Below are 144,179 nucleotides of genomic sequence, written 5' to 3'. Positions count from 1 at the left end.
AATCAATGGCTAAGTGGGAAAGAAAATGATGAGAAATTAATACCTTTTTTTTGTACAAAGATAAGTCCAACTATGCACAAGTAGATGAGACAAATCACTTAACCATTATACCCAAGACTTCCAACAAATGACTCAAAAAGAAATTAGACTTTAAGAGTTAATAATTTGCAATAATTTGTAATTAAAACTTGAAACTATTGAACCAAAAATTTATAATTAAAGCATAAGCCTAAAATTGCATAACAAATATATTATACTCTTTTGCCAAGTATGGATGTTACATCAATTTCTCAATACATTAGCCTTTTCAATCTGAGGTCTCTGTATATATATTGAAGCCTTCAAATGAACTAGAATATTTGGAGACATCCAGGGGTAAAGGTCAAATCATCATCTCTAATTCAGTTATCGACTTATCCTATAATCGACATAATGAGTTGTAAAATAATTTGGGAGGATTGTGTGTGGAAAAATCATTGAGGTTTTTATATATTACTTCTGAAGGGTGTTCTAGCTATTGGATCCTAACTTTTCGGCTTCTCTTATACTTTGATATCTATTGGAAGCTGTCATGTAAATTCTAGTATCTTTGTCACTAACTTGAAGAAAGATACTAAATGCAGACAAATGCTAAGAAAAACTACTCATAATTACTGAAAAGACAAGCAAGTTTATATTGGAGAAAAGCATTTTAGAGAAAATATGTACAAATGATTGTTGTTTGAGGGGGAGTGGAAGGACGATATTAGGTAAGATTAATAGGATTTGTTTAGGTTCCATTTCTGACACTAATTGTTACTTATTTGAATCTTTTTCCGTGTAGATGAATATGTGATATGCAATGGTTGTAAGTGTGGGCATTTTGCATATAGATTGCATTAATGATATCTTGTCATTGATGTCAGTTGAACTGGTGAATGGTATTCATGATATTCCTGATGTTATTGTTGTTATTGCTATTGTCTTGTAACTAGTATGATAAACTTTGAGGAAGATGTTGTAAACTGGTATATGGTAGTTTGTAAGTTGAACCAGTGTAAAAGGTTAAACCTTTCTATGTTATGTAACTGGTAAACCCTACCAGTTGTTTTCTGTTAAACCCTAACCAATCAAGTTTGTTGGTCTAAGATCTAATGTTGAGCGGTAATGATGGAGACATGTGTGATCATTGAATGAGGGTTAGTTCATATTGATTTGGCGTGTTTGTTATCTTGGAAAGGAGAAAAGTGGATTGCATCTAATGCATAGCGTGTGATGAGTTACAAAGTCCGATGAAGTGGTGATTATGGAGCGGTTGGAATTTTCTCGATTAATGTGAAGAAATTGTTATGATTTCTAACGGTCAAGATTGTACCAACTTGTTTTTATTCTCGATGATGAGAATTAGGTTTTTGTTGTGTTACCGACCTAGTTGATTTGTATATAAGGTTGATGATATTGTTTTGTTAAGTGTTGGCAAAGTTGACAAGATTGGGAGAAACCAGTTGAGTGTGTGGTTGCCTAACTGGTGGATGGATCTGCAGTTTGAGTAAAGGCAGATTGAAGATTAAGAAGGATCTGATCAAGCAGATGTAGTGCTATTCAGACACATCAAGAAAACTTGTTGATTTCTAACAATTACAACAGAAATTGAAATCCCCTAACCAGGTAAGCCCTAATAAGCTTGGTTACTTTCTAAATCCTCTCACAAGGTGGTCCATTAGTTTGGATTCTCAAATCCTCCAGTGAGGTTACTCCTAATAGGGTATTGTGTTTTTCATCAGGACATATTTGTAAATCCCTTAACTGGGTGATTCCTAACTGGAATTAGTTCTTAACAGGACTTATTGTAAAAGCTTTAACAGGCTTGGCTCCTAACAGGGCAAACTTCAAAAGAGTTCAGATAGCTCTCCTTGTGAGTTTCATCTCACCATGGTTTTTACCTATTTGGGTTTTCCACGTATAAACATTTGTGTCAAGTGGTGAATGATTTTGTGGTTATGATCTTATTTGTTGATTTGATTAACTACTTAACTATTCTGAAAAGGCATGATAACTGGAAGCATTGAGAGATGAATATGTTGACATATGATTAAGCATTTTTTATGTTTACATGATTAAAGTTGTTTACTGTTAAGTTGTCATAACAGTCAAACCGGTTGATGTTGGTAATATTTGAGATATTATCTTGACTGAGTTATTTGTTGATAAGTTTATATTCTGAGTTTGGGAGTTTGTATCAGTTTTTCAGTATACTGATTCACCCCCTCCCCCTCTTAGTATTCTACCAGATACTTATTCTTTCATCATAGCATCAATTCGTATCAGACCGTCTCAAGTCCCCTTTAACCTAAAATCCTAACAACTTGAGGAAAAAATCTTGTAGATCATGATGAAGAAAGAAGGTCCAAAGTTCAACAAAGAGAACTATAGAATATGGAGTGACAATGAAGATTTACATTAAGTGTCTTGGTAGTTAGTACTGGGATCATATAGAAATGAAGTATACTGCACCTACTGGAACTCTAACTGATGATCAAAAGAAAGAACAACAAGAGAATCATCAAGCATTAGAGGCTATTATCACTTCCCTATCTGATGTTGAATATGTAGATGTTCATGGTCTTGAAACTGCATATGAAGTATGGAAAAAACTTGAAGAGATTTATAACGGTGATGAACATGTTAAGATTTCTAAAGAGGAGAGTTTAAGAGGAAATTTTGATGACATGAGAATGTCTAAAGGTGAGAATATCTGGTAGTATGGTCAAAGGATAAAAGAGATAGTTGGTGAAATAAAAAGTGCAGGAGGGAAAGTGGAAGATGCCACAATGATTAGTAAAGTACTGAGAACCCCGCTACCGGTCTATGCTATCTGAGTTGCAGCTATTCAAGAGCTAAAATCCATTGACAAAACAAAGGTAACTCTTGACTCTATCATTGGCAAACTTACTACTTTTTTGAACTAAATGGCTATGATGGTAGTGAACAAAAATTAGAAACTGCATTCAAAGCTTTTGTTTCTAACTCATCTGTGAGAAGAAGTAGAGATATTAGCCATAGCTATGAGTCTAGATCCAGCAGAGATGTTGATGATGAAGACAGTTTAGTGGAGCTTGAAGCATTGTTGGAAAAATTGACTGCCTAGAGGCACTGGGTAAAATAAGACTAGTTATATAGCAGCTAATTGCCCTAATGGTGAAAATGAATACAAGAGAGATAAATTTAAGAAATATAAGGGTAAAGGAAAGAGAGATTGTCTTGTTTCTATTGACAGTGGTATTACTGATGAAGAATCTGATGTTGATGTTAGTGAAGATATTGTGTTTGTAGTTATTAAAGAAGAGATATCAAATCAGAAGACACTAGTGTCCAAGATGGATAACTCTGATGATTGGACCATTGATAGTGGTTGTTCACATCACATGACTGGTGATCGGAGTAAATTTATTTCCTTGAAGGAATTTGATGGCAGTGTTGTTAGATTTGGCAATGACTCACCCTATATGGTTAAAGGTAAGGGATTTATTGATCTTAATGGGAAGAGCAGTGCTGGCAATGTCTATTGGGTTGAAGGCCTAAAGGCCAATATTATGAGTGTGGCACAACTTAATGACAAAGGATACCCACTGGAGTTTATAAATGGTATGTGCAAAATCTTTGACAACAAAGGTGAATTGATTGCAACTGGGAAATAGACCAGAGGTAATCTATTTCATCTTAATCCTAAAGTTAGAAACTGTTTGATTGCAAAAATAGATGATAGTTGTCTTTGGCATATAAACTTTGATAACATTGTTAAAGTGAGCAAGTCTAAGACTGTAAGAGGTCTACCTCAGATAGACAAACCAGTTAATGCTCTTTGTAAAGAATGTCAGTTAGGAAAGATGACTTCTTCAACTTTCAAGAGCAACTCCTTCTTAGCAGATCACTTGTCAGATTTGGTTCATACAGATCTATGTGGACCAATAAGAACTAGAAGCATTTCAAGTGATAGTATTTCATGATCTTCACTGATGATTGTTCAAGGATGATGTGGGTCACATTCTTGAAGGACAAGAATGAAGATTTTGGTAAATTCAAGGCATTCAGAGCCTTAGCTGAGAAAGAGAGTGGAAAAAAGATAAAATGTCTGAGAACAAATCAAGGCGGTGAATTCACTAAGTAGTATGATGAGAATTGTATCAAGCGGCAGCTTTCTGCACCAAGGATACCACAACAGAATGGTATAGCAGAAAGGAACAACCGGTCAGTGGTTGAAGCAACTAGAACTATGGTGATACAAGGAAGTGTAGCAAAAACATTTTGGAGAGAAGCTGTAAGTACATTGGTCTATACAATGAACCAAGTTCTGGTGAAAAGAGGTAAGAACAAGACACCTTATGAGTATTGGTATGGAAGATCACCTGATGTTAGCTATTTTAAAATCTTTGCTAGTAAGTGTTTTATTAAAAGAGGTGATTACATAAGCAAGTTTGAAGCTAAGAGTGATGAAGGCATATTTCTTGGCTATTCCACCAAGAGTAAGGTCTATAAATGCTTCAACAACCGGACACAAAGAATTGTTGAGAGTGCTGATGTTCGTGTAGATGAATGCCTTAAAATTTCAGAAGGAACCTATTCAGAGAGAAAGGATGAATATCCTTGCATTTTTCTTTTGGAACCTGAAACTGTTAAATCAAAAATTGGTAAAGCAAATCTTGATGTACTTGTTCAACCAGAACAAATAAATTCAGAGGAAGAAAACAATGAAGAAGGTGAACCTAACAAGACATGGTATGCAGATTGCATAAAGCTTTATATGGATTAAAGCAGGCACTCAGAGCATGGTATGAACGACTTCATACACATCTGATGAAGATAGGCTTTGCAAGAACTAGTGATGACAACAACATTTATCTCAAGTCTGAAGGAGATGAAATACTGGTCAGTGAAGTATTTGTTGATGACATTATATTTGGAGGTAATTATGTCTTGAGCAATAGTTTTGTAGATGAAATGAAGAATGAGTTTGAGATGTCACTAGTAGGGGAAATAAAAAATTTCATAGGCTTGCAGACAGCAGATGAAGAATGGTATTTTCATTACTCAATCTAAGTATGTGAAAGAGGTTTTGAAGGCTTTTGGCATGAGTGATTGTAAACCAATTGGAACTCCAATGGTTATAGGTTGTAAATTATCCAACGAAGATGCATCTAAGTCTGTAGATGAAAAGGAATACAGGTCAATGATTGGCAAATTACACTATGTTGTTCATAGTCGATCAGATATTGCCCATGCAATTGGTATAGTTGCTAGATTTTAGAAAAATACAAAAGAAGCACATCTGATAGCAACCAAGATAATTTTTAGATATCTAAAAGGTACAATTGACTATGGATTATGGTATCCATATGGAGGAAACTTTGATTTGAAGGCATACACTCATGCTGATTGGGCAGGAAATGTTGATGACTGGAAGAGTACTATCGGTGGAGCATTCTTTCTAGGAGGAAGGCTAGTTTCATGGAGTAGTAAGACGCAGAGTTGTAATTCACAATCCACTGCTGAAGCTGAGTATGTAGTAGCTTACATGAATTGCACACATGCTATTTGGATGAGGCACATTTTGGAAGGTTTTAAGATGAAGATCTCGGAACCTATAAATATTTTGTGTGATAATACAAGTGCAATAAATATTTCTAAGAATCATGTTTTGCATGGAAGGACTAAGCACATTTTATTGAAGTATGAATTTTTGAGGGAAAAATTTCAAATTAAAGATGTTATCTTAGAGAATGTTTCTACCCAGGAGTATCTTGCAGATATCTTTGCCAAACCTCTGCCTAAGACCCCTTTTGAGTATCTTAGAAGTCACTTGGGGGTTGTCCCTCTTCATGAAGTCAGTTGAGCATGATGTTGATTGCATCAGTTCCTGAATTACTTGCAAAATCTTACATGGATTGCTATTTTTGGGAGTGGATGTATTCCACAAGGGGGCATCAAGTTGCAGTATGTTGATGCCCAGTGAAAATTTGGAATTACATGTTTTACTTTCAATTTGGCATTGTTGTCAAAGGGGGAGAAAAATTATGTGATTGAGGAGAAGAATTATGTGTCTGATTAGGTGAACTAGTGATAGACTGAAGACAGACAGAGCATGGTGAATACTTGGTAATGTAAACTAGGATTCTTATTCACCAATCCACAACAACAATTAGAGGCATTGATATTTGTATTGCCATCAATGCCAAAGGGGGAGATTGTTGGTATTTTGCATATAGATTGCATTAATGATATGTTGTCATTGATGTCAATTGAACTGATGAATGGTATTCATGATATTACTGATGTTATTGTTGTTATTGCTATTGTCTTGTAACTAGTATGATAAACTTTGAGGAAGATGTTGTAAACCGGTATATGATAGTTTGTAAGTTGAACCGATGTAAAAGGTTAAACCTTTCTATGTTATGTAACCGGTAAACCTACCAGTTGTTTTCTATTAAACCCTAACTAATCAATTTTGTTGGTTTAAGATCTAATGTTGAGCGGTAATGATGGAGACACGTGTGATCATTGAATGAGGATTAGTTCAGATTTATTTGGCACGTTTGTTATCTTGGGAAGGAGCAAAGTGGATTGCATCTAATGCATAGTGCATGATGAGTTACAAAGTTCGATGAAGCGGTGATCATGGAGTGATTGGAATTTCCTTGATTAATGTGGAGAGATTGCTATGATTTCTAACGGTCAAGATTGTACCGACTTGTTTGTAATCTCGATGATGAGAATTTGCTTTTTGTTGTGTTACCAACATAGTTGATTTGTATTTAAGGTCGATGATATTGTTTTGTTAAGTGTTGGCAAAGTTGACAAGATTGGGAGAAACCAGTTGAGTGTGTGGTTGCCTAACTGGTGGATGGATCTGCAGTTTGAGTAAAGGCAAATTGAAGCTTAAGAACGATATGATCAAGCAGATGTAGTGCTATTCAGATAGATCAAGAAAACCTGTTGATTTCTAACAATTGCAACAGAAATTGAAATCCCCTAACCGGGTAAGCTCTAACAAGCTTGGTTACTTTCTAAATCCTCTCACAAGGTGGTCCATTAGTTTGGATTCTCAAATCCTCCAGCAAGGTTACTCCTAACAAGGTATTGTGCTTTTCATCAAGCATATTTCTAAATCCCTTAACTGGGTGATTCTTAATCAAAATTAGTTCTTAACAGGACTTATTGTAAAAGCTTTAATAGGCTTGGCTCCTAATAGGGCAAACTTCAGAAGAGTTCAGATAGCTATCCTTGTGAGTCTCATCTCATAGTGGTTTTTACCTATTTGGGTTTTCCACGTATAAACATTTGTGTCAAGTGGTGAATGGTTTTGTGGATATGATCTTATTTGTTGATTTGATTAACTAAACTATTTTGATAAGGCATGATAATTGGAAGCATTGAGGGATGAATATGTTGACATATGATTAAGCATTTTTTATGTTTACATGATTGAAGTTGTTTACTGTTAAGTTGTCATAACAGTCAAACCGATTGATGTTGGTTGATGTTGGTAATCTTTGAGATATTATCTTGACTGATTTATTTATTGATAAGTTTATATTTTGAGTTTGGGAGTTTGTATCAGTTTTTCAGTATACTGATTCACCCTCCCCCCTCTTAGTATTCTACTGGATACTTATTCTTTCATCATACCATCAGTAAGAGTCCTGATACCATCCTTTCAAAGGAAAATTGGTTTTTCTTCCTTCGCTGTGAGTAGGTAACTTAATACCATTTTTTGTGGGCAATTAGTTTCAAGATGCTAATATGTAAGGAATATTATATGTGGTTTTAATCTATATTTTTTTTGTGATTTAAGTTAAAAGGCTACATATTTTGTGAAAAGTCAATCCTGCATGGTGTCCTTGTTTGCCTTTGAAAATTATATCTTGCATGGTGCCATTTTCTTGAATGGAGTCTATTTTTTGTTGTTATGAATCACTGAGGGGTTGGTATTCTCTCCTCTGATGTCTTTTCACATTAGTAATTTTGAATGTTGTGCTAGTTTGATTTAGTTTTTTATCAAGCTAAAATTTTCAGAATATGTTCTTTATCTTATGTCTTCATGTTCATATTTGAATATTGTTGTGTAAAAGAACTTCGAAATTACTGTCTCTGCTATACCCATTAGTTGTTAAACTTTTCTCCTTCGTCTTAAGTAATCCATGATTATAGCCTTGACTATTATAAGCTTCTTCTTTTGCAAGCAATAAGGGATGGTCATATGAGTGATCAAAGTGTTGGTGTTGTTTGTTGACATGGATACTTCATTTTGATACTCAAGCTTACTAGTCAAGTAGAGGTTTAGTTTGATTCTCCCCCATGACAAAGTATGTCAAATGATATGGATCCAATTTCATGATATAGAAACTAAATTTGACAACTTGAGCACCTAACTAGGTACTGGTTTCGATAAGATAGTCCAAGAGTTGATGTTGATGGTTGATATGGATAGTTTGTTTTGATACTCAAGCCTACTTGTCAAGTAGAGGTTTAGTTTGATTCACCCCTACAACAAAGTGTGTCAAATGATATGAGTCAAGCTTCACGATATAGAAACTTAATTTGACAACTTGAGATCTAACTAGGTATTGATTTTGATAGGATTGGTTGGATGTTGGAACACTTGATCACTCTATTTGATACTCCTTAACATTGTTGGATGAAGTTTTGTTTAAGATAGTTGAAATGTTGATAACCACCTCCAAGGGTGTCTTGTTGGATTTGAAAATCTCCTCCACTTATGATTTCTCTTTTTTGAATTGATTTTTTAGTTGATTGATTGATATTTTTGTAAGATGTTTTAACATTTATGACAAGAATACATAGCACACATGAAAATAATGGTCATCTTAATGCTAAACATTGAGTGTATGTTCTTTTGAGGACGTGTTCAAATCCCCGATGTTTTCACTGGTTTGGATCACAATAAAAGATACATCAGATAGAAACTTTATTCAAGGGTCATCAACAATATCATAGCCCACTAGTCTCGATACTCTGTCAGCTCAAACAACCTTGTCACCCCCTAGAGGGCTCCCCTTTTTTTGCCTTTAGCTAGAAATTAACCCAAAGTGAATTGCTTCACAATTGGGCAGTTATCATAGGAGATATATGGTGAGTAATCTTGGGGGCAAATTCTTCCCCACCCTTACACTATGATATTGCCATTGTTTGGCAACTGACTTGGCCCAAAGTCTCTATTGCTATGACTTTTAGTAAGGATTTCGTTCAAAGATATTCTTTGAAGTCGCCCAAGCATGATTGAGGCCTATAGCCCAACAAAGTATCAAACAAGATGTATTCATGCAAGCACGATTGAGATCGTGAGGCCCTACAAAGTGCTCGACATGAGAGATCTCAAAGAGATAACTCAAATATGCTCCATCCCTGAGATTTTAATCTCAAAGGCTAGTTATTTATAGTGAGTTAAAATACTTGGCTTTAGTCATGCTCACTTGGGTCATTATGTTCTCACTAGTCCCCTCAAGGTGTTCGGAAAGACAGACCCTCTAAAGGATTTAATTGCATGAAAATGAAGAAAGCATGAAAAAAGTGGGTTTGGCTTTTTGGTCACCCAATTAAGGGGAGAGCATATACCTACCACTTCTGAAACAAGGCAAACAATGCTCTTTTTATCCTTCCAAAGGAATGATTTGTTAAATCCTAATTGGAGATGTTGCTCCAACCAAACATGGTGTTCTTTTTAATCCTTCATAGCAATGATTCTCTAGACTAGGAAGAGGAAATCCTAGTCAACATGAAGTAAAGCACGTTGCTAGAAAGAAAGCGATTTGCAAAAGGGACAAGTTGATTGTTCGTTTTAACTGATATTGAAAAATGATGCTTCGTGTTTAGCCAAGATTGTAGAGAAAATGACAATGCGATTGTTTGTTTTAGACCAAGATTGCAAAAATGATAGTTCATTTTAATCCAAGATAGCAATGGGTGATTTGTTCGTTTTAACCTTGATTGTGAAATGTGAATGACTATCCTAGGATTGATCAATTTGCCCAATTAAAAACAATTTAAGGAAACAATTGCAATTTCAACGTGTTCAAACCCTGCAAAACAATGTGTTAGAAAACTTGTTAGAAATCTTCATTGATACCCTACAGCTACACTTTTGGTTAGACGATGGTTAGCAACAACCAAAGAAAATTTGAAGAAATGATTCAAAGAAATGTTTTCAACACTTACAAATTACATGTGTCTTGGTTGTCAATTTTCGTCATTTCACCTATATGTCGCTGCTCTTTTCATTTTGCAATGTGACATTGTCATTTATCTTAGACTTTACACAATGAAAAACCCCTCTACTTGAATAGATTATGAGAAGTGAGATTTAAACCTGACCAATGCAAGAGTCTAAACAATGATTGCATAGTATGCGCCAAGTAGATTTTTTTAAAAGGATGTTAAAAACTTACGTTGCAGGTGTAAAACCAATCTGTTAAACATATGTAACAAACGCAATTGACAAGTGCAAAATCGAAATTTGTTGCAAAATAGTTTATGGATTTATCTAAAAGCATAGACAAAGCATACATGTTATATGATTTTGTTGGAGAGGCTTCACAAGTTTTTAAAGCAGTTGCAAGGAGCAAAATATAAATGCCACAACCTTTGAACGTAGCTTCCTTGCTTGTGTATGGGCATTAATCATGACATAGAGGATAGAGACATTTTGTGAGATGTTGTAGTTGCGCAAAATGGATTTGGGGAAAAAGGCATCTAAAAATTTCAAGCAAATGCAATTTACAGGTGTAAGTATAAATTCAAAAACCTTTGTTAGCATCCTCCCTATCGATGCGTGATTGGCACTATAGAGCAGGGTACATATATTGAGCTCTAAATTGTGGAATCAACCTGTAAGAGGAGAAAACAACAAGCAAGCACACATATGAAACATTGTTAGAGTTAGAAATCTAAAATAGAAACTAAACTAAGTTTCAAAATCAAAAACCCCAAGTGCGTCTCATGTTCCTCTATCTCCAAGGATCCTTCAAATCAAGGTGGCTCTCATCTTGGAAGAGCACTTGATCTCTAGGATGACTACCTAAAGAACGAGAGAAATAAATGATTCTAAGATCTAAATGGAATGCAACTACAATCTTAGTGAGATGATCAAATGATAAGATCTAATTAAGCTAAGATGAAGATGATAATGTTATGAAATAATGTGCAATTAATCTAAATGATTAATCTAACATATGATAGAATCTAGATATGATGCAATTAAGATGGCCTAATGCTTGAGAGAGGCACAATGAGAGCTTCTTGATAACCAAAACAACTATAATAAGTATGCATACAAAGTGGAGTTTGGATCAATAATCATGGACCCTTTGATATGAGACAAGGGCTCATTTTATAGAGTTAAAGGCTTAGGAATGGATGGCCAGATTGATTATCAATCAAGGGTCAATATTGAAGGAGGAATGTGGTACCAAGTTGAAAGACTTAGCCTTGTGACAAATGTCACAAAAGGGGAGAGGGTGAGGATCAATGTGGTCCCACAAGTGTGGTCCCAAATTTGTAAGCTTAGCCTTGTGACAAGTGTCACAAAGGGGAGTGGGATGAAAAGTCAATGTGGTCCCACCTTGGGAAAAGGGGATATGTGCTCACACGTGTGAGCAACCTAGGAAGAAACAAAATGGATTAATTAGGATAATGAAAGGATTATATAGGTTCTAGAAGGATGATTAGGAAGCAAGTGGGATATGTAGGATTTTACAAGCGGGGGGATTTACAAATAAATTTTGATTTATTTAGATGCAAAGGGGGTTTTAATTAAATGTAGATTTAATTAAAATGGGAAAGGGAATAAATTGATATTTTTAATTAAATATGAATTTAATTAAAATGGCTAGAGGGGAGCTATTTAATTAAATGGCTTAGATAGAAGAAGGGTATATTAATTAAATCTTAATTTAATTAATAGGTGATTAGAAGAATAGGGATATTAATTAAATATTAATTTAATTAATAGGCAATTTAGTGATGATTAAATAAATAAAATCAATTTAATTAGTTGTGTCAGTTTTAGGTGTCTACAAATTTGTATAAATTCATGATGTAATCTTGTGAGATATATGTCTACTATCTTTGAGTGTGTGTATGATCGAGTTGTGTGTGCGAACAAGTGTTTTGATCCTTCAGAAGTGTGAAGAAAAGTAAAGAATTGTGGTAGAGTAGACTGTGTGCTTAATTGGAACTGTAATCAGGCATTAGGAGATGCTACCTTATCAGTTCATGTAATCCAGATTGTTGTCTGATTGTTGTTGTAAGACAGTGAGTGTTCCTAAGGGTTGTAGCCCTCTTTATTATGTTTGAGTAGTGAGCTCTAAGCAGTGTGCCTGAATGCAAGTGCATTCTAATTATAATATTTTCATATACTTCTAACATGGTATCATCATATTGTGGGCAGGTTGCCACCGTGTTTTTCCCTTAACCAAGTTTTCCATTTCAAAATTTGTGTGTTATGTGTATTGTTGATGTGGTGTTGATCTTTGCTTTTTTTATTATGATCGAATGTAAAGTTGTTTTGAGGTTTTGGTGAAAATTGATTCACCCCCCTCTCAGTTTTTTGCATTGTTGTTGCCAACATAATGGTAGTTTTATATGTTGCATTATATTGATGATAAAAAAAATTATCTCTATTTGTTAGTTAGATTAGTTGTTTCTTTAGGGTATTTTGGTGGGCATTACAAAACATAATTTTTCGAGTGTTGGAAAATTGTGTGAAAAGAATTACAAAGTGGCGTTTGAAAATAAGAAATAAATAATTTATGATAAGAATCAAAGAAATAGAGAAATTGAGTGTTTAATGTTCTTATGTTGAAGAAATGGATCTTCCCATTTACATTTGGAGAACATAACAACAATCTTGCAAATATAGCATATAAAGATAAAACTTAGCTATTGTATCTTAGGTATATGCACTTGAAATTTAATAGTTTAAAGATATTAATATCAAAATAATTAGTTTATGGTTTTCCTAGGCTGAGGAGCACAATGAGGTTTCCCAATGATGTCTTGAAGGAAACATGCAAGAGAGAAATTTACAAAAGCAATATATGGATGGTTCATTATCTAGCTTGGCTAGTCCACTCTAATATTTGTGGCCCTGTGCAAACAAAAGGTTTAGATAAGCCATCATATTTTATTACTTAAATTATTTATGGTTATTCATGAAAGTGTTAGGTTTATTTATTGAAGGCCAATGATGAAACCCTTGATATATTCAAGAGGTTTAAATCACTTGTGGAAAATGAAAGTGGTTGCAAAATAAAGTGCTTAAGGACCAATCATGGAGGATAATTTTTTCAGATCTTTTATGAATTTTTTTGTAATATGAATGGCATCAAAACCTAACTTATCACTACTTACACATGTCATAAAAATGAGAGTACATCTAAAAGGAAGAACCATATAGTGGTGGAAATAGTAAGAAGTGCAAAACTAAGTGATTGAGTAATTCTTTGTGGGTTGGTTTTTAGCCTATGTTCATTTAGTTGATCAAATGAGATAAAAGTTAGACGCAAAAAGTAAATCATGTTTTTTTGTTATGTGCAATCAACAAATTAAGGCTTATAGTTTGCATATTATCCTCTCACTGATAGCATTGTTGTGTCAAGTGATGTGATTTTTATGAAGGGGAAGTTTATTTTTATAAAGAAGGCCATGTTGAGAAGTAAAAAAACTAATTGTAATGGTGGTACTGCTAATAATATTGTTAATGATAATCCAATTAATATTTTAGTTCCTAGTACAACTAGTTTGCTAAGCCCCTCTTCTAATTTTAATACAATTTTGACTTCAAATCCAATTTATAAAATAAATATAAGAATATTAAATGACATTTATTAGAGAATTACAATCCAAGCACAGAAAGAAACTCTAAGAGGTGAGACAATAAACTCTGTTTTACTTTGAGAAGTAGATTTTGAGTCACCATGTTTTGAATGTGCATGTTCTGATAAGGTTTGAGTGTAATAAATGTAGGTATATATAGATATAATTCAAATGAATGATACTTGGAAGGTTACATATCTCCCAAATGATAATAAAAATATTGGTACTAAGTAGGTCTCCGAGACTAAGAACAACGATGATTGTTGTGTTGAAAGACACAAGGTATTTAGTTATTTGCAAAAAAAATCACACAAAGGAATCTAATAGATTATGAAGACATGTTTTCACCACTAAAAAGATAAGAGACCATTAGAATGATACCACTAGCATATTAAAATGAATGGAGCACATCACATGGATGTGAAAAATGCTTTCTTGAATGGGTACTTAGAAGAGGAAGTTTATGTCCAACAAATATAAAGTTTTTAAGTGCAACGCAAAGAACAACAATTCTACAACTTCAAGAAGGCTTTGTATGGACTTAAGAAAGAACCAAGAGCATGGAATGTGAGGATTGATGGATAGTTTTAGAAAAATGTCTTCAAGAGAAGAAAGAGTTAGCCTACTCATTTCTACAAGAAAGAACATAATGATATCCTTATTGTAAGTTTGTATGTTGATGAGTTTTTGTATATGGAAAATAGTTATAAGATGAAAGATGGGTTAGAAATTTTTGTGTCATGGATCCATAGTGGTGTGTCCCACTTTTTGGCCAAAGTGGGAGATTGAAACAATGTTTTAAACCAAAATTTCACTTTTTGTCAACTAAAGCAACTAAATAATTAATAATTTGAAGATAATGTGAATTGGTGCTTTCAGATTACATGTATAGATTTTGAAATAGGAACACACACACACACACACACGTACTATTTTTCCACATGCATAGAACAGAGCTTGGTGTTTGGTAGGAAATATAAAATACATATTATACTTAAATTAAATATAATTGAAATCACACTTTTTGGAAATATTTCTTTGAAGGCTACATTCTTTCAAAATCTCATGTCTTGGTGACTTAGCTTGATAGTCTAACCCAAGGTTTGGAATAATATTTTCTTCAAATAATTGTGTGAATAGAAGTGGAAAGTCATCTAAGGTACCTTCATTCTAAGTTGTCTAAGGACCTTCATAGGAAGGTACTATTAGGTATCCTTTAGTCACGACTACAAAAATATTAAAAAAATCTTTGAATGGAGGTTACCTTCATTTAAAGGTGATTTTGCATGACCTTCAAATGTATGCATATTTGTTTGAACCAAAATATTTGATAGAGGTGTTTTCCAAATTTATTGTCATGTCCCATGAAAATTTAAATGTCCTAAAAATGAGACACACTATTGATGTTTCACCCTATAATGAATGAATTGAAATATTTAGGTTTAATACAATACTTTCAAGGAATGAAGGTTTATCAAAATAAGTTGGAATTTTTATTTTTCAGAGTATGCAAAAGATATGTTGAATAAATTTGGTATGGTTGAATTTTAAGCTATCCTTGTTGGCCATTTGGTGGAATTGATTATGTGTTCCATTGATATTTTGTCATTGATGTCAACACTAATTGTTTGGATACTTTACCGACACCCTTCTGGTCCCGATAGGTTGATTAGTTTTTGGTTAACTTGGATCCGGCATGATCCAGTTGACTCTGGTATAATCTGGTGATGGAATTAGCTTGTTCATAATGCTTATACTCATATTTGGTCAGTTGATTTTGGTCTGGAGATTGGATGCTAGCCTGCTTGTTATGAAGATTGGTTTTTGGTTCCGGCAAGGGTTTCATCGGCAGAGCTTTTGGTGAAGATATTTGATGCATTGCATAATTGGTGTTGGTGCAGTTTTTGATGGAGTTTCAGGATACTATTGGTGATCATGTTCGAGACTTGGCATTTGGAGATCATTGTTGAAGAGTGTTGACCTATACTTGGTCCCAATTGATCTAGGTTATGGACCAATATTGATGTAACGTGTGGATAGGACCTATTGTTGTATTTCTGGGATGTCTTATGTGTTAGATATTATTTGTTTTGGTCTAAGGCCGACATGGTTTGTAATTATGTAATTGGTTTATTGTTTGGTGGCCGACCTGATTGTTTATGGTCGAGGGTTTGTATAAATAAGATGTAAGATCTCATTGTAGATCATCATGTTTATTGTAAGAGGTCATGGTCAAGGAATGTGATGCACAAATGATGTAATATCATTCAAGCAAAGGAGTTGGTCGATCATTGGAGATCGAATGGGTTTATGGAAGAGGATTTAGTCCTCTGATATTGAGCTTAACTGAAACTGTACTCATGCATAGGAGATGTTATCTTTTGTTGTTCAACACTTCTCCTGATTGTAGTTAGGATTTGTATGTAGTCAGTGAGACTCCTTTTATGATGAGCAATGTGCTCTAGGTTGTTGGCCTTCCTACAAGTGTAGGCCCCTTCATTGTAATTTCACATACTTACTGCAGAAGTATTATCTGATTGTGGGTAGGCTTCCCACCGTGGTTTTTCCCTTTACCGAGTTTTCCATGTACAAATCTTGACATTGTGTAAATGAATTTTATTTTGTGATTATTGTTTATGCTTAATTGGATCAATTGTTATTCCAGTATTGTTGTTTTAAATTACTAATGCTTCCGGTAATCCGTGACAACTGATTCACCCCCCCCCCCCTTAGTTGTCTTTTGGTTATCTGAATTGTCTAATAATTGGTATAAGAGCTTTAGTCCTCTTTGCAGAAAGCTTAACCGCTTGAGGAATATCCTATGGCGACTAACAGTTCAGTTCATCCAACTCTTCTGGAGCTATCTTTCGAAGGGATATACCGAGGCTTGGAGGAACAAACTATATAGTATGGAAGATTTAGATGGAGACTCATCTGAGATGTCGTGGCAAGGATATTTGGGAGATCACATAAAATGGTGTCACACCCTATAATCCGGGATCTAGAAATCCTCCTTCGTCTAACCTAGACAAGGATCTTGAGAATGATTGTAGAGCAAGAGAAGCCCTCTTGTGTGCACTTTCTGATCAGCAAATTATGGGATAAGTTGCAGAATCTTAATGAAGGTGACCCTATAGTAAAGATTGCTAAACTTGATGGTTACTGTGTGAGATATGAAAACCTGAAGATGGAAGAAGATGAAAGGATTACTGCATTCATGGAAAGGGTAAATGAGATTGTTATGGGAATTCAATGTTGTGGTGGAACTCTGAGCAAAGATGAAATTGTTTCTAAAATCCTGAGAGCCCTACCATAGACTTACAAAATGAAGGCCACTGCTATTAATGAGTTGAGAACTATGGCTAATACATCTGTCAACAGAGATACTTTGGTTGGGAAACTATTTGCTTTTGAGATTGAGGAATTTGGACCTTCTAGAGCTGTGAAGATTGAAGCTTCTTTTCATGCATCTACATCTACAACCGGTAAGAAAGATTGGAGAGCTTTATATGAAAAAGAATTAGAAGATATGAAGAGAGAAGATGATGAGTTTGAGCAACTTGAAGCACTATTTTCTAAACAAGTACCAAAAGGACCAATAGGAAGTAAGAATGAAGGAAAAACACCTTTTAAATGTTTTGCATGTAATAGATTGGTCATTTTGCATCTAGATGTCCTGAAAGGAATTCAAGATTTGAAGAAAGAGTTAAAAGATCATTTAAGCCTAACCCTTGATATCAAAACAAGTATAGAATCAAGAAAAATAGAGACAAATCATGCTACATAATAGATGAGGAAGGCATTACTGATTCAAATGATGAACCACCAGAAGACTCTGCTAGCGGATCCAACAATGAGAAAGACTGGGTATTCTTGGCTATGAAGGAAACACTAGAAGAGAATGTACCTAAGGAGAAGGCACTTGCTGCTAAAATTGAGGATAAAGATGAATGGGTAATTGACAGTGGTTGTTCACATCATATGACTGGAGATAAAGGGAAGTTTATATCTTTGCAAGAAATTGACGGTGGACTAGTTAGATTTGGAGATGACAAGGCATGTATGATCAAAGGAAAATGAACTATATCATTGGATGGTAAGAACAATACTAACAGTGTTTATTATGCTGAAGGTTTGAAGCATAATATTTTGAGTGTAGGAAAATTGGTAGATAAGGTATTTCAATTACAGTTCAAGGATGGAAAATGCAAAATCATTAACAGATCTGGCTTGGAGATTGCAACCGGTACATAAACATTTGCAACATATTTTATTTAAGCTGCAGTGAGAAAACATGTTTGATTACATAGATTGATGAGAGTTGGTTATGGCATAAAAGGCCATGTCATGTGAATTTTGATTGCATTGTGAAGATCAGTTCAACTAAGGTTGCTAGAGATATACCTAAGATTATGAAGCCCTATAATTCGGTATGTAAATAATGTCAAATGGGTAAATAGGTCAGAACCTCTTTTAGGAGTATACAAGATAAATCAAATGATATTCTTGATCTTATTCATATTGATTTGTGTGGCCTTGCTATAGTTAAAATTTTTCATGGTGATAGATATTTCATGTTAATCATTGATGATTATTCTAGAATGATGTGGGTTACTTTTTTGAGAGAAAAATTTAAAGCATTTGAAAATTTTAAAATATTTAAGGCTAAAGTGGAAACTGAGACAAGATTGAAAATTAAATGTTTGAGATCAGATCATGGTGGAGAATTCACATCCGATGAGTTTAATAACTTTTGTGACAAGCACCGTATTAGAAGATAATTTTCTGCTTCCTGGACACCTCAACAAAATGGAGTTGTGGAAAGGAAAAACATAACTATCTTGGATGCTGCTAGAACAATGATGATGGAAGCTAATCTACCTCATATCTACTTGAGAGTAGTTAGTACAATGGTTTATACATTCAACAATGTACATATCAAAGGGGAAACTGGTAAGACACCTTATGAATTATGGTTTGGCAATACACCTACAATTAAGTATTTTAGAATTTTTGGTAGTAAATGTTATATCAAGAGAGATGATGCTATTGGAAAATTTGATCCTAGAATTGATGAAGGCATATTTATTTAGTTATTTTAATGAAAGCAAAGCATATAGATGTTACAACAAGAGATTGCAGAAAATAGTGGAGAGTGCTAATGTCAAAGTAGATGAGCTGAGCAAAAATCAAATCAGAATTTATGAGAAAGAACCAGCAGTGGAAATGATTATATCTGATCCGGTAGCACCTTTACTGGAACAAAGAGTTGAACCCGTTACTCTAGCAACATCAGAGAATTCTACAGTAATTGAATATCAGGGAAGAGGAACAAAGAGTCAGAAGACTCCTAGGTATGTGAGATTGAATCATTCTGAAGATCAAACCATTGGGGATAAAAACAACGGAGTGATGACAAGAAGAAGACTGACAACTAATGAGGTATGTTTAATTTCACAAGTTGAACCGATATTAGTAATTGAGGCATGTAAAGATGAATTTTGGTTAAAAGCTATGGAAGAAGAATTAGATCAGATTGAGAAAAATAACACATGGACTTTGGTTCCCCGACCTAAAAATAAAAATGTTATTGGAACTAAATGGGTTTTTAGGAATAAATTGAATGTGGATGGTAAAGTTATAAGGAATAAGGCTAGATTGGTTTGTAAAGGATATTCTCAAAAGGAAGGAATTGATTATGGAGAAACTTTTGCACCGACATCTAGGATTGAAGCTGTAAGATTATTTCTTGCCTATGTTGCTTATAAAAACTACAAGGTTTATCATATGGATGTTAAATGTGCATTCTTGAATAGGGATCTTTATGAGGAAGTTTATATTGAGCAACTTGATGGGTTTTCACTATCAGATGATACTGATATGGTTTGTAGGTTAAGAAAAGCTTTATATGGATTGAAACAAGCACCCAGAGCTTGGTATGCAAGGTCGGATAAATATCTTCTGAAGCTTGGTTTTACTAAGGGCAGTGCTGGCAGTAATTTATTTTATAAAGTCACTAATGATGATATACTGATTGTTGAAGTATTTGTTGATGACATTATTTTTGGAGATGAAGATAAATTATGCATAAAATTTTCTAAGAACATGGAGAAAGACTTTGAGATTTCTACGATTGGTGAGATGAATTTTTTCTTAGGTTTGCAGATTACTCAGACTGACAAAGGTATTTTTATCTGTCAAACTAAATATGCAAAGGAATTGTTGAAGAAATTTGGTATGGGAGATTCTAAACCGGTAAGTACACCTATGGTTACAAGTAAGAAATTGAAAAGGAAAGATGTTTCTACATCGATGAATCCTACAAGATACAAATCTATGATTGGAGGTCTACTTTATTTGACTCAGACTAGGCCTGACATTATGAATGTTGTTTGTATTGTTTCAAGATTTCAGAGTGATCCTAGAGAAAATCATGAGATGGCAGTTAAAAGGATTTTTAGATACTTGCAAGGTACATCAGAATATGGCTTATGGTATCCTAAAGATGACAACTTTACTTTATGTGCATATATAGATGCTGATTGGATTGGAGATGTTGATGACTAGAAAAGTACTTCCGGTGGAGCTTTCTTTCTTGGAAAGAAGTTGGTTTCATGGATCAACAAGAAACAGTCATGTACTTGTTTATCTACTGTTGAAGCTGAGTAGGTTGTTGTTGCTACTAATTGTACACAATTTTTATGGATGAAGCAAATGTTGAAGGATATAAAGGTGGATTGTGATGCACCTGTAGTTATTCATTGTGATAACTCTGTTTCTATTGATATATCAAAGAATCCAGTATTTCATTCTAAGACAAAGCACATATCTATCAAGTATAAATTTTTGAAGGAGAATGTGGAAGCAAATGAAGTTAAACTGGTTTATGTGAACACTAAAGAACATATTGTAGATATTTTTACTAAACCTCTATCTAAGGAATCATTTGACTAGTACCGGGAGACAGATTGGAAGTTTTTGCCCCTCTGGCAGAGACTTGATTGATGCGGTTTGGCATCAGTCTGGTATGCATTATCAGAGATACTACTCATTCTGGCACTGATGTGGGATGCTACTGCTTAGGGGGAGTAGTTAGCTTTGAGATTCAAAGGCTTATGTTTTTTCTTTGATATTTTTTTCAGATTTCTAGCATTGATGTCAAAGGGGGAGAGAGAGTGATGTGAAAAAGAAATTTAGAACTTTGTAGAGATATTATTCAAAGGGGGAGAGTCATTGATATTAAGATCTATATGCAGGAGATTGTTGGTTGTCTTCCATAGGGGAGACTTGTTTGGCATTTTGTAGTACTTAGATGTTTTTCACATCTAGTGTTGCCATCAATGCCAAAGGGGGAGATTGTTGGCCATTTGGTGGAATTGATTATGTGTTGCATTGATGTTTTGTCATTGATTTCAACACTAGTTGTTTGAATGCTTTACTGACACCCTTCTGGTCCTGGTAGGTTGAGTAGTTTTTGATTAACTTGGATCCAGCATGATCTAGTTGACTCTAGTATAATCTGGTGATGGAATTGGCTTGTTCATATTTCTTATACTCATATTTGGTTAGTTGATTTTGGTTTGAAGATTGGATGCTAGCCTGCTTGCTATGAAGATTGGTTTCTGGTTGCGATGAGGGTTTCACCGGCAAAACTTTTGGTGAAGATCTTTGATGCATTGCATAATTGGTGTTGGTGCAACTTCTAATGGAGTTTTAGGTTGTTGTTGGTGATCATGTTCAAGACTTGGTGTTTGGAGATCATTGTTGAAGCGTGTGGACCTATACTTGGTCCTAGTTGATCTAAGTTATGGACCGACATTAATGTAATGTGTGGATAGGACCTATTGTTGTATTTCTGGGATGTCTAATGTGTTGCATATTATTTGTTTTATTCTAAGGCCGACATGGTTTGTAATTATTTAATTGGTTTATTTTATGGTGGCCGACCTGATTGTTTATGGTCGAGGGTTTGTATAAATAAGATGTAAGATCTAATTGTAGATCATTATGGTTATTGTAAGAGGTCATGGTCAAGGAATGTGATGTGAGAATAATGTAATACCATTCAGGCAGAGGAGTTGGTCCATCATTGAAGATCGAATTGGGTTTACGGGAAGAGGATTTAGTCCTCAAGTATTGAGATTAACGGGAGTTGTACTCAGGCATAGGAGATGCTATCTTTTGCAGTTCAACACTTCTCTAGATTGTAGTCTGGATTTGTATGTAGTTAGTGAGACTCCTTTTGTGATGAACAATGTGCTCTAGGTTGTTGGCCTTCCTAGAAGTGCATTCCCCATTCATTGTAAATCCACATACTTACTGCATAAGTATTATCTGATTGTGGATAGGCTTCCCACCATGGTTTTTCCCTTTACCGGGTTTTCCACATACAAATCTTGGTGTTGTGTGGATGAATTTTATTCTATGATTATTGTTTATGCTTAATTGGATTAACTGCTATTCTGGTATTGTTGTTTGGAATTGCCAATGCCTCTGGTAATTTGTGACAATTGATTCACCCCCCCTTCCTCTCAGTTGTCTTCCAGTTATCTGAACTGTCTAACAATCCTCCATTGCAAATTCTCATGGAGTTGGACCTTAGCTTGAGAAGATGGTGCTAAAATGGATGATGAGATAAGTTGTATAAGTTTGGTGTTTCTAATTGACACAAGACCATATGGTGCTTATTTAGTTTACCTTGTTTCAAGGTATATGATTGATCCATCTAAAGTTCATACAAAGGAAGCCAAAAGAATATTAGGGCATGAAAAAGGTACTACAAATTTTAATAATTGTTATTATGTTTCTAAAAGCCATGAAATTTTTGGCTTTACTAATTCTGATTGGGAGGTAGCTTGATTGATAAAAGTCCACATATAATAATCATTTTTCTCTTGGTTTAGGTTAGGTTACATGGAGCTTAAAGAACAAAATTTTAGTTGATCTTTCAACCACAAAACCATAGTGTATTGTAGTCACTTTATGACTAATTTTTCCTTTTTTTGTAATAACATAAGTGCACTTAAGCTATCCAATAATCATGTCCATCATAGTAGTACAAATCATTTAAATTTGTGATTTTGTCTAAAATAAAGTAGTAGAAGTGAAGTCTACAAAGATTCAAGAATAATTTGTAGATTTATTTGAAACATTAATTGCAGAAGTTTAGTTTTTTTAGCTCTAAGGTCATTTTGTGAGTTTGATAAATATGAAGGGTCAATATGGTGATAAATGATGTTGCATCCTATTTTGTACAATTGTAAATTAGTCTTTCTTCATATTATTTTGTCTTAATTTAAAATATTGTTTATAATATATAAGACTATATCTAAGAGTTCTTATTAGAGCATTTTTTTTTTTAGATTGTTATTTTAACATTTTTTGTGCTAAAATTAGTACCATGCATTAAATATATGCATTTTTTATTTTAGAATAATTTAAATTTTATATTAGTTGCTCTATTGTTATTATGAAGAATGAAAAAAATTAGATGACTAAAAACATTGATAAAGGTTTAGAGTTTTTTTAAAGTTTATTTTTAGCATATGGTTTCATTATTGTATGTTGATTGTTTAACTAAAAAAGAGTGGACATAAGTTGCCCTATGGGATTGGATGTCTAGATGTCTTCCTAATGCTGATTGGGTGTTGGGTGGTGATTTTAATATGGTGGAGCATCATGAGGATCGCAACTGGTTTAGCTACTTCAAGCTTACCCAAGAGGAATTTGAAAAATGACTTTACTGTCAGAATTTCCTCGGTGTTTTTGATCCCATCCATAACAAGCTCTCCAGTCATGCCAATAACTAGTTTACGTGGTCTAATTATAGACTTCGTACTAATAGAAAATTGAGCAGGTTGGATCATTTTTATGTTTCCCATAATATCCAATTGGACAAGTCTCTCTCTGATTATTTTGTGCAAGCGGACTATTCAACTACCTTATCTGACCATTTTCCTATCATTTGTTCCCTCTCTTTCTCTCCAAATGTGGAACCTTCCTCCTTGCTCCCCTTTAAACTTAATACTTCTCATTTGAAAAATCCTGAATGTGTTTCAATCCTTAAGGGAATCTAGAACCCAATTCCCAAACCTCTTGATGGGGAGACTTGGATCACTTGGTGGAATGCTACAATTTCTCAATGTGTTGAATTTCTTTGTTCCTTTGGAAGAAGAATGGCTTAGAGACGTAAACAAAGAGAAATCCCTCTAGGGTCAGCTTGAACAAGCTAGAATAAAATTAAATTGTGATCCGCATAATGACTTTTTGTAAAATCACATTGCTGCTACTGAAGCCCAATCGCGTAAAATTGATCATTATAAAGGGAAAGGTGCTAAAATCAGAAGCAAACTTCATTGGATCAAGGATGGAAATAAGGGTTAGAATTTTTTCTTTAATTATATCAATTATAAACACAAAAAAGAGAGTATTGATGCCATAAAGGATGAGAGTTGATATCATATTGATAATGCTGAAATTATTAGTTTGTTCTACAAATTTTATGGATAACTTTTCAGAGAGGATGCTAATTGGATGGATATTCAGCAGGCCCTGAAAAAAAGTATCCAAGACTACATCCCTAACATGATTGATCCAAGCTATAGTAAGTTATTGGACCATATTCTCTCCTTGGAAGAGATTGAGCAAGCTCTTTTCTTTATGAAACCATACAAAAGATCGAGCTCAGATGACCTTCCAGCTGAATCTTATCAATATATGTGGAATCATATTAAAGATGATTTTTATATGTTTTACTTAGAAGCCTTTCAGAGTGGGTCCTTGGGTCCTATTATCAATAAATGCATAATCAAAATCATTTCTAAAGAAGAGAATGAGAATTGTATTGTTGGTTGGTGTCCAATTACCTTGTTAAATACCTCATATAAAATCATTGCAAAGGCCTTACCTATCAGGATCAAACCCATTATCAAAGTGATTGTGAGGGTGGAGCAAACAGGTTTTTTAATAGGAAGATATATACTTGATAATCTCATGTTGGCTTGGGAAACCATAAAATGGGCTCAGCAATCAGGCCAAAATATCCTTGTCGTTAAGTTGGATTTTGATAAGGCTTATGATAGAATCCGTTGGAGTTTCATTCTTAAAATGTTGCAATGACTGGGTTTTGGGCCTAAAATTCAGCAACATGTTCAAATGTTGTTTAAAGATGCTAATGCACACCTTATTATCAATAAGATTGTGTCAAATTCCTTTGAGCTACAACGTTCCATACAACAGGTATGCCCTTTATCGCCCTTTTTATATGTTCTTATATCTGATGCATTGGGTTATCTATTCCAAAAATCCAATCGTATGAAAATGATCAAAGTAATTTCTATTCCTCAAAATAAGGTGGTTATTGATTCCCACTTTGCTGATGATAGTATGTTGTTCTTGCACAACTCTGAAGAGGAACTGAATAATGCTCTAGCCATTTTAAACTTGTATTATGAAGTTTCTGGTTCACTTTTAGCTCACAATAAAACTGAATATCTGATGACTCAGCTTGGTCATATTCCTCATTGGATACCAAATGAATGGAGGCAAATCAAACATGGAGAAATTACCAAATATATGGGCATTTCCTTTGGTTTGGGAGTTTCTCTTTCTGATATGTGGGCTTGGTTTCTAAATAGACTTAAAAATAAACTTTTTAACTTTGGTAATAAAATTTTGTCCTTGGCTGGCAGAATTCAAGTTGCCAATAAGATTCTTATTGCAACCCATGTGTATTACTCATGTTGTTGGATGCCATCCAAGAAAAGTTATGAAGAACTTAATAGAATAATCTATACATTTTTGTGGTCTAAGTGAGATGGGAGTGTTGGATTCATTGCTTCCTCATGGTCTCATTGTATTCAACCAAGGCATAAGGGTGGCCTAGGGCTTATAGATCCCAAAACTTGAGGGACTTGTCTTGCTACTAAATGGATTGTTAGAGCTACTAGTGGAGAGGAACCATGGAAAATTCTAGTTCGTCAGCGAATCATAGAAGTTGCAATAAAGAAAAAGTGGCAAGATGTCAATTGGTTTGACAAAATGCTTATGACTCCTTTCTTCAAAATTAGAGCCTCATTTCCTCTTCAGTCCATATGGACTACTTGACAATCTGTTTGTATGTTTTTGAAGTGGAATGGGTCCTCTTTACAACATGATTTCAATTCCGTTTCAGCTTCTATTTGATGGAATAGACTTGTTAATTATCATAACCAACATTTCACCATGTGCTTTCCTAAATATGCATATTACTTATTCAAAAAGGGGATAAGACAATTTAAAGGCATTCGGGATTTTGAAACATTTGATTGGGCTTCATGGAATAAGATCCAAATCAATTTTGGGCTGCACAGTAAATATGAACATTTTCTAATTTTTGTTAAGTCTTTAGTTCCTCTTGAGTTGACTATGAAGATTTGTATTTCAAGAGATTGTTATTTTTTTAAAGACTGGAAGTGGATGTCTTCTAGTCACTTAAACCACCCTCCTCTCAAGAAAATATATATACAGTTACTTCCTAGTTGGCAACCTACTCCTCGGTTAAATCAAAAGTGGAAATGCAGATTTAGTATCAAATTTTGGATCAGAATGAGTGTTAAAATATGGAAAATTAAAGCTAATTTTGATACACAAGTTCTGGCATGGAAAATATTAGATTACTTGAACTACCCATGGGAGATAGATTGCAATGTATTATGGTCCAACCAACTACTTGTCCCTTTTGTAATTGCATTGAGAGTTTGAAGCATATTTTTTGGGACTGCTTATATGTTAGAAGGAAATGGTATGTTGTTTTAAAAGACTTTTGTACTATATTTCATCATGATTTGAATTGGAAAACAACTATTCTTGGTTTTGGCTTGCAAAATGATGTTATTGCAGATTCTATTCGGCAAGTGGTTTTAAAAAATATATAGAAAAATAAATGTTTTGTAGTATTTTCTAACAATTTTCATTAGACTACTGGTACTTTGAGGCTTTACTCTGACATATTTCTTTAGGTTGCCTTTCTATTCTCATAGATAAAAACATTATGCAAGAGGAATGCCAGGGTTAAGCAACAACTACAAAAGATCAAAGATCAAATTATGAAGTTTTAGTGTCAAAAAAAGTTTAGTCCATGTAAAAATGTTATGTACTATGTGTCGTGTGTGTGATGTAGGGTACTTGTAGCTGCAATACAAACACTCAATAGATCATTACAAGCATGGTTAGCAAATTGAAATCAAACGAAAGATAAACCATGACAAAGTGACCTATTGCCTCCTAAGAGATGCGAGTGTGGATTTTCTCTCAGATCTGGATAAGCAATCCCAATGACTTGACTACACCTAGACAGAGGATTTGAAATGATGATGATGTGCAAGCTATATGAGATTGGCTATGCTAGATTGATCCAAGAGTCTAATTAAGCTAATGATATGCATGATTAAGCTATGATGATGATGCAATTAAGCTAGAATGGAGATTGATTAAGCTACATGATTCAACAATTATGCTAGAAAATGATCAAATTAAACTACATCTACGATGCAATTACCTATAATAAAAATGCTCAAATGATATGCTGAAATGGATATGCCTATAGTAACAATGCCTAAATTGATATGAGATGTGATCCTTTGTGCTCCAAAATGGGGGATATTTATAGGATTTCCAAGGCTAGGGGTGAGGTGGCAGGAATCAATGGTCAAGATTGAGTCTGAAGATATCAAGGGTGAAATTGGAGGAGGTTAGAGAAGACATTCGAGGGAGGGACACTTTTCATCTCGATGGTGACAAGTGTCAAGGATCCTTGCTCATAAGAGGGAAAGTGTCCAAGGGAGGAGACATGTGGCTTAAGTGCCATGTGTCTCAAGGGGAGAATATCCACACCATAGGAGGTTAGGATAAGGAGGTTAGGATGTGCAAGATAGGATAGGGTTAGTTAAATCCAGGGTTAGGTTAAGGGATGGTTAGGTTAGGTGGTTAGAAGTTAGGAGGCATGTGGGTAATTTGAATTTAAAAATTCAAATAATAGGAAAAGACTAATTAACTTTCAACAACTCATAAATTGATTTGTTTTAATTAATTAGGCGAATAGAAGGAATGAATTAGATGGGGAGAGGATTAATTAATTTGGATTAATTAATCAAAGTGGACCATTGAAATGAACTTATTAAATAAATCCTTAGATTTATTAATAAGTAGATGAAAGGGATTTAATCAAATTGCTAATGGATTCAATTAAATTAGGAAGGGGGATTAATTAAATAATTGCTTATTTAATTAATTATTTTTAGACCATTTTTTAGGTGTATACACTATGTGTAATTCTTGTCTTTTTCTTGTTGCCTTTGTGGCTAGATAACTGGTAATTCAACTATGTATTTTAGCTACCTTTGTAGCTCCAATTTTGTAATCCTTTATTGCTTTGTTCAATATAAAAAAAGTTATATTTTGATATGATAATAATATCTATTATTATTTTTATTTATTTATTTACAAGTTTCTTTCATTGGCTCAAAGAAAAAACAATAAGAAATAATTTTGGACAATACTTGGGAGCATATCACAACTATATGATGAGCTACATAATTGTAATATAAGAGGGTTGTACTAATACTTGGGAAGCAACTTATTAATTGTGATATAAAATAAATTTTGTAGAGAGAAAATAAGAGGCAACATAAGTGTAATATGAAACTGTCGTTATGTACCATAAGAGTAATACAATCATATTCTAAAAGGATGACCTACCCATATTTCAATTATCATTATAATTTTGGCTATCTAAGAAATTGATAATAGATTTCTACTGTTTTATGTATCTTGCCATTTTTAGTGGATTTTTCCATACAAAAGGCATTTCATGGACAAATATTGAAAGGTAATGGTAGAAAACATTACTATTGATAGCATACTCATTCTATCAATTGCTCCATTGTTTTATGTATCTTGCCATTTTTAGTGAATTTTTCCATGCGAAAGGTATTGAGTAATTCATGTTGAATATCATGAACAAATATTTGTAGAAAGAAATAATATTGATAACAAACTCATTCCCATGAAATAAAGAATCTTTAGGAAATTCAATAAAGTGGTTAGTATTTTTTATTGTTTCATTAATTGAACATATCCAATTTAGGTAAGGTTTCTAATATTTTGAGCTATGGTTATTGTAAATTAAATAGTATAATGAGAAAGTAAGTGACAAACTATTGTAGGTGGAGTAGAAGTATAATGAAATACACTGGCCTGCTTTCATAAGCCAAATGACATTATTCAAAAAATAATTCCCGATTTATTTCTCATTATTGTATGTTATCTTTCTTGTTGTTAGGGGAGGATGCTTTTCTCTTATAGATGAGAATTGAAGTCGTGGGTCAGATTCATAGGCCGTTCTTATTATTATTATTATTAGGTTATTTATGCATCCCTTGGATGCAATTTATTTTTAATGTTGACTAATCATATTTAAAAAATTTAATTTATTACTTTACATTTATATAGTTTGAATTTACTACATATTTTTTTTGTTATTTACATAATAGTATTTATCTATTCTTCTATTGGCTCAGTAACAGTGGGTGCATAATTCTTTTTTGAATTTACTACATATTTTTTTATTTACATAAAATTATTTATCTATTCTTCTATTGGCTCTTCTATCATAATGTTATTTTTTAATTTTATTTAAGGTGTTTTCAGAATCTAGATAAATATTTTTAATTGAAAAAAACGGGAATGAATACAGAGCTAGATCTAGCTAACTATTTTTATGAATACAAAGTCTGACATGTTTGCACACATTTAAGACGTATATCATTGTCCGTGCATAAAATTCAATGATCTCATTAATGCACATTTAATATGTATTGGTTTCCCGAGTTCCTAAATGAAAAATGTGTGCAGCGGATAGGTAGTAAATCTAACCTATGCATCTATCCCATTTTCCCTTTGTTCTTGAACCAACTACATTTGATTCTCCAAATTGTTCAAGCGGTAGACTTCTCAGATGTTGGTGAGCTATTATTTCAATTCTCATGATTTCTATATTTATTGTTAACCATTCTCTGTTCTTTAATCTAGCAACTCTTCTTTCTTTTCTTTTCTTTAATTTGGAAAACTACTGTTGAAGACACCCAAAATGTCAACTAAGATTTCCCTGGAATTTTCATTTAGTAAAATCAGAAAGCGAGTAGACGACATCTGAGCTAAAAATCACCTTTAAGTTTTGGGGTTTTTCTTGAGTTTGAGTATGGACTTCAATAGCTAATATACTAGTGGTTGTATTAACCAGAGAGGTCCCAGTATGAACAGACAATTGTCCCAACAAGAATCCAAAGTCCAAAGGATGAAAACAAGTAGTTGCAGCAATTAATTACAAACCAATCATGCAAAAGGTACCCCAAAATCTAATCTATGCTTTAACAATAAAAAATAAGCAAACGTCTCCACAATTTTATATTACAATTGTATGGCAGGTTGTTATTGTACTTATTATTGATACCCATATATGTTGCTAGAGACCTCATTCAAAACACACAAACATGGAGGACAATTCTTTGAACAATATATAGATGAGGGAAAATAAATTAGAAATCAAAGAATGACCATTAAGATTTTTTAGTTTATTTGTTTATGGATTCAATAAATGAAGGTATAGTTACAAATTCTTAAAATGCTTGCCAATAATTAAACCGGTGGAATTTCTTAAAATGCTAAACATAGAATTTTCATATGATCTTCCAACTCTTGAAATTCAAGATAGAAGTGAAATAAAAAAAAATTCAAATCACAATAACATTTTCTTTCAAAATCGTTGTTGCTTTGAAATTTGATATTGCAATTCTAATGCAAATTACAAACACTAAGCTGGGATTTGACACATTGAGACATTTCATTGACAATTAAAAATATTTACAAAAATAATTTATTGCTATTTCCAAACTAAAAACAAATTTATAAATTGCTTCTACTGGAGAAATTTTCAGAAAGATTGTAATGGATGCTAATTTTGTTTAGACAATTTTTGTTTTTCATTACCAGTTGTCTGCGGGAGGGCTCTCCAATTGCCAATTGTAACCTTTTCCTAGCACAACAAGCACAAGTGGTTTCAATAGCTAACTTCCCAAATAGGCCATAGTTGCAGATACTAATACATTTAATTACAACATATATTTGCAGTCATTGACCTAACACATGAAATTCCTAAATCAAATAACTCAAACAAAACTTTAAAAAATTATATATGAACAAAAGAATGGTAGGAAATCGTCTAAACAAGTAAGCACAATTTGCTAGGTACTGCATGAATTTGGCCTACAGAGGACATTAAAAGCCATCTTATCTTATTCAAATTGTTCTGAGTGGCTGAAATGAATAACTTTTTCAAAACATGGACGTGACCTCTGAATAACCTGAGAAGAACAATATTTGGGTATTCAGTAAGGGGATTGTGAGCTAAAGAAACCATAAACAATAGTGTATTTGGTGGCAAAAGCAGTATAGATATTTAGATAAAGCTAAAGTTTGTTATGACAAATTCAGAGAAATTTTAGTCTACAATTTGGAAGGTGGAGAATATGGAAACATCACCATTGATAGAACTTTCAAGCTTGAAAATTCTACTCCACTCATCAATAAAATTAACGTTATGTTGTGAATGGCATTCGCTTCTTGCACCCTGACACACCAATCAAGCTTGCAAATTACTTCAACATTGGTGGAATATACACTTTAGATGACATTCTTAATAATAATAGTAAATTGTAAATTGTTTTATTTGATATAAAACATAATAAATTTTATAAGAGCAATAGTTAATCAAGGATTACTGATTACTATTTTTGTTAGGTTAATCACATGTATTTTATCATATTATTGTAAGTGATAAAGAGAATATGTGTCTATTGGGACCATCCATAGCGTTGATGATAAAGAGAATACATGTCTACTAGGATCATCCATAGCATTGATGTTGAGAGGAATTATGATTAGAATATTAAAAATTGTGTTTAGTATAATCATTGTGGATACAACAACATCTATGTTGTCGAAAAGACATGCGGCTCTTGCTAGAAAAAAAATGATGCACATATCATAACTCTAAAAGTTATTTTCATAAATAATTTTATATTGTAAGAGATATGTTGAAAAAAATATTTATTATAAAAAAATGTATATCATTTTTTTAAAGAAGATCAATAGATTTTTTTATTTTTTAAAGATGGTTAAAAACATATATAAAAACTGATATTTTTTAATGATAAAATTATATATAATTCTAGGGAAATAAAACAACGTTACATATAAAAATTGTAGAAAATATTTGTATTAAACTTATATAAACAGATAATCAATATAAAAGTAGAAACATATACTTGATTTAGAATTGAAATATAAACAAAATAATTAAAAGAAAGGTATCCTTAGTATTTGAGAAAGGGAGATTCTTGAACCTATGATCCTCAAACAATTGATACTTGTAATAAACAATTGTTTGTGCATACACTTGCAAGGAGAAGACTAATTAATGTGGAAGAACATTTATAGAACTTTCTATGATAGAAAAAGAAGATGACCAAGTTCTCACCAATTTTCCTTAGTCAAACCCTGTTATGATTCAATAATTTTTATAATATTTGGAAAACACAAGCACCATTTATGTTGTAGTGTCCCTCCTAAACTTGAATTTTGATTTGCATTTTTATAGACTTATATAGACATATGGTGGTTACTTAGATGGTTTTATGACTCTATTGCTATCTTAGTGATATAATTGATGCTAGTACTCTATGTGGATTTATGTTATTTGATATGACTCATTATATTTGGAGATTCATGTGATTGATGATGCTAGACATACTATATGATATATGAGATTTGATGGTTCTTGTGGTTGTTAGTATGTAGAACCACTTTGATGGATTTATACGATTCATATGCTTCTTTTCTAGGTTGGCTTAATGATTCTTTGCACTCCATATTTGTATTTAAAAAGATTGTTTGCAAGTGTCTTCAAGATTGTTTGTTTGGGAAATAGGAATTTATTTTTAGTTATTATCATTGTTGAATTCAAGGAAGGATTTGGGAAAATTTGTATTTAGATTTGTGTTTTAGATTTCACGCATTGGGTAGAAATGGGGGTTTTGAATTTGTTTTTATGTGGCTTTTAAATATTTGTGATTTCTTTATGCAATGACATATGTATTGTGTGGTTTTGTATTGCCTTGTATACCCTTTTTTAGGTCCCCATAGTGTTTGGAGACCCCTTGCTAAGGTCCGCACCTGGTTGGATATCTCTGTGACACTTTTTGGTGTATATGTTTGTCAAATGTGATCAAAATCTTAGCTTTATGATCTCCTTAGGATTGTGCAAAACCCTAATCAATATTAGAGGAGGTTCCCTTTTGTGTTTTGAGTTGATTGTAGGCCCTGATTATGCCTCTACCCGAACCTGGGCACACCTGTCAATCGCAAAATACCCAAAACTCTTTTTTTTTGCTCTTAACTCCTATGGGATAATTTTTGGGGTGGATGTGCTAAATTTTGGGGCGTACGATCCATTATTCACTCCCAATGCACCATTCTATAGTTTGCATGTGTTGAACTATTTTTGTTTTCTGGGTTTTGTCGGTTTTGATGGATTTTGACTCCAGAGGCTATCTTGTTGCTTTTAATTATTTTTGGGCATTTTTCTATTCATTTGTGATATGTATGAATATATTTTGGCTTTGGAAAGAGGTTTTGCACTTGTTCGTTGAGGGATTGTTATGTTGCTCCAACAAGTTGAGTGTTTCCTTGTTGTTGAGGAGGTTTATGTGCAACTCCAACAAAATGATATGTTGTGCCTCACTGTAGAGGAGTATTCTATGCCATTGGATTCATGTGTTTCCCTTGATTATGTATATTTGATATTCTTGGAGGCTTTCTTATTGTTGCAATATGGCATTTTGAGCCTATGGTTTATCTTTTGATGACTAGCTCTCAGATTCTATGATAATGTTCATCTCGAGTTTTAGTTGCATCAATTTTATGTAGATCTTTATGTTGTTATTGTGATGTATCTTGTCATGTTTTTACGTTATGGTCTTGGTCCATGTTTGGGAGAGTGGACTCTTGCATGTGTTGGACCTAGGTTATGAGCACTAGATCTCGAGGAAGGGGGTCTAGATTTATGGAACCACATGAAGAGTTTATGGTTAATTTGAAAGTGATAACATTATTAATAATTGACCAGTGGGTTGGGTATTTAGTAAATCACCTAATCAAGATAAAGAATATGATTTTGTATGCCCCAATTGGATGGACCCAAGGAGATGGTTTTGAGATCCTTGAGTGGGAAGACCGTTGGAGCGGTATACCCGATCTCCCTTGAGTGACTCCAAGGTGGAGATGGATGCCACATGAGGTTAGCATGTGATGACACTCTATCTCACACATGTCCATTTTCCATATGTCTTGATTTATTGATTCTTTGTTTCAGCCATGTAATGTGTTTTGATGTTATATTTCCTATGTTGGTGTCTTGTGGTGTCATGTTGTATCCTATGGTTGTTAGGTGTCAACTTAGGTCTTGAGTGTGAGTTGGAACCTTTCTCATCTCCTAGAACAGGGGGTGGTTCCTATTGGGTTCCACATGGTCGGGTGGTTTGATGCCTTCTTCCATTGGGATATTCTTCTTGGATGCTAGCGTGCGTGGATTAGATTTTGTGTCATGTGTTTATTCTTGGAAGTGATTTCTATGTACTTCCAGGAGAATGAAACATTGTATCATGAAGCTATATATATGTAAAAGAGATCATGTATTTCATGCTACGTAATCGTGAAAGAAAAAATGCACCATTATGATATGTATCTTCATATGATGTATTTGAAAGGGATATTGATGTAATAGTTAGGAGAAGTTCATATGATGTATTCATTGATGTTTTAGCTATTCTTTTATGTAATGTTGGATCGTCATTCTATGTGGAAGAAAGAGATAGTATTTTGTACTTGCATTGTGTTGATATTGTATGAAGGAAATTGTATGTGTAAGCTTATGGGAAAATTAATTGAAAGGATAATATTTTCTATTATAGTCATTATTTAAGGTATTGGAAATCATTTAGTTGTAAGAGATTATGTTGCTTAGTTGATTGAGCTAGTTATCTTGAGTTAGGTATTGAAGTTATAAGATTCTCTCGTTTGTTTAAGAGAATGGTTATAATATTTATGTTGAATGATTGAAAGAAGGTTATTAGAAGTTAATGAAATTGATATAGCTGAAAGGAAAGTCAATGATAGGTTATATGATAGCTTATGATGTTTTATATGGTTATGATATGTGCTAATTTTATGTCAAGTAGTGACGTTGAGATACCCTAGGAAATGGATATATATTGTATGATTTAATGATGGAGTTAAGTTAATGATTCAATGGATATTCCACTTGCATAATATGGTTCCATGGTTACTTTTTATGTAATTCGTGTGTATTGTTATGATGCAATAATGATTTAAGGAAGCAATATGCATTCGAGAAGTTGATGTTAGCATTGTAGTGTTTTGATGTGTATTCTTTGTTTCAGCCATGTGATGTGTTTTGATGATATATTTCTTAAATTGGTATCTTGTGGTGTCATGTTGTATCCTATGGTTGTTAGGTGTCAGCTTAGGTCTTGAATGTGAGTTGGAACCTTTGTCAGCTCCTAGCACAGGGGGTGGTTCCTATTGGGTTCTACATGGTCGGGTGGTTTGATGCCTTCTTCCATTGGGATATTCTTCTTGGATGCTAGCGTGCGTGGATTGGATTCTTTGTCATGTGATTATTCTTGGAGATTATTTCTATGTACTTCCAAGAGAATGAAACATTGTATCATGAAGCTATATATATGTAAAAGAGATCATGTATTCCATTCTATGTAATCATGAAAGAAAATACACACCCTTATGATATGTATCTTCATATGATGTATTTGAAAGGGATATTGATGTAATAGTTAGGAGAAGTTCATATGATGTATTAATTGATGTTTTAGCTATTATTTTATGTAATGTTGGATCATCATACTATGTAGAAGAAAGAGATAGTATTTTGTACTTGCATTGCGTTTATATTGTATGAAGGAAATTGTATGTGTAAGCTTATGGGAAAATTAATTGAAATGATAGTATTTTCTATTATAGTCATTGTTTAAGGTATTGGAAATTATTTAGTTGAAAGAGATTATGTTGCTTAGTTGATTGAGATAGTTATCTTGAGTTAGGTATTGAAGTTATAGGATTCTCTAGTTTGTTTGAGAGAATGGTTATAATATTTATAAAATTGATATAGTTGAACGGAAAGTCAAAGATAGGTTATATGATAGCTTATGATGTTTTATATGGTTATGATACATGTGTTGGTTTTTATGTCAAGTAGTGATGTCGAGATACCCTAGGAAATGGATATATATTGTATAATTTAATGATGGATTTAAGTTAATGATTGAATGGATATTTCACTTGTGTAATATGGTTCAATGGTTATTTTTATGTAATTCATGTGTATTGTTATGATGCAATAATGATTTAAGGAAGTAATGTGTATTCAAGAAGTTGATGTTAGCATTGGAGTGGTGATTAACTTAAAAGAACTTTTTTTTATCTCTTTTGTTAGTATATTTTGGTTTATTTCTCTAGGGTATTTTGGCGGGCATTACATATGCAAGCTATTAGATCATGAAATTCTAATAACTAGGGTTTTAAGACTTCAATAAAATTATAATGATTTATGGAGTGAGTAGTGCAAGAACTAGGGCTTTAATATTTGTTGATATAAAGGTTGATACAATAAGGAGTGACTAACATAAGACGATGTTACAAAAGGTCATGAATATTCTAGGTAGGATGAATCTAATAGTGAATGATTTCTAATGATGGGGGTTAATTGTTTGTGGTTGTGATGATAAATCAGAGCTAATGTCCTTTTCTTACATGTCCTAAGAACACAATTTGAGCCTTTTAGCATGGAACTTGGCACATACCTACTAGTTTGGATTGAGTAAGCACAAAGCCATAACTAATTTTAAAATTGGACAAATTAAGTCAAAACCATATGCACCTTGGAATTTGATGAATTAGTTGATCTTTAGGTTATTAGGCCTTCTACATTCAATGGTAGGGTTGTATTTAATCCAGAAAAACTCAAAAATTGTAGCTACATTATGGATTTGGCAACCACCTCCAACTTCAAGCTCTTCTAAGTTTGCCCTCGCATATTTAATATGGATAATCAAAAGGCTAAATGGTGATCTCAAATTTGTACCACTTTGCTCCAAAATGAACCTATAATACAAATGAGCAGAAAAGCATGTTGATTATAACAACTTATGTTATATTGTATATAAGAGTAATGGTATTTATTTTAGTTTTGGACATTCAACGAAATTTTCAAGGTACTATCTTGGGTATTTTGGTCTTAAATTTGTTCTACAATTTTGTCATGTATTTGTAATCAAGTCTTTGTTTCTTTTGACTTACATTTACTATCTTTTATAATTTACTTTTTCCAAGCATTGAGATTGTGCTTTCAAGGTGGCATTTTATTCTTGTAAGTAGAGATTGTAGTTATAAGAATTTTGTTTAGGTCAAGAGGGCTTTTGTAAGTATCACAAGCTTAGTTTCAAACTTTCATATTGTAATTTGTTACAATAAATGACTATTCATTATTATAATATTAGATGTGCAATGGATCTTGCAAGAAACCAAGCAGATTGTTTTCACATTTATATCAGTTAAATACCATCATAAGAGAGCTTTTTGGTGTTGTTTTTCTTTTTTGTGCCTTATTCTACCATTTATAAAAAACATTTTTTATAATTTCATATGATTTTATGATGTTTTCTTATATTTTTTATATGGTGTATAAAGAACTACTACTAAGGCACATACACTAGATTTTATTATGTCAAAATATGTATAATTTTTTAGTGTTCTCTTCATTAATCTTTACTTGGGGTTAAACATTTTGTCTTATTTTATATTTATCATGCCACCTAGTTTAAACAATCATTCAACAAGTAGTTTGCGTATTTTTGTTGGTATGTCATTGATTTTGACTTTCATGCATTTGACACTATAATTTTTACATATAAGTTACATTATCTTATAGCATTTGTTGAAACACATACAAAAAGTATTGGAAATTGTTATCTAAAAATATCCATCCTAGTTTATCAAGGAATCTCTAAAGTAGAGCAAACATTGATGCAATGGAATAACTTTGCTTGATGATTTCTTAAATTTTATTTGTCAACCTTTAATTTTTCAGTATATTTCAACTGTTTTTATATATTGTAAAACAATCAAATTATACGACTTCGTACTTTGTATCTATTTCAACATCACCTTACTTCATGGTTTTAATTTCCCAACTAACTTATTCAATGGATTACATCTTCCAATTTATTGTACTCTTGTATTCAATCCTCTACTAAATTTTATATTCAATCCAAATCATCACACCATCGACAAGAACTTGACGCATTGCATCTCTTGTTTAGTGATGCTCACCATCAGGTTATGCACTATGATCGTGTTAACCTAGGTGTTGCTATTTACACAAGAAAGTTGGGTTTCATTTTCACACATAGAATGAACCACAAAATATTGACCACTATTTTTCCTAGAGGAGTAGGCTATAGGTGTAATCAATGCAGGTAAGGTATTATTTTGATATCATGTCAAAGCTCATAATCTTGGTACTTTTATACATAGTCCAATATCTTTGGACTATGTATAAAGGAGCTTTGAAGCACACGATATCATGCATATTTGGACACAAATAAAAAGTGGAATATTGCAAGGGAGGATATATGATGATCAATACATTTATCTTTGAATATTTAATGGCTTCTTATTAGTAAAATTATCCACTATCACATCCCTTTATGCACTTATTCCTCAATTATCTAATGTCTAGTTCTCTGTTGCTCCTCAACCACATGTATACTTTAAAATGCTTACTTAATTTTTTTTTGACTCATTCTCAATTGATTATTAAATGACTTTGACGCTTGGAACAAATATCTCAATTTGTATGTCAAATAGTTAGTGACAAACTCATATTTGGGTGATGTGGCAAGCATTTCCCTTGCTAGAACCATCTAATGCTAAAAATATCCACTCAAACAATATTTATGATTTGCATAGAGCATGGGAAGCTAAAAATCCCTATATATTCCACCATTGACGTACTCAACTTTAGTATCACCATTCTCATTTATTGGTAGGGTACATATATATGTATGTGTGTGTGTGTATATATACATACATACACACACACACACACACACACACACACACACACACACACACACACACACACACACACACACACACACACACACACACACACACATAAAAATATACATATACACATACACATACACATACACATACACATACACATACACATACACATATCACTCATTGAGTACCATCAATGAGGAATCGTCTCCTCCCTTGCTAAATTTTGTGTTCCTCTTGTCACTGGCTATTAACTTTCACTTCATGTTTTAAAAAGTAGCCCTCCATGGAGGTTGTTTTCCTATTTCTTTTGACTATAATATTTTCATGTCATACAATCTTATAATAGTCTTATTGTAAAGATTTGATTTCTTCCATTTTTGTATGATAAATAGTGCACACCAATTCATAGGTATAAATATGGTCTCATTACAATAAAAAAAAATTTAATGGAATCTTTGTACTTAAAGAAGCTAATTTTAATATCAAAGTAGAGCTCTTGCTCATCTTTATTCATTTTTAGTGCAACTATGTATCAAAATGTCATACAACATATTAATTTGTTTCAATTTCAAAGCTAGTTTAAGGGTATGTCTCTTTAACATTATTAGATTCTCCAAATCTACGAATCATGTGTGTCCCTTTGAATTTATTATATTAATATAATTAGATTAACTTTAGTATACTTCGAGAATATTGGATGAGATTGTTTTATTGCTTGCGTTAAACTTATTTCTTCTTTTAAAATTTCTTTTCCTACTATAAAGAACTTGCGCCTCTTATGAAATCAATTATGCCATTAGATTTAAGTAAACACTATGTGGTACTTGAGAAATATTTACATTCATAGTTAGAAACTTAGCTTTATAGATCTACTCAAGTAGAGAAATAACCACTCCTATGAGTGAACCTCCCCTCCCTCAAAAGGTAAACATATTGATTATTTAATTATTAAATGATGGACAACATTTATGCTCCATTGAGCACTCTTGTTTAACAAATATCCAAATATAATTATTTAAGTTTGAAAATTTATCTCAAATTAGAAAGAAATAATATTTTTAAAGACCTCTTATTAAATGGTAGACTTCTCTATTGACCCAATTGCACTTTAGTTTATATATGACATTCTATATATTTTGTATGTTTACTAGATCACATATACACATATTTTTGCATTGAAAACATGTCACTTATCAAACAAACCCTTCACACCAAATCATAAGGCACAAATGTTATTTTTATATGCACTACTATATAAAAAATTACATTTTAAAAAAATCAAGAAACTCTTGCATATCATAATAAAGTTTTTGAATGGGTTAATGTATGTACCACCATTAAATGAGTCTACCCAGAATGTAAAAGTATTTGTTTAGCTATCAACAATCATCCTTACTAAAAATACTTTGATCATAAACTACAACAAATGGTTGAAATTGCTCATAGCCTCACCAAGATTTACTAGAAAAAATAAAATCTCTCAGCAACTTGGATAAACCTCAATAATAAATTTAACAGCTAGATATAACTCCCCAAAACTTGAATTTTTCAAAAAGATTAAAATCAGTGACAAATACTAAATAAAAAATGTTGCTTATACACTTGGATACCATTGACAAATCATATAGGCACAACCATTTATAAAAAGACGATTTACAACAACCATGACCTTCACAACAAACATTACAAAAAAGAGGATTTTCAATACCTTAACAAAAAAATACTCATGCTATATTTTGTAGATAATTTGGAATTGTAACCTAGCTAGATTTATATACAAATTGGGTTGATAGTTTGAGGTTTTAAGGAGTAGGAAAAATAAGAATATAAATTTAGGTAGAAGGAGAAAAATAAACCAAAATTTCCAAATCTTTCAAAAACAAGTGGAGCTCGAGTAGGTTTACAATTGTTCAATCATTGAGTCTAATGAAGGAAGGTGGAAGAGGAAATTTGAGGGTGGGGATGGTAGTTGTAGTGTTTCAAAATCCCACCTCTTGTGATAGGGATGATTTGGTGATGTAAAACAAGGACTAATATGATGCATAAAGGCATATGAGAGAGATGAGGATGTTACTGACATGAAATAAAGGGTCCTCCTAATCCATTAAACATGCCCAAACATTTCACCACTACCTCTTCAATCATCTTCGCCAAGTCACAAATGCTACAATACACTTTTTCATGTCTTCCCCTAGGCCAAAGTCACATCTTCACCTTGCTTCACAACTTTGTTCCAAGTTGGGATCTTACAAATTTATAGATGGGGTAAGTTTTAAATTGCTTTGTTCTATTAGGGATGTAGAAGTATCCTATGTGGAACATCTTCCAAGTCATGGGGACCTCTTTGTCTAGTTGAGTTTGAACTCCTTTTAGAAGATAGGAATCTTGCAGAACAACAACATTCTATGCACATGGGCATCCTCATGGAGAGGATAGTTGTTAGTCCAATAATCTAGAAACTCTTAAAATATGGTGGGAAGTGTGACATTTCATGACTTGCCCCTAGAGAAAAGTATGCTAGGTGGAGGGTAGAATAGCTCACTAAAGGATCCATGCCTATTTGATTGAGGGGATCATAAATTTATTGCTAAATATCTTGAAAGTGAATGTTCAAGAATCTTATTCATCTCCTCTCCAAAAGAAAGAAGAAAAGCAAATGCCTATTCAATTTAATAATAATAAATGTATAAGTAGAGACTCTTCTTTTTTAAAGATGAAATACTAAAAATTAGGATACTTCCTATTGCTAAATAATAAAATATAACAAATATATAGAAAGATGAAATAAAAAAAGTACGCAAGGAAGAGATGTGGAGAGGGTAGAGGAAGTGGGTATCTTTGAGAGAATTAGAAACTTAAGTAAGAGCATGCACATGGATTTTAAAATCTTTTGAAAGTTACTATTGTCATTGCTACTCACTTCTCACCAAAACTACCAAGGTAAGAAAAGAAATAATCACAAGCACATTTGACAACATAAAAAATTTGTATTGTTAAAAATTTATTGTGTTCTATTTGAATTGCTAGGTATATTTGCTTTAGTTTCCTTATATTACATATTTCTGAAAAATGATTGATGATTTTTACTTATTTTTGGTTGGAACAATGTTGATAATATTTCTAAAAGTTTTGATTAAGTTAAATGATTTTTTTTTTAGTCTGTGTACTTGTCATCACTAATATTTACGGGTCAAATTATAGAGCATCATGCTACCATTATATGTTGTTTTTAAGATTTAGTGTTTTCTCTATCACTACTCTTACAAATGAATTATTTTAATCAATTGTATAAACATACATACAAAATATAAATTATTATAACAAATCCATTACACATCTAAAAATAGTAATATTAATTAATACTATATAAAAATTATAATATAATAATCAAATTACACACAAATTAATTAAAATATGAAAAAAATTAATACCTAAAAGCTACTAATTTGTTTAAATATGTACTAAAATACCTAGCATTGAGAGAATGTTCTAACCAACCTACAGCGGTATTGAAAAAATGTTCGAAACTAACCTACATACAACGGTAAAGACAATTCAAATCAAACATACAACGGTAATGAAACTCACGTTCAATTACATCACATACCCTCCACAAATCATCTTCCTTCATCTTCTGTAGCTTGTCCTTCAATTTCAATTTTCGCTTTAGTATATTCTCCTCTTCTTCACCCCAAACAAACCCTGAAAACTGCAAAACATTCCTCTTAAAATGATAAGCCTTTCCGCGCCTTCCATAAAGAAGTCATTTCAACACCTCTGGTGAGCTTGGATAGTTTATATGCCACATTTGGAGTGTTCTTAAGCTGTCTGCCTTTGCCCTGTTCAATGATGAATTCTCTGGAGCTATCCCTAATGGTGGAAGGATCAAAGGTTTTTACAGGCTTCTTTTCTCTCACAGGCCAATCCAGCGGAGTAGTGGGCAGGCGTTGAAAGTAAATCCTCAGTTTTCTCCTCTGTGAATTCTTCAGCCATATCGAGATTCGAACGAATTCAAAATTTGTAAGCTAATACATAATTTATTTACTGTCATAGATCATTTATTGTTTTGATTTGTTACACCAAGATGCGTTAATCACGTTTATGAACAATATTTAACTCTGAAAACTCCTTGGTCCATCTGTTCATGATGTTTATCTATTATTTGTTTTTTCGTTTTTCACATTCTGGCTGGTAAAAGATGAAGAAGCAAAACGGAGGATCAGAAAATAGCAACCAAATGAGATCAAATACCCTCTTCCAGGTAATTCTTTGTAGAGTAATTCTTTGTAGAGTTTACTTCGGTTTGACGCAGGGGGATAGAAAAGCTAAGGTTTGGGGGGATTCAGAATCAGTCGTACGGTTCAACCTTTTTCAGAAATCCCCCTCAGATAGTGACCAATTTCCCCCTATAGACAGTAGGGCATTGTCGTCGCCCTACCGGGAGCAGACCAATGAAATACATTTCCCAGGTTATCACTCACCCAACCACCATAGAATTGTAGGGTTAATGGCATCAGTTCATGCGAGCAGATGAAGCAACAGAGTAATGTATCGTTTACCCTGCCTAGTAAAATTGTGCAGTGATAAACACCCTATGAAATTTAATAATAGATCGCTCAAAATGGCATGATTTAATTCTTTGCATTAATTTTGGCTATCTTGGCATTCTGCTTGATTGAATTCATGAGGCTAGGGCACAAAAGCGCCTCTACACATTCTTGGATAGATGTAGGGCAATAATATCCAGCAAATGTAACCCTAATCACTTTCTACTTTCCACCATTGAAAACTATTTCAAAATCGCATTAAAACCTTGTATAACAAGAGCTGCATAGGAGTCCCTGCCATCGCAATAAATTTGAGATTTGTAACAATGCTGGGGTGACAGTTACAGTTGCAAGCTACATCAGGCAATTGCAAGTGTTGTTGCGAATGCTGGAGGGGAGAAGCAAACTTTGCACTGGATGTAACTTATTTGGCATAATATGCCATCAATTTTCATGTGGGCTGGGAGGTAACAGCAATGCTGATATTGGATATAGCCCTAAATAGTATGAACTTTTACAAGTATCCCAAACTTAAGATTCACATTTAAAACTTGTTTGAATGTAAATCTATAGAATGAGACAAAACCATAAGTTCAATGCATAGTAGCATTCCATTTACATGGCACCCAGATAGCAAATTGAAGTTTTAAATAAAATTTAGTAAATGTGTTGCTATGCTGTACATTTTATTATAGAAGTAATTCCTATGCTGTACATTTTATTCACAGAATTATTTTTGAGCATTGTTTACCAATTAACTATGCTGTACATATTAATGACAAAACTAGTACACTGATTTGAAGAAGAGAAAATTGAGTCAACTCAGTTTTTAAATACTGTGTTGTGGCTGCGTAAACAATAGATTCGCTAAATTTGATTACTTTCAGAACCAGATTCCATGTTTGAGAGTCCAAAATTCATGGCAGAATATGAATATGTGTTCTAAAAATCTAATAAGGTTGTCAGAGTTTTATTAGAGTCAATGTTCTTGGAGGAAACAGACATAACTGATAAGGTATCAAATTTGAGGGAATTGTGTAATTTCAATTGACTATGCTCAGTATGGCATTTGCCTTTGCTGGATCAGTTTCATTGTGTTCTTTGAGCTTCTGCATTTACAAACCTATAAAATTAACAAAATTAAGGCATTAACGGCTTGGCTTTCTAACCTGCAGAAGCAAATCTTTCTAATCTGCAAAGTTTCGTAACGTCAGGAACTTTTTCAATTGAATGATGCCCAAAGCAAGCAAAACATTTATAGTATTCAAATAAATCACAAATCACTTGATGGAAATGAAATAAAATCATCTACGGCTGAGCTCAAATCTGGGAAATGATATATTAAATATTTCAATGTAAGCTGTTTATTCAAAACTCTACATGATATCTTAACTAGTTAACAAATAAATTTCATGCATTCGATCTACTCAGATTCTACCAGGAATAAAACTGTATACCTCATGAAGTCATGAAGTCAGGATCAAAATGTTGTAGGATAATCTATACGTCCAAAAGTGTTTGTTTCCAAAACCGGAAGAAATTATAAGGGCAGGAAAAAGACTCCCGCAGATAGATTTGTCTAAGAAAGGAAGGAAATCAATTTTGTTAATAGGTTGCAAAGGAGACAAGAATCGATGAAGCCGACACGTTTACTTCTGTGCAGAATGCCACAGAACCATAGCGCTACATGCAGGGGACAAGTGGCCACGGGAAAATAAATCATGAAATTATTGCCTTCACCGAAGATTTTTGTTAAATGGAAAAAAGGGGAAAACATTGGGTAAAAGCTAAGTAGCCAATCACAAAACAGAAATAATTATCCTAAAAAGCACTTTAATAGGAAAATTGCTTAAAACTATAGGATAACCATTTTGTGCAGAGCTGAATTAATTGAAATGGTCAGAGTGAAAACATTAGTCTCCGCCTAAAGGCAGAGACTAATAATCTTCAAGTAGTGAAAGATATTTGATAGTATCAACTGTGTTCTTAATTCTGTTCTTTTCACAGGAGAAAACAATCAGCCAATCACTGAACCCAAGCCTGAACCACCACATAGCTTTTATGATTTCTGTTCGGGTTGTCATCTGTGTAGACAACAGCAATTTAGGTTTATTTAAGACTTTTCCACAGTCCTAGAGATTTTAGGAGTTCAATGCTTTGGGACATTCCCACCAGGTATCAAACCAGAGACTTCATCCAATGAGTACATCTTACCAGTCTTTCTAGTTCAATTGAAAGTGGTCTTCATAGTTCAGACATATCTTATATTATTTTCTTTGAGTACACCTTGATTTTCTTTGCACCTGCACACACATTGATGCTTTAACTCTGGGGTCAAAGGTGGTTGATGTTTTCAATTTTAATCATGTAAATTACTGGCAGGACAGGAAATGATAGGGAGCTGGGAGTTGTAAATATTTTATTTTCATGTCATATCACCTGCTATTTTCTTGTCTTATTTGAGAGTCTAAAAGGAAAAAAGAAATAGCTCAAATTCATAACCTGTCTTTTGAGTGAAAAAAATGTGGAAGAGAATCTTCTCCTTATGTACGAAGCCAAAAGGATATAAGGTTTGATGGCAGATTTCTGTACAAGATTCTACAAGGTAAATTTTAGCTCACTACAGTATATTTTCTTTAAATCATATAAATTAAGTGAAAAAATGGTCATGACAATTCTTCATTGGCTAGGCAATAAGCACTCGGCTGTGTTAAACTGACTCGTTTACCAGTCATGGTATAACTCCTAACTGTATCAGGGTGTGGTCTAATACCTTTACCAGTCATGGTATAATACCTTTGCCAACCACTTTTCTATGGGTCTGGACTCTGGAGTCCCTTAACTCCAGGTTGTCGAGGAAAGAGTGTCGTAATTATCACTTCTATTGTTCTGTGCATCTAAATTGTCTATTCATACAAATCCAAAGTTAAACTACAATCAATTGAGAGCAAAATATACAGTTACCTGCTTAGAGAAAAAATTTATTTGATACCACAGTAGGGACAAACGACCAAGAAAAGAAAATACATTCTTAAATGTTTCACCAAGAAATTTGTTTGACTGAGCTGAAATAACATAATGAATGACAAATCCGAGAAAAAAAATTAAGTAAAATATGGCCACCATGGTCATGCAAACTATAAATGTGCCAACTAATTATAAAATACATTTTTACGTCAAGAGAGGAGAACTCAACCCAAACAAGCGGGCATCTTGGATTCTTTTCTCTGACAGTTCAAACTCTTTTTGACATATAATAATCAATAATGAATTTGAAAGGAATCTTTACAAAGAATTTGGTGCCCTTTGCATTGCATTTGCTAGCCAGAAATATAGTAATCCTCTTCCTATGTACATTGAATGCCTTCGTAAGAGAAAGAATAATAGACCAGGCCTATTGAGAACAGCCCTAACCTCACATCCATGACTGTCTCAAAGTTTAATCTCCAAATCGTCATGAACAATTGTGAATCTCATAATTACAAGAATAAGAATCTGTAGATTCAGTAAACAAATACATGGAATCAACATTATATAACTTCAGTAGAACCCAGAATGAAAAAACATGACTCATTGAAAGAAATAAGAAAAAATCATAGAGAGTCTAATAACATACTTCAAATATAATCATTGTCAGAAGTCCAAACTATAACTTTAATATGAGAGGAAAGTTTCCAATATTGAGATTTACAGATTCAAAGACATGAATGTTTGTCAGCAATTGTTAACTTCAATTAAGATATAACCCTTAACCCCTCTTTGTTAACTGTTGTCTCTTTCTTCATGACAATAGTAAGGCAACAGTGAGTAGCCTGTAAAAAAACAAATCATTTTCTGAAAGAGGATATAATAATAATTAAATTAAAATATAAATAAATAATAAAATATAATATATTATAATTACAAGTTAATTAAGTTTAATGAAAAGTCAAGAGGCATGCTAAGAAGAGTTGTGACTCCCTCAAACATGAGATATAAAAGGGAGAAGAATTCATTTGAAAGGGCAGAAAAGAGGAAGGGAATAAAAGGAAGCTTTTAGAAAATTAAAGAAAATCATTAGAAAGAGCAGATGAAAATATAAGAAGGCAGCTATATAATTTGAAGAGGCAGAAATAATTATTTAAGAAGAGTTACGTCTATTTGGAAGACACCATCTTTACAAGGGATGCCTCTCTTCATGGAGGAGAGAACATATCAATTGGAAAATCTGTTCTGATAAAAGGAGCAGAATAGACTGAGTTCGTCACACAATAAGATTAGCAGAAAATACTATAGTTCTGGAAATAATTGTTATGACAAATATGGAATCCTATAATGCTAGTTTGTGCTTTTAAGGCAGATTGATTCATAATTGATTCATAAGTGGTCTGCATTACCGAATACATAGCAGTTGGTGGTGTAGTAAACATAGTGGCAATCGAAGCAAGGTAAGGCATTTGACCAGAATAAGAATAAATCAATCAAGAAAGTAGAGAAATCTGATCTCAGTAAATAAGGTTCACGCCATACAGCCAGAGTGCAATATAAATTAATTGGTTAATCTCAAATTGGGGACATTACAATTGGTAATAGAGTCTCGTTCCTAGCAGCCTGAGGGACAAACAGTAGTTAAAGCAACTAACGAATATCTTTCCTATTTATAGCAAGAGTTAAGAGCAGATGTAAAAGAGGGTTTATGATGAAATCCAAAGGGACTTCGAGAGCAGGTCCTTAAGCATATTAGAGCAGATCTAGAGCAGTCATAGAGTAGAGAAATATGAAGAGTATTTCAAATTTATTTTGAAGCATATTGGAGCAGATCTATGGGACATATTGAGCAAATGTTTGAAGCATATTGGAGAAAATTTATGACACACATATGAGCAGCAAGGTGAGGTTAGGCCCCCTTCTCGGCTCATGGGAGCAAAAGGGTGGGGTTGGACCTTATTCTTGGCTCTAAGTGGCTTATGAGCAGCAAGGCGGGGTTAGGCCCTGTTCCCATGAGTTCCCAGCTCATGGGAGCAAAAAAGTGAGGTTAGGCCCTCTTTCTGACTCTAAGTGGATTACAAGTAGCAAGGTGCAATTAAGACCCCTTCCTATCTTATGGGAGCAAAAAGATGGGTTTAGGCCCTTTTTCTTGGCTCGAAGTGGATTATAAGCGGTTAGTAGCTTATTTGGCATGCACGTGGCATTTTGGGTCATTACGGTGAGTTGTTATGTAGTCAATATTTAAATTAGGGAATTGAGGATTAGGGTTGAGGATTAACTCTTCCCTCTTAAGGTATGCAAGACTTTAGATTAATAGGGATTAAGGATGACGACATCCCAATAAAAAACTATTAAATGAGGGAAGTTTTACAAAGGAAGGGCACTCAAATAATTAATGGATTGTTTTCCCTGTTTGAACATCTAAACAAATAGGAATTGTAGAATGTTTATATATAGATAGTGGATTATATTACGATAATAATAATATAAAATAGTCATCTAACTTTGAAGTTGTCAGCCCTGGTTTATTCATCCTTACTATTATTATCTTTGTTGCTTTTGACGTGGTTTACTCTCTATACAATTGCGATGATAATAGTGAGCATTACATGTTAGATCTAGGATGTAATTCAATGTTTTGATAAAATTAGTATAAATTTGTGGATAATAAGTTTTAGATTTGACCCCTTCAAAGGATATTTTTCTCTTATTCTTTAAGTTTTCATACTGTGTTTTATTTTTCTTGAGAACAAATATTTTGATTTGTTTTAATTTCTTATAGATTGACTCATATTTATGTTTCAGCCATTCATGGCACAGACATTGGATTCATGGGTGGGCCCATTTGTCATGCTGGTATTAACACTTCTCACAGGCCATTGACAATTGAGGATTAGTGAGCTGCATCACCAACTTAGGTTTTTCCTTTTTCCCTTTTCTTTTTCCTTATATTATAAACCTAGGGTGGAATTTTGTCTTTTGCATGCATTTTTGTATTTAATTTATTTTATTTTAAGTACTTTTTTGTCAAATTGTTATGATTGACAATCAACTACTAGGATTTTCCATGGATGGTAATAATTACAGGGAAGTTGCTATCATTGAAGTTGATGTGTTTGGTGAGGTTGACATGAAACGTAGTATGTACATGTGCTTGATGTTTTAGATTGTTTTCATGATCACTTTGTGTGACCACCATGCTTTGTTCTATGTATTTTTTGTTTATACCCTTCTATGATGAACTTTTAAAACTAATTTTATAGATTTGGGGTCTTTAATATTGGTATGCATTTCATTACTTTATTTTGTTGCTTTGAATATAAATGAACTACAATAAAAATCGAGATTGATAGATTAAATCATTATGTGATAATTTATTACATTATAATATTCTTTCCCTTCTCTCTATAAAAGATGTCCTACACACATCTGTTTTGTCTAACAGACTGAAAACCCTTTAAAAGAACATTTCTCATATTGACTATGATACAAATCTAATTGTGAGAGAGAGCCTAATCTGCAGCAAGTACTCCCTTGACCATAATCTAAGCAAGCAATAACAAATTCAAACATGTTTATTTTTATTTTCCAAAACAAAACTTATCTTACAGTTTGCTATGCTGCAAACATCATTTACATTCTATTGCTACTCTGCAAAACAAAACTCTCTATGTCATGAAGTATTAAGAAGGAAAATTGTTGTTCTTTTATTGAAACTAGAAGGATTGTTGATACAAATTTGAAAATGCTTCTAAAATCTGAGTTACAATGTGCTTCATCTTGGAAGAGCTTGGAAAACCTACAATACTAGCTAAGAGAAAGAAAAGAACTAGGAAAGAATATAATAGAAGCCTTGAGAGTAATTGAAGAGAAGTTGATGAAGAACTATTTGTGCCTCTTGGGACTGAGCTCCAACTGATTGTCCTTTCTTGCTTCTATCTTTACCTTGCATGATTGATTCATCCTGGGTCGAATTTGGTGAAGAATGAGATAGAAAAAGGCCTATAATAGCTGCAAACTGAGAGTTTGTGGACCCAAACCTCTCCTTGACCCATGCATTATCCATGTGGGCTCCTAAATTGATGACAAACTGCTGCATCATCTTCCAAAATCCCCATTTTCAGGCCTCAAACTAAAAGTTCCACCTTTACCTCCAAAACTGATCACAAATTGATTGTCCTATGCTATCAAGTTGTTGCATTATCCTTAATTTAATTAATGATCTAGGATCTTGTTGACATAACCAAGAGTTTTCTTTAGTCTTCTTCTCTCTCAACACTCTTAAATCATTGTCTTTATACTCATTATAAGGCTATGGACTATCTTTTAGACCTTTTAATTGCTGACAAAAAGATAAACTAGGATGATATGACCACCCCTAAAAGGTTGCTCTGTGAAATGTCTTTTATTGGGACCGTTATAACAATATTGTTGCTCTATACCCTAGAAGCCTTGTCTTAAATCTTTTCACTAGTTTTGACTTTGCCCTCTATAATGTTCCCTACTAGGTCTAGGCTTGTTTTAACCAAAATTAAGCTAATTCAATATACTTATGACTTAAACTAAGTTGATTAGGAGACAAATCTATCTTAACATGAATCAAACCAGTGATAACATAATCTTTTTCTCGATATTGAATTGATAATTCAATCTGATTTATAGTCTCATATTTATTTGTTTATTCAAATTCCTATTGCTATATATATATATATATATATATATATATATATATATATATATATATATATATATATATATATATATATATATATATATACTCCATGTTTTACTATAGAGTATTCCTAACAGATATTATATTAATTATAATCATTATAGTAATATCTATTATCATAACAATATCTATATTTATAACCCTTATATTATTCCTTATTCTGATTGGAATATATATATATATATATATATATATATAACATTACCAATAATTTATGTACTTGCTAATTACCTATTCTATAAATTATTAATACTATCATTGGTTAAAATATTGGTTATTAATATATTTAGTAGCTAGTAATGGCAGACAAAACTGATGCATGACAGATCTGGTTTGCCACTGTCATGAAATAGACAGTATGGGGCTTCATATATTAAACATACTTATCCCAAAATGCATTAATCTTCAAAGATGAATTCCCGAGTCTTTTTCCTTATTATTAATACATGCCCTCAGATTTATATCATTAATTTTATGTAGTTTATTGACAGATTAATGATATTTTTTGACAGATTAATAAAGATAATAGACAGACTAGTATTTTTTGAACAATGATCTGATGATACTTGTATATGTTCAGAAAATACTAGTCTGTCTATTACCTTTATTGCCGATACTATATTTTAATCTCCTCATACTTTGTTGCCATTATTATTCTATTGGTATAGAGTTTTTCACGACTTTTCTCCTCTTAGTCTTTGTTTTCTAAAGCCCCCTAAATATCTTGCATGTAACCTTTCAAAGAAAGAGTTTATAGTTTCAATACACAACAATTCAGTTATGACTATTCAATAACTATATAAATCATACCTTTTCATACTTAATAATCTTTCTTTGTATTTGTTTCGGCATAATTTCATGATGATCATTCCCTTAATCCATAGTATGGAGACTTTAATTCTAGTTAATACTTTTAAGCAAGTCGTATGTATATATCGGATGACTATGTAATCGCTAATTAGTAATTTGCCGACTCTTCAGAAATAAACTTTGTTTATAATCTATGTAATATATATTATTAATTTAAATATTTCAAGAATATTATTAATAATTAATATTAATTAAATAATAATATTTAATAAATAAATAATTATATGTTGGTAATTAATTATTAATTAATAATAATAATTCGTTCATTTCGGATATATATAACGATCAAGGAGGGGACATCACAATCCACCCTTTCCGAAATTGCTTGTCCTCAAGCAATTGACAATTTCCTCACACCGAGTCATCTCCCAATAAAACACAATGTATACATATGTATGTATACAGATATGAAACATACATGAAGTATACACAAAATACACATGAATCATAGACAAGATGTGAAGCATATGTGTAATATAAGTGAATGTAATTAATACATGTGACATACAAGTGAAATGCATATAACACATGAATCATATAGTGCATAAGCATGAGTTCACATAAGTTATGAAGCACATAAAGTATGAAATATGCACATAAATTCTCTTAAGTCACAAGGCATATATGTGAGTGTATGTGGTTATGAGAGAGACACTTATGTAGAACAAGCATACGCTAGATAGGAAGCAATTGCGTGTAAAGCATACATGATATCTACAGTTGGAGAATGCACATGAGGTCAACATTCTAAAAACACATTAGTCCTGAAGTAACTATGTTTAAGATATGAAGCATTGGAGAAAGGTATATAAAATGCACATGGAATAACACATTGAAAACACATCAATCATGATGCGAAGCATATTCAAAACATTAAGCACACATTAGGAAGGTGTGTGCGACACAGTCATGCCGAAAATGTGACAAACATGGAGCAATCACATACAATACAAGTATACACGTACACGTATAAAGCATACAATGGAGCAAACATATTGAAGACATAGTAGACACATAAATATTCACAATTTATGAAGTGTATATACATTTAAGAAAGACATACATAAGGCACGTGAATACACTTTAAAGCATGAAGTATTTCACTTAAATACATATAAGACATGTAGCATAAATCCATAAGTATATACCTATGCCTATAACCTTTTTTCTCGTCAAGGAATTGACTATAATGATCTATGCCTATAACCTTTTTCTCATCTGTCTATGTTCTTTGTCCATTGAAATGCTCAAAACACTTTCACAAGTCTAGTAATTCCTTTGTAGAAGGCTTTCATGGCCTTGAAGTTGCCTTTGTTCAATGATTTGGTTTACTTTGAGGCTTTGATACTATGGTCTGTTTCTTTGATAGTGATGTATCTTTATGACTATGTATGTAATGATCCTTGGTGAACATTTTAGGTAATGCCTCTATGATATATGGTAGGATTGACTGTGTTCTACCATAAATGCTACAATAGTATCTTTATAATGCATCCTCTTTAATAAACACCATATACATTATACTATGACTTCAATCTTGATATCACAATGATTACCTTGTGCTCAATCCTTTATGCTGACTGTCAATCATCACTGTCATGAACTATACCTTCTGCTTCTTAGAATTGTCTTTTTAGGGCCTTTTATGACTAAGTTTGACTCCTTATGCCTTGAGAATGAACTACTCTTTACCTCTTTTGATGGTGAACTCTTGATACTTGGGCTCTTAAGCATTAATATTTCTGAGATGAATTCATTCTTTTATTCACTGTTATTTCTTATTCACTTTCAGGTCCGCTCTTGAATCATGAAGAAATTCACTGTCAACAACTTTTATATACTACTCTATTTACTGTTAAGACCTTCCCTATTTTTCTCTTGAATCCATTATTTATTTCAAAGAGACTGCAGCTTGATAATTTTACTGTCTTTTCTTGTAAAAAAAAAAATACATATATGCCATTTGACACCCATCTCTACTTTGTGAATCATCTTTGCTCTATGTATGTTGATTAAGGTTAGCATTGGCCTTATGATTCTTGATGTTGTTGCAACGTTTATTCACTTTCACCTTTGGTATTAATCTCCAATCTGCTCAAACAAAACAAATCAATTCTACTCTCCGTCTTTCATTATGATCTAGAGCTGCTCATTGTATACCACTATCATAAACTTCTTTATTGGGTTGTATCATAGGCACTCTATGTAGGCTTCTCACACAACCCTTGTCATTCACTTTTGACCTGATCATACTATCTTTATGACTTTATCATTGTATTATCTTTTTAATGGTGATTGTGTGAGGTCTACAACAAAATTTTCTGTCATATAACCATTATGAATGAGTATTCATGCTCGTTTTCTATCCTTGGACTGTCTTCATAGCCATATATGCCTTGAAGTTGATCCTTTTATCCTTTGCTTGAGATTTTTTCCGACTTTGAGGGTTGCAACTGTCTTTTTATTTGTTGACTTGATTCTTTTGGATGTTATGTTCTTTGTGCTACTACTGCTTCGTAAAATCATGAAGAGATTGTTGCAACAACTCTGCTTCAACAACTACAATTTTCCATAATACATGTAGCCTTCAAGTATATAACAACTCACATTACTGCTATGATTATCCTCTATTATGTCTAGGACAAAGGCTTGCTCTGTATCCTTATCATTTCACTGTGAAGATGATTCATCCTTGATCACATCTCCTTTTGTCACAATATTAACTACTTAATGCTTTGTTTAGAAATGCAACAACAATGAATAATGTTCAACTCTTCATTCTTTTGATATAGGTGCTACTCTCTCTCTGTTTTGGGTAGGGTTATGTCATTGTGTGTTTAAAGGATGCTTTTTTGATAGTGATATATGTGTTTTGCGGACTAGAATGGGCTATGCTATTGTTGTCCTTGAATGGGTTGATTCATTGCTTGCCATGGGTTGTCCCTCCATCTTTCATGGTTGCCTTTGACTACCATTTATTTGTGTATATCTCTGATTGGACTCTCTGTCATGTAGAAGCTTCATATGGCTGTCTTCACCTTGATCTTGATGTGCTTGTATGTGGAGGCTTGGAAATGAAAAATTGACTGCTATTTGCTCATGACTTAAAAAAATTATCAACAAACCTACCCTATTCCTATGACAGTCTAATACAAGTTATCAAGCATTCTTTCCTTTAAAGGTTTAGACTGTCAAAGGTGTGAGTCCAAGTTTTGAAACATGTGAACTACTCTTCATGAAATTTCATTCACTCTCTTCAAGAAATTTCATTCATTCTTTATCACAGATTTTGGAATGATTTGCTTTAAAAATAAAGAAACAAAGAGGTAAAATCCATTATATACATGCAAAAATTAATCTCTATCATGAAACACAAAGAGGGTGTGAATGTAAAAGAAGAACCTGCATGGAGCTTGTTGAGCCTTTGCATGATATGATCCTTTGTAGTTGGCACGTGGCTTCTCTTAACCTTTTCATGCAAACTCCTTCATTGAAGAGACTAACTTCACGTTCAAACTCTTTGAAGTAACCCTTTGACTGCTCCTTCATTTTATGACTGCTCTCCTTTACGCATGGCCCATTACATAGATTAGATGACTGCCCTTTTGTGAATCTTGAGATATTTATCTTTGATGTTGTAGTAGACATGTAGAACTTTGCATGAGAACCTACTCACAACAAGAATTCATTCTCATGAAAGAACTCTGAGTAGAAATAAGATGAAGCCCTAAATGCATGAAAAACTGTAACGTCCCCTTTTGGAATTTATCTTAATTTAGTCCCGAATCAACAATTCTAACTTAAAACGAGATTTGTAATACATTCATAAATATAATTTAATGGATTCTAAATACATTTTTAACTATCATAATGCTAAAAATAATTTTAGAAGATGGAACTTATCTTGATAACTTTCCCTGATTATGTGGATCATAAACCTCCCCCATAAACTGGTTATCATCTTCTTACAAACTGCTCTAGAACTCTTACAATCTCCTCATAAATCTTTCATAAAATTTCTCACTATCTACTCCTATATTATATATTGATTTCCATATGCTCAGAAATCTCTCATTGCACAACTTGTTTCACCCTTCAATGTGGAGCATCAATATAGTATTGGGTCCTTTTGATCAATGATATAAACTTCTACGACAGAGTCTTCCTTGATCAGTAACGTCAGCTCCTCATGCATCCGTGTTTGGTATATCTACCGTCATACTGGTGCATTCAGATTTGAATAAAATAAATATATAAATTCTTCTATCTTCCCCCATTGGAATGATATGGATGTCTCTTAAATAAGAAGCGAAAAGATGTAAATGTGAACAGCTGCCCTTCCGACATGAGATCACATCCCATATGAAAAGATAACTAACGCTAATGATTTGTTAATTAATGTAAGCATCTATTATCTTTCCTTGGCCATGAATGTGGGAATGCTTCTGCATGTATCGCTTGTTATTGAAGAGTATATTTACTTATTAATTATAATTTGATGTTCATAATTAATCATACGACTGGTCTTTGGGTTTGATAAGGCATATCGATTGATTTGATGCTGCCAACTATAATGTTAATCTGTACTTTACCAAGTTGATTATTCTTTTCATCTTATAGATGTCATCTTAGGGAATATATTGCTTTATTATTCAGACTGTTCTCAATGATGATATTAACCTTCATTTCCCTTAGTCCCTCTTGGTGTGTTTGTGTGTGTTACTTGATTAATACATGACCTTGTCATTAAGAAATCGTACCTCTTCATGGTAATTGATGTTTATTATCCATATATTCTTATTCGTGTTTTTACTAGCATTTCCCCCCATTGACAAATGAGAGTTGGTTCCTAATATATCTCTACCCCTCAATGGAATGGTTGCTTGAGAGGGATCACATCTCTTCCAATATCCATCACACCTTTTAATTATTTATCTGTTGGATATCAATCATTGTTTGCCTCCTTGACTAAGTCAAATCTAACTAGTTTCGATTACATTGTTGACTTGTCAATATTCCAACGCTATTTATTGTCCTCTACCACCTCATGCTTGCTAATATATAACATTCATTCTGAAACGTATGTATTCTTCCTTTCATGACATGTTGCCTTGTGAATCCACTCTTGTTGAATATCACTGTCTATTGTTGAGGGGACAACCTCTGACACCAACAATTTGCTTAATATTTGATATAATACTTAACTTTATTTATTGATCAGAATGAGTGCTATTCTATTATATATTATTATTTTTAATTGAATGTTTGTTTTCTAAACTTATTGCTATATTTATTTCTAATTACATTGTTATGGGAATGAATGTTTACTTATTAATTAATTATTGATCAATTACATTTACACATTGTTATTGATCAAACATTTAAATCACTATTTTATTAATATGTAATATTTATTTATAGTATTTTCAAATATAATATTAATTTATTTTTATTTAAATATTTCAAGAATATTAATTAATAAATATTCTTAGACAATAATATTTAATAAATAAATATTTAATGATTTCAAGTAATCATTTGTTGATAATTTTTATTAATTAATAATAATTACTTCATTTAGGATATAATAATGATCAAGGAGGGGACATGACAAAAACTGATGGCTTTCAACTCCAACTTCCTAGCAAATCTCAAAAGATGCTTTTTTGCCTTCATTTAATGTGAAAATACATAAATTTGGAGAGTCAAAGCTTTTAATCAAAATGAGGAGGAAATTTAATGTTTATGACTTGATATATAGGGACTAAAGATATTTTGACTATAATTTTGTCTTTCTTATATTAAAATCCCTTTAAAATGTAGACTAATAATACCAAAGAGGCTATTTTTGACCTGGAGGAAAAAAATAGGTAACAATTACTTTTAATGTTATTATTGTTTGGGACTTTTGTTCAGGTTCCTACGCCCTTTCATTCATGCTGCTCTTCTTTAAAATTAACTTTTTTTATTTTCCCATCGATTCGTCTCCCAAAGTAATGGGATGGACTATCTTCACACTTGTTTTTCTCCAATAATGTGTCTGCCTATGGATTCTTGATATTTTTTTTCACATCCCATACCTCTTTATTTTGCTATGACCCTCATGATTGTCTCTATCTCACACATGACATCATTAATTATTATATACCTTTTTAAATCTTACAAATCTTCTTTCCATTTAGTACATAGACCCTAGATTGAAAGTCATTCCACACAAGAAAAATGCAAATGCCACAATGGTCCAATAGCTCATATTTAATTGCAAAATATTTTATTGTTTAATATGAGTACATATAAATGTTGAATGACAAACACTTGAGAATGAACCCTACAATATTTCAAGGTCCATCTCTAGTTGCTAAGTCATTTATAGTAGCGTTGTTCTTGAAATCAAAGCAACACAGGTGACGAGACACTAGATATATGCTTGAATGCAGTATAAATGTCTAAAAATATGGAAAACACTTTGATATGCAATATGAACAAAAACTAGGATGAATAATTTGCTCAATTTAGGTGCATAATAAATGATTAACATTCCTTCAAGAAATTGAACAAATTTTCCTTTATGTGAACCATAGAGTATAGTCTGACTGATTAATAGTAAATGCAAGAGAAAGGTCCATATCTAGATCATGTTACTTTTGTTTCTGTTTTGACTGATGCAAGAGGTGTTAGTATTGATGAAAGTCCCAAAGATACTGAGAGGGGGAGGGGTGAATCAATATCTAACCGGTTTACAGATTTTCTGACCTTATTAAGTATTTTACATTTCAAAACAATGTACCGGTAAACAAGAATTAATGCAGTAAATATGAACCTCGGTGTGGGAAAAATCTCGATGGGATTTGTGACCCACAATAATCACTCATTGGCCAATGATTGGATATTACTTACAATAATGTGGTGCTTGCACATGCAGGAAGGTCAACTGCCTGGAGCTCACTGCTCAAATACAAAATGGAAGTCTCACTGACTTACAAAATGGATTATGAGAATCCAATATAATGTACTGCTACAAAAAGCATCTGCTATGCCAAATTCAGTACCGGTTTAAGCTCATACTATAACCATAACCTTATACAAAATCTACCTTAATATTCACTCTACATATCCATCATATCTATCCTCTATCATGCATATATATATATGACTTACAAGATATCATACTTATATATGAGTCTATTTACAATATGCCATGTCGACTTACAAAAAGATATTACAATTAAATACAATATGCAAAACTTGTCCCTGTCGGTTGGGATGTCGGTGAACGTTATTGTCACTGTCGGTGAAGTGTCTGTCGGTGTAGAGTCTGTCGATGCCGGTGCTGGTACCGGTACCTGTCTGTGATTTACCAGATGAATACCTTAAGGTCCACAAAGTTGCCATCAATGACAACACCTTCAATCACCTTCAATTCTCATTGGAGTGTGCAATGCCAACAAGAGGATGTTACCACACTCTTTTAAGTAATTCAACTCTAGTGTCAACAAATGCAATGCTTTGATGTTATGATTCAAAAATTTTGTATTGCACCCACAGTAGAACATTTTCTATGATAAAAAATAAAATATTATTTGTTACTTTTCAATATGAATATAATGCAAAATTACTATTGATTATTTGTTCAAAACTTAACCTACTTAAAATGTCTTTTTCTTTTAAGTGGAAATTTTGTTTATGGCCTTGTTTGAGATCTGTTTGTCTGATGCAAAACTAAAGATTCCCTAATAGGATATAAACTTCTCCTAACTCCAATGACTTTTACTTTAGGTTAGATTTTTGTCAAGGCCCATTTTGAAATCTGTTTTTGTTACAAAAGTAAAGATTCTCTAATAGGATATACACTTCTCCTTCTTCCAATGACTTTTACTTAGGTTAGAGTTTTGTCAAAGACCTTTTTGAAATCTATTTATCCGTTAAAAAGTTAAAGACTCGTTTATAGCCCTTTCCTTTCTAATTCCATGGGGATTTTTTTTTGGTTTACAAGCCCTTCTAGTAAATTTAATCCATAGTTTGTGTTTTGTTGATTTGTTGAACCTGTAATTTTCTTTTCCTTTTAGCAACTAAATTATAGATTCTATGAGCTAGAAGATTACGGTTTGGTGGTTCACCAATATGATTTGACTGGTAAGGGTAGCTTATTGTTTGCATTAAATTTGTTAGGGGCCAAAAATAGATTGCCTTGATAGAAATGATGGTTATTCCTTGAAGTCGTGTTTACTAACATCCTAAAGAAGTGCCAATAGGCCATGACCATTCTTTAAGGTTTGTGTCTCGTTTTCTTTGCATTTTTCATTTTAGTTTTTGTTTTATTTAAGAATTTATTAATTTTGATCTCAACAATAAATTTAAAAATCAGAATTCTACAAAAAGAGCATGGAGGGTAGAGGCAGAGGAGGAGGCAGTCGAGGGAGAATTTCTTTTTCAAAAAAATTTCAATGGAGGGCAGAGGCGGATCATTAACCATTCTACAGAGCAAGTTTCCGCAAAAGCTTTCTTCATCAACCATTCTACAGATCAGGGCAAAAGATAGGGTTCCCAATAGTATAGGAGGAGTTGGGGCAGAAACCATAAGGATGGTCAATCCAAGATTCGATATGAGAAACAAATCTTTTTTTCGTCCTCCCTCCCACGTCAGTCAAAAGGCAGACAACTTATCTTTGACATTTGTTTGGCAGACATACCTAGTAGTTATCTCTCTCATGATTCCCGAGACTTCCAAACCAGGTAGCAGGAGTATCTTGGGAAGTTTTATGTAGAGTAGAGGCTACCTAGGGAGCATTGCTTAACCTTTTTGAATAATATCTAGATTGGATCGCGGGAGCATTGTCTAACTTTCCCGAACAATATCCCGATTGGATCGCGTATCGTTTGAAAGGACATTTTAGCTTATGGAACCTCTTCTTTGGGTCCAGTTATTTCATCCCCCAACGACATCCCCTTGGGTCTTCTCTATATGCCTAGAATCTTTGACCGTAAGTATAAAGAGAGAAAATATTCTCACATCAGGCACAAACCATAAATCAAGGGTTATCAGGGCCACTATCTTCATCGCCCTTCAAAGAGACAATGACAACTTAAAAAATCTTCAAGGGAAGTGGAAATAGACAAAACCGAGCACTCTCACTCGGAAGAGAAAGAGATGGAAGAGTGCCTCAAGATATCCTTTCCACATGCCATGCTAGAGCTTCAAATCCAGACATTGAGGAAGTATGCATTGATCGGTAAGTTCAGGTCTTTTTCCCCCAATTCTGAGCTTTTAAATGCATGGGCCCAGAAACTTTGGCCGGGTTTAGATCAAATCTTTTATTGCAATTAGGTCTCTGGTTTTTTTATTGCTACATTTCACTCAAAATCTGCCATAGATTTAGTTCATAAAAATAAAGGATGTTTTTTCAAAGGGTTCGATTTATTCACTATGTTGTGGTATCTGAACTTGATCCTCAAAGTGTCATCATAAAATTTGCTCGTTTGGATTTCTTTCCCGGACCTCCCTCTTGAATATAGTGATTTAGGCCTGATAGAGATTTTGGCAAATAGATTGGGAATCTCCATTAGACATGATCTTATCCCATTTGAGAAACCACAACTCCCTATTAGGTTTTGCCTCCTCTTTGACCTGTCAAAACCGTTGGCCAAATAAATCCTTATGTCTTTTTCCTTTGGAAGATGTTCACCAAAAATTCACTTGGATGATCTAGAAACAATCAATGCTCACTTGGAGTGCCTAGGCCATTTGACGTTGAAGTGTATGGGGGTGGATTGCAAAATCAATATGGTCTATGAGGACCAATCCTCTGAAGCCTGTCAATGTAAAGTAAATCCATATATTGTTCCCCCACTTTAGAGTAAAATTCAGCCCATATCTATCCAATATGTGAATCCTCTCCCAGAGGAGGGGCTTGGGTTCAAAGACTCAGCCAATGAGGGAAAGTGTTCTCAGGAAGTGTTATTACGGGTAGGCGAGATTTTAGTTGTAACTTCCAAATTAAGAGATCACAAGGAAACACTCTTTTCAAATCAACATGTTGGTTTTAGTTGCTCTAAAATGAGACAACAATGGGATAGATATCATAGAAGCATAGGGATCAAAAAGTTTAACTTCAAATTTTAGGATATGGTACTTCCCTCTGAATTGAGCTTAGTCTCAGTATTAAAGCAATTGAGAGCAAGAGATTACAACAATACCTAGCCCAATAGGGGAAATGTTGGATTACTTTCCTTTCCACCAGAAAAGCTTAATATGTTGAATAGAGCAAAAATTACAGCCGTTTATTTCGATAACTCTTTTTTGGGGAAAAGTAATAAAGAGGAGGATCAAATGCAAGACCAAGTAGTCATCCAGTATTCTAATGGAGGGCCCACCAAGGTTACAAAATGGATTGGTAGGCATAGAATTCAATCAATAACAATAGGCCCAGATCATCCAAGATGTCTTCCCATGTCTCGTAGAGATTCCAGGCTTTCTCCACTGGATAGTAATAGAGATTTTCTATTAAACAAAATCATTGAAGATCAGATTCACAAAGCTTGTTCACTGTTTTTAGATGAACAACTGGCCCAAGTAACTTATAATCTAGATATCAAGGAGCTTTTCTAAATCTATGATAATATCACAAAAAAGGACAAGCTTAAGGTGGATTCCATAAGATCCTTTCCAAAATTCCAAGACAATGGATACTTGGATCAAAATCAGGAACACATTTCTCTATATCACTTCTCTGTCACTCTTCAAGATCAATAAGTCAACCCAACCATAGTGTCCTCTATATACCAAAGAAGATCTAAATCCCCAAAACAGGTTTCAAAACCAAAAGGAAAGGTAGGAAGGCCTCCAAAAAAGAAGAGACTTGCAAGAAAGACGACTGAGGAAATTAAAGAAGGACTGCAATCCATCCTAGAGGATAAGCTAGGATTGAGGAGAGTGAGTCACTCCATGTGTCCATAATGAGAATAATAACATGGAATGTTAGGGGTATTAATGCCCCCGAAAAAAGATGCCACATTAAATCTCAAATTGAGAATTGTGGGGAAGATATTTTTCTTATCCAAGAAACAAAATTATCAAACAGTAAAGATGAACAACTATTCAAAAAGTGGCAACATTGGAACTATTCAACTTCGCAAGCCATTGGTGCCTCCAAAGCGTTGGCCATATTATGGAAATCAAATGTGGGAAGTGTTTCAGTCATAGCAACAAAGGCAAATTTCATTCACATTTCAGTTCAATCATCCAGGGGGTCTTTTCAACTCATAGCGGTGTATGGCCCAACCTCCACAACAGGCAAGAAGGTAGTTTGGGACAGCATTGCACAAATTTTGTTTAGCTTTCCCCTAGACCCCTTTGTTAGGGGGGGGACTTTAATGTGATTTTTTCTTCTCAAGATAAGATAGGGGTATCATCCCACCTCCAAAAAGTATACAAGATTTCAATATTTTTGTCTCTAACTTTGCATTAAAAGATTTCATCCCCATCAATGGCTCTTTTACTTGGACAAATAAAAGGAAGGGTTTGGCACATATAGCAGAGAGCCTTGAATATTTTTTTGTTAACCCCAATTGGATGTCATCTTTTGGAATTCCAAATTCCATAATTTTGCCACTTTCAGGGTCTGACCACTTTGCTCTTCAGTTTGAAGTTCCACTTATTCCTATTTTGAGGAAGGGCAGGCCATCTTTTAAATTCTAGAAGATGTGGTTCAAAGATTTCTCCTTTCTGTCGCTCCTGCATAAATGGTGGTTAGAAGCACCCTTTATTCAAGGTAGTTGGATGTTTCAGTTATGTAGAAAGCTTCAATGGTTAAAATTAAAAATTAAAGAGTGGAACACACCCTCATTCCAAAACATCTTCCATGCCAAAAGTCAAATAGAAAACAAGATCAAAGACTTAAATGTTCTCATTATCCAAAATGGAATAGATAAGAACACTTACAAGATGCAAAATGAACTAAATGCCTAGCTTCAAGAAATCTTGGCAAGAGAGGAACTATTTTGGAAACAAAAGTCCAGAGAAACATGGCTACAAGAAGGTGACACAAACACAATATTCATGCTTCGATAAAAATGAGGAGAGCTAACAATATAATTCACCAAATAAAGATTGAAGATGGTGATATCATAGTGGGTGTAGAAAAGATTCAACAAGAAGTAGTTTCCTTCTTTTCTACACTATTCACAAATGGGGTTCCATATGGGGTAGATATCAGGCAAAACATATAGACTATCCTCCATCAGTTAATCAATGAGCAGGACAATTTGCTTCTCTTGAAACCGTTTACTTTAGATGAAATAAAACATATAGTCTTCTTTATGCATCCGAACAAGTCTCCAGGGCCTAATGGTTTCCCTGCCCTCTTCTTTCAAAAATGCTGGAGTTTTTTGGGCTCAGACATTTGGAGGGTAGTTGAGGAATCAAGAAAACATGGTAAAATGTTGGCTCAGTTCAATACTACTCTTATAGTTCTCATCCCTAAGATGCAAAATCCTTCATCCTTTGTAGATTTCAGATCGATATCACTATGCAATACAATTTATAAAATCATCTCAAAAGCCATTTCTTTAAGGTTGGCTCAAATTATTCCCAGTATCATTTCGAAGCAACAAGAATGTTTTGTTCAGGGAAGGGAAACTATAGAAGGGGCATTGGTGGTCCATGAAACAATTCACACAATCATGGAACATAAAATGGAAGCAATGACGATCAAACTGGATATGCTAAAGGCATATGATCAAGTAAATTGGAACTTCTTACATCGGGTCCTTATTAGATTTGGGTTCTCTATAGTTTGGAGCAAATGGTTTCTTTCTTGCATTTCGGGTGCAAAGTTTTGAGTTTTGTTGAATGGATCTCTAGTAGGTTTTTTCTCGTCCTCACAAGGTGTGAGACAAGGAGATCCTTTGTCTTTGTCTCTCTTCATCATTATGGCTGAAGCCTTAAGTAGAATGATATCGGCTAGTTAGGAGTCCTCATTATGGAGGGGAATACATATTCCCCAATCTCAACTAGTCCTGACACATTGCCTATTTGTTGATGATATAATTTTGTCTGCAGAAGCGTTGGTTAAGGTGGCCAAGATCATTAAGGAAATCATAGAATCTTATTGTGAAGCATCTGGTAAAAAAGTTAGCGAGGCAAAATCCAAAGTTTTCTTATTTCATTTCTCTCCCATCTTGTCTAACAATATGATTAGTACCATAGGATTCAAGCAAGCCAAGCTTCCCTATAAATATTTGGGTATCCCTTTGTTTACTGGTGTTAACAAAAATCAGTATTGGGAATCAATCATTTCAACTATTAAAAATAAGATAGACTCTTGGAAGAATAATTGGTTATCACTTGCTGGTAGAATATTATTGATCAAGTTCGTGTTGTCTATTATTGAGAAACTCTATGAAAATCCCTCTTCCATCCAGGCTTCTATTATTAGAAGCAAATATCTTGACTCTAATGAACCTGAAAGGATCTTTACTATTGCCAATCCTCCCAAAGGATAAAAAATGTGGAACTTTATTGTGAGTTGTAGAGAGTTCATGTTACCAAATCTAGCTTGGGTAATTCATAATGGCAAGTTAGCAAGATTTTGGGAGGATCCATGGAACAATTTCCCGGCTTTAATCAACATCCAAGGATTAGAGGACATTAAACAGTTTTTGCAAAATACTTGGGGTTGTTTAGTAAGGGATTATTTTTATATCACATCTATTAAAGGCAAGCCCAAAGCAAAATGGAAATCCTTTGCACAATTTCCAGTTCCCTAAATTCAAATTCAAAAACTTATTGCAGCATTAGAGTTGAGACAGATCTTCTTTAAAGAAAAGGATGATAGAATGGTATGGATTCCATCAAAATTTGGGGCTTACTCAGTCAAGGATGGTCTGAAAGTCTTCTCAAATCTGGACTCCACTCCTCCACCAAGAAAGTTTTCCTTCTGTTGGGATGATTGTGGCTTGCAAAAGGCTAGAGCTTTTGCACGGCTTGCATTGAAAGATCGTATCTTGACTAGTGACATATTGGCTTTACTGAAAATTACCACACCTTTCAAATGCATTCTATACAATTCAAGCATTGAGACTACATATCATCTCCTCTTACAATGTGATGTAGCACAAGAATGCTAGAAGTGGCTTCTCTACAAATTAGATTGGTCCTCTCCCCTGCAACAGTCAGTCTGAGAAGTTTTCGAAGCTTGGCCTAAACTTTATAAAGAGTCCTTCTTTGTAGTCATTTGGGAAATAGCCCCAATAGTCTTGATCTAGAATATTTGGTGGGAAAGGAACAAATGAGTTCTTAGAAAGGAGGAAAATAAGATAGCAGATATGAAGCTCAGAATAGAGTCAACAATTTCAGAAGCAGTTAACGCATGCACATCCAAAAAGAAAAAATTAAGTTCATTGTTCTCCTCTTGGGATGATAACATTATGAAAGAATGGAAATCCGTTAAGCTTCCATTCAAGGGGAGTCTAATGTGCTATCAAGAATCCAGAATCGACAGAAAGGAAATTAGATGGAAACCAGGAAATTAAATTGGTTGGTTTTCCAAATTGAACTTTGATGGTGCAGCTCATGGGAATCCAGGAACTTTAGGAATTGGTTGTCATCAGAAACCAAGAGGGCAAAATACTTGTAGGAGGTTATGGAAGGATCCCAAATGGTTCTAATAACATTGCAGAAGCAAAGGCACTCCTTCTCGGTATCAAGTTAGCAATCAAATATAATGCCTACAATCTAATTATCGAAGGAGACTCTCAGAATATCATATATGCGTTCCTTAAGAATCAAACTCCCAATTGGCAGTTAGACTACATTATACAGGAAACAAGAAAATTAATTCCTTCTCTAGTTCCTTATCAGATAGTGAATTGTTACCGAGAAGCTAACAAGGTGGCAGATATTCTGGCAAACTTGGGGTGTGATCACGATTCAAAAAAAGTGGTGCTATCTCAACAGGAATTTCATGATATCAAATCACTCAGGGATAAAGCAGATAGGGACTTATCTCAATTTTATTATCCCCTTATAAATTGTTTTTTGCGTTGATTGCAGATTTGGCATAGTGTGATATTTTACATATAGGTCAATTTCAATTTTACTTTTAAAATTGGGATGAACTTCAATTGCACTTGTCACTGAACTCAATGACATTGCTCAGGTGCACATATTAGAGTGTTGGCATGAGCTTCCTCATTTCCTTTGCCTACGAAAGATTATTTTTTTGGTAGGCTAAAGTGCAGTTGCTGTCAGATCAGACATCTTGTAAAACCCTTTGGATATGACTACTGATTGGTGCCATGTGGGTAATCACTCCTAGGAGTCCTTCGCACTAATAAAGTACTTTAATTGGAGATCCTCACTTCTATGGGATTATCCTTTCAGTGCAATTCATATGTCACGACAGGGGATTAAGTGGCAACAATTTAGCATATGAATGGTACACTGTCAAGCTGGACTAGTGAGCCTTATATCAACTTGCCGTAAGATCACGCGAGTTATAATTATGTCTTTTATTTTAACCGGATTTTCCAATTCATTTATAAAGAAGAGGCAACTTTAAGGGTTATTAGTCATCACATATTTTCGATTGATTGCTTATGAATTATGGGAAGAATTTATTGTGTAGTACAACTCCGCCAAGTGAAGGTCATTCCAAGCCTCAGTTTCAGTTTGTTCACATGATTAGGCGATTTACAGACATTATGCACATGGGAAATCCCTTGAAATATATGGTCACAGAGAAGTTCGACACTTTTTTTCTTAGGCTCATCGGGTCCAGTAAAGTGGATGGTTTTTTGTTTGAATTCAAATCAATTTCCTCTTCTTGTGGGGAATCTCTATTGAGAGTGGTTCGCAGGAGCACAAGGTGTTTTGAGGTTACTTCGAGTTGGCATAGTGTTTGATTCTAGGTGGCGTCGACACAATCGATTCATGGCTCGACAAATATTTCTCCAGGGGAGTCCCAATGAACCAATGAGATTTGCATTCGTTCATCCAATCATCATGACTGATACATTTGCAATCTCAAATGATTCTATAGAATGGGCAGTTAGGACGGTTATTGGGGAAGAATGGATAGTTGCAAACCCATTAGCTAATATCGTTACTTCTAGATTTGCCTCAAATTTCATGGACTTATCTCAGTCGAGGGACCTAACGAAGTTGCTAATTGCAGCGTATGTTCATTCCTTCGCCTTTACTGTGGATGAAGTGAACTTCCAATTGGATAATTATGACCTGTTTAGTGGAGATATTTGGTGGGGTGGCTTCTTGAATATGGATTTTTTTCTGGTTGACTCCGTCCCCAGACCAGTGTTCATTTCCTTCATCCATGGCTTGCATTTCCCTTCTCCTCACCCCTTTCTTGCCTAGGTTCATCAGTTTTCTTGGTTAATTGGGGAACCTCTTCGGTCTCTTCTTTTTGCAAAATTCACTGCAGTCTAGATTTTGAGGGAGTTTGTGTTGATTGATTTTTTGGGGTTTGCAAATTCCTTCCCTTGTCCATGTGAAGCAACTTGTAATGCCCCGCCAGGAAACCCCGAAGGGATAAGCCAAAATTACAAGAATAGAGTGCAAATTTTTTTTTTTTTAAAAGGTTACAACACATAAGAAGCAACAAGATATCAAAGATTCAGATTACATAGCGGAAGGCAACAACTAACTCCTAAAGAGTTTCCCAACGAGATTACTTAAATATCACAATTCATTTAACTCACACAATTAATCCATTAAGCTGAATATCTTAATAACGAGATAATTCACAATCAGGATAATTTCTTTCAAGGGACTGATATGTAAAACACAAGCAAGGATTCATCATTAAGATCCATTCATGATTCTCATTCAAGCATTTCAATTTAAAATTACAAACCATACATCTACATTCTAATACACTAGGATTTCATCATGACATAAGAGATCTTTCCAAGCATATTAAATTTTCTTAGCAACAACTGAGTATCATTTATTACTCTAAGATACATTATTCCATATTCCAACTTATTGCATTAAAGGGACGATTTCACACATGCATTACGATAAATCGCATCTCAACCAATTATGCATTCGATCCACATGGCATTCAAGATAGAACTGAAAATAAGCATTAATAGTAATTCCAATTATCCACTTAACCATTTTACATAAATTAATCATACAGGATAAAGCTGAATAAAGGGAACATAAGAGAATACACCACATAACACCATAATGATCTCGGAGTTCACCCCTAAAGGGCTACATCTCCGGGTCTGCGCAACTGCAAGACCCCTCTGATAAATAATAAAGTTACAAATTCAAGAGGTTACACCATACAATCTAGCCATCAGGGCGATACATAAACATTATACAAGCGACCACATCGGTCAATAAATACATAAACGATCCTTACAAGGAACAGGATCCAGCTGAACATAATCAAAGCTAATAACATAAGAGTCCATGAGAGCATCCATAAAACTGAACCATCACCACCCAAGGGTCTAACATGAAACCGATACTCACAAGGGCAGCGACAAAGGACGACTCACAAAGGTACTCAAAACAGGACAAAACGACAACACACTAGCGAACGTAGGGACAAGTGTCATCACACAACCTGGTATGGATACCATGGCAAGTCTTCATAGGTCCTGGCCCATACACTGGTAACCCTGGCAACCTAATCCGAACTTCCGGCCCATCCAAGCCTCATGTGGACCCACACATCCTCTCGTGAAGACAAGGAAGATGGTTTGCCATTTCAGGCCTTCTCACAGCATGTCGAGTCTATGATGGCACTCGTCCCATGTGTGAGGCACATTATCTTATTTATAAATTATTTTCTAATCTACTTAGGTTATCACTTATTAGACTCACTTTCGACGGGTTACCCAACAGCCACTTTGGGCGCGGCCCCCAATCGAAAGCCACTTTCCCATACGACACTAGACTAACTCAGACGAACTCAAACCAAGGAATACACATGGTCCGACGAACGGAGTTCAAGAAGAGAGAAACAATCATCTGGTCAAACACGACTCAAGATAATCACTTACTGACGGTACTCTAATCTAGAGACCCGACCAATAACGGCCAACCACAATCATCATTCGACTCACACACACAAGGAACACGACCAACTATGACAACATCACAATACAATCGTCAACTCGGAATCGAGGACTGAAACAGGAACACCAAATCATCCATACGACAGGGTCCTTTTAAACAAAGCAAAACATGCCATTTCATAATTAAAGCGAATACAGTAATTAAACTCGCAAGACAATAATCAGAAAAGACAATGTTTCCTCAAATTGATCTAATCATAAAAAGACGATCAAGTTTCTACAAGATCTAAATCAGATTACAGTTATCTATCTCATCAAGGGTTAAGATGTTCTTGGTTTTCTAACTCCTAAGGTTCAACGCATCGAACAGACATATAAAGTCATAACGAGTTTTTAAACCAACTCATATTACTAAAATTCAGACAACCATTAATCAACTAAAATAGGATACATTTAATCTTCAACAAAACGTCATTAACATACCGGTCTAAAATCAATCTCTACAGATTCATAATTTCAATTCCAGTTACATAATACGGATTACGGAAATAAAAATGTAGAAAGAGAATCTAAATGGAGATAATCACTTCCAAGGCATATCGTTTAAATTCAAACACCCACGATAAATATATCACTTACTTTTCAATTACTCAACTGATATGTTCTACAATAGCATTTAACATCATCAATAGTAATTCCATCTTATTAAAACGATTTCCCAATAACAGATTATTCCCTACTATGCTTTTAAGCAATAATACCTTAATCGTACTTACAATTCCGATTATACTTAACATTAAAATATCTTTCATTAAAATGATATAAATTATCATATGTTTTTTCTTCTTTTTTTTTTTTTAACGATAAAAGAAAACATTTAAAAAAAACCATTTGTAAAAACGATGTTTCATTTAACAAAAAAAAAACGCATTTAAAACAACGTTTAAAACAAACTACGTTTTAAAAACTACGTTTAAAACGAAAAATGCATTTAACACTTAGCGGCGAGGGCGGGCTATGCCCTAACCCTAACCACAGGGCATTGCCCAAGCGGCGGCGCCGCTGCGGTGCCCGCAGGCCCGCGGCGCCCTGCGGCCACCGCGGCCCTGCGGCCGGAGGCCCTAACACCAGCGAAAGGCGGGGGGGGGAAACAAAGGCACGAGCGGGAGAAGAAGGGGGGACGCACGGGGGAAAGGGGGGAGGAGCGGGTGGAGCTCCGCTCCCCGCCTCCAAACCCCATCCGACGGATAAAACATGCCCGCACAGCTCGGTTCAAAATATATTTACACAGCGCTAAAAAAATAAAACACAGTTCGAACTAACATATTTTCCTTATATATATTTTTTTTAAACACAGCGCTATGATAAAATAAAAACACAGTTCGAACTTCCAAAACAAAAACACCCAAAAGGGATTGCTGAAGTTTTCGATTCAACATCAAACCGGTTTAAACAACTGAGATCGATATCACATTTTCTTGAAGGGTTTTTTTTTATTATTCTTTACAAACACCCAAGGGAGATTTACACCAAAATTCATCAAGAACAGCAATGAGGAAAATACCCATCTCCATTAAAATTTCCAACCAAATTCATAATGAACAATCAAATTGATTTTCAATAACTAATTCAGAATCCTACCTTAATTCGCAATCCTGGTATGGCCGAGGGAGAGCCCACCTGTCAGATCCAGCAACATTCCTTTCCCCAAAAATCTTCTCCAAAATTGTCCATCCTCCTTCAATCTTCCCCAAATTTGGGTTATATGGAAGAGTTGACCCAAAAATTCCATTTTTGGAATAAAAACTTTTATTTTGCAAATAATTCACCAAATAATTCCTTTACTAATAAAAACAACAAATTAACTTGCTTTCTAAACCCAAAAACGATTTTCTCAATTAACTGAAATTTAATCTTTCAAATTTAATAATCCAACAGAATGCAATTACGTCTATTGCGATAAAATATAAAACTTCATTTCATCAGCATATATAAAATGCATTAAGTATTCGAAAACAGTCATTTAATCGAATTCACTCCCAATTTAAAACGAGCAACCCAATATCAACGAAAATCACATAACGGAAACCAGATTAATCTAATCCATTACTCATCAATGCACAAACGCATAAATAATCAAAATAATTACTAAGGACTAATTAATCAATTTAACCAAACACACCAATCACGCAAACCGAGAAGGTCAACCAAACAGACGACTCGTAAACCCAAACACAAAGAGATTACAGACGACGAATGGCGATGCTCACTTGAGCACGACTAAGGTCGACTAGGGTCTTACGACCACCTATCCCACTCTAAGGATAAAAGAGGCACACTCAAACCTGCAAACCAGGTGAAGACGAACCTCGCACTCATGCGGCGTGGTACCTGAAATTTTCTGCAACCAAAGATCATACATGCATACATATATACAATTTAATGAAATCATTAGTCCGATACTAACATCACGGGATAGGAACACTGAAAATCTGCATACAACTAATGTGAGAACCACATCAATAGCTATGCGTTAAATCAAACATCTGATTGTAACATCATATTACAATTAACTAATCAAGATTAAACCAAGGTTAGAGATCGATTACGGTAGGGGTACTACACAACTTCTTCACATGAATCTATAATTTCTTGTTAAGCATAGATTGCAAAGTTTTTGGGGTAAGGATTTTTTCAGTGGATGCGCTTGCTGGAGATTTTGGTGGTGTGTCCGAGTTTAAGACAGAGATTGTTGCAGGTAATTTTTCTTTTAGATAGTGCCACTGCTAGCTTTGGTAGGCTCGAGTTGGATGTGGCAGTGTATCTTCTTTGTAGATTTCCTTTGGTTGGCTCAATAGCTGGTTGATGTTTTGGATGGCTATGATCTCTCAATGCCTTTGAATATTTTACCAGAGATCGGTAGCTTTGTTGGAGGCTAGATCAGTCGTCTCAGGTGGTAATGGAAGGAGACATGGAGTGTCCCTATCTTTCCTTTTGGAACAATCTTTGCAGATCAGGCTCATTTAGTAACTTTTAATTCCATGTAATCGAGCTGTTATCAGATTAGACTCATTTTGCAACTTTAATTCCATGTATTCGAGCCGCATTGTATATTCTTGGCCTCATACCGTGGAAGGTTTTTTGTAGCCTTTGGGGAAGTTTTTTTCTCTCAAGCACCTTATTCTAATCTCTCTTTTATTATATTGTAATCTCTCTTTTATTAATATATTATAGGCTTCAACTGTAATGCCCCGCCAGGAAACCCCGAAGGGATTAAGCCAAAAATACAAGAATAGAGTGCAATAATTTTTTATTTTTTTTAAAGTTACACCACATTAAGATACAACAAGATATCAAAGATTCAGATTACATAGCGGAAGACAACAACTAACTCCGAAAGAGTTTCCCAACGAGATTACTTAAATCACAATTTACTTAACTCACACAATGAATCCAATAAGCTGATTATCTTAATAACAAGATAATTCATATTCAGGATAATTTCTTTCAAAAGATGGAAGTGTAAATCACAAGCAATGACACATCCATTAAGATCTATTCAAGCATACTTAATTTTCTAACCACAACGGAATAGATTCCATTACTCTAAGATACATTCATTCATACTCCAACTTATTGCATTTCAAAAGACGATTGCATACTAGCATCTACGCTAAATCTCATCTAAACTACTTATGCATTCGATCAACATGGCATTCAAGAAGGGACTGAATATAAGCATTTAAAGTTAATTCCATTTATCCACTTAACCATTCTAACATAAGCTAATCATACATGATAAGGCTGAATAAAGGAAACATAAGAGAGTACATCACATAACACCATAATGATCTCGGAGTTCACCCCTAAAGGGCTACATCTCCGGGTCTGCTCAACTGCAAGACCCCTCTGATAATTAATAAAGTTATGAATACAAGAGGTTACACCGATTACAATCCGGCCATCAAGGCGATACATAAACAATATACAAACGACCACATCGGTCAATTAATACATAAATGATCCCTGAAAAGAACAGGATCCAGCTGAACAAAATCAAGCTAATACAAAGGTCCAGAAGAGCATCCATAAAACTGAGTCATCACCACCCAAGGTCTAACAAGAAACCAATACTCACAAGGGCAGAGACAAAAGGACGACCCACAAAGGTACTCTTAACAAGACAAAACGACAACACACTAGCGAACGTAGGGACAAGTGTCATCACACAACCTGGTATGGTTACCATGGCAAGTCTTCATAGGTCCCGACCCCATACACTGGGTTACCCTGGCAACCTAATCCGAGCTTCCAGCCCATCCAAGCCTCGTGTGGACCCACACATCCTCTCGTGAAGACAAGGATGATGGTTTGCCATTTCAGGCCTTCTCACAGCATGTCGAGTCTATGTTAGCACTCGTCCCATGTGGGAGGCACATTTATCTTACTTAGAAATTACATTCTAATCTACTTAAAGGTTATCACTTATTAGATTCACTTTCGACGGGTTACCCAGCAGCCACTTTGGGCGTGGCCCCCAATCGAAAGCCACTTTCCCATACGACACTAGACTAAACTCAGACGAACTCAAAAAAACCAAGGAATAGACATGGTCAGATGAACGGAGTTCAAGAAGAAGAGAACAACCATTTGGTCAAACACGACTCAAAGATGAACGCTTACTGACGGTACTCTAACTAGAGACCTGACAAACTAAGGTCAACCATGAATCATCATTCGACTCACACAAAGAGGATATGACCAACTACGACGACACCACAAAACAACAGTCAACTCAAAACAGAGGACAGAAACAAGTACCCCAAATCATTCCATACGACAGGGTCCTACCAAGCAAAGCAAAACTTGCCATTTCATAAGCAAAAGCGAATACAGCAATTAAACTCGCATAGGCAATAATCCAACAGATACAATCTTTCCGAATTGATCTAAACATTAAAGGTCGATCAAGTTTTCTACAAGATCCAAATCAGATTACAGTTATCTACCTCATCTAGGGATAAGTTATTCTTGGTTTTCTAACTCTCTAAGGTTCAAAGCATCGAACAAACATATAAGCCATAATGAGTCCTTAAACCAAATTCATATTAATAAAACTCAGACAACCACTAATCAATTAAACAAGGTATTTAATCTCCAATCAAAACGTCATAAACATACTAGTTCAAAACCGTCCTCTACAGTTTCATATTTTTCAATCCCAGATGCATAATACGGATCACGGAAATATAATTATAAAAAGAGGATCTAAGGAAGATAATCATTTCCAAAAGCATATCGTTTCAGTTTCCAATGATCAATGGTAAATTATCTCACTTACTTCTCGATTACTCAAATGATATGTTCTAAGATAATATTTAACATCATCAATTAGTAATTACATCGTATTACAACGATTTTCCAATAACATATTATTCTTTATTTTGTTTTTAAACAGTACTACCTTAATTAGCCAAATGCTCTAATCAGCTAGAAGGTAAGATCTAGATTCATTAATTCAAGATCAATCAGAATATAATCAATGATATTTAGTTGCGAAGTTAACAGTTTTAGAACTTAATCAGGAAAGGAGCATAAGTCATGAAATGAAATTGAATATTTAATTCACCTACAAACTCCATTATGAAATTAATCAATATCCCATTTAACATTATCAAAATTAACGCCACCTTAATCATGATTAAGAAACTAAATTCCACTTAACAATAAAATAATATTTAAAATATTATAAGCATTTTTTTTTGAATAATAAAAAAATGCATTAAAAAAAAAAACCATTTTATAACTATGTTTAAAAAAACGCATTAAAAGGAAGAGACGAGGGCGGGGCCCACCTCCCAACTGGGAAGGCTGGGCGCCCAAGCCCTAGCCGCAGGCGGTGAAGGCTCGCGGGCGGCGCTCACGGTGGTGCCCGCAGGTGCCGCGGTGCCCTGCGGCCACCGCCGTGAGCCGCAATCACTGCGTAGGCGAGCAGAGGTAAGGGGGCGAGCGGGGGAAAAGGGGAACGCGTGGGGGAGGGGAGGAGAAGCGGGTGGAGCTCCGCTCCCCGCCCTCCAAACCCCAAACCCTCAGTCTAATGCATACGCCCAGGCCGAAACAAAACACACGCCCAGGCCGAACAAAAACATGGCGCTCGCATTAAAATATAAATATATTTTATTTTTTTAAATACACACAGTCCGAAAGTTAACACAAACGCCCAGCACAAAGATTTATAATAAAATTTTGATTTACTATACATTCGATTTAAACAAACTGAGATTGATATCACATTTTCTTGATGGTTTTCTCATTCTTTACAAACACCCAAGGGTTTCAAACGCCCAAGAGAATAGAGGATTTAACCACACCTCAAATACATTTCCAGCCAAGCTAATTAGTTTACTAAATCAATTCATAAACATGGCATTCGATGGAGAATCTAAAACCAAGATAGCATGAAAATATTCAAACCCCCATTTCCATTTTAAACAATAACTAAAATTGAGGATTGGATCCTATCTGATCTCGCGTTCCTGACAAGATCTGCTGAAGAGTCCCAATCTCCAGCTACCAAAACCTTTCTTCTCCTTCCAAAACCCCCAAATTTCATCTCCAACATATTTTCCAACCAAAAATTCTCCAAAATGACCATCCTCCCAAAATTTCCCCCAAATCTTGGGTTATATGGAAGAGTTGACCAAAAATTCTATTTTTGGAATTAAAATTCTTATTTACCAATAATTCTCAACATTTAATCCTTTTCTAACTATTTCAGAAAATTGACTTGCTTTTCAAATCCAAAATCGATTTCCTCATTTAATTAAATTTAGCCGTTCTAATTTCAAAAGCCAACAGAATACAATTAAGTCTATTGCGATAAAATATAAAACTTTCTTTTTCAACAGCATATATAAAATGCATTTAATATTCAAAATCAATCATTTAATTGAACTCACTCCCAATTTAAAATGAGCAATCCAATATCAACGAAAATCGCATAACGAAATTCTGATTAATCTAGTCCATTAATCTCTAATGCACAATTACATATTTAATCAAAATAAAAATTAAGGACTGATTAGTCAATTTATCCAAACACACCAGGCATGCAAACCGAGAAGGTCAACCAAACAGACGACTCGCAAACCCAAACAAAAAGGGAACACCGACGACGACTGACGATGCTCACTTGAGCACGACTATGATCAACTAGGGTCTTACGACCACCTAATCCAACTCTAAGGATAAAAGAGGTACACTCAAACCTGCAATTCCAGGTGAAGACGAACCTCGCACTCATGCGGCGTTGTACCTGAAATTTCCTACAACCAAGAGTCATACATGCATACAAATATAAAATTTAATGAAAGCGTTAGTCCGATACTAATATTACGAAATATGAACACTGAATAACTTGCATACAACTAGTGTGAAAACCACATCAACAGCTATGCGTTAAATCAAACATCTGATTGAAACATCATATTAAGATAAACTAATCAAGATTAAACCAAGGTTAGAGATTGATTAGGGTAGGGGTACTACATCAACCTTTTGCCCCCCCCGAAAAATATCAGAATTTTAAAAATAAATTTTAGCCCCCTTATTTTGCCTCACAACGTAAGCCCCCTTCCTTCGCCTCAACGCCTTCTTGACCCCAACTTGCCAATAAGTAAAAGAAAACATAAGCCCCCTTCCTAAATGTTTTATGAATATTAAAAAAAAAATGAATTGTTATTAAAATAGTGGACAATCGATAATTATAAATAACCTTCGCAACATAAGCCCTTTCACCTCTACTCTTTCCTAACCCCAACTTGGCAGTAAGTAAGACCAAGGTAAGGTGGACAGGCATTGGGCTGGTCGTGGGGACTGCCTCTAATTTTGAAAAAAACATAAGCCCCCTTCCTAAATGTTTTATAAATATTTTAAATCGATAATTATAAATAACTCTTGCTAAATAAGCCTCGTTCCTTCGCCTCAACTCTTTTACCCCAACTTGGCAATAAATAAGATAAAGTTAAGGTAGACAAGTGTTGGGCTAGGTTGTGGGGAATGCCTCTAATTTTGTAAAAAACATAAACCCCCGTCCTGAATGTTTTATGAATATTTCAAATCGATAATTATAAATAACCTTCGCAACATAAGCCCATTTCCTTCGTCTCAAATCCTTCTTGACCCCAACTTGACAATAAGTAAGACCAAGGTAAGACAGACAACCATTGGGTTGGGTCATGGGGAATGCCTCTAATTTTGAAAAATACATAAGTTTTCTTCCTAAATTTTTTATGAATATTTCGAATCGATAATTATAAATAAGTCTTGCAACATAAGCACCTTTCTTTCGTCTCAACTCCTTTCTGACCCCAACTTGACAGTAAGTAAGACCAAGGTAAGTTGGGCAGGCATTGGGTTGGGTAGTGGAGAATGTCTCTAATTTTGAAAAAACATAAGCCCCATTGTTAAATGTTTTATGAATATTTTAAATCGATAATTATAAATAACCTTGCCCCCTTCCTCGCCTTAACTCCTTACTGACCCCACTTGGCAGTAAGTAAGACCAAGGTAAGGTGGACATATGTTGGGCTGGGTCGTGGGGAATTCTTCTAATTTTGAAAAAAATATAAGGCCCTTCCTAAATGTTTTATGGATATTTCAAATTGATAATTATAAATAACCTTCACAATATAAGCCCCCTTCCTTTGCCTCAACTCCTTTTTTACCCCAACTTGGCATTAAGTAAGACCAAGGTAAGGCGGACAGGCGTTGGGCTGGGTTGTGGGAAATGCCTCTAATTTAAAAAAAAAACATAAAACCCCTCCCTAAATTTTTTATGAATATATTTCAAATTGATAATTATAAATAACCCTCGCAACATAACCCTTCTTCATTTGCCTCAACTCCTTCCTGACCCCAACTTGGCAGAAGGTAAGACCAAGGTAAGGCAGATAAGCGTTGGGCTAGGTCTTGGGGAATGCCTCTAATTAAAAAAAAAAGCACTAGCCTCATTAAATGTTTTACGAATATTTCAAATTGATAATTATAAATAACCCTCGCAACTTAAACCCCTTTTTTTGCTTCAACTCCTTACTGACATCAACTTCACAGTAAGTAAAACCAAGGTAAGACGGATATGCATTGGGTTGGGTCGTGAAAAATCTTCTAGTTTAAAAAAAAAAATCTGCTTCTAATTTTGAAAAATGATTTATGAATATTTCAAATCGATAATTATAAATAACCCTCGCAACATAAGCCTTCTTCCTTCATCTCAACTCCATTCCTGACCCCAACTTGGCATTAAGTAAGACCAAAGTAAGGCAGACATGCGTTGGGCTGGGTCGTGGGGAATACCTCTAGTTAAAAAAAATAAATATTTCAAATCGATAATTATAAACAACCCTCGCAACATAAGACCTCTTCCTTCATCTCAACTCTTTCCTGACCCCAACTTGGCAATAAATAAGACCAAGGTAAGGCAAATAGACGTTGGACTGGTTCGTGGGGAATGCCTCTAATTTTGAAAAAAAAAAACCCCCATTTCTTAAATATTTTATGAATATTTCAAATCGATAATTATAAATAACCCTCACAACATAAGCCCCCTTTTTTCGTCTCAACTCCTTCTTGATCCCAACTTGACAGTAAGTAAGACCAAGGTAAGACAGATGGGCGTTAGCTTGGGTCATGGGGAATATAATATTGCAAGAATAAGAAATAACGTGTCAATAGAATTAAGACACTTGTATATCCAAACTTTGATAAGCAAAGGGCTCAAATATCAAACTCAACTTGTAGATGATAACGAAATAGAGGGAAAGATATTGACAATCTGTAACAAAGTTGACTAGTTTTGAAAAATACATAAACTCTCTTCCTAAACTTTTTTATGAATATTTGAAATCAATAATTATAAATAAGTTTTGCAACATAAGCCCCTTCTTTCACCTCAACTCTTTCCTGACCCCAACTTGACAGTAAATAAAACTAAGGTAAGTTGGACAAGCGTTGGGCTGGGTAGTGGAAAATGTCTTTAATTTTGAAAAAATATAAGCCACATTCTTAAATGTTTTATGAATATTTTAAATCTATAATTATAAATAACCCTGCCCCCTTTTTGCCTCAACTCCTTACTGACCCCAACTTGGCAATAAGTAAGACCAAGGTAAGGCACACAGACGTTGGGCTGGGTCGTAGAGAATGCTTCTAATTTTTTAAAAAAATAAAAAGCCATTCCTAAATATTTTATGAATATTTCAAATTGATAATTATAAATAACTCTTGCAACATAAGCGCCCTTCCTTTGCCTCAACTCTTTCTTGACCCCAACTTGGCATTAAGTAAGACCAAGGTAAGGCGAACAGGTATTGGGTTCGGTCGTGCGAAATGTCTTTAATTTAAAAATAAACATAAAACCCCTCTCTAAATGTTTTATGAATATTTCAAATTGATAATTATAAAAACCCTATCAACATAAACCCCTTCATTCGCCTCAACTTCTTCCTGACCCCAACTTGGCAGAAAGTAAGACCAAGGTAAGGCGGATAAGTGTTGGGTTGAGTCGTGGGGAATGTCTCTAATTTTGTAAAAAAACATAAACCCCCTTCCTAAATGTTTTATAAATAACCTTTGCAACATAAACTCCCTTCCTTCGTCTCAATTTTTTCTTGACCCCAACTTGACAGTAAGTAAAACCAAGGTAAGGCAGACAATCGTTGGGCTCAGTCATGGGGAATGCCTCTAATTTTAAAAAATACATAAGCTCTCTTTTTAAATTTGTTATGAATATTTCAAATCAATAATTATAAATAAGCCTTGCAACATAAGCCCCTTTCTTTTGCATCAACTTCTTCCTTATCCCAACTTGGCAATAAGTAAAACCAAAGTAAGTTGGACAAACATTGGGCTGAGTAGTGAAGAATGCTTCTAATTTTGAAAAAACATAAGCCCCACTGTTAAATGTTTTATGAATATTTTAAATCGATAATTATAAATAAACCTCCTCCTTCGCCTAAACTCTTTACTAACCCCAACTTGGTTGTAAGTAAGACCAAGGTAAGGCGGACAAGTGTTGGGCTAGGTTGTGAGAAATGCTTTTAATTTTGAAAAAAACATAAGGCCCTTCATAAATGTTTTATAAATATTTCAAATCGATAATTATAAATAAGTCTCGCAACATAAACCCTCTCCTTCGCCTCAACTCTTTCCTGACTCCAACTTGGCATTAAATAAGATCAAGGTAAGGCGGACATGTGTTGGGTTGGGTCATGGGAAATGACTCTAATTTTAAAAAAAACATAAAACCCCTCCCTAAATATTTTATGAATATTTCAAATTGATAATTATAAATAACCCTCGCAATATAAGCCCCTTCATTCGCCTCAACTTCTTCCTGACCCCAACTTGGCAGAAAGTAAAACCAAGGTAAGACAGATTGGCGTTGGGCTGGGTCATGGGGAATGCCTTTAATTAAAAAAAAAAAATACAAGTCTCCTTAAATATTTTACGAATATTTCAAATTGATAATTATAAATAAACCTCTCAACTTAAGCTCCCTATTTTTGACTCAACTCCTTACTGACTTCAACTTCACAGTAAGTAAAACTAAGGTAAGACGAACATGCGTTGGGTTGAGTCTTGAGAAATATTCTAATTTAAAAAAAATAAAACATAAGCCTAGTTTTATTTTTGAAAAATGATTTATGAATATTTCAAATCGATAATTATAAATAACTCTCGCAACATAAGCTCTCTTCTTTCACCTCATCTCTTTCCTGACCCCAACTTGGCATTAAGTAGGACCAAAGTAAGACGAACATGCGTTGGTATGGGTCGTGGGGAATTCCTCTAATTTAAATATATATATATATATATATATTTCAAATCGATAATTATAAATAACCTTCACAACATAAGAGCCCTTCCTTCGTCTCAAGTCCTTCTTGACCCTAACTTGGCAGCAAGTAAGACCAAGGTAAGACAAATAAACGTTGAACTGGGTCGTGGAGAATGCCTTTAATTTTGAAAAAAAACATAAACCCCCTTCCTAAATATTTTATGAATATTTCTAATCGATAATTATAAATAACCCTCGCAACATAAGCCCCCTTCCTTCGTCTCAACTCCTTTTTGACCCCAACTTGGCAGTAAGTAAGACCAATGTAAGACACACGAGCATTGGGTTGGGTCATGAGGAATGCATCTAGTTTTGAAAAATACATAAGCTCTCTTCCTAAATTTTTTTAAAATATCTCAAATCGATAATTATAAATAAGCCTTGCAACATAAGCCTCTTTCTTTCGCCTCAAATCTTTCCTGACCTCAATTTGGCAGTAAGTAAGACCAAGGTAAGTTGGACAGGCGTTGGGCTGAGTAGTGAAGAATGTCTTTAATTTTGAAACAACATAAGCCCCATTCTTAAATGTTTTATGAATATTTTAAATCGATAATTATAAATAACGCTCCCCACTTCTTCGCCTAAACTCCTTATTGACCCCAACTTGGCAGTAAATAAAACTAAGGTAAGGTAGACGGGCTTTGGGCTGGGTGGACAAGAATTTCATGATATCAAATCACTCAGGAATCAAGCAGATAGAGACTTGTCTCAATTTTATTATCCCCTTATTAATTGTTTTTTGTGTTGATTGAAGATTTGGCATAGTGTGATATTTTACATGTAGGTCAATTTCAATTTTACTTTTAAAATTGAGACACTTATCACTGAACTCAACGCCATTGCTCAGGTGCACATATTAGAGTGTTAAGATTATTTATTTGGTAGGCTAAAGTGCAGTTGCTGTCAGATCAGACATCTTGTAAAACACTTTGGATATGACTACTGATTGGTGCCATGTGGATAATCACTCCTAAGAGTCCTTCGCACTGATAAAGTACATTAATTGGAGATCCTCACTTCTATGGGATTATCCTTTCAGTGCAACTAATATGTCACGACAGGGGATTAAGTGGCAATAATTTAGCATATGAATGGTACACTGTCAAGCCGGAGTAGTGAGCCTTATATCAACTCGTCGTAAGATCACGCGAGTTATAGTTATGTCTTTTATTTTAATCGGATTTTCCCATTCATTTATAAAGAAGGGGCAACTTTAAGGGTTATTAATCATCACATATTTTCGATTGATTGCTTATGAATTGTGGGAAGAATTTATTGTGTAGTACAACTCCACCAAGTGAAGGTCATTCCAAGCCTCAGTTTCAGTTTGTTCACACGATTAAGCAATTTACAAAGATTTTGCACATGGGAAATCCCTTGAAATATACGGCCACAGAGAAGTTCGACACTTTTTTTCTCAGGCTAATCGGGTCCAATAAAGTGGGTGGTTTTTTGTTTGAATTCAAATCAATTTCCTCTTCTTGTGGGGAATCTCTATCGAGAGTGGTTCGCAGGAGCACAATGTGTTTTGAGGTTACTTCGAGTTGGCATAGTGTTTTCTTCTGGGTGGCGTCGGCACAATCGATTCATGGCTCAACAAATATTTCTCCAGGGGAGTCCCAATGAACCAATGAGATTTGCATTCATTCATCCAATCATCATGACTGATACATTTGCAATCTCAAATGATTATATAGAATGGGTAGTTAGGACGGTTATTGGGGAAGAATGGATAGTTGCACACCCATTAGCTTCTCCTAATATCGTTACTTCTAGATTTGCCTCAAATTTCATGGACTTATCTCAGTCGAGGGACCTAACGAAGTTGCTAATTGCAGCGTATGTTCATTCCTTTGCCTTTACTTTAGAGGAAGTGAACTTCCAATTGGATAATTATGACCTGTTCAGGGGAGATATTTGGTGGGGTTGCTTCTTGAATATGGATTTTTTTCTAGTTGACTTCGTCCCCAGAGCAGTGTTCATTTCCTTCATCCATAGCTTACATTTCCTTTCTCCTTACCCCTTTCTTGCCTGGGTTCATCGGTTTTCTTGGTTAATTGGGGAACCTCTTCGGTCTCTTCTTTTTGCAAAATTCCCTGCAGTCTGGATTTTGAGGGTGTTCGCGTTGATTGATTTTTTTGGATTTGCAAATTCCTTCCGTCGTCCATGTGAATCAACTTCTTCACATGAATCTATAATTTCTTGTTAAGCATAGATTGCAAAGTTTTGGGGGTCAGGATTTTTTCAATGGATGCGCCTGCTAGAGATTTTGGTGGCATGTCCGGGTTTAAGACGGAGATTGTTGCAGGTAATTTTGCTTTTAGATAGTGCCACAGCTAGCTTTGGTAGGCTCGAGTTGGATGTGGCAGTGTATCTTCTCTGTAGATTTCCTTTGGTTGGCTCAGTAGCTGGTCGATGTTTTGGATGGCTACGATCTCTCAATGCCTTTGATTATTTTGTCAGAGATCGGTAGCTTTGTTGGAGGCTAGATCAGTCTTCTCAGCTGGTAATGGAAGGAGACATGGAGTGTCCCTACTTTCTTTTTGGAACAATCTTTGCAGATTAGGCTCATTTAGTAACTTTTATTCCATGTAATCGAGCTATAATTAGATTAGACTCATTTTGCAACTTTAATTCCACGTATTCGAGCTGCATTGTATAATCTTGGCCTCATACCGTGGAAGGTTTTTTCGTAGCCTTTGGGGAAGTTTTTTGCTCCCAAGTACCATATTGTAATCTCTCTTTTATTATTTTGTAATCTCTCTTTTATTAATATATTATAGGCTTCGACCTTTTGCCCCCCCCCCAAAAATCAGAATTTTGAAAATAAATTTTATCCCCCTTATTTCGCCTCACAACATAAGCCCCCTTCCTTCGCCTCAACGCCTTCTTGACCCCAACTTGTTAGTAAGACCAAGGTAAGGTAGACAAGCCCTGGACTGGGTCACAGGGATACACTAAGGGTAAAAAAAACATAAGCCCCCTTCTTAAATGTTTTATGAATATTTTTAAAAAAATGAATTGTTATTAAAACAGTGGACAATTGATAATTATAAATAACCTTCCCAACATAAGCCCCTTCACCTCAACTTCTTCCTGACCCCAACTTGATAGTAAGTAAAACTAAGGTAAGGTGGACAAACGTTGGACTGGTCGTGGGGACTGCCTCTAATTTTGAAAAAAAACATAAGCCCCCTTTCTAAATATTTTATGAATATTTTAAAATGATAATTATAATTCTTGCAAAATAAGTCTTGTTCCTTCGCCTCAACTCCTTTATCCCAACTTGGCAGTAAATAAGACAAAGTTAAGGCAGACAAGTGTTGGGCTGGGTTGTGGGGAATGCCTCTAATTTTGAAAAAAATATAAACCCCCTTCTTAAATGTTTTATGAATATTTCAAATCGATAATTATAAATAACCTTCGCAACATAAGCTCCCTTCATTCGTCTTGATCCCAATTTGACATTAAGTAAGACCAAGGTAAGGCAGACAGTCGTTGGGTAGAGTCGTGGGGAATGCCTCTAATTTTGAAAAATACATAAGCTCTCTTCCTAAATTTTTTATGAATATTTTGAATCGATAATTATAAATAAACATTGCAACATAAGCACATTTCTTTCGCCTCAACTCCTTCCTGACCCCAACTTGGTAGTAAGTAAGATCAAGGTAAGTTGGACAGGCATTGGGCTGGGTAATGGAGAATGTCTCTAATTTTGAAAAAACATAAGTCTCATTGTTAAATATTTTATGAATATTTTAAATCGATAATTATAAATAAACTTGTCATTTTTTTGCCTCAACTTTTTACTGAGCCCAACTTGGCAGTCAGTAAGACCAAGGTAAGGCGGACATACATTGGGCTGGGTCGTGGGGAATGCTTCTAATTTTGAAAAAAATATAAGGCTCTTCCTAAATGTTTTATGAATATTTTAAATTGATAATTATAAATAACCCTAGCAACATAAGCCCCTTTCATTTGCCTCAACTCCTTCCTGACCCCAACTTGGCATTAAGTAAGACCAAAGTAAGGCGGACAGGCGTTGGGCTGGGTCGTGGGGAATGTCTCTAATTTTAAAAAAAACATAAAACCCCTCCCTAAATGTTTTATGAGTATATTTCAAATTGATAATTTTAAATAACCCTCGCAACATAAGCCCCCTTCATTCTCCTCAACTCCTTCCTGATCTCAACTTGGCAGAAAGTAAGACCAAGGTAAGACAGATAGACGTTGGACTGGGTTGTGGTGAATGCCTCTAATTAAAAAAAAAGCACAAGCCTCCTTAAATTTTTTATGAATATTTCAAATTGATAATTATAAATAACCCTTGCAACTTAAGCTCCTTTTGCCTCAACTCGTTACTGACATCAACTTCGCAGTAAGTAAAACCAAGGTAAAACAAACATGCGTTGGGTTGGGTCATGAGAAATCTTCTAATTAAAAAAAAAAAACATAAGTCCACTTTCTAATTTTGAAAAATGATTTATGAATATTTCAAATCGATAATTATAAATAACTCTCATAACATGAGCCCCCTTCCTTCACCTCAACTCCTTCTTGACCCCAACTTGGTATTAAGTAAGACCAAAGTAAGACGGACATGCATTGGACTGTGTTGTGGGTAATGCCACTAATTTAAAAAAAAATGAATATTTCAAATCGATAATGATAAATAACCTTCGCAATATAAGCCCCCATTCTTCGTCTCAACTTCTTCATGACCCCAACTTGATAGTAAGACCAAGGTAATACATATAGATGTTGGACTGGGTCGTGGGGAATGCTTCTAATTTTGAAAAAAAACATAAACCCCTTCCTAAATATTTTATGAATATTTCAAATCAATAATTATAAATAACTCTCACAACATAAGCTCGCTTCTTTCGTCTCAACTCTTTCTTGACCCCAACTTGGTAGTAAGTAAGACCAAGGTAAGGTAGATGGGCGTTGGACTGAGTTGTGAGGAATGCTTCTAGTTTTGAAAAATACATAAGCTCTTTTCATAATTTTTTTATAAATATTTCAAATCAATAATTATAAATAAGTCTTGCAACATAAACTCCTTGTTTTCGCCTCAACTCCTTCCCGACCCCAACTTGGTAGTAAGTAAGACCAAGGTAAGTTGGACAGACGTTGGGCTGGGTAGTGGAGAATGCCTCTAATTTTGAAAAAAACATAAGCCTCATTTTTAAATATTTTAAATCGATAATTATAAATAACCCTCCCCTCATATTCGCCTCAACTCCTTACTAACCCTAACTTGGCAGTAAGTAAGACCAAGGTAAGACGGATATGCGTTGGGCTAGGTCATGGGGATTACTTCTAATTTTGAAAAAAAAACATAAAGTCATTCTTAAATGTTTTATGAATATTTTAAATCGATAATTATAAATAACCCTCGCAACATAAGCCCCCTTCCTTCGCCTCAACTCCTTCTTGACCCCAACTTGACATTAAATAAAACCAAGTTAAACCAGACAGACGTTGGGCTGGGTCGTGGGAAATGTCTCTAATTTAAAAAAAAAACATAAAACCCCTCCCTAAATGTTTTATGAATATTTTAAATTGATAATTATAAATAGCCCTCGCAACATAAGCGTCTTCATTCGCCTCAACTCTTTCATAACCCCAACTTAGCAGAAAGTAAGACCAAAGTAAGGCAGATAGGCATTTGGCTGGGTCGTGGGGAATACCTCTAAATAAAAAAAACATAAATCTCCTTAAATGTTTTACAAATATTTAAAATTATAAATTATAAATAACCCTAACGACTTAAGCCCCTTTTTTTATCTCAACTCATTACTGACCTCAACTTCACAGTAAATAAGACCAAGGTAAAGCGGACATGCGTTGGGTTGGGTTGTGGGAAATTTTCTATTTAAAAAAAAAACATAAGCCCACTTCTAATTTTGAAAAATGATTTATGAATATTTCAAATCGATAATTATAAATAACCCTCGCAACATAAGCCCATTTTCTTCACCTCAACTCCTTCCTGACCCCAATTTAACATTAAGTAAGACCAAAGTAAAACGGACATGCATTGGGCTAGGTTGTGGGCAATGCCTCTAATTTAATATATATATATATATATATATATATATATATATATATATATATATATATATATATATATATATATATATATATATATATATATATATATATATATATATATATATATATTTCAAATCGATAATTATAAATAAGCCTCGCAACATAAGCCCCCTTCCTTCATCTCAACTCCTTCCTGACTCTAACTTGACAGTAAGTAAGACCAAGGTAAGCCAGATAGACGTTGGATTGGATCGTGGAGAATGCCTCTAATTTTGAAAAACACAAACTCTCTTACTAAATATTTTATGAATATTTCAAATCGATAATTATAAATAACCCTCGCAACATAAGAATCTTTTAATCATCTCAACTATTTCTTGACCCCAACTTGGCAGTAAGTAAGACCAAGGTAAGACAGACGGACGTTGGGCTGAGTCGTGGGGAATGCTTTTAGTTTTGAAGAATACATTAGCTCTCTTCTTCAATTTTTTATGAATATTTCAAATCGATAATTATAAATAAGCCTTGCAACATAAGCACCTTTCTTTCACCTCAACTCTTTCTTGACACCAACTTGGCAGTAAGTAAAACAGAGGTAAGTTGGATAGGCATTGGGCTTGGTAGTGGAGAATGCCTTTAATTTTGAAAAAAAAAAAATTCGTCTTAAATGTTTATGAATATTTTAAATCAATAATTATAAATAAACCTCCCTCTTATTCGTCTAAACTTTTTACTGACCCTAATTTGGCAGTAAGTAAGACCAAGGTAAGGTGGACAAGCGTTGGGCTGGGTCGTGGGGAATGATTCTAATTTTGAAAAAAATATAAGGCCCTTACGTAAATATTTTATTAATATTTCAAATCGATAATTATAAATAACCTTCGCAACATAAGCCCTCTTCTTTCGCCTCAATTCCTTCCTGACCCCAATTTGGCATTAAGTAGGACCAAGGTAAAGCAAACAGGTGTTGGGCTGGGTCGTGGGAAATGCTTCTAATTTTATAAAAAACATAAAACCCCTCCTTAAATGTTTTATGAATATTTCAAATTGATAATTATAAATAACCCTCACAACATAAGCTCCTTCATTTGCCTCCACTCTTTCATGACCCCAATTTGGCAGAAAGTGAAACCAAGGTAAGGTGGATAGGCGTTGGGCTAGATCGTGGAGCATGCCTCTAATTAAAAAAAAATATCTCCTTAAATGTTTTACGAATATTTCAAATTGATAATTATAAATAACTCTCGCAACTTAAGCCCCTTATTTTGCCTCAACTCCTTACCAACCTCAACTTCACAGTAAGTAAAACCAAGGTAAGACGAACATGCGTTAGTTTGGGTCGTGGAAAATCTTCTAATTTAAAAAAATATAAGCCCACTTCTAATTTTGAAAAATGATTTATAAATATTTCAAATCGATAATTATAAATAACCCTCGCAATATAAGCCCCCTTCCTTCATCTCAACTCCATTCCTAACCCCAACTTGGCATTAAATAAGACCAAAGTAGGGTGGACATGCATTAGGCTGGGTCGTGGGGAATGCCTCTAGTTAAAAATAAATAAATATTTCAAATCGATAATTATAAACAACCCTCGCAACATAAGACCCCTTCCTTCGTCTCAACTCCTTCCTGGCCCCAACTTGGCAGTAGGTAAGACCAAGGTAAGGTAAATAGACGTTGGACTGGCTCGTGGGGAATGCCTCTAATTTTGAAAAAACCATAAACCCCCTTCTTAAATATTTTATGAATATTTTAAATCGATAATTATAAATAACCCTCACAACATAAGCCCCTTTCTTCGTCTCAACTTCTTCTTGACCCCAACTTGACAGTAAGTAAAACCAAAGTAAGACAGACAGGCATTGGCCTGGGTCGTGGGGAATATAATATTGCAAGGATAAGCAATAATGTGTCAATAGGATTAGGACACTTGTATATCCAAACTTTGATAAGCAAAGGGCCCAAAGATCAAACTCAACTTGTAGATGATAACGAAATAGAAGGAAAGATATTGACAAAACTCTAACAAAGTTGACTAGTTTTGAAAAATACATAAACTCTCTTCCTAAAAAATTTTATGAATATTTGAAATCGATAATTATAAATAAGCCTCGCAACAAAATCCCCCTTCCTCTGTCTCAACTTCTTCCTGACCCCAACTTGGCAGTAAGTAAGACCAAGGTAAGGCAGATAGACGTTGTACTGGGTCGTGGAGAATGCCTCTAATTTTGAAAAAAAACTTAAACCCCTTTCTTAAATATTTTATGAATATCTCAAATCGATAATTATAAATAACACTTGCAATATAAATCCTTCCTTCATCTCAAGTCCTTTTTGACCCCAACTTGGCAGTAAGTAAGACCAAGGTAAGGCAGACGGGCATTGGGTTGAGTCATGGGGAATGCTTTTAGTTTTGAATAATGCATAAGCTTTCTTCCTAAAAATTTTATGAATATTTCAAATCGATAATTATAAATAAGTCTTGTAACATAAACCTCTTTCTTTCGCCTCAACTCCTTCCTGACCCCAATTTGGTAGTAAGTAAGACCAAAGTAAGTTAGACAGACATTAGACTGGGTAGTGGAGAATGCCTCTAAATTTGAAAAAACATAAGTGCCATTTGTTAAATGTTTTATGAATATTTTAAATCGATAATTATAAATACCTCCCCACCCCCCTTATTCGTCTTAACTCCTTACTGACTCCAACTTGACAGTAATTAAGACCAAGGCAAGGCAAATAGACGTTGAGCTGGATCGTGGGGAATATTTCTAATTTTGAAAAAAACATAAGGCCCTTCTTAAATGTTTTATGAATATTCCAAATCGATAATTATAAATAACCCTCGCAACATAAGCCCCCTTCCTTCGCCTCAACTTCTTCCTTACCCCTATTTGACTTTAAGTAAGATCGAAGTAAGGCGGATAAGCGTTGAGCTGAGTCGTGAGGAATACCTCTAATTTAAAAAAAAAAAAAAAAACATAAAACCCCTTCTTAAATGTTTTATGAATATTTCAAATTTATAACTATAAATAACCCTCGCAACATAAACCCCAATCATTTGCTTCGACTATTTCTTGACCCTAACTTGACAGAAAGTAAGACCAAGGTAAGGCAAATAGGCGTTGGACTGGGTCGTAGAGAATGTCTCTAATTAAAAAAAAAACACACAATCTTCTTTAAATGTTTTAAAAATATTTCAAATTGATAATTATAAATAACCCTCGCAACTTAAGCCCCTACTTTTGCCTTAACTCCTTACTGACCTCAACTTCACATTAAATAAAACAAAGGTAAGGCAGACATGCATTGGGTTGGGTCGTAGAAAATCTTTTAATTTAGAAAAAAAAATATAAGTCCACTTCTAATTTTGAAAAATGATTTATGAATATTTCAAATCGATAATTATAAATAACCTTCGCAATATAAGCCCCCTTCCTTTACTTCAACTCCTTCTTGACCCCAACTTGACATTAAGTAAGATTAAAGTAAGGCGGACATGCGTTGGGTTGGGTTGTGGAGAATGTCTTTAATTAAAAATAAATAAATATTTCAAATCGATAATTATAAATAACCCTCGCAACATAAGTCCCCTTCCTTCGTCTCAACTCCTTCCTGACCGCAACTTGGCAGTAAGTAAGATCAATGTAAGGCAAATAGACATTGGATGAGGTCGTGAGAAATGCCTCTAATTTTGAAAAAAAATATAATCCCCCTTTCTAAATATTTTATGAATATTTCAAATCGATAATTATAAATAACTCTCAAATCATAAGCCCCTTCCTTCATCTCGACTTTTTCTTGACCCCAACTTGGCAGTAAGTAAGAAAAAAGGTAAGGCAGATGGTTGTTGGGTTGAGTCGCGGGGAATGCTTCTAGTTTTGAAAAATACAAAAGCTCTCTTCCTAAATTTTTTATGAATATTTCAAATCGATAATTATAAATAAGTCTTGCAACATAAACCCTTTTCTTTCGCTTCAACTCTTTCCTAACCCCAACTTGGCAGTAAGTAAGACCAAGGTAAGTTGGACAAACGTTGGGCTGGGTAGTGGAGAATGCCTCTAATTTTAAAAAAACATAAACCTCATTTTTAAATGTTTTATGAATATTTTAAATCGATAATTATAAATAACCCTCCCCCTTTCTTCGTCTCAACTCCCTACTGACCCCAATTTGACAGTAAATAAGACCAAGGTAAGGGAGACAGATGTTGAGCTGGGTCGTGGGCAATGCTTCTAATTTTGAAAAAAAACATAAGGTCCTTCTTAAATTTTTTATGAATATTTCAAATCGATAATTATAAATAACCCTCACAACATAAACCCCCTTCCTTCGCTTCAATTCCTTTCTGAACCCAACTTGACATTAAGACCAAGGCAAGATAGACAGACATTGGGTTGAGTCGTGGAGAATGCCTCTAATTTAAAAAAGAACATAAAAACCCTCCCTACATATTTTATGAATATTTCAAATTGATAATTATAAATAACCCTCACAACGTAAACCCCTTCATTCGCTTCAACTCTTTCTTAACCCCAACTTGGCAAAAAGTAAGACCAAGATAAGGCAGATAAACGATGGGTTGGGTCGTGTGGAATGTCTCTAATTAAAAAGAAAAAACATAAGCCTCTTTAAATGTTTTACAAATATTCCAAATTGATAATTATAAATAACCTTTACAACTTAAGCCTCTTCTTTTGCCTCAACTCTTTACTGACCTCAACTTCACAGTAAGTAAGACCGAGGTAAGGCAGACATGCATTGGATTGGGTTGTGGGAAATCTTCTAATTTAAAAAAAAACAAAAAAAACCCACTTCTAATTTTGAAAAAAGATTTTTGAATATTTCAAATCAATAATTATAAATAACCCTCGCAACATAAGCCCCCTTCTTTTACTTCAACTCTTATTGAACCTAATTTTTTTAAAAAATTACTATTTCAAATCGATAATTATAAATAACTCTCGCAACATAAGCCCCCTTCCATCATCTCAAGTCCTTCCTGACCTCAACTTGACAGTAAGTAAGACCAAGGTAAGATAGATAGACGTTGGACTGGATCATGGGAAATGTCTCTAATTTTGAAAATATTTTATGAATATTTCAAATCGATAATTATAAATAACCTTCGCAACATAAGCCCCCTTCCTTCATCTCAACTCCTTCTTGACCCCAACTTAGTAGTAAGTAAAACCAAGGTAAGGCAAACGGGCGTTGGGCTGGGTCATGGGGAATGCTTCTAGTTTTGAAAAATACATAAGCTCTCTTCTTTAATTTTTTATGAATATTTCAAATCGATAACTATAAATAAGTCTTGCACCCTATGCCCATTTTTTTCGCCTCAACTCCTTCCTGACCCCAACTTGACAATAAGACCAAGGTAAGTTGGACAAGCGTTGAGCTAGATAGTGGAGAATGCCTATAATTTTGAAAAAACATAAGCTCATTCTTAAATGTTTTATGAATATTTTAAATTGATAATTATAAATAACCCTTCCCCTTTATTCGTCTCAACTCCTTACTAAACCCAACTTGGTCGTAAATAAAGTCAAGGTAAGGCGGACAAGCGTTGAGCTGGGTCGTGGGGAATCTTCTAATTTTGAAAAAAATATAAGACCTTTCTTAAATCATTTATGAATATTTCAAATCGATAATTATAAATAACATTCGCAATATAAGCTCCATTCCTTCGCCTCAACTATTTCCTTACCCTAATTTGACATTAAGTAAGACCAAGGTAAGACGGATAGACGTTGGGCTGGGTCGTGGAGAATGCCTCTAATTTAAAGAAAAATATAAACCCCTCCCTAAATGTTTTATGAATATTTCAAATTGATAATTATTAATAATCCTTGCAACATAAACCTCTTTCATTCGCCTCAACTCCTTCTTGATCCCAACTTGGTAGAAAGTAAGACCAAGGTAAGGTGGATAGGCGTTGGGCTGAGTCATGGGGAATGTCTCTAATTAAAAAAAAACATAAGCCTCCTTAAAGGTTTTACGAATATTTCAAATTGATAATTATAAATAATCCTCGCAACTTAAGCCCCTTCTTTTGCCTCAACTCGTTACTGACCTCAACTTTATAGTAAGTAAGACCAAGGTAACGTGACATGCGTTGGGTTGGGTCGTGGGAAATCTTTTAGTTTAAAAAAAAAGCATAAGCCCACTTCTAATTTTGAAAAATGATTTATGAATATTTAATATCGATAATTATAAATAATCTTCACATCATAAGCCCGCTTCTTTCACTTCAACTCCTTGTTGACCCCAATTTGACATTAAGTAAGACCAAAGTAAGACGGACATGCGTTGGGCTAGGTCGTGACAAATGCTTCTAATTTAAAATATATATATATATATATATATATTTCAAATCGAATTATAAATAATCCTCGCAACATAAGCCCCTTTCCTTTGTCTCAACTCCTTTCTGACCCAACTTGGCAGTAAGACCAAGGGAAGACAGATGGACATTGGGCTAGATCGTGGGGAATGCCTCTAATTTAAAAAAAAAATATAAACCCCCTTCCTAAATGTTTTATGAATGAATGCCTCTAATTTAAAAAAGAAACATAAGACCCCCATTAAATATTTTATGAATATTTCAAGTCGATAATTATAAATAACCATCGCAACATAAGCTCTTTTCTTTCGTCTCAACTCCTACCCGACCCCAACTTAGCAGTAAGTAAGACCAAAGTAAAACAAATAGACGTTGGGCTTGGTCGTGGGGAATGTCTCTAATTAAAAAATATATATATAAGCCCCCTTCCTAAATGTTTTATGAATATTTCAAATTAATAATTATAAATAACCTGGCAACATAAGCCCCTTCCTTCGCCTCAACTCCTTATTGACCCCAACTTGGCAGTAAGTAAGACCAAGGTAAGGTGGACAGACATTGGGCTAAGTCGTGGGGAATGCCTCTAATTTTGAAAAAAAAAAACATAAACTCTCTTCTTAAATGTTTTATGAATGTTTCAAATCGATAATTATAAATAACCCTCACAAAATAAGCCCCCTTCTTTCGCCTCAATTCATTCCTGACCCCAACTTGCAGTAAGAAAGACCAAGGTAAGACAAACATACGTTGGGCTAATAACCAGAATACCTCTAATTTAAAAAAAAACATAAGCCCCATTTTTAAATGTTTTATGAATATTTTAAATTGATAATTATATATAACCCTCACAAACTAAGTCTGTTTTCTTTGCTTCAAATTCTTCCTGGCCCCAACTTGGTAGTAAGACTAAGGTAAGATAGACAAACATTGAGCTGGGTCGTGGAGAATGCCTCTAATTTAAAAATATATATAAAAACCCTTCCTAAATATTTTATGAATATTTCAAATCGATAATTATAAATAACCCTCGCAACATAAGCCCCGTTCTTCCCCTTCAACTCCTTCCTGACCCCAACTTAGCAGTAAGTAAGACCAAGGTAAGACAAACAAACATTCGATTGGGTCGTGATGAATGCCTCTAATTTTAAGAAAAATATAAGCCCCCTTCCTAAATGTTTTATAAATATTTCAAATCAATAATAATAAATAAGTATTGCAACATAAACCCCTTCTTTCGTCTGAACTTCTTCTTGACCCCAACTTGGCAGTAAGTAAAAAATATAAGTCTCATTTCTAAATATTTTATGAATATTTCAAATCGATGATTATAAATAACCCTCGCAATGTAAGCCCCCTTCCTTCCTCTCAACTCTTTCTGAACCCCAACTTGGCAGTAAGTAAGACCAAGGTAAGGTGGACATGTGTTGGGCTAGGTAGTGGATAATGCCTCTAATTTTAAAAAAAATATAAACCTCATTTTTAAATATTTTATTAATATTTTAAATCGATAATTATAAATAACTCTCATAACATAAGCTCCCTTCCTTCACCTCAACGCCTTCCTAACTCCAACTTGGCATTATGTAGGACCAAGGTAAGACATAAATAACCCTCACAACATAAGCCCCCTTCTTCCCCCTCAACTCCTTCCTGACCCCAACTTGGCAGTAAGTAAGACCAAGGTAAGGCGGACAAACGTTGGGCTGGGTCGTGGGGAATACCTCTAATTTAAAATAAATTATAAACTCCTTTCCTAAATGTTTTATAAATATTTCAAATAGATAATAATAAATAACCATCACAACATAAACCCCTTCTTTTATCTGAACTCATTCCTAACCCCAACTTGGCAGTAAGTAAAAAATATAAACCTCATTCCTAAATGTTTTATGAATATTACAAATCGATAATTATAAATAACTCTCACAACATAAACCCTCTTCTTTCGTCTCAACTCCCTCCTAACCCCAACTTGACAGTAAGTAAGACCAAGATAATGTGGACATGCGTTGGGCTGAATAGTGGATAATGCCTCTAATTTAGAAAAAAACATAAATCCCATTTTTAAATGTTTTATAAATATTTTAAATCGATAATTATAAATAACCCTCGCAACAAAATTCTTCTTTCCTTCACCTCAACTCCTTCTTGATCCCAACTTGATATTAAGTAAGATCAAGATAAGGCAGACATGTGTTAGGTTGAGTCATGGAGAATGCCTCTAATTGAAAAAAAAAAACAAAAAAACATAAGACTTCTCCTTAAATAATTTATGAATATTTCAAATTGAAAATTATAAATAACCCTCACAATATAAGCCCCCTTCCTTTACCTCAACTCCTTCCTGACCCCAACTTTATATTAATTAAAACCAAGCTAAGGTGGACAGACATTGGGTTGGATCGTGATGAATGTCTCTAATTTAAAAAATAACATAAGACCCCTTTCTAAATGTTTTATGAATATTTCAAATCAATAATTATAAATAACTCCCACAACATAAGCCCCCTTCTTTCGTCTCAACTCCTTTATGACCCCAACTTAGTAGTAAGTAAGACCAAGATAAGGTGGATAGACGTTGGGCCGAGTCGTGGGGAATGCCTCTAATTAAAAGAAAAACCCTTCCTAAATATTTTATGAATATTTCAAATTGATAATTATAAATAACCCTCGCAACATAAGCCCCTTCCTTTGCCTCGACTCCTTATTGACTTCAACTTGGCAGTAAGTAAGACCAAGGTAAGGTCGATAGACATTGGGCTGGGTCATGGGGAATGCTTCTAATTTAAAAAAAAAAAAAACATAAGCCCTCTTCCTAAAAATTTTATGAATATTTCAAATCGATAATTATAAATAACCCTTGCAATATAAGCCCCCTTTCCTTCGCCTCAATTCTTTCCTAACCCAACTTGCGGTAAGTAAGACCAAGGTAAGACGAACATGCGTTGGGTTGGTCATCAAGAATGTCTTTAATTTAAAGAAAAAAAGTTTTCTTCCTAAATATTTTATGAATATTTCAAATCGATAATTATAAGTAAATCTCGTAACATAAGTCCCCTTCCTTCACTTCAAATCTTTCCTGACTCCAACTTGGGAGTAAGTAAGACCAAGGTAAGACATATAAGCATTGGGCTGGGTCGTGGGGAATCCCTCTAATTTAAAAAAATAAAATAAACCCTCTTCTTAAATATTTTATGAATATTTAAAATCGATGATTATAAATAGCCTTTGCAACATAAGCTTCCTTCTTCCCCCTCAACTCCTTGCTGACCCCAACTTGGTAGTAAGTAAGACCAAGGTAAGATGGGCAGGCGTTGGGCTGAGTCCTGGGGAATGCTTCTAATTTTAAAAAAAGTATAAGTCCATTTCCTAAATTTTTTATGAATATTTCAAATCGGTAATAATAAATAACCATCGCAACATAAGCCCCTTATTTCCTCAGAACTCCTTCTTGACCCCAACTTGGTAGTAAGTAAAAAATATAAGTCTCACTCCTAAATGTTTTATGAATATTTTAAATTGATAATTATAAATAACCCTCACAACATAAGCCCCTTCCTTCACCTCAACTTCTTTTTGACCCCAACTCGGTAGTAAGTAATGTTGGAGGTCCCACAGATACTGAGAGGGGGGGTGAATCAGTATCAGACCGGTAATAATTATTTCTTAAGTTAAAACATGCATAACATAATATAACAGTGTACCGATATGCAAGAAATAAAGCAATAAACAAAATCAAGAACATCCACATGAAAAATACACCATAACACAAGATGTTTAACGAGGAAATGCGGTGTGGGAAAAACCTCGGTGGGATTTGTGACCCATAATATTCACTCACTGGTCAATAAGAGAATATTACTTACAATAGGGGCCTACACATGCAAAAGGCCAACTACCTAGAGCTCACTACTCAATGGAAAGTCACACTGACTTACAATAAGGATTATATTAATCCAATAACTTGTACTGCTTTACAATAGCATCTTCAATGCCAGATTCAGTGCCAGTTCCTGCTCTGTTCTTTATATATACCCTTGACCTATATTTTGCACATTAGGTTTGCCTAATAATTTTCTTTATGCTCCTTTCTTCACTTCTACAAATGTCTACAATGATCTCCTTTATATATAAGAGTCATTTTACAATTTGCCAAGTCGGCTTACAATAATAAACAAAATATTACATAACAAAAATCCTATCGGCCTCTGTGCCGGTGTACATCTTTTCTTCTGTGCTGGTACCGGTGTAGAGTGATCTGTTGATGTCGATGCACTGTCTTGTCGGTGTAATGTTTTGCCGGTATAATGTCTTGTCGATGCCATAGGATTGCAAGGTTGCTTGTGTAATGCTTTGTCGGTATGATGTCTTGTCAGTGCTATAGGATTGCAAGGTTGCCTGTGTAATGTTTTATCGGTATGGTATCTTGTCGGTGCCATAGGATTGCAAGGTTGCCATCAATGACAAAACTTTCAATCACATACAATGTCTTATTGAAGTGTGCATATGTCAACAATCTCCCCCTTTGGCATTGATGGCAACACTCATGAGAAATTTCAAAAAGTGTCCAAAAATGTGTAGTCCAAAAATGTTACCAAAAATGTGAGAGCTCCCCCTGAGCATATGATTCTTGTGTTTTGAATTTTCTCATCCCACTACTCCCCCTTTGGCATCAATGACAAAGGTTGTCAAGATGTCAGTAGAGTTTGTAGATTCATCTATCCATATCCTCAACCTTGTAGTTGGGTAGTTATTATCTGAAAAAGATCTCCCAAAATTAAGTTTATACTATCCATTAACTTCTTACTGTCTTTTATTGTTGTCTCAGTTCTTTTTACTATATCGGTGAGATGTTGCAAATGCTCTACCGATGTTTTGCTTCCTTGTGTTAATGCCTCTGAAATTTCCTTCTGCAAAGATGCTAAATAGTCCAATCTTGGACTCAATTTAGATCTCAAATGTTTTGCCTTGTTTATTATTCTCTTTCTCTCTTTCCAATTTGAGCAATTCTTCCTCAAAATTTGCTATCTTCTCTTCAAAAACTGATAATGAATCAGGTGAGTTTACAAAATTGTCTGCAAGCTTATTTATCTCATCCTGTGTCTTGCTTATTTTCTTGTCAATATCTACAGTCAAAAAGTTTGTTTTACATGTATCTTTATACAGATTTTTGTATTATTTCAACTAACTACATAATTCCGGTAGAAGTGTGTCAAAATCTCTGTTACACTTCTTTATTTCCTCATCAAAGAATTTCTGATTCTCTTTCTCTACCTTATCCTTTACTGATTCTTTCTTTATTTTCTCAATGTTTTCAGAAATATATTTACACAATGTATCCAATTGTCCTAAAGAATCTTTATTATCTATGTTACAGTTTGGAGCTATTACCTTCAAAATTGGTATAGAATCATCAATTACCTTATAAGCCTGTGAGCTGCAATCAGTTATTTTCTTGATGGAGTCATGTAATACTTCAGTCACATTTGTTGACTTGAATGTGGATGATGATCCAATAATCTGAGTGCTGGTGGAAGTGACCATGCTTGTATTGACCTCTGGCAGGTCAGTTTGTGTCTGCATTTCTTTTAGCACTGGTTTTCCTACTTCACTACTTATCGATGGCACTGATTCCTTATGTATATGTTGTTCCGGAGCCTTTAGCTCTGTTGGTTTCCTTTGTAAGTTGTGTTGTCTCTGTCTGTGCCTCAGATTCTACCTTTTTCTCTATATTTTCTTTTGGTTTCTCTGTTTCCCCTGCTACCGGAGGCTCATTAGCCATATCTAATTTGTCAGATGTATCTTTATCTACTATTATGTTGATTTTCTGAGTATCAACATTTACAGTATACAGGACTTCAGAATTAGGATTGCTATCATCTACATCCATACTTTCTGCTGTCGGTTGATTTTCAGTAGTTGTAATTTTCACTGGTGGGGTAGGTTGTCTTTAACTTTTATGCTTGGTGGTGCACCAATTTTGTCTTTCCCCTTGTCCTTGTCTTTCTGATATACCTTTATAGGTTTAGGGTTCCTGTATTCTTCTTGTTTTTCTTTGTCAACCAAGAATATATCCCAACCATTTTCTGTTTCCTCTGTGACTTCATTGACTCTTCCTACCATTAATGAAATATGTCAGTATGCAGTAGAGAATACTGACCGGTTTGCTTGAGCAATCAAATCATCAATTTCCTTAGGAGAGTTTACTGGATATACAACAAGTAGCTTCTCAATTTTTATTTTCTTGTCTAATTCTATCACTGCTTGCCTTCTGGCCTCAAGTCTTTTGAATAAATCATCAGGAATTTCATTTGCTACTTCCATCAAAAATTTCTTGTACATGTCCATATGCAGTATCACACTGTTCTCAACTTGCTCTTTCTCATCAGCAGTTAGAGTATCATAAATTTTCTCTATGTTTTTCAGTTTTCCTTCCTCTGTGATTTCATTTAACAGTATATCAAAAGGTGTCAAGTCACTGTTTGTCCTTTTCTTTTTCTTTGGTGTTAGTTTTTTCTTGGATGTGGCCTTTCTAACTAGAGATCTCACTGCTTGTTGCTTTTGCCTTGTCCTTCTAGGTGAAGGAGTGGTTGCTGGTGAGGGATCTTTTTTTCTAAAAACTCTTTTAAAAGTTGCTGGCATGTCACCTTCCGAAGAAGTACCTACTGGTGATAGGTGAGTTTCAGGTTGTGGAGACGCCAACTCATCCTCTGTTATGTCGGTTTTCTTCAGTACATCTTCCTTAATGGCCTTTGCTTGCCTGGATCCTTTCCTTACAAATGCCTCAACCTTCTTTACTCTTTTCTTAGATTGTATTTGGCTTTCTATGGTCTCCGCACTACCAAATACTTCTTCTTTGGGTTCATTGGGGGCTTCCAGAAGTGCTTTGGCGTATGTTTCAACTATGTGGTCATCTGTTTCATAGCCCATCTTTGTTACCCAAATTGTCCTTGGGATGACTGCTTCCATCCAGATTTCATCTTTCTTAATAACAAAGCATATGTCATCTTTGTATTTGTCTACTATTTTCTGGGATAACCTTATTCTTTGCTTCATTTTGGTCTTCAATGCTTGGAAAAAGTCATGAATATTGTTCTCCTTATTCTCACCCATGTTATTGAACAGTTCTATCAATTGCTTTCCTACCGGTATGTCATATCCAAGTCCTTTATAACCTATACCGAGAACCTGTTTTGTTATGTGTAGCATTAGGCATACTAACAGATTTCCAAATCTGAAAGTTCCTTTCTTGTCCTTCTTGATTTTTCCAAGGTTGTCAATCAGTTCATCCTTTAACCATTCACAGATGTCAATTTTAGCATTGTCTGTTACCATATCATAAGCACTCTTAATGCATAAACTTGAAAATGAGTTAAGTCTATTAGCACGAGTGGCCTTATAACCTAATATCATACTGATGAATCTCACATCGATATCATTTACATCATTAACCCTTAGAGATCTCTTATCGAATGTTGCACTAGTTAATTTTGTAACTAGGTCATTTGGAACCTTCTTGGTTTTATCTGGTCTCTTACCGGCGGTCGGTAACCCTGTGACAGCTTTCACAGCTTCCTTGGTGATCTTATGGATTGCATCTAGCCAGAAAAATTCTCCATGAACTCTGCTTAAAACTATCCTAATCACACCCTTTGGAAATTCAGGAATGCTAAGGATTTCTGTGAATCCTAGGGTTTCAATAACCTTGTGTTCATCTTTAACATTGCTGGTATCATCACATATCATGATTTTATACATGGTTTTGATTTCCTCGTCTCCTAACTCTTCAATGTTGCAGTGGATGTACATTCTAGGGTCTTCAGCATATACAACTCCTTTAGGGATTTGAGAGAAAGCACCTAGGGTATCATCCTTCTTTGCTATCTCGGGGACTAACTAAAATATGGGCCTAGGTCTTTTGATTACTTCAACAACAGTAGGGTTTGCTATGTTCAATTGCAGAGGTGGATGCCATGATTAAATACCTTTTTCTACCTTGGGTGGATGATTGTTTGGAGTGTACTTGCTTCTTGCTCGAAATGCCTTAGCTCGGAATCTTCGCGCTCTCTGAAAATTTGAAATCACGGTGAAATGAAATGGAGCCAAAACCTTATTTTTATAATGTCTTTTCACCATCTACCACATTTATTATATGTCGGTTAAGTATTCATTTAACATTGTCTGCCGGTAATAAGTAATTTTCAACTTCTTATCTCTAACCGAGGGAATAATTAGCACATGTGTCATTAGATTGCCAAACCCTCAAGGAAATTTTCTTCAATTAGATGAAGAACTTCCTGCTAGTGGAGCACTGCCCTGTCCTGCCGGTGAGGCATCACTTTGTCCTACCAGTGAAGCATTGGTTGGTTCTACCGATGGAGAAGTATTCCCAATATTTATATCAGCTTTTCTAATCCATTGTTTTGAAAATTCTTGCTTAACCTCTTCAACTTTTTCTTTACCTTTCAAGCTAGCACTTTTGTTGTCTACCGGTGTACCTTTACTTCTACAAAATTTAGCAATATGTCCAATCTTGTTACATGAATAACAAGTAACATTATTCTTCTGAATAGCTTTCTCATAACCTATGCCGGTTTGTGTTCTGCATTGATTTAATAAATGTCCAAATCTTTCACAAATATAACATCTCACATTCATTCTATAGTTTTCAGAGTTGTGACCAACTTTGTTGCATTTTGAACATTGACCGATGGGTGTATTGATATTCTGATAATTCCTAGATCTACATTCATTTGCTCTATGACCATATTTATTACAGTTAAAGCATTTTCCATTGAATTTATAGGCATTAGGCTGTCTTACCGATTTGCTGTGATCCTGAGTATTTGCAGTATCGGAGCTTTCACCAACTTCAAAGCTAATTCCAGAAGTGTCGCCTTTAGGTTTTTTATTCTTTAGCAAGGTACCAAGTTCCTGTGAGCTTTTCTTGAATTTTTCTTTGTGTTGATTTGTAGTTTCCAGTTCCCTTTCCAAGATTTCTTTTCGTCTCATTAGTTCATTTGAATCATTCTGAGTATGCATCAGATCTGTCTTCAACATGTCATTTTCATAGCTAAGTCTTGTGTTCTCATTTGGTGCATCACTCAGTCTTCTAGTCAATTCCTCTTCATTCTTCTTCCTGTCCTCAATCTCTTTGCAAAATCTCATAGTCATATCCTGCATTTCATTTTTTGTTGTCATGATCTCTTGTTTCAACTTGCTTATCATATCATTAAGTGATTCCTTTTCATCATTCTCATTTTGTAGTTTTTCACAAAGTTTTCTTCTCTTATTTCTTGCAACAGTAAAATTTTCTTGAAGTGCCCGAATGATATCATGAGTTGCTCTTAAATCATCTTCTAATTTGATATTTTTCAATTTCTCTACATCATAGTCTGTATGAGCTCCTTCAAGTTTCTTCATCAGATTTTCCATCTTTACCGATGTCAAGATCTTCCTCAAGCTATTAAGCTTCTGAAAATAGAGGACCAAACTCTGATACCAATTATTGGGGGTCCAATAGATACTGAGAGAGGGAGGTGAATTAGTATTTGACCGGTAATAATTATTTCTTAAGTTAAAACATGCAGAACATAATATAATAGTGTACCGGTATGCAAGAAATAAAGCAATAAACAGAATCAAGAACATCCACATGAAAAGTACACCATAACACAAGATGTTTAACGAGGAAACTCGGTGTGGGAAAAGCCTCAGTGGGATTTGTGACCCACAATATTCACTCACTAGACAATAAGAGAATATTACTTACAATAGAAGCATGCACATGCAGGAAGGCCAACTGCCTAGAGCTCACTACTCAATGGGAAGTCACACTGACTTACAATAAGGATTATACTAATCCAATAACTTGTACTGCTTTACAATAGCATCTTCAATGTCAGATTCAGTACCGGTTCCTGCTCTGTTATTTACATATACCCTTGACCTATATTTCGCACATTAGGTCTGCCTAATAATTTTCTTTATGCTCATTCTTTCACTTCTACAAATGTCTACAATGATCTCCTTTATATATAAGAGTCATTTTACAATTTGCCAAGTCGGCTTACAATAATAAAGAAAATATTACATAACAAAAATCCTGTTGGCCTCTGTGTCGGTATACATCTTTTCTTCTGTGTCGGTGCCGGTGTAAAGTGATCTGTTGATGTCAGTGCATTGTCTTGTCGATGTAATGCTTTGCCGGTATAATGTCTTGCTGGTGCCATAGGATTGCAAGGTTGTCTGTGTAATGCTTTGCCGGTATGATGTCTTGTCGGTGCCATAGGATTGCAAGGTTGTCTGTGTAATGCTTTGTCGGTATGATGTCTTGCCGGTGCCATAGGATTGCAAGGTTGCCATCAATGACAAAACCTTCAATCACATACAATTTCTCATTGGAGTGTGCATATGCCAACAAGTAAGACTAAGGTAAGGTGGACATGCGTTGGGCTGGGTAGTGGAGAATGCCTCTAATTTTTTTTTAAAAATATTAGCCCCATTCTTAAATGTTTTATGAATATTTTGAATCGATAATTATAAATAACCCTTGCAATATAAGCCTCCTTCCTTCGCCTCAACTTCTTATTGACTCGAACTTGACAGTAAGTAAGATCAAGGTAAGGCGAATAGGCATTGAGCTGGGTCGTTGGGAATGTTTCTAATTTTGAAAAAAATATAAACCCTCTTCTTAAATGTTTTATGAATATTTCAAATCGATAATTATAAATAACCCTCTCAATATAAGCCCATTTCATTTGCTTCAACTCCTTCCTAACCCCAACTTAGCATTAAGTAAGACCAAGGTAAGACGGACATGAGTTGGGTTGGGTCGTGGAGAATGCCTCTAATTAAAAATAAAACATAAGACACCTTCCTAAATGTTTTATAAATATTTCAAATCAATAATTATAAATAACCCTCACAACATAAACCCCCTTCTTTCGCCTCAACTCCCTCCTAACTCCAACTTGGCAGTAAGTAAGTCCAATGTAAGGTGGACAAATGTTGAGCTGGGTTATGGGGAATGCCTCTAATTTAAAAATATATATAATCCCCCTTTCCTAAATATTTTATGAATATTTCAAATTGATAATTATAAATAACCCTCGCAACATAAACCCATTCTTTCACCTCAACTCTTTCCTGACCCCAACTTGGCAGTAAATAAGACCAAGGTAAAGTGGACATGCGTTGGGCTGGGTTGTGGGGAATGCCTCTAATTTTTAAAAACACATAAGCCCCCTTTCCTAAATGTTTTATGAATATTTCAAATCGATAATTATAAATAACCCTCTCAATATAAGTCTCCTTTCGCCTCAACTCCTTCCTGACCCGAACTTGATAGTAAGTAAGACCAAGGTGAGACAGACAGATGTTGGGTTGGGTCGTGGGGAATGCCTTTAATTAAAAAAAAACATAAACCCCCTTTCTAAATGTTTTATGAATATTTTAAAAGAAATGTTAATAAAATAATGCACAAAGAAACATTTTTCACTATAAAAATATCATTTAGAAAACATAAGAATTTCACCATAATTATTTTAAAATGTATTTTGACTCATAACATATTAACACTGTAAATAATTTTTATTATAAATAAAACAAAATATGTCGTGTCATGTGTAGTATTGTGTGTATTTGTGTGTTGTGTTGTTTTGTGGTTGTCTTAGGTCAATTAGGGGAGGCCAAACAAGCTTCCACCTTCACGTGGTTGACCTTGTTAGTAGAGAATGTTTGAAAAAATATTCTTGAAGCTAAGAGAATTTTGTGTAAATATATTCATTTAAAATAAATAATATTATATGCATGTTGAAACTCTCAAAGCAAAAAGAAATTATAGTCTTAATTATAATTAGTTCGTTTATCATCAGTAGTGTAAGAGTCTTATCTCAAACTCTAATAAGGATATATATATATATATATATATATATATATATATATATATATATATATATATATATAACATCATTATTTTGGTTATAACGTCTTAGCATATTGTTTCCCTATTGCCTTTGTGGCATATCACTATGTGTGCCTGTGATGTGTGAATAAATAATATTCTATATAATTCATATTATATGCATGTTGAAATTCTCAAAATAAATTTTAAAAATTATGAATTCAAAGGTGAAAATAAAAGTACATTTTAATTATTCATTATAGTTTGTCATAATTATTTCATTTATCATTAGTAGTGTAAAAACCTTATCTCAAACATTAAAAACAACACACTAGTAATATAAAACATTAATTTTTGTTGTTGTGACATCTTAGCATATTGTTTTCCTACGACTTTTGTGGCATATCACTATGTGAACATGAGATGTATGCATGACTTAACCACTATGTGTACTTATGATGTGTGTAAATAAATTATATTTTATATAGTTCATATTATATGCATGTTGAAATTCTCAAAATAAAAAGAAATTATGATTTCAAAGGTGAAATAAATGTACATTTTAATTATTCTTAATACTCTTATAATACTTTCCTTTATCATTGGTAGTGTTCGAACCTTATCTCAAACACTAAAAAAGAACATATTAGTGATATAAAACATGATTTGTTTTGGTTATTACATCTTAGTATATTGTTTTCCTATGGCTTTTATGGCATATCACTATGTGAACATGAGATATATGGATGACTTAACCACTATGTGTACCTATGATGTGTGTATGAGCTATCTTGTTTTAGTTTAGACAGATTTTTGCTAGTTGTAAAGAGGTGGTAGAAGTTAGGATCCACTAAATTAAACATTTAGCAAGTTGTTGACATATCATTAATATCTATATGTTGTATTTTGAAAGGCACACCTTGGATACGACAACTAGTATGTGATGTTTGTCTTGTCAACATAGCTAAAAATCAATCTAGAAGGATGAAACCTACAATGTAGTGTGGGATGCATTGACATTCCTATTTCTAGTTGGGATGTATTTGGAGGGTGAGCATTAGTGAACCAAGTAATGAGATGATGCATACAATAAGGTTGCATCCACTTCCTATTGTCAACTGAGCACCATGTGTGAGTTAATCACCGTGTACATGTATAATAATGACCTCATTTGTTATGTATTATTATATTTATGTCATTTCTAGTGATCACAACATGTAGTATGGGGTGTTTTTCTTGTCATCGGAAAAAAATAAACTATGAAGATGATGGGAACCTTAGTTTTAGTATAGGTTGAATTGAGATTCGTCTTTCTAGTTGTGATACATTTAAAGGCTTATGTGTTGGTGAACTAGGTAAAGTATACTCAAATATAGACACACATTCTAAAGTAGGCTCTTGCTTAAGTGATAGTAGAAACAACCCTTATGTAATTACACTGGTAGACTATGTCACAAGGTGTTATGTGTTACCAAAAAGGATAATTCTTCTAGTTGGATATTAGATTGCGAAAGAGACATTCTTTGGCTAAAACATAGAAAATTTCAAGTCATTCTCATCAGATACGTTTGGCTCTACATTTTTTTTACTATTGTTATAGTGGAATTCAACAAAAGCAAGGGAATAATGGAAGTTGAAGCATTAGGTTTCTTGAAGATTTAGTGACAGATAGGTAAAAGATAACTTTTCATTCTCCCATTCATGGATTGACTATTGTATCACACTTATTTCAAAGTTTGGGTTAAGCTAGATTGTGAATACTAGGCATGTTAAATTATTCCACATTATTAGAAAATTGAGTCACTCACAACTGGCTGCAATGGTTGAAGAAGGGATGAAGCACATACATACAATAATGGCTTAAGACAAGAATGTAAATAAAGTGGTTCTTAAGTATAAACAAACTTTTATAAAAATATATAGACTATACCTTTAAGAGTCTCTCTAAGTAGGATGATTATAGTCAATTATTTCAAGTAGTAAAATTTGGTTGGATGCCGTCTATTTTGGAGTGGCTAATAGGATGTTTAGTCAGTTGTTTATTTGACCCACTTACATAGTTTGGTTATTGAGCATGCTTTCCTAATTCTTCATTGATCTTCTTGAATTTTAGTCAGTTGTTTATTTGACCCACTTACATAGTTTGTGTCAAATGCTTTCAAATCAACCGTAAACTAATGGAGCTATGACTCACAAAGAAAGAAGAGGAGTGGAAAATAGTGTAGGTGGGAGAGCACCATGTGTGTCAAACCTTTCTCACATGTTAAGAACCTTTTAGACAAGACTTAGTTGTAGATTTTTTGGATAAAGTGATTGTGTTGAAAGATATTACTAAGGGTGAGAAGTAGATGCTACTATAGTTGGACTAGTGGAGCTCAATTTGAGGAGGAAGTCTCCATTGAGGATATGTTTGTAAGAGCCATATTAGAACTTGGATCTCCCAACCTATTCAAGGATCTTGAACTCAAAAGAGATAATAAATTAGACCATAAAAAGATTCAAATGTGCTTTGAATTTGAGTCAATCTAAGGTCCCCAAAGAGTCATATAGATGAGCACAAAGTTAGGACATACCACATTGTGGTTGGAATTTGTGCAAAATGAAGGCATTAAGATAGATATGAGAAATATTACGAATTAAGACCGCATGATCAATCAATTAAAAAAAATCATGTCATAGAAATACTTAATATATTTATTTAAGAAATTCTAAAATCTAAATTGACCACTACTAAAAAAACAACAATATATGACTAAAGAAACTACCAAAACTTGTAGATAAATGACTAAATTTGATCACGTGACCACTGGTAGTTTATTGCCAGTCATAAACCAATTTGGTCACATGACCACTGGTTGTTCTGATTGATCAATTTGGTCATTGATTTAGTCGTATATTTAGTCACTAATTTAGTCATTGATTGTTGTTATCTGGTCATTTATTTAGTCATGATAGTCACTAATTTAGTCATATATTTAGTCATTAATTTAGTCATTGATTGTTGTTACAGTGATATATGAGCACACAATAACAACAACAACATAAATATACCAATTGCATAACTAAACAATTTATAAATAGAAAGCAATAAAAAAGAGCTCTATAATAATGAGTAGATACTCCAAATGTACATTGTATGCATTAGCAAAGACTTTGTACGAGTATGTAATAATCACAAGTTATACATGAAAAAATTTTATGCTCACAGTTTTCTAAATAGTGAAGAATGAACTATAGTAGGTTCTTTAAGAGCTATTGCAATATGACGGAAGTGATCATTTGTGTCTAAAGTCCCATATGAGCACCATCTAATTGGTCTCAAGTGTCAATTCTAAAAAAAAATTGTCTATCAGTCAATCACCTAAGGTATAAATACATCAACTCTTCAATGGTACTTCAAAGATTAGAAATGTATTTTGTTAAACGATCTACAACTTCCATCAATTTTGTGGCAATGGACCTTGCATATTCACATAAGCCTTCATAGATTTGCATAAAGAAACAAAACCAACTATTTCTATTAATATATTGAACATATGAGAAATTCATACAAATTAATATCTTATTTGAATGATGAAACAAAAATCTGGTTTTTATAGTTTGTTCTGATATTTCCTAACTTGCACAAGATTTATAGAAAATTGGTATAAAACTAAAGTTGTTGTTAGAGAAATATAATCTAATGTTGTAATAAACTATCTCTGAAAAAAGTTTGTAGTGAGTTTATTTTTAGCATGTATATATATATATACTAAATGTCGCCGCTAATTATATTGGATTGGCAAACCACTGTGAAGACACAGTAGAAGAAAATATTTGCACTTTATCTATTACACACACACGCACACACACACACATTTTAAATTAAAAAAAAGAACTATAAAAAAAATGTGGAGTTCCTAACTATCATTAAAGGGCCACTGTGGGCCGAAACCCACATGACGGCTTCAGTCGCCACTCTGGGTTGCGACCCACAAGGGTGGTTTTAGCCATACTTTGGGCCACGACCCGTAGGGAAGACTTCGACTGCCACTACGGGTCGTGATCCATAGGGGCAGCTTCGACCGTATCATGGGTTGCGACTCGTAGAGACGGCTTCGACCACCACTGCGGGTCGTGACCCACAGGGGCGGCTTTGGTCGCACTGTGGGCCGCAACCCATAGGGATGGCTTTGGCCATCATTGCGGGCCATGACCCACAAGGGCAGTTTCAGCCGCACTATGGGCTGCGACTCGCAAGGACGACTTTGGCCACCATTGCGGGTCGTGACAACACACACAACCCCTTCCTTTCAGTCTTCCTTTCCACTCGGCCCCTTTCTTTCTGCCTCTCGCCATGACAACACACATAGCTGTCCTGGGGGTGGGGGGGAAAGCTCAACCTTCCCTCCACTGGCTGGTTTTCCTCTCGCCACCCTCATATCTCTGCCTTGCAAACAAGAATAAAGGGTAGGGAGATACAGATGCCCTAACTTAGTATTAAGTTAGGGCATTGATATAAAGGGTCTAGAAAGTGGTTTGAAATCTTTTAGGTGGAATTATATCTTTTAAGAATATATATAAGCATGTGTATTGTATATATATAGTGTCATAACCCTCCTTTGCCATTTTTTGATTTGATACTATTATTGTTATTACTATTCAATCATTTTGTGATTATGTTAGAAATGAATTACTTGAATGTGATTGAATAAAAAAAAAAGAATAAATAAGAATAAGAAATCAATATTTTTATATATATATATTAAAAAACCAGTTGAGTTTTTGGATTAAGTTAAGTGGGTTATTACATGTGGTATCAGAGCGAAGGTTCAAGTCTAGGCCTTGAGCTCACCTCAAACTTATGCAAACTTGAAGAGTATCTTGGAAGTATTTGGAAGTAGTAGAGATAAATCATTATATCTTAAATCAAGAAATGAATATTAAATTTGAATTTCAAGAAGACCTAGTTGGTAAGGAAGAGGAAGAGGAAGGCATACCACCACTACAAGGAGTCAAGTGAAGTTAGAATTTATGAAAATCAACAAGAGTGGGGGAATAATGAAATAGGAGTCGAAGCTATTACCAATTATTAACTAAGCAAAGGGGTGAGATCAACTCCATGGAACAATGAATGCGAGAGCTTAGTGCAAGGCAAAATGACATCAAGTAAATAGAAGTAGGATTGAAAATGAGAACTTTGGCAATGATTAAGGAAATGAGATGGATAGTAGGAGGGAAGACAATATATAGGATCTATCTAAGGATTTGAGGAAATCAACCCACATAGGTTTGATAGGGGAGAAAATTGGTGAAGGAGTTGAAGATTGGAAAAATACTTTGAACTAAGTGTATTTTGGATTCCTATCAACTTAATGGGAAGAAGCTAGTTGGAGGACTAATAATAAGGAATAAATGAGTATAATAAGGATATAATCAGATGAGATCAATTTAATCACCATTTTCATAAAAGGTGGCTATCACAATTAGTCTTTGATGAGAGGGTGACATAATTCTATAATCTTTGACAAGGGCCTAATAATGAAATAAGTTCGCCAATTGATAAAGTATGTACCTACATATCAAGGATGAGAAGGGTTTAATCACAAGGTTCATTTTGGGACTAGAAATACCAACATAAAGGCAAAAATCAATGTGCATGGACCCATAGGCATGAAGAAAGTACTTGAGAAAACTTTAAATAAGAAAGGAATCAATTCGAGCCCTAGTAATGATAATATAGAATTTTAACGAGAATCACTCATTCAAAGGGAAGTACAAATTCAAGGGAAACACAAACTTCAATAAGGATCAAAGGATTAATTTATCTGAAAGGAGCCCACAACTTAATCAAATCAAAGGGATGGATACAGTACTAATAGGGGTAATTATAATGGAAATGATCAATGAAATGGGATAGCTTATCCACCAAGGTTCGATGAAGCAAGGAATGATCCTCCTCGGAATCGAGGGGGAAACAATAAGGCCATTCAGAGTCTTGGAGAAGTGCCAGCACCAATTGCGCAACAAAGAGATTGATTTATGCAAGTACAATGGAATCAATATGACGAAAGGAATGCTACATGGGGAGAATCAATGATATGCAACAAATGTTTTCAACACTCTTTTTAAGGTTATTTTAAGTGCATTGGGACGATGCACAATTTAAGGGGGAAAGGATGTCATAACCCTCCTTTGCCATTTTTTGATTTGATACTATTATTGTTATTACTATTCAATCATTTTGTGATTATGTTAGAAATGAATTACTTGAATGTGATTGAATAAAAGAAGAAGAAGAATAAGTAAGAATAAGAAATCAATATTTATATATATAAAAAAAAAAATCAGTTGAGTTTTTGGATTAAGTTAAGCAGGTTATTACATATAGAAGGAAAATCTCTCTCTCTCTCTCTCTCTCTCTCTCTCTCTCTATATATATATATATATATATATATATATATATGAACATTTAGATATACATATATACATTCATTAAAAAATTGGTTATGATTATAATATATATCTTTACCTGAGTAAAGTTATCTAAATGATTAAATTTGTGATTGGTAAACAATTACCTATGATTTTTTTTAAATAATATTAATGTAGGGAAATTACATGAATTCTAAAATAGTTAAAATTGTAGAATTACAACTGAACTATTTAATTAACGTTGAAGTTGTATTGACATTAATGGATTGTTTCAGTCATTTTAAATTTGAAGGGAGTAAATTATTTATATATGATTATTTAAATCTTTTAAGGGGATTAGTTGTCCATAATGGAAGATTTATTTTTGAGACGACTTTATTAATGACTTTGTTTTTTGTTTTTTTTTGATAAAAGTGAATAGAACCACTGAACTATATTAAATTTTAAAAGTTTTTTACAGTGTCTGGTTCAAAAAGCACTGAAGGGAAAGAACCAGTAAGAAAACCCTTCAGTATTGCTTAAGTAACACAAGCCTATTCTACCCAATACCAAATGCCCATTGGCATAGTACATCAAAAAACCCATCCCAATTACATAAGCCGCATTAGATATAAAGGAAGCTGCCAACAGAAGCATATAGAAGGAAGATTAAAGTATGATCACCGAAGGATGCATATCCATTGCTGCCAAAAAATACCAGTCTGAACCATCCCTGTCTATGAAACACAATTCTCCAAACCACTAGTTAGAATGATACCACATAGCAGAAATGAAACCAAAATCAGAGACCCTGTCAAAATAAACATTGTGATCAAGCATAGCAGAACCCACACCAAAGAAAAGCCACACCAAATAAGGAGGTTGATGAAGACTACAACTATACCCTTCTTTACTTCAAATATTCCAAAACTGAGGAAGGGATCTCATCCACACTTACCTCCCGCATATTAGCTTTACTGTCAATGGCTAAGTTAGCCAAGAAATCTGCAATCTTATTCACTTCCCTATAACAGTGGGAAATCAAAAAGGAATTAAAAAAATCTAATTTTTGCAAAATATGATCAAGTATATATTGTAATTGCCAACAATTCGACTTCTTTTTCATGACACTTTGAATAATAACCATAGAATCACCCTCAATTATCAAGTCCTTAATTCCCAAAGATATAGCCATATCCAAACCAAAGGACAAAGCAAAGAATTCTGCACAATTGTTAGACTTGAAACCAATCGCATGACAACGAGCCTGAACAAATCTTACCTTATGATCGTAAATTACCATACCTGCCCCTGCGAGGCCAGGGTTCCCACGAGAAGCACCATCAAAATTCAATTTAAAGTGCCCTTGTGGAGGAGGTTTCCAGCAAACAAAATTTCTCTTACTTATAGCATTAGTCTTATTTAAAATAGATCCATGAGAAGGTAAGACTGATAACATTCTCCAAAATCGAGTTACCATACCATCCCAATGAGAAAAAGATGTAAGAGTTTCCAAATTCTTATAGATAAAAGACAAAGCAACTTCAGAGATGGAAGATTCAATCCTCAATAAAACCTCAGCCAAGGAAGAACTTGTTTGTTTAAAAATCCTATTATTACGCTCTAACCAAATATTCCAAATCACAATAGATGGAGAAATAATCCAAAGACATGCATAGAAAGATGAGGCAAACAGGAGAGGCCAGGCTCTAAAGTGGGAAAGGAGATCATTACCAATAACAAAGGATAGATTAAGCTTTTCAAACAACCACTGCCAGCAAGCATAGGCAAAATCACAGTGAAGAAACAAGTGTGCAGAGGATTCTAAATTTTTATTACAAAAGACACAAGAAAATACTGCAGTAATACCCAACCTGTCCAACCTCATTCCTATAAGGACCCTGTCCTGCACTACTAACCAAGCGAAAGCACCAGCCTTTAGGAGGCAAGCCATATGCCAAAACAGCTTGTATGGCCAAGTAGATAAATCTTTACCAACCAAGAGAGAAGTATAGCCATCCTTAACTGTGTACTTACCAGAGATATTCCTTGTCCACATAAGCTCATCGTCGGCATCAGAAAGAATTATTACTCTCTCCCCCAACATCTTTTCATATTCCAATTTCACATTTTGATCAATATCTAAAAACTCAATTGATTTCCATTTTGCCACCTTAAGATTCCCACTATACTCAATTTCAAAATAATCAGCCACAAAGACACCCCAAAGGGAAGAAAGAGTGGAAATTAAAGGAGACCAATCCCTCGAGTTCACCAAAGGGGGATGTCCATTCCAAACTTCCTCCCAAAACCTGACCTTTCTACCATTATGAACAATCCATGAGAGATGAGGCAAAATCACTGATCTACATTTACATAGAAAATTCCAAATAGCTGAACCATATGGTAAATTAGAAACTTGAAAAACATACTCTCTTGGTCCGTTATTTAAATATTTAGCAAACATAATTTGTGCCCAAAAGGAGAATGGTCTCTCGTACAATTTCCAAACCAACTTAGCACCTAAGGCTAAATTCTGACTTTCCAGACTCCTAATGCCTGTGCCCCCTAGGTTTTTAGGTAAACAAACTTTATCCCATGCTACCAGAGGGAGTTTCCTCTTACGTTCTTTATTATTACTCCAAAGGAAGGACCTAAGAGTATCTTGCAAACTAACAAGAACCGCTTTCGGAGACTGCAAAACAGACATGAGATAAATAGGAACAACATTTAGGATAGACTTAATAAGAACAATCTTACCAGCCAAAGATAACCATCTATGATTCCAGGATAGGATCCTTCTAGAGATAACTGAAATGATCTTATCCCAAAACTCAACTCTATCCTTCTTAATGAAGAAAGGTATACCAAGATAAGAACAAGGAAGATTTCCAGATGCAAATCCCCAAAAACTCTTCAATCTATCCTGAACCAATTGTGAAGCATGAAGGAAAAAAATCTTTGACTTATCAACATTGACTCTTTGACCAGAAAGGGATGCATAATTCTGTATTATCCCCTTTATCACTCTTGCCTCACCCAAAGAGGCCTGACTAAATAACAAGGTATCATTTGCAAACAAGCAATGCGAAATGCTTTGTGGAACATTATGAATCCTAATTCCCTTCCAAAGCCCTCCCAGCTTAGCGGCTCTTATAGCCCAACTGAACGTTTCAGCTAGAAGAATGAACAAGAAAAGAGATAGGGGATCCCCCTACCTCAAACCCCTAGAAGAGGAGAAAAAACCACAAGGGGAGCCATTAATTAGAACCAAGAACCTTGCAGAAGAAATACAAGCATGAATCCATTTGATCCATGCTTTGGAAAAGCCCAATTTAAGTAGAACAACACACAACGCCCCCCATTCTACTCTATCATATGCTTTCATCATATCTAATTTGAGGATCATGGCCGGGATTCTCTGAGTAGAAATAGAATGCAGAACCTCATGTGCCACTATAGCTCCCTCTGTCATCTCCCTTCCTGGAATAAAACCACCTTGTTCTAAAGAAATGATCCTAGGCAGAATTTTAGCCAACCTTAAAGAAATAGCCTTGGTAAAAATCTTGTACAAAGTATTACATAAAGCAATAGGGAGAAAATCAGCAAATGTCTTGGTAACCTCTTATTTAGGAATAATTGCAATCATTGTAGTATTAAGCTCTTTCAAAACAGACCTATTCCTTCTAGCTTCCTCAAGGGCCAATAAAACATCATTCCCCACAAAATCCCAACATTTCTGAAAAAATAAAGGAGTAAATCCATCTGGTCCTGGAGCCTTATCAGGGTTCATTGCAAAAACAACATTCTTAACTTCATCCAAAGAAAAAGGAGACATCAACATTTTATTATCTTCCGAAGATACCAAAGAAGGAATATTAGAAGAAATGTTATTATGAAGATCTCCATGCTCCGAAGACAATAGTGACTTAAAAAACCTAACTGCCTCTGAAGCAATATCCTCTTGTTCTGTTAAAAGTCTACCATTTGGATACTCAATACAAGATATCCTATTTCTACTTCTCTTAATTTTTGTTGAAGAGTGAAAATTTTTTGTATTCCTATCACCATCTGAAAGCTAGATCTCCCTCGATTTCTGTCTCCAATAGATTTCTTCTCTAGACAAAACTTCTTCAAGCTTTGTTTTTAGCAATTTTAGTTCATCAAAAACAAGAGGCACCATACCATGTTGAATCATATGTGAATTAAGACATTCAATCATATCTTGAATCCTCTGTTTTTCCAGAAAGATGTTCTTAAAATGCAATATATCCTATTCTCTAATATTAAATTTCAAAAATCTCAACTTCTTAGCAATCTGAAACATTCGGGATCCAGAGCAATAAGGAGCAGAACTCAACCATTTTTTGAGCAAAGGCAAAAAGGAAGAATCTCTAAACCACATAGGTTTGAATTTAAAAGGTGACTTAAAAGGAGCTTTATCTTCCAGAATTGATAGAGAAATTGGAAAATGATCTGACCCCGAAACTGGAAGAATAGAGGAAAAAAATTCAAACTCTGAATCAATCCAAACATCTGATAACAAAAACCGGTCTAACCTTTCCGCAATCTGAGAAAAATCTCTTTGCATATTTGTCCATGTGAAAATCCCATTCTGAAACTGACAATAAAAAAGACTCATGTCCTTAATGAACATCCCAAAGTCTTCCATAATTTTTTTATTAGGAAGAATACCTCCTTTCTTTTCTCCCATGTCAGTGATAGCATTAAAATCCCCCCCAAAGATTATAAAGGGACCATGCCTTAAAGGGGAGGAAATCATCTTAAGTTCTCCCCATAATTTAGTCTTCCTTTGAATACCAGAAGGAGCATAAATATTAAAAAGCCAAAACGTAACCTTCGAAAGCTTTCTTTTAACTAAGGCCAACATCCAGTTTACAGTAGAAGCAACTAGCTCAACCTCAATGTTTTAGTTATTCCAAAGAAATGCCAAACCCCCTGACGCACCACAAGCTGGAGAGGAGAGGAATTCCCACTTTCTCCAAGAAGAAAAAACCAAATCAGCAGACTCCTTTGATAATTTTGTCTCTTGCAACATTAAAATATCACACTTAACTAAGTCCATCTAGGACTTAATTAAGCGCCTCTTGTTAGGGGCATTTAAGCCCCTAACATTCCAAGATATAATTCTCATTACTCTCGAGGGGAGACCGAGGCTCCCCTCTTTCCTTTAGACAGAGAAGGCTTTCCTTCTCCAAAACTACTTTGAAGATTACACTTCACAGCCCCCGACCGAGTCATAGGAGGACTGATAATAGACCTCTTACTCCTCTTGTCCTTAGGAGTACCACTTCGGAACTTTATTTTCAAATGTTCAATTAATTAATAATAATTCAACGAATTTGTATTAGTATTAACTTAATGGATTTTTGGAACTATTAAAAAATACAAGGAAATAATATTAATAGTAAATGTGGTTAAAATTGTGATTGCCAATGGGCAATTTAATTAATATTAAAGTTGGTTTACTTAATTGTCATATTTTTACAAAGGCATGTTTAATTTTAATGTTGGTCAATAAATATTTAATATTTTGAATAGGAATCAAATTTAAACATTACAAAGTAAGTATTCTATTTTTTAATTTGATTAATTTAGATAAATAAATAATTGAGTAAATCTTATAAAAACAATATATATGACAAGTAAAGTATTAATGAAATGAGAATTATATTAGGCTGCTTAGTTTGTATAAGAGGTTATTGATGATATGATGAAAGAACAAGGATCTAGTCAACTATTAAGAGAGGGGGGGTGAATCAGTAGATAGAAAAACTGATAAACTTCACCAATCTCAAAATCAATCTCTCAAAGTAAACTTAGAACTATCAATGCAATATCACTGTCAAGTTAAATAGGATGATTCTTACAACTTGAAACTCACAAACATCCAAATACTTTTACTGACATAAGTAAAACTTCATTTCATGTTGCTAGTGGTTATCATGACTTATCAAAGTGGATTAAGTAGTTAAGCAAATCAACCATAATAAACATAACCACAAAAACATTCATCACTTGACACAATATTTTTGACATGGAAACCCAAATGGGAAAAACCATGGTGAGATGAGACTCACAAGATAACTATCTGAACTCTTTTGAAGTTCACCCTTTTAGGAGCTAAGCCTGTTAAAGATTTACACAAAGTCTTATTAAGAACAGATCCTGGTAGGGACCACCCGGTTAAGGGATTGACTATAATGCCTTGTTAGAAGCAATACTCTATGAGGAGTAACCTCGATAGAGGATTTGAAATCCAAGGTAATGGACTACCTGGTTAGAGGATTTGAATAGCACCAAGCTTGTTAGAGGTTACCCGATTAGGGGATTTCAATCTGTTGTAATTGTTAGAAAACAATATGAGTTTATTGATCTATTTGAATAGCACTACACTTGCTTGTTCAAATCCTTTTCATGCTCCTATCTGCCTTTACTCAAATTGTAGATACATCATCCGGTTCAGCAACCACACACTCAACTAAAACTTTGCCAACTCTAAAACTAAACAACTCATCGACCTTATAAACAAATCAACTAGGTTGGTAACACAACAAAAACCTAATTCACATAGAGATTTTAAACAAGTCAGTTCAAGTATGATCGTTGGATTACATAACAATCTCTACACATCATTCAAGAAAGCCTCAACCGCTCCTTGATCGTCGCTTCATCGAACTTAGTAACTCATCACACGCTTTGCATTACATGCAATATACTTGCTCATTCCCAAGACAAAAACCGTTACCTCAACATGCCAAAAACACTTTGAAACTCTCTTCATACAATATGCACACTTGTCATAATCATTACCGCTCACCATCAGATCATAAACCAATATAACCAATTCACCAAACTTAACTGGTTAGGGTTTATCAAATTAACAAGTGGGGTTTACCGGTCCAACTCTCCAATACTTAACAATACCGATTCACTCCACAAACTTACCTATCGGTTACAGTTTCCTTTCACTAGCTCTTCCTATCAGTTACAAAACAACATTACAATAATATCATTACCGATTAATTGACATCAATGACAACATAACATTTCATTAATGCAATCTTCATGCAAATGCCAACAGTGATTGTGATTTCTTAATATGGTTATTATACTTTGTAGCTAGAATCTACTTGTAGTATTCAAATCTTATATGCGATTGATGTGTTATTGAACTCTATAAATCTTTTTAACAAAATTGGGATTTTGGTTGTCTTTAAAAATCATCATCATGTCCTATTTCTACAATTTGTTTATGTCAATCTTTCACCTCAAATTTGAGTCCCATGTCCTAAAATTTTATCAAGATGGTATTAATTATGATCACCATTAACGAACATGTTGTGCCATGTTATATTACTTTTATTCTTATTATATTTTTAATAGAAAAAAATAAAATAATATAATGCATTTGCTAATTTTTTTATTTTTTTTTGATAAAAGTGGATTTACCACTAAATTTTATTAATATTTTAATTTTTACATGGTGTCTGGTTCAATGAGCACTGGAAGGAAAGAGACAGTAAGAAAACCTACCAATATTGCTCTAAAAAACTTAAGGCCTACCTACCCATTACAAGAAGCCTCAAGGGCATATTAAAAAAAAATCCCTCCATATTACATAGCAATCCCATTAGGTACAAAAGAGGCTGCCATAAATGGCATACAAAAAGAAATCAGATGCATAATCATCCCTTCAATTGATTGTGAGGAACACAATAGTAACACAATAGAAGATCATCCACCAGTGAAATTTTAAACTACAAGAATTGAACATCCTCGCACCACCCCTGGCTACACAAAACAATTCTCCAACCCATCTATTAGCATAAAACTCAACAAAAGAAATGAGACCACTATAAGTGAGCAGGACACAATCAAAACCGTGAATAGACAAAGTATAACCCATATGAAGAGGAGAACAGGATGCTGAGAGCACGAAGGAATCAACAAGAGGCCGAGCCAAATGAGTAACCATAAGAAGAACCATGCAAACAATAGGAAAACAAGAAACCACTGCAAATATCCTAACACCTGCATTTTCTACTAGCCAAAACTCATCCACCACCTTCCAAGCCACATGAAAACCATTAAAATAAAATAGATTACAAACCCACCCAAGTCCCTCATCTTCAATGTATGAAAATGATGAATCTTAGAAGGAAAGAAATGATAGAAGGATGAAATGCTATGAACAGCAATATTACCAACTCATATATATCGCAAACCACATGAAAGACAACATCATAGCAAATATTGCTTGAAGAGATGCTCAATATCTCACACAAGCTGAGATAAACAACTCACACACTCATAATTAACAAATCAATGATCCCAAGATACGATCAACAACTAAGATAAACAACTCACACATTCATATTTAACAAACCATTGATCCCAAGATACTATCCACAATAATGAGATAAACCATTCAACAATAAAGATTGCAGTAGTACTTGGAGAAGAAAATAAATCACGCATAATAAGAATCATTCACCAATATGCAACCTCATAAACCCGATCTAAATGAAGCAAATAAAATGAGGATAGAGAAATCATGAAAGATACAGGCCACACAAATCAATTCCATAATAGGAAGATCATGGAAAGCACCACCCTCCTTTGAAAAGACACTTGGAATGTGTGGCATCAATGAAAGTGGTACCACAAAATCAATAAGTGGACAACACCCCCCTTAATGTAACACATGCAAGTATATTAACTACGAAAAGGGTGCGAAACAAAAAAGCAAGACATAAGTATTCATGCCAATAAATTGAAATTCTAAAAATAGGCTTTCAAAACATAAACTCTCATGATCACAAAGCATACAAAGAACCAAAATAATAATGAGAACCAAAAATGAATAGGCATTACTCCTTCGGCATAAACATGAATGAGGGATAAAGCCATTATTACACCCAATAATGAAGAAAAATGTTTTTGAAAGAAGAACACCAATCCTAAAGATGAAAAATCATACTGCCTAATCTCAGAATGTCACAACCCCAGAATTACACAATCAGCAGACTAGCCTCAGAAGAAAATCCAACACATAGTCATGCCATGTCAAGTCATAAACGAAATGTTGGCCAAACCATACTAATATAAAATGCTTATGCAAGAGGAGGGAATATCCGAAGGGGCAACCTCCAAATAATCCAAACACTCAATTGTTGCCTTGTTAGCAAGAAAATCAACAGTACAATTAATTTCCCTATAGAAATGAGAGATAGAAAAGGAACTAAAAAACTCTAATTGACCAAGAATTCGATCTAAAATATATTGTAGCTGCCAGGAGGCACATCTCTTATTGGATACCACATGAAAAGCCACCATAGAATCGCCTTCTATTACAATGTCCTTAATGTTTAGTGAAATAGCTAAATCTAGGCTAAATGATAAAGCATGGAACTCTGCAGAATTGTGAGATCCAATACTAATATATTTACAAGCAGCCTTGACAATTTTTGAATTATGATAAAAAATTATAGCTCTTATCCCTGGTTTGCTCGGATTGCCCTTAGAAGCCCCATCAAAGTTTAATTTAAATGCAAATTGCAGAGGAGGGGAACATTTAGCATGCCTACGCTTGACAACAGAAGATAACCCTAAGGATGCAGACCCATGAGAGGGAATGACTCGGAGAGCCTTCCAATTCCATGACACCCAATTACCCCAATGAGAAAAGGAATGCAAATGGTCCAAATTTTTATAAATATTAAAGATAAATACTTCAGAAATGGGAGATTCAATCCTGCCTATCACATCAACCAAGGAAACCAATTCTTGTTTGAAAATTCTATGATTCCTCTCAAGCCATATATTCCAAATAACAATAGAAGGGGCAACAATCCAGAGGCAGGAATAGAATGAAGTCAAATACAATAAAGGCCAAGCCATGAATTGAGACAAGAGATTAGGGAAAATAGAAGATGTCCATCCAAGCTTGCCAAATAGCCAATACCAACAATTCAATACAAAAGGATAGTGCAAAAACACATGATCCAAAGATTCTATGAAGAAGTCACAAAACACACAAGGAAAACAGCTATAATCCCGAGTCTATCTAATATCATCCTAGTAAGGACTCTATCTTGTACTGCAAACCAAGCAAAAGAGCCAACTTTAGGAAGACAAGCCAAATGCCAAAAGAGCTGAGAAGGCCAAGAGGAAGAAGAAGAGGGATGAGACAAATACTTATAGCCATCCTTTACTGTATATGAACCTGACACATTCTTAGTCTAGATCAAATCATCCTCCATGTCCTAAAATACAAACATTCTCTTCTTAAGTTCCTGTACACAAGCATCCTTAAGATCTTGATCTACCAACACAGAATCTATGGATTTCCAAAGAAACACAGGACAGGGACCCGAAATATCAACATAACAATAATCAACAAAAAACACACCCCAATGACCTTTGAGGATATCTAATAAAGGAGACCAATATAGAATACTAGTCATAGCAGCATGTCCATTGCAAACTTCATCCCAAAATCTAGCCTTTCTCTCGTTATGGATTACCCAAGAAAGGTGGGGAAGAATAACCGATCTACAACTAGTAATAAAATTCCAAAAAACTGACCCTTTTGGAAGAGTTGAAGCTGTGAATAACCGCTCTCTAGGAGCCCCTCTCAAATATTTGGCAAACATGAGAGAAGCCCATTTACTTGAGAGATCCTTATAGAGCTTCCAGACTAACTTTGCCCCCAAAGCTCTATTCTGAATTACTAAATATCTGATGCCCGATCCCCTTAAATCCTTAGGAAGACAAACCTTATCCCAGGCCAGAGAGGGATCTTCTCCTTACCTCCAATATTATCATTCTAAAGGAAAGATCTTAAAGACTACTTAAGCTCATGAACAACCTTGTGGGGTGTTTTCAAAACAGACATCAAATAAATTGGAATAACATTAAGCACTAATTTGATCAGAAGAATCTTACCAGCTAAAGTAAGCCATTTATGGTTCCATGAAGAAATTCTAGAAGACACCGCATGAACCACTTTGTCCCAAAACATGGTCTTATATGAACCAACAAAAAAGGGAATGCCTATATACTTACAAGAAAAATATGCCACCACAAATCCCCAAAATTGAGTCAACCTATCCTAAACTAAAGCGGAAACATTCATAAAAAATTTTAAGATTTGGAGCTATTAACTTTCTGACTAGAAAAAGTAGAATAGTCTACAATAATTTTCTTGATGACTTTAGCCTCTGCCATTGAAGCAGAACCAAATAGGACAGTATCATCTGCAAATAGACAATGAGATTGGGATACTGGATAACCATCAATCTTAATTCCCTTCCAAATACTTGATGATCTAGCAGCATGAATAGCCTGACTAAAAGCCTCAGCTAAAAGAATAAACAAAAAAGGGGACAAAGGATCCCCTTGTCTAATACCTCGAGAAGAAGTAAAAAAACCAGAAGGGGATCCATTTAGTAAAATTAAAAAACAAGCAGAAGAGATGCAGGAAAAAGCCCACTTAATCCAACTATAAGCAAAACCAAATTGTCTCAGAACAAAGACTAATGAGTGCCAGTCCACCCGATCATAAGCTTTGAGCATGTCAAGTTTAAGAATCATAGCCAGAGTCTTCTGTAAAGAGATGGAGTGCAAGACCTCATGCACAAAAATAACACCCTTTGAAGTTTCTCTCCCAGGTACAAAACCACCCTGCACAACAAAAATAATCTTAGGAATGAGTTTAGCCATCCTAACTGAAATTGCCTTAGTGATGACCTTGTACAAGGTATTACATAGTGCAATTGGATGAAAATTAGAAAAAGATTTAGGATTATCCACCTTAGGGATAATAGTAATAAGAGTTGTATTAAACTCTTTGAAAATGGTTCTATTACGCCTAGATTCCTCAAGAGATAGAAAGACATCATTCCCAACAAAATCCCAACATTTTTGAAAAAACAAAGCAGTGAACCCATCAGGCCCCAGAGCCTTCTCCAGGGACATGGGAAAAACCACCTCTCTTCACTCAAGACTGGTAAAAGGAGCCATAAGCATCTTATTATCTTCTTCCTTAATGAGAGGAGGAAAGAATCAACAAAATTACTATTCAAACCCACTATATTAGTAGTAAGCAAAGACTTAAAAAATCTAATAGCCTCATAGACAATTTCACCCTCATCAAACAAACAATTCCCATTAGAATCATGAATGCAAGATACCCTATTACGCTACCTGCTTAATTTGGTTGAGGAATGAAAAAACTTAGTATTCTGACCACCTTCTGTCAACCACAAATCCCTAGACTTCTGTCTCCAATAAAATTCCTCATGAGCCAAAACCTCCTCAAGCTGAGCTTTCAAATATTTAAGCCTATTAAAGGACAAAGAATCCATACCATCATTTAAGAAAAGCTCATTCACCTTTTCAATTTCACTCTATATCCTAGCCTTCTCTCCAAAAATATTCTTAAAATGAAGAGAATTCCATTCTCTAATCCTTCCTTTAAGATAAACCAACTTTTTAACAATCTGATACATCCTAGACCTGTTCACATAAGGGGCAGACATCCACCTATCTTTCAACAGGAGAAAAAAAGATTGATCCCTAAGCCACATCGGTTCAAACTTAAAAGGAATCTTCCAAGGAGCCCTATCCTCAAGAATAGAGAATGGAATAGGAAAATGGTCTGAACCAGTATAAGGGAGAACTGAAGAAAAGAATTCCCAATCTCAATACCAAACCAATTTTCAGATACCAAAAAGTGATCTAATCTCTCAGCAATCTGAAAGAAATCCTTTCTCATGTTTGTCCAAGTAAAAGGGCCATTCTGAGTTTTACAATCAACTAGATTCATATCCTTAATAAAATGACAAAAATTAACAATAATGTGCTTATTTGGAATAATACCCCCCAATTTCTCTTCAAGACTTGAAATAGCATTGAAGTGCCCCCAAATATCAAAAAGGTACCCTTCAATGGAGATGCAATCACAATTAATCTCTTCCAGAGTTCCCTCTTCTCAACAATACTAATGGGTCCATAAATATTGAAAAGCCAAAATTTAGCATTGGAAAATCTACTTTAAACTAAACCTGTCATCCAATTAGAGGAAGAAGAAACCAAAGAAAAGTCCACACTATAGTCATTCCAAAGGAAAGCAATACCTCCCGAAGCCCCCTTAGAAGGAGAGATACAAAATTTCCAAAGCTTCCAGGAGGAGAACAAGGACTCATTAGAAGACAAGTTTAATTTAGTTCCTTGCACCATCACATTATCACACTTCATTAAATCCAACTGGGACTTAATCAAACATCTTTTATTAGGGGCATTTAAGCCCCTAACGTTCCAGGAAATGATCCTCATTGGCCTCGAGGGGAGATCGAGGCTCCCCTCTTCACACAATCACTACTCTGAGAGATCTTTCCCTCGGTAAAGTCCTTCTGAAGACACCTCTTAGAAGCCAAAGACCTTGTAACAGGCGGACTAAATGACATCTTTTTTCTCTTCCCCTTAGAAGAATCCATCGAAGAAAGAAGTGTTGATTGGATTCCAGCATCAATTTCTCGTTGGGTCTTGACAAGCTTTTGTTTACGACCCATCTTCAAAGAGGTAGTGAATGAAGATACTGGAGAGAGTGGAGACTGAATCAACGACAACCTACCTCCACTACCCAAAGGAATATCAGAGACACTAGGAAGCTTATTTTCCTTATCTAGATCAAGCACCTCAAAAGGGTTAGCTGTAGGAAATGCAGACAAATCCTTATTCAACTTAACCAAATCATTATCAATAGAAGTAAGCACTCTATTTGCTACATCAGAATCAAGAGTAATGAAATTCTTGTTAATAATATTCTAAACCTGAGCAATGAGATGATCATTCAGAGCAATGAAAGGACTATCCAAAGACTTATGAAAAGTAGAATTAGAAAGAGAACTAGATCTGACCATTTCATAGTTAGGCTTACCCAAAACATTGGCTTGTGAAGGAGGAACATAACATATTGAGCAGTCAAAGAATTTACTAGATCAGAAGAATTAACCCTATCCAAACCAAAACCACCCCCAAATGGGGCATTCACACATGAAGGATGCAGAGGAGGAACAAAAGTGGGGATATTAGATCCCTTTAATATATTTTTCATTTTAGCCCATGAGAATGATTCCAACTTAGAAAAATCCTTCTCCATGAAACTAGAAGAAGATTCCAAATCTTTAGAAGTTGACTTGGTCGACACTCTTTTTATATTAAAAAATAGTGCAAAATCCATAATAACAGAAGATCTACCAAACCAATCAGAATCCATAACAATATTTTGATGCCAAATACCAACAACAGATCTAATATTGCAAGTCTGAGGAAGAGAAGTGCTTGAGTTGACCAAAACACAAATTTTAACAAGGAACATATCATCCTCAAACACCGAATGAGATAATAAAAATTTACCGAAAGAATCCCCAATTTTCTGTAAAATATCAGAATCAACAAATTCAAAAGGCAATTGAGGAAGCTTAAACCAAATCAGAGTCTATTTGGAAGAGACCCAAGAGGGCTCGAAGAGGGGTTTCCATAAATCAACAAAAATTAAATTCCTACCCAACCAAAAGAATAAAACCTCCAAAGCCTTATTCCGAGCTTCTTTTGAATAAAAAACAACAATAAAATAACTAGCAAACAAAACCTGAAAGTATAAAGTGCCATACCAGTGCATATGAATCTTATATTGCAATTTTGAAAGGGTAATACCATCACCCCAAACATGAATAATGAGTGCAAGAGATTGAAGATCATGAGCTTTCTTACCCAACGGGTTAGCACAAACATCAATTAAGGGCACCAAAAGCCATACCGTCTACGACTTATCAACCCCCAAACTATGGCTAGTAACTGTAGGGTTACATATATCACCTGAGGTATCCACAAAAATCTCCAATGGCGGTAAATGCGAATTAGGGTTCAATGAATGCTGGTTTTCAACAAATGTTCGCAGATTGGGGGAAACCCTAAAACCATCTTTTTGCCCATCTTTCAAATTAGGGATTGAAGTAGAGGGTGCCTTACCACTCACATTGACGACATCCTTTGATGCCCTTTTTTTATCAACCCCACTCCCTCCATGCCAACACAGTGCAGGAACCCTCTTTCCAATCCTCTATCGATTGCCCGAAACAAAATTTCCTTTAGGTTTAAAAAAACTTCGAAAGTATTTAGAAACATGATAACGAAATTTATTCCCCTAAAAACCCTTCATTAAATTGACCATTATGCCGCATCGCTGCCATGTCTACCCATTTCCCTCCCTGAAAAACCCAGTGTGGAATGTGGTCTGCGTGCTGTCCAAAGAGATCCATAGGTGGCAGAGGTTCCTCAAATGCTTCATCCCCCCAAACATGCTTCTGAAAAATATCCCTGATAGTGAAAAATTGGAGACCTTCTTTTCACATTATGAATAAAATGTTAGCGGTAAAGTCCATTCCTATACCCCGGGTCAGCGGAGTAGGAACAGACACACAATATAGCTAGCCCCGTGCATTTGCCCACTACGAAGCAGAGTCGAACCTATGACCTCGAGGGATTCAAACCCCAAGCCCCAGCCAACTCTGCTACAAGTGGCGGCCTATATATATATATATTATTTATAAATAAAAATAATATTTAAATAATAAATAATTTACAAACAAAAATATTAGGATCAATTTTTTATATAATTTCAACAAGTACCTTCTTTAAGAGAAGAGCCAGACAATTATCTAGTCATTTATTTAGTTATTTATTTAGAATTTCTCTATCATCTATCAAATTAGTTATTTATTTAGTCATTTTTATTTGTGTGATCTCACCCAATGACCAAATTAGTCATTTATTTAGTCATTCATAGCTTTTTCTAAAAAAATGCTAAAATTTAGTCTCATGACTAAAACTTTTGGTCACATAGTCATTTATTGGCCATATTTCTACTAGTGGACTTTATAGACTTCAACATTTAGACCAACCATTTAAAAGATGACACAGAGGAAGTCTCTAAGTATATCAATATTTTTTCCTATTCATTCAAAATAAAATATTTTTCATTCTATACAAGGGGCCTATTGAGTAGTGCTCATAGAAGAGTTTTCATAGAAACAAAAAAGCATGGAAATAAAAGGTAGAAGAAAAAAGGTTAAACATGGTAATGGAAGACAAGCTTATGAATAGAAAGAAGTTATATGCTAAACATGGTGATGGAAGAGGCCAATTAGGACCATCTCAACATGTGAATCAAATTGTGCATGAATTGGGTTGCATTTAATGACAAACAACATTTTTTCTATTTGTATTGTCAAAATATAGTACCCCTACCCTAATCAGATTTTTAAAATCGGTTTGACCTTGGTTGACTTTTTAAGTGGCCTTCTTAGATGGTTGATTTACCATGTTGTAATGTTATAGTCAGATATTGTGATTATTGTGTATGCTTGTAAATAATGATTTCACATTGATTATTATGTATGATTAGACATTCTTTTGATTTGAGTTATTAACCTTGGGCTAACACTTTCATTGAAAATACATATGTATGCATGTGTGTTTCATGGTTGTAAGAGATTGCAGGTATAGTACCGCATAGGTACGAGGTTCGTCTCCACCTAGATTCGCAAGTTTGAGAGTATCTGATTGGTCCTAAGGAATTGGATTAGGCAGTTGTAAGACCCTACGTTTTACCCTTGTCATGCTCAAGTGAGCGTCATTAGTCATCTGTCAATTTCCCCTTTGGTTGGGTATGCGGGTCGTGTATTTGTTTGGTTGTCTTGGGTTCCATGTTGTGCATGTGGTAAAAATTGATTATTAAATCCCAAGTATTTAAATTAGATTAATGTGCTTTTTTACGCATTAGTAAATTAAAGGGACTAAATTAAATAGGACCCCTTTGTGTGATTAATCAATAATTAGATTTGCTCAATTCATGTTAGTAGCAAGTTTGATTATATAGTTATTTTTAAATAATAGATTTATTTAGTATATGTATTTTGAAGGAAAGGTTAAATAGTATTTGAAAATAGAAATATCTTACCCTCTTTGGCATTTTGAAATAGAAATGTTAGTTTTAATTCAATTGAGAAAATTAATTTTGGAAGAAAAGCAATTTTTGCATATTGAATTGTTTGGAAATAATTTTATTTGAGAAAAATGATTTTTGGTCAAACAATTTTTATTTTAACCTAGGTTTTGAAAAATATTTTTGGGGGAGTTATTTTTGGAATGGATAATTTTGGGCATTTGTGGGAGAAGGAAGTTCTTGAGCTTGCAAGTTGGGCTCTTCATCAATTCATTCCCAGGATTGCTGATAAAGGTTGGATTCTTGTTTATCTCCTTGATTTTTGTTTAAAAGATATTGTTTTGATTTAGAAGAAATTTGGTTGTGCTTGTTGAAAATCTCATATATTTTGTGAAATATGAAAGAGTTGTACTTAAATCTCAAATTTAAACCTTTCTTGCTTTCATTCCCAACCTCCAGATCAAATTTTGGTTGCTCAAATTGATTTCAAAATAATAAAAAATTAGGGTTGGCTGTTCACAATAAAATTTTGTTAAAACTACAAATGAATGCATTCAGATTCAAGTTTTAGATTGTGAAATTAGTTTGTGTTTGAAAGATTGGTGGGATTGATTAGATAAATGTGTGTAAATTAATTCCATTTGCCCAAATATGGTATTTGGTTGGAGGAATTTGCCCAATTTTATCTATTTTGGGATTGATTATTCAAAAAATAATAATAATGGAAATCCTTGTATTCGGGAAATTTATTTAATTTTGGTCTCAGTATGAGACTGTGCATTAAATTGGGGGGGTTCTATTTTTAAAAGTTAATGAAGAAGAAAAATAAAAAATAAATAATAATTTACCCCACATGGTAGGGAAAACCCCACCATGTGGGATGGTAGTAGTGCTACCAAGGGTAGCGAACTGCTACCATATGGTAGCAGCGCTACCCAAGGTAGCGACCTGCTACCATTTGGTAGCAGTGCTACCAAAAGTAGCGTCTTCTACCTTTTGGTAGCAAAGGTAGCAACCCCATTGTATTCCCTTCCTTGGGAAAAGGGAGGCCCACATGGGTGTCCACATGGGTCTACCCTTATTTCTTTTGCCTTTTTGTTATTTAACAAAAAACTAAATATATATATATAGAGATATTTTTACAGAAAATAAATAAATAAATAAAGTTTTAATATTATTTAATTCCAAAGTGTATTAAATAGTATTTGGTTATTATTTAATTATTAATTAATGTATATTAATAAATATATGTTTTTTTTGTTTGTTTTTTTAATAAAAGTGGAATATCCACTGAACATATATATTAATGAAAAAAGAGTTTACATTGGGTTCAGACATGGCATACCAGCAGGAAAGAACCCGCAAGAAAACCTCCAGTTGTAGCCATTTTAAAACTTAACAAAAATATATAGTAACCTTACAACATATATGCTGACGAACCCCCCACCCTCCTATTTCTGCTATTATTACAAAAATCCCATAGGACAACTTCAAACCAGAATAACCCCAACCAGAGAAGAGATGGACATGAAGAACCACAAGGCAGATGAATGAGAGAAAATTCTCTGTCATAACCATAGCTAACCATTTCGAGCAAAAAAGAAGCCATGTAGCCTTCATTGCTGCAAAACCATACCACCAGCTACAAAAGAGAAAATATGTTAGTTATCTAAGAACCAGGAACTAGAACTCTCTTCTGGTGGCTCATGAGATGAGAACGGAGGTGGAATCACCCTTAGAGGGAACGCCACACAAGCAAGAGAAGAACACAAAAAACCCAAAGAGATTAATGAATGTAAAGCCTGAAAAACAACCCATGCTTTATCCACATATTGATCAGGAGCCAAATACAACAAAAAATTCATAGAGGCTCTAGTGTTTTCCAAGGAATCGCATATCAATCCCATATGTAACTAATGAAGCAAATGACCAAACCAGCCATTAGCCAAAATCTCATGGCGAGAAAGAAAAACCCTGTAATAAAAAGAGCCCATATCAAACTGATAACTAGACAATGCAGGAGAGACCATATCCCAATTGCACACTGTCGGAAAGACAAACGTGGATACCAAGAGGCGAACCAAATCCATATCGAGCAAGACGTCAAGAAAAATAGTAAGAAAATGAGAGAGAAGCTCACCATAAGAAACTTGATGACCAACCTATAACCACCAACATCCCAAAAGCCTGTGAAACTCAAAATCCACCACGGGAGTAAATAGATTGAAAACATTGCCAAGTTTAACAGAATTGTCCTCAATTGCATTTTCTTCCCCCAATGATCAAGCTTCTAAAACCACTCTATAAACTCCAAATGGTAGAGAGGAAGGCATTTGCAGTATGAAGGGCACCAAAAACCAGAAAGAAACAAAAAACTGATTTTGAAAATGACAGAAAAGAAATGTATTTGAAAGAGAAACTATCATGAATTTCCCATTAAGATACTAAAAAAATCCATTACAAATATGCTTGAATCAATTCGCACGAATTTAAAAGCCTTACACTAAAACCCATAAGTGACTCTCCCGCAGGTAAGGATACCAACAACCAAAAATAAATAATTCGTAAGCCAAATCTGTCAGACCCGGACAAGCACAAGGCGGCCAACATAATGATATTTACAGCAAAGAATAAAACCTTAGGAATGTATCGACGGCTTAAGGAGATGAAAGCATGCGAAAAAATAATGAAGGTCTGAAGATAAGGACTGTACAGAACACACATGCCACAACCTAAACTCATTATAAATGATGATATTACTGACAAGACACAAAGTCAAATCAATATCGGAAAACAAATCTTAATCTCTCCCTGACCTGAGATAAAGAAACATTTGAAACATTAGAGCAAGCTTCCATAATCTACAAAATAAAAACCATTTAACCCGTATCACCCGGGATATACACCCCATCCTTCTGCTCGAATCAATTTTACCAACACACCATATGTAAGCAAATGACGTAAGCCAGCTAATTTACACATGTGATGTAAATATAATCTGATAAAGAGGAGGATGACATGTATATCTCAAGCAATAAAGGAAAACAGATGATGTAATTTAATTTCATGCCCATATAATTAAGCCGATCAGTAAGTATGTAACCATACCAAGAAAAGGTGTTTTAAAATGTACTGCCACCTGAAAATTACCTCTCTAAACCTCAAGAAAAACACACATTAACATCTAACCCAAATGCAAAAGTGTAAAAATACTCCATACGCAGATAAAAATAAAAGCCTCCTATCAACACATGAAGAACAGATACAAACTGAACTGAGGAGAGGATAATATGTATACTTCAATAAGAAATGAAGATAATAACTCAAGATAAATAGCTTAATATTTGGGATGAGGCTTATACCCAAGGAGGACGTCTTGAGGAATGTCGCATACTGCTACATTCTTATGAATAGCGGCCGAGTCAATAGCCAAATTAGCCAGGAAATCTGCCAGTTTATTTAACTCTCGAAAACAATGAGATAATACATAAGTATCAAAGAAGGATAATTTCTCTAAAATGTGATCAATTAAGTACTTCAAATGCCAACAATTACTTTTGTAGTTCAACACACTTTGAATAACTACCATTGAATCCCCCTAGATGGAAAGGTGTTTGATCCCAAGGGAAATAGCCAAATCAATCCCAAGTGACAAAGCTTGACATTCAGCAAAATTGTTTGATTGAGATCCAAGGGCATGACATTGAGCAGCTATTAGGACTTCATTATGATAAAAAAAATGGCCATACCAACCCCAGCCAGACCCAGATTCCCCCTAGAAGCACCATCAAAATGGAGTTTGAAATGACCCAGAGGAGGAGGAGCCAAGCTGGCCACAATTCTCTTATTTTTATTAGCCAGACCTTTTGCAACTAACCCATGAGAAGGGATGCTAGACAGTGATTTCCATGTCCTTGTGATCATGCCATCCCAATGGGAAAAAGATGTCAGATTTTCTAAATTATTATGAATATATGACAAGGCCACCTCTGAGATAGAAGCCTCTATCTTGACTAAGATATTAGAGAGCGAAGCGGATGACTTTTTAAAGATCCTATTATTTCTCTCTAACCATATATTCCAAACAATAATCGATGGAGCTATGATCCAAAGGCAGGCATAAAAGGAAGAGGAAAATAGAAAAGGTCAAGCTCTAAAGTGAGAGAGAAGGTCCCCACTAATAACAAAAGACAAACCTAGCTTCTTGAAAAGCCAATTCCAACATCCTAGAGCAAAATCACAATGAAGGAAAAGATGAGAGGACGATTCCAATTTCTGATTACACAAAACACAAGGGAAAACAATAGATAAACCCATCCTATCCAGTCTCATCTCGGTAAGAACCCTGTCTTGAACAACAAGCCAAGCAAATGCTCCAGCCTTCGGGAGACATGTTGGATGCCAGAATAATTTGTAAGGCCAGGAAGAGAGATCCTTAGCCGGCATAAGAGAATTGTACCCATCTTTCACAGAGTATTTTCAAAATGAATTCTTAGTCCAAATCAGCTCATCTTCCTTCCCAGACAAGATGATAATTCTATCTTTAAGAATGGAACAAAAATATGCTTCCAGGCTAGGGCTAACAAGAAGAAACTCAATCGATTTCCATTTAGCCATCATCATATGTCCATTATGAACTACATTAAAGTAGTCTGATAAATAGACCCCCCATTTATCTAGAAGTATTGATCTCAAGGGAGACCAATCCCTAATAGAATCCATAGGACAATAACCATTCCAAGCATCATCCCAAAATTTAATTTTCATACCATTATGCACAACCCAAGAAAGATACGGCAGCAAGACACTTCTACATTTTCCCATGAAATTCCAAATAGCCGACCCCTAAGGCAAAGTCAAGGCCCGAAAAACAGACTCCCTAGTTCCATTAGAAAGATACTTGGCGAACATGATTCTAGCCCAAAGGGAAGCTAGATTATCATACAATTTCCACACTAACTTGCCCCCCAAGGCCAAATTTTGATTTTCCAAACAACGAATTCCAGCCCCCCCCAAGTTCTTTAGGAAGACAAACCTTATCCCAAGCTAACAAGGGGATCCTAGATTTCCCATCCCTATTATTATTCCAAAGATAAGACCTCAGAGTGTCCTTTAAACTGACAATAATAGCCTTTGGAGCTTTTAAAATTGACATTAAGTAAATTGGCACTGCATTCAATACAGACTTAATCAACACAATTTTCCCAACCATGGTGAGCCATTTGTGGTTCCATGCCAAGATTTTCTTAGACACCCTTGAAACTACTTTATCCCAAAAACTTACCTTAACCTTATTAGCAAAAAAGGGAACTCCTAGCCCCCACGGGTTAGAGTAGTTGGTCTTAAGTCTTGGGTATGCTCCCTGGGGTCTTGGGTTCGACTCTCTCACCCGGATGTTATTCGGCCATGGACACCAGGGGGCAAGTGCTAATTGCACTGCGGCTGTAGGGATTAGTCTCGCCCCCAGCTCGCCCCTTGCTTGAACCAGAGTAAGGTCGGGACGTCGGGCTGGGGTCGCGGGGATACCCTGCGACATCAAAAAAAAAAAAAAAAAAGGGAACTCCTAGATAGGTGCAAGGGAGATCCCCAAGTTGCAAACCCCAAAACTTTTGAAGCTTATCCTAGAGCAGGGAGTGAGTGTTTAAGAAAAAGATCTTAGATTTTTCCTTGTTGACCTTCTGACCTGAAAAAACTACATAATTCCTGATCACTTGATCTATAACTCAAGCCTCCTTCAAGGTTGCACAACCAAATAAGAGGGTGTCATTAGCAAAAGGCAATGGGAAATCCTCTGATCAAAATTCTGTATTTTGATACCCTTCCATAAATCATTCTCACGAGCTGAGCAGATTGCCTGACTTAGAGCTTCAGCTAATAAGATAAATAAAAAAGGTGAGAGTGGGTCCCGTTGCCTTAATCCCCTAGAAGAGTGAAAGAAACCACAAGGGGACCCATTAATAAGAACTAAGAATCTTGCCGAGGAAATACAAGCCATAATCCATTTTATCCAAGCCAAGGAGAAACCCAACCTTAACAGGACAATTTTTAATGCATTCCTTTCAACCCTATCATAGGCTTTCATCATGTCTAACTTAAGGATCATGGCAGGGTATTTCTGGGTAGAGATCGAATGTAAGACCTCATGAGCAACTATAGCCCGTTCAAGAGTTTCCCTTTGTGGAACAAATCCTCCTTGCTCAAGGGAGATTATTCTTGGTAAAAGATTGGCCAACCTCATAGCAATTACTTTGGCAAATATCTTATAAATAGTGTTACATAAAGCTATAGGACGAAAATCTGTGAAGGTTTTAGGGTCCTCCTTCTTAGGTAAAATGACAATTAAGGTAGTGTTCATTTCTTTAAGCCAAAAGGACATCCTAACCCACAAAATCCCAACATTTCTGGAAAAACAAAGGAGTAAAACCATCAGGCCCAGGAGCCTTATCCGGATTCATAGCAAAAACGACCCCCTTAACCTCTTCTATTGAGAAAGGAGACATTAACATTCTATTATCCTTGGGAGAGACAAGCGAGGGAATGAGAGACGAGATATTATTAGAAACATCAATATTCTCAGATGAAAGAAGATTCTTAAAAAACTTAATTGCTTCCTTAGAGATATCCCCATCCTCAGAGAGAATATTCCCTTGACAATCCTAAATACAAGAAATCCTACTCCTAACCCTTTTCATTTTAGTACTAGCATGGAAAAATTTTGTATTCTTATCACCATCAATTAGCCATAACTTCCAAGATTTTTGTCTCCAATAAACCTCCTCTCTTGCCAAGATTTCTTCTAATTCACTCCTAAGAGACATGATTTCATCCAATACCTTAGATCCCAAACCATGTCACAAAACGTGCCTATTCAAGACCTCTAACATATCTAAAATCCTTTGTTTTTCTTCAAAAATATTCTTGAAATGAAGGGAGTTCCATCCCCTAATATATATTTTTTTTTAAATAATCTTCTTGACCAGCTGGAACATTCTAAAACCTCTAAAGAATGGAGCCTCTCCCCACCATTGTCGCAAGAGGGGAAGAAAAGAGGGATCCCTAAACCACATTGGTTCTAACTTAAAAGGAAGTTTGTGGGAAGGTCTATCCCTTACAACAGTCAGAGAGACCGGGAAATGATCCGACCCAAACAGGGGAAGGATGGAAGAGAAAAACTCAATGTCTAAATCGAACCAATTAGATGAGAGTAAGAATCTGTCCAATCTTTCCGCAATCTTAGAGAAATTTTTCCTCATGTTTGTCCGTGTGAATAGACCATTATTAGGCTTGCAATCAAAAAGAGACATGTCAAAAGTGAATGCATTAAAATCATCCATAGACTTCTTATTTGGACAAATCCCCCCTGATTTTTCACTAAAATACAAAATAGCATTAAAATCTCCCCCAAAAATGACAAAAGAATGATTCCTAAGGGGGGATGACACCCTAATGAGTTCTTGCCAAAGATTGTATATAGCCAAGATACCTAAGGGGGCATAAATGTTAAACACCCATACTTTAAATCTAGAAACTTTGTATGAAACTAATGACAACATCCAATTTGGCTCATACGCAACCAATTTCACATCAACCATAGAATCATTCCATAACAAAGCCAGGCCTCTCGATGCCCCAGCAACCGGGAAAGATAAAAACTTCCACTTTTTCCAAGAAGAAAATACGAATTTTGAGTTCTCCAACGAAAGTTTAGTCTCCTGAAGCAAACCTAGATCCCACTTAACCAAGTCTAACTTAGACTTGATCAAGCGTCTCTTGTTAGGGGCATTTAAGCCCCTAACATTCCATGAGATAATCTTCATTGGTCTCGAGGGGATGTCGACACTCCCATCTTTTCTCTAATGGGAGAAGAACAGTTCTCCCAAAGGTTTTATGTAAGCTTCTCTTGACTGCCACAGATCTAGTTACCGGAGGACTGATAACACACTTTTTTTTCTTTTTAAAGGATACACTACTTTTTCCATTCCCTAAGGACAATATGGCAGCCTTCTTGTATCCAGGGGAAGACGATTAATATTCTTGAAAGTGTATCTTGGCTTTGGGAAAATATGAGATTAGATAATTTATTTCGAACAAGTATGGAATGATGATTTTATTTTGGAAAATAAATATCAAATTTTGTTTAATTAATATAGATTTAATTATATCTTTATATAATTATAACTATGTTAATGTGGTTTTGGTTTGAAAACTCATGATGAAGTATTTATATTATTTTATGATGCAAATTGAATTATAGTGAGTTAGTAAACCATGGGCGACATGTACCTAGACAAGGTAGACAAATCGCAATAAATTTAGATCTATTAGAAAACTGGATCGATTGTAATGTTTAAACGATATGGAAGAAGGTTGTCATTTCAGATTTATGTCTATGCATGTTTAATTTTCAGTATTCACATTGGATTAAGAAATGACAAGTTCTTGATTGTAATTGTTGGATATTGTCGTATGGTTATTTTGGTATCGGCTTATGTCCTTAATCTCGAGTTTTGACTGTTTTCATGTGATGGTTTTGTATCTGGTCATGTCCTTTATGCGAGTGTTGGGTGTTGTTATGTGGTTGACTGTAGCTGGTCATGTCTCTAGTCAGAGAACCGTCAGTCAGTGCACCTCATATGAAGACTTGTTTGGCCAAGTGGGTATCTCTACCATATTGAACTCTGTATGTTTGTCCGGGTGTATTCCTTGGTTTAGGAGTTTTGTTTGATTATGATCTAGTGTCATATGAGAAGTGGCTTTTCAGTGGGGGCAGTGCCCAAAGTGGTTGTAGGGTAACCCATCGAAAGTGTGTCTAAATAAGTGATAGCCTAATAACATATTAGAGAGTTTAGTTAATGAAAACACTAAGTAAGATAATTGTGCCTCATGCATGGGATGAGTGTTGTACAGAGTCAGAATGCAGTGAGAAGGCTTCAAATGGAAAACCAACAACTTTGTCTTCACGAAAGGATGTGTTGGGTCCACATGGGGCTTGGATGGACTGGAGGTTTGGGAAAGGTTTCTAGGGTAACCCAGTAGATGGGGTCGGGACATATGGAGCCCTGCCAGGGTAGCCATACCAAGTTATGTGATGACACTTATCCCTTATGTTCACTAGTGTGTAGTTTGTGTTGTCTTTGCTAGGAGCACTGTTGTGGAGTCATATCTAGTTGTTTATACCTTTAAGAGTACCTTTTATTCATGTTAGACCATGAGTTGCTTATGATGGGTTGTGAGGACTTAGTTTTACGGGTGCTCCAGTTGTTCTTTTGAGATTGCTTCTTACCATGTTCAGATGGATCCATTTCCTTTTCTGGGATCATTCATGTATCTATTGGACCGATGTGGTCGTATGTATTTTTTTTTATGTACGCCTTATTGGCAGGTTGTAATAGATGTGAAACTTATGTATTCTTCACCCTATTATCTATCAGAGGGGTCTTGCAGTTGAGAAGACCCGGAGATGTAGCCCACTAGGGGTGAACTCCGATATCATTTTGGTGTAATGTGGTGTTTGTGTTCTTTTGTTTCCTCTTTATTTAGCATGTATGGATGTCATTATGGTTAAAATGTATAATGTGGATTAGATGATGTTAATCTTAAATGCATGTATTTAGTTATCTTTTTAAATGCAGTAATATGGATCATGAAGAATGTAGGTTGGTATAATGGAAAGTATTCATTAGTTTTTAATGTAATTAAAGTATGTACGAAAATTAGATGCATGACATGTATTTTAAAATGTAAGATTGGACGTAATGCATGGTTAAATTGTAATGGATGAACTTAATCATGTTATCTGTAATGCCCCGCCAGGAAACCCCGAAGGGATAAAGCCATAACACAAGAATAGAGAGCAAATTTTTTTTTTTAAAGTTACAACACATAAGATGCAACACGATAACAAAGATTCAGACAACCATTAAACAATTAAAATAAGATATTTAATCTCCAACAAGCATCATAGACATACTGGTCTAAAATCGATCTCTACAGATTTATAATTTCAATTCCAGTTACATAACACGGATTACGGAAATAAAAATGTAGAAAGAGAATCTAAATGGAGATAATCACTTCCAAGGCATATCGTTTAAATTCAAATACCCACGATAAATATATCACTTACTTTTCAATTACTCAACTGATATGTTCTATATAGCATTTAACATCATCCCTAGTAATTCCATCGTATTAAAACGATTTTCCCAACAACAGATTGTTCTCTATTATGTTTTCAAGCAATAATACCTTAATCGAACTTACAATTCCAATTATCCTAACATTAAATTGACTATCATTAAAATGATACAAAATATCATAAGTTTCCTTTTTTTTTTGAATGATAGAAGAAAATACACTTTAAAGAAAATCATTTTATAACTAATTTAAAACACAAAAAAAAACGCATTAAAAAAAATAACGTTTACCACCAACTACGTTTTTTTTAAAACTACATTTTAAAAATGAAAAAGAATGCCTTTTAACCCTAACGGCGAGGGCGGGCTATGCCCTAACCCTAGCCGCAGGGCATTGCCCAGGCGGCGGCGCCGCTGCGGTGCCCGCAGGCCCGCGGCGCCCTGCGGCCACCGCAGTGAGCCGCGGCCGAAGGCCTAACACCTGCGAATGGTGGGGGGAGGAACCAGGGGGACAAGCTGGGAATGAAGGGGGGTGCGAGCGGTGGAGAGGGGAGGGAGCGGGTGGAGCTCCGCTCCCCGCCTCCCATCCCCAAACACAGTCCGAGCACAAAAAAAAACAATGACGCCCAGGTTCGAACGCCAGCATTCGAAACTTGCTTCGAACACACAGTTCGAAATTTTAATATTAATTTGCTAATAAAAAAAAACACAGTTCGACTAAAATGAACGCCCAGCTCGGCATAATAAGTAAATATTTTCCATTTGTAAACACAGTTCGAACTATAAAGCAAAACGTCCGTCACAGAATTGAAATAAATTTCGATTCAATTTAAATTCGAATTAAACAAAATAAGATTGATATCATGTTTTCATGTAGGGTTTTCTCATTCTCTACAAACGCCCAAGGGTTTCAAACGCCCAAAATCAAGGAGGAATAACCAGCATCTCAAAACCAAAAACTCAAAACCAAAATTTCCAGCCAAATTCATATGAACAATCAAATTGATTTTCAATAACCAATTCAGAATCCTACCTCAATTCGCAATCCTGGTATGGCTGAGGGAGAGTCCACCTGTCAGATTCCCCAAAATCTTCTCCCAAAATTGTCCATCCTTCCAATTTCCCCAAATTGGGTTATATGGAAGAGTTGACCCAAAAATTTCTATTTTTGGAATTTAAAACTTTATTTACAATTAATTCCTCAAAATTTTATCCTTTTCTACTAGCAACAATATAACTTGCTTTATCAATTCAAAATTCGATTTTCTCGATTAATCAAATTTAGCCGTTCAAATTTAATAATCCAACAGAACACAATCAATCTATTGCGATAATAAAAACAAACTTTCTTTTTCGACAGCATATATAAATAATGCATTTAATATTCAAAAGCAGACATTAATTCAAATTTACTCCCAATTTAAAACAGGCAATTCATTAACAACGAAAAACGCATAACGAATTCTCAATCAATTTAATCCATTAATCTTCACTGCACAAACGCATAAATTCTCAACAAATTACTAAGGACTAATTAATCCAATTAACCAAACACACCAAGCATGCAAATCGAGAAAGTCAACCAAACAGACGACTCGCAAACCCAAGCAAGAAGGGATTACCGACGACGACTGACGATGCTCACTTGAGCACGACTAAGGTCGACTAGGGTCTTACGACCACCTAATCCAACTCTAAGGATTAAAAGGTATGCTCAAACCTGCAAAACCAGGTGACGACGAACCTCGCACTCATGCGACTTCGTACCTGAAATCTCCTACAACCAACGATCATACATGCATACATATATACTAACTTAATGAATGCGTTAGCTCGATGAATACTATGAAATAAGAACACTAAACAACTAGCATAAAACTAGTGAGAAAACCACATCAATAGCTATGCGTAAAATCAACATCTGATTATAATCATAATATCACGATAAACTGATCAAGATTAAACCAAGGTTAGAGATCGATTACGGTAGGGGTACTACATTATCTATATTTTTAATCTACCGAGCAAATTTATCCTTTGTTTAAAGTATTATCATGTCATTAAGTTAATCAATTTAACTGGATTAATTAGTGTGAGTTAAGTTAAGTGTTGAATCAAGTAATCTCATTGGAAAACTCTTTAGGTGTTAGTTAAGTCTCCTATTGTGTAATTTGAACTTAATGATAATTCAATGTATCATTATTTTATTTTAACTTTAAAAAAATAAAATTGCACTCTATTCTTGTGTTTTAGCTTTATCCCTTTGAGCTTTCCTGGCGGGGCTTTATACAAAATCCTTTCATCAAACATGAAATTAGGATTTTGATCAAAGGATTCTTATGCAACCAAATAATTTTTGTACAACTAATAAGTTAGCTCATCTTAGCCTTTAGATCTATATATTATGAACGAAGCTATAAAGGGATGTTCTACAATATTTTCTCTTATATTATCTTAATAACATTGAAAAAAAAACACGGCATTGTTCCTTTGTGAATCTTGAGTTAAATATCAAAGTATTGAAAGTATAAACCTTCAAGGAAATCCAATGAATCTTTTCACTCGAAATAAATAAAATATTGAGTTCATTCACAATGGTATCTTTTCTTCAAAGCCATAGAGGAAAAGGAAGTTGTGTAGAAAGGGGCTTTAGAAGAATGTCTTAAAATACTCTCAAAACAATGAAGAATACTTGTTTCAGTGAGACAAATTTATCTAGAAAGAAGAAGAGAAAAAATATGAAAATTTGATATTTTTAATGATTTATCTGCAAGTCTGAGTGATCTGAGAGTAACACTAGGATTTTTCTAATGGTTCCTATGAATTTAATGTTCATTAGATTGGTCATATATTGAAATTCTATCGTTATTAATTGTCATCACTTAGTACATGTGTCAATAAAAATTGATGTCAATTTGGCTGTCATTAAATTATCTAATTATTCAATTGGACATCCATATGATCATCATCACTAAAGATAGCCATTCAAATTTGATGCCCATTTGACTGTCATCTATAAAGTATGAGGTCAAATTTGACATTCGGTTATTCTCCTTTGTATTGACTAAAATGTTGGGCTATGATTTTTTCAAGTTGAAAGTAAATTAAATTTATTACAAATCTACTATAAAAACCCACATTGAAAGTAGTGATAGTGAAGTGTTGATTTCATAATTTAAATGCAAATTATTTGTTGATATGAGGATAATAGAGGCTTTGCAAGGATTGTTTATAACATACTAGCAAGGCATTTTAAATTGCAAATTCACATTAAGCATTGAACATTTACGTTTAGGTGTCAAAAATTACAAATATGTGAATTGTATGAGTACTATTGAATGAGGCATTTGAAAGGGGTTCTATTGAAAAGAGTTGTCAGAAATCACTTTATACTAGTAATCTTGTTGAAAACTTAGAAATAAAATCTTTGTTATTTTTGGAAAGAGTTGCCATGTGAGTTGAAGTAGATGCTATAACTCTAATTGTTAATGAAAGAATATAATTCAACAAACGTAATAAAAATAAGGGGCATGGAGCTCATATTTGAATATTAATCTATTTTCAATCCATTGAAGATATTGCAATTTATTAATTTTGGCATAAATTGTGACATATATTTATTCAAAGGTTATTCTCCTTTGTATTGACTAAAACATTGGGCTATGATTTTTTGGAGTTGAAAGTAAATTGAATTTATTACAAATCTACTACAAAAACACACATTGCAAGTTTTGATAGTGGGGTGTTGATTTCACAATTTAAATGTAAATTATTTGTTGATATGAGGATAATAGAGGCTTTGCAAGGATTGTTTAACATAGTAGCAAGGCATTTTAAATTGCAAATTAACATTAAGCATTGAAATTTTACATTTAATGGTGTTAAAGATTACAAATATGTGTGTTGATATGAGTAGTAGTGAATGGAGCATTTGAAAGGGGTTCTATTGAAAAGAGTTGTTAGAAACCACTTTATACTAGTAATTTTGTTGCAAACTTAGAAATAAAATATTTATTATTTTTGGAAAGGGTTGCCACGTGAGTTGAAGTAGATGCTAGAACTCTAATTCTTAATGAAAGAATCTAATTCAACAAAGGTATTAAAAATAAGGGGTATGG

General features: G+C 34.5%; 1 long non-coding RNA gene across 2 annotated transcripts; it reads left to right on the top strand.

Moving 5' to 3' along the window:
- Nucleotides 1-42,742: 42,742 nt before the first annotated feature.
- LOC131875491 (uncharacterized) lies at nucleotides 42,743-130,139 on the top strand. Of its 2 annotated transcripts, none has more exons than XR_009372354.1 (4): nucleotides 42,743-43,146; nucleotides 43,325-43,387; nucleotides 49,446-49,558; nucleotides 130,093-130,139. It is a non-coding gene; the product is annotated as an uncharacterized LOC131875491 (long non-coding RNA). The 2 variants fall into 2 exon arrangements; XR_009372353.1 differs by lacking the exon at nucleotides 130,093-130,139 and adding an exon at nucleotides 107,411-107,733.
- The last annotated feature ends 14,040 nt before the right edge of the window (nucleotides 130,140-144,179 follow it).

This window comes from Cryptomeria japonica, chromosome 1 (assembly GCF_030272615.1).
Source record: "Cryptomeria japonica chromosome 1, Sugi_1.0, whole genome shotgun sequence".
NCBI lineage: Eukaryota > Viridiplantae > Streptophyta > Pinopsida > Cupressales > Cupressaceae > Cryptomeria > Cryptomeria japonica.
Note: the sequence above shows the minus strand (reverse complement) of the source record. Positions and strands in the feature narration are given on the sequence as shown.